The following is a 144,179-nucleotide window of genomic DNA, read 5'->3' as shown; positions in this document are numbered from 1 at the left end:
ATATCAGAAAAATTACAATAACATATTTAAGGTACTGAAGGAAAGAAAACGTGAGCCAAAGAATTTTTATCCTTCAAAACTGATACTGAAGAAGAAGGGACACAGACAAATCATTAAAACCATATAAGATCTCAGGACATATTATTCTTATGAACCCTTTCTAAAGAGCTTACTAGACAAGAGGCTCGAAAAGCAAAATGTCTGAGAAATGCTAACATTAAGGACTGGTGCTGGGCATTAAATATAGCTTATCTTTAGAAGTAAGACTAAATAAAGATGAAAGAGGAGAAAGTACAGTATACAGCAGCCATACACTCTGACAGTGTAGAGTGCAATCATAAAGGTTTGGGGAGAGAATAAAAGTAGCATATGACACACACCCACCGACACATACACACACATGCACACACTCACACACAACTACTCCTTTGGTGGTAGGGTCTTCCCCACTAGTGGTAAAGAACCCACCTGCCAATATAGGAGACATAAGAGAGTCAGGTTCAATCGCTGAGTCAGGAAGATTCTCTAGAGGAGGGCACAATAATCCCCTGGACAGAGAAGACTGGGAGGCTACATTCCACAGCATCGCAGAGTCCGAAGCAACTGAAGCAACTGAGCACGCACACATGCACGCTCTCATTGGTTGTAGTGGCGATGGTATTGTTATTCTGAGACTATGGTGTGTATAATGCAGGTTAAAGAAAATTAACCACTACAGACATTTTACTACTATTCTTCAGTTCAGTTCAGTTCAGTCGCTCAGTCGTGTCCGACTCCTTGCGACCCCGTGAATCGCAGCACGCCAGGCCTCCCTGTCCGTCACCAGCTCCCAGATTTCACTCAGACTCACGTCCGTCGAGTCAGTGATGCCATCCAGCCATCTCATCCTCGGTCGTCCCCTTCTCCTCCTGCCCCCAATCCCTCCCAGCATCAGAGTCTTTTCCAATGAGTCAACTCTTCGCATGAGGTGGCCAAAATACTATCCTTAGCAGTGGTGAATACTGGGATTCTTAGTGAGAAAGAAAATACAGATTTAATATAAAACTGGTTAAGTTCCTATGACTGTTTCATATTGATGCTTGGTAGCAATCAATGCAATAATGTAAAGCAATTATCCTTCAGTTAAAGTTTTTTTAAGTGGTTAAGTTAGATTTGACTTCCCTGGTGGCTCAGATGGTAAAGCATCTGTCTACAATGCGGGAGACCCAGGTTTGATCCCTGGGTCAGGAAGATCCCCTGGAGAAGGAAATGGCAGTCCACTCCAGTACTATTGCCTGGAGAAACCCATGGACAGAGGAGCCTGGTAGGCTACCGTCCATGGGGTCACAGAGAGTCGGACATGACTGAGTGACTTCACTTCACTAAGTTAGATTCTGTAGTCCTGAATTGGGATTAGAAATATCAGCATACATTTATGATGCATTTTATCTTTTAAAACATACACACAAGGCTTCCCTGGTGGCTCAGTGATAAAGAATCTGCCTGACAATGCAGGAGACATGGGTTCAATCCCTGATCCAGGAAGATCCCACATGCTGCAGAGCAACTAAGCCCACTGTGCACCACAATGATTGAGCCTGCGCTCTGAAGTCCAGGAGCCACAACGATGAGCCTACATGCCACAACTACTGAAGCACATACACCCTAGAGCCCACGTTTCACAAGAAAACCGCTGCAATAAGAAGTCTGTGCACTGCAACTAGAAAGTATCCCTGCTCACCACAACTAGAGAAAAGCCCATGCAACAATGAAGACTTGGCACAGCCAAAAATGAATGAATAAATAAAATCATTTAAAAAAACACACAATTATATATGTGTATGTATATATACATATATATTTTGCTACATCTGCTCACTGAGTAAACTACAATGACAACTGAAAAACAATGAGCATCCCTAGGCCCAAACTGTACCCTTGCAATGTTACTTTCCACTAAAACAACCAGAGCTTCTTGAAGAATAGCTGATTCCAGGACTGGAGCAAGAAATGTGTAAGTTAAAAACAATTATGCAGGGAATACCTTTATATATTAGATAATAATGAAGTTCACAAGGACGATTAAGAACATATTGAAAGGATTCAACAGGCAAGCTGAAGAGACTCCTGCTAAAGATGAGGCAATTTGAGCTTCTTAAGACAATAAAAATCAGTGTATTAAGCCTATCATCTATATTTAAATTCATTACCTCATTATGACAATTAAGAGAAAAGACCCAATTGGTCATCTGATGATCATAAGGAATCTATTCATTATACACTAAACATGATATTTGCCAAAGCCTTTGACTGTGTGGATCACAATCAACTGTGGAAAATTCTGAAAGAGATGGGAACACCAGACCTTCCTCTTGAGAAACCTGCATTCAGGTCAGGAAACAACAGTCAGAACTGGACATGGAACAACAGACTGGTTCCAAATAGGAAAAGGAGTACATCAAGGCTGCATATTGTCACCCTGCTTCTTTAACTTCTATGCAGAGTACATCATGAGAAACATTGGACTGGAAGAAGCACAAGCTGGAATCAAGATTGCCAGGAGAAATATCAATAACCTCAGATATGCAGATGACACCACCCTTATGGCAGAAAGCGAAGAACTAAAGAGCCTTTTGATGAAAGTGTAAGAGGAGAGTGAAAAAGTTGGCTTAAAGCTCAACATTCAGAAAACTAAGATCATGGCCATCCAGTCCCATCACTTCATGGCAAATATATGGGGAAACAGTGGAAACAGTGGCTGACTTTATTTTTCTGGGCTCCCAAATCACTGCAGATGGTAATTGTAGCCATGAAATTAAAAGACGCTTATTCTTTGGAAGGAAAGTTATGACCAACCTAGACAGCATATTAAAAAGCAGAGACATTACTTTGTCAACAAAGGTCCATCTAGACAAGTCTATGTTTTTTCCAGTGGTCACGTATGGATGTGAGAGTTGGACTATAAAGAAAGCTGAGTGCCAGAGAATTGATGCTTTTGAACTGTGGTGTTGGAGAAGACTCTTGAGAGTCCCTTGGACTGCAAAGAGATCCAACCAGTCTATCATAAAGGAGATCCGTTCTGGGTGTTCATTAGAAGGACTGATGTTGAAGCTGAAACACCAATACTTTGGCCACCTCATGCAAAGAGCTGACTCATTTGAAAAGACCATGATGCTGGGAAAGATTGAGGGCAGGAGGAGAAGGGGAAGACAGAGGATAAGATGGTTGGATGGCATCACTGACTCAGCGGACATGGCTTTGGGTGGACTCTGGGAGTTGGCAATGGACAGAGAGGCCTGGCATTCTGCGATTCATGGAGTCGCAAAGAGTCGGACACGACTGAGCAACTGAACTGAGCTGAATGTCCCCATGATGACTTCTGTGTCATATCGTTGTTCTCCATAACTAACAGTACCTCAGAAGAGACTGGCCCAATCTGTACCAACCCCAGACATAACCCATAGATGACTTTTAAAAGAAATTGATAATCTCTTAATAGTATTCATCACATGATAATCAATTTAAAACAATTTTATATTCTTTTAAAATAATTTTCTGTAATTTTCCAAATTTCTAGAAATGAACATGCAATATTTTATAATCAGAAAAATAGTTTAAAAACAAATCTTTTAACTCCTCAATAAAAAGAAAAGTAGCAAAGGATATGCCAAAGTGTTCAAGTTTTTCATAATTTCAAATTTAGATAAACAGCTCACAATATATAAACAGATGACTAAATATCCTATGATAAACCATAATGGAAAAGAACATAAAAAAGAATGTATGTATATGTTTAACTCAATCACTTTGCTGTACAACAGGAATTAATATATTATAATAAATCAAGTATACTTCTATTAAAAAAAACAGATGACTAAGCCATTCAGGTCACTATTCCTTAATTTGCCAAGTGCCTAGGAGCATGTGCAACATACATACTCTACAGAATTCGTGTATTCATGTAAATTCAATGTATATTCTTACCTCATTTTCCAATTCCATAAATAAATTCATAGAAGATTTTTCTTCTGTAAATTTACAGCTATTTTTTTATCTCATGAATCATACTGATTATATATAAACTGTTGCTAAGACTAAAAATAAGGTAAACATAAAATATTTTCTTAAAATACTGTCAGATTCCAAATCTAAATATAGGATACAAAGCAATAGACGTAGAGACTCTCTTCTACATTGTTGTTGTTCAGTTGCTAGACTTTTTGTGTCTGATTCTTTGTGACCCCATAAACAGCAGCTCGCCAGGCTTCCCTGTCCATCATCAACTCCCGGAGTTCACCCAAACTCATGTCCATCGAGTCGGTGATGCCATCCAACCATTTCATCCTCTGTCATTCCCTTCTCCTCCTGCCTTCAATCTTTCCCAGCATCAGGGGCTTTTCCAATGAGTCAGCTCTTTGCATCAGGTGGCCAAAGTATTAGAGCTTCAGCTTCAGCATCAGTCCTTCCAATGAATATTTGGGGTTGATTTCCTTTGGATTGACTAGTCTGATCTCCTTTTATATTTAAAAGACAAAGAAAAATTAGTAAGAAATGTGGAATATCATATATTAACTAGAATTTACATCTCAAGAAAGTAAAATAAATTAACAATTGCATTAGGTTAACAAATCTAACACAATCTTTTTCAGCACTGTTAATAGTTAACTTAGATAAGCATAATAACATTAAAAAACTGTCTGGCAGAATCTGCTAAACCTAAACATTTTACATAGAAAACTTTTACTCGTGGGTATAGATCCAAAGAATGAGCAATACATGCATGCAAAATTCTGAAAGCAGTTTTATCCATCCCCAAAGCTGAAAACAATCCAAACAGGAGAATGGGTAGAATAAAGAATATTCATGCAATAGACTAGTATATATCAATAAAAAAGAACTGCTGATATTATACTAAATGAAAGAGGCCAATACATACAAATCACATACACTACATGTTTCTGCTTACAATGACATTGAATAATAGGCAAAACTAATCAACAGTGATGGATTTCACATACATTTTTTTATATGTACATGATATCTCAAATGAAAAATTTAAAAATAAGTAAATGGATTTAGGCAATTTTTTGAAAGAATGCTACCAAGACATTAAAAGGGATTATCTGGGGGTTATTTTTTCCATCTTCATAATATTTTAGACTTTCCAAATTGTCTACAAAAAACAGTCATCATTATATTGTAGGGGGAAAAGCCTTCCTTTTAATATTTCAGATAATGAGCTCCTGAAAGATAATTCATAGCGCATATAACAAGTCCAGTGTAACAAAACTACTACAGCCCCTTTGATATGAATGGGAAATGAAATTGAGAAATTAGTAGAGATAGAAACTCAAAGTTAGAATTATTTGTAAGCATTTCTCAAACTGCACAAAGATCTTAGGGAGACATTGGATTTCCCTTTCAACATCAGATGTACTCATGCCAACTTTTATTTAAATCTCAGAGGACAGATTGATCTTTTCCAACATTTTTTATTGGGCTTCCCTGGTGGCTCAGAGGTTAAAGTGTCTGCCTTCAATGCGGAAGACCCGGGTTGGATCCCTAGGTCGGGAAGATCCCTTGGAGAAGCAAATGGTAACCCACCCCAGTATTCTTGCCTGGAGAATCCCATGGACAGAGGAGCCTTTATTAGGTTATCAGTAGGCTCTTTCATTAAAACATAATTCCAAAATGAAGCTAACTATTAGAAACCATGAAACTACATATTTGACATATACTTAATGGGACTTGATAAATACCATTTAATTAGTAGAATATAGAATATTCATGCAATAGACTAGTATATACACAACTAGTATCTACACAACAAGCTTTTAAGGTGCCTAAAGTCCCTTGCGGAAAATAACTTCTCATTCTGTAAGTTCTACTTCAGCAATAAGGTTTATCAACACTTTATTATGTGTGGTACATTTCAACAGGATACAGACAAACAAATGGATAGCAAATACTATTTTATGATAAACAATAATTTCCTTTATCTAATTAAAACAAAACAACAAAACAAAGGCTAGAAATGACCAGCTAATAAAGCATCCAGGGACAGGGCAGAAGGGACTAAGAAAAGAGAGGATGAGGTAATACTTTCAATCATGTCTACTCATGTGTGAATAAATGCAAATTTCAACTAAGCCCAGCTGTCTGATTTTTTAAAAGTAGTTGCTATGTACAGACTCATTTTCATACTCATTTTCATTTTCAACCAGGCTTCATGAATATCACTTATGGTATCTTGGGTCTTTTCCCTGAAAAGGCTGGACTATAAACAAATACTCTAGTGATTACATTTTAGTCCTAAATATAATAAAGACCAAGAGAATAATAATAGACCCATGAATCTAATTGGTTTAAGAATATCTTATATTTATTATATTGTATTTTCAAGTGACGTCCAGTCAATCATCATGTTTATAAAAATAATACATAAAGCACAGAAAGTACCCAAATCTGACTGCTGATATGATGGGTGCTATACAAAGAAGTTATTACAAAATTTAGGAAATACAGATAGATTTAAAACAAACCATATGAAATCCAAGAATCAGTGTATGTTAGTCATGTCCAACTCTTTGTGTCCCCATGGACTATAGCCCATCAGGCTCCTCTGTCCATGGGATTCTCCAGGCAAGAGTGAAAGAATGAGTTGCCAGGTCCTTCTACAGGGGTTCTTCCTGACCCAGGAATCAAACCGGGGTCTCCCACACTGCAGGCGCATTCTTTACCATCTGTAGAGCTATTTAAATTGGGAAATTGAGGTCAAAATTTAAATTTATACTTCTGCATTCTCTGCTAACAATATCAACTATTTTTCAATCCAGTGTATATTGATTTATTCTAGGTTTGTGATTGAAATCCTCTAATACTGAAACCCTTAGCATTAAAAAAAAAAAAGACAAACTATATTAGTTTTACTCTTTTTACAAATGTTCTTTTTTTTTTATCATTCCAGAGGGATTTTTGTTTTGTTTTTAATAAGAATAGATTCAACTCCTTATTTTTCTCCTCAACCTGAATTCTCTCTACCTAAATTCATTCTGATCTGTGGTCAGTATTTGTTGTATCCTCTCTAGTGAGCTATTACAGAGTGCTGAAAATCACATTAAAAGAGGGGACTTGGGAAATATTTTCTACATGACCGAGTTTGTTGTTTTTGTTTGTTTTGTATTTTACTTATTTGCTGATTTTTAACCTTTACCCATAATTTGAGCTGATGAATCTCAATGTGAAATTTATTTCATGTCTTGATAATTTGTACCTCAAGGCATTTCCATGCTTACATTAAGGAGCTCTGAAAAGTTTGAGGCAATTCTCAAAATTCCATTTGCATAGACATCTTGATAGAAGGATATGGAGAGAGAAGGGAGGTGTGTGGACCATGAGCCAAACACTAAAATTCCCTAGACGTGGAGAGGGAGTTGTGGGTTTGATAAGGTGCCTTCTCGTAAAAGTGAAAGTGTTAGTCACTCAGTCGTGTTCAACTCTTTGTGACCCCATGGACTGTGGTCCACCAGGCTCCTCTGTCCATGGAATTCTCCAGGCAAGAATACTGGAGTAGGTAGCCATTCTCTTCTCCAGGAGATCTTCCCGACCCAGAGAGATACCTTTTAAAGAAGACAGGAGCTTTGCTCGAGCTGCGGAGACGTCAATTCATGTATCTGCCTTAGTGAACAGTGAAAGAAAGTGGGAAAAGCAACTAAAATGGTTTCCTGAGAATATTATACACATTCTCAGTTCACTCATCGTTTCTGATGGCTTTCATTCTTTTGGGTTTGAGTTTTTGTCAATTTTCTAACAGTCTTTTTGTGGTAGTCTTTCTGCTGCTCTGCTCAAAACCTGATTGTCCAGTGACCTCCTTCCTACACACAGGTTGTTCAGCTCTCTGGAGTACCCAGAGGATCCCACAATGAGAAAACAGCCATCAGTCTTTCAAGCCAGAATCCAAACATCTCTGCCCATGGGACTTTTCTGTTAGAGGTATGTAGAATAGCCAATGGAAATATAAATAACTTTAAAAGAATAATGTGGCATCTTAACAGCCCTTTAAGGGCTTAACACAGAGCCTATTGAGAGCTGGCCTTGGGGAGTGATGCTGGAAGTCTAATGTGACCATTAGTCACTGAGGGAAACCATAAGCCTTTTAAGATGTTTGGGATTGAGATCCTTTAAAATTAAACCTTTTCAAATTTAAAGGGATTCCAGGGATACAGGGGTCAAGAGCTGCTGACAATCTCTGGCGTCTTATTCACCAGAAGGAAGACCTGCCTGGAGGTGTTCCTGCTGGTTAGGATCTGTGACAATATGGGTGGCCACTGGAAGGTACAGCTATGGAAATTCATGCTGACCACTGTTGGAAGTAGTGGCCAAGAAGTGGTCATGGCCAAGAACAACAGCCAAGAGGCTCCCCTGGGAGATGTTGCCTGGAGGCACCACTGGGTGTATTTAATAGAGAGCTAGGTCTGGGGATCATCTACTTGAAGATTTTTTTTTTGAAGGAGGTGGTTGTTTGTTTTGTATAAACACAGTTTGATGAATCATCCTTGATGTTAGGAAAAAAAGAGAAGTACTATTGGTTTTATTATGCTTCTCACTAAGAGAACATCACAATTTCCCTCAAAATCAGCTTTTCCATGTGACTCTGCATTTCTATTAATAGCACTATTAATCTACTTGTTACCCACATGGGAACTCTCCATTGTCATGGAATCCTCCTCTTTCTTCTTACCCACCCTCAAATATTTTAACTTCAACTTAGAGATTCATTTACAGAGAAAGTAGCCCCAAACCCATTCCTAAGGGGAGTCCCATGCTTTTGTGATTCATCTCCAGGACCTCTATGTATACTGGAGGAAAATTCTCTCTTGCTTCAACCAGGGGAAAGGCAAAAGTAACCATTTAAAAATATACCAGAGCATTCTGTTCTTAACAAGGCCAAGCCCAAGGAGAAGTTATTTTACTAGAGCCTAACCTATTGGGGTTTTGTTAGAGCCTAATGGCACCCCACTCCAGTACTCCTGCCTAGAAAATCCCGTGGACAGAGGAACCTGGTGGGCTGCAGTCCATGGGCTCGCCAAGAGTCGGACAGGACTGAGCGACTTCACTTTAACTTTCCACTTTCCTGCATTGGAGAAGGAAATGGCAACCCACTCCAGTGTTCTTGCCTGGAGAATCCCAGGGACAGGGGAGCCTGGTGAGCTGCCATCTATGGGGTCACACAGAGTCAGACACAACTGGAGTGACTCAGCAGCAACCTGTCTGGAGGGTTTCCTAGGTGACGCTAGTGGTAAAGAATCCTCCTGCCAATGCAGGAGAAGAAAGAGATGCTGGTTCAATGTCTGGGTGGGGAAGATCCTTTGGAGCAGGAAATGGCCACCTGCTCCAGTATGCTTGCCTGCAAAATCCCAAGAACAGAGGAGCCTGATGGGTTATAGTTCATGGGGACACAGAGGGTCAGACATGACTGAGTGATTGAGAACAGCCTGTCTGGCGGAAGGAAAATACTTAATTTCAGCTCGCTCTAGCTATGTGGTCACACCAAAGATGGGGACACTGAGAAATATTGCTGATGTTCACAGGGATACAAAAGATCAAGGGAGAATTAGGATCTCTTTTGCTATTATTAAAGTACTACCCATCAAGGGCTTCTCTGGTGTTTCAGATGGTCAAGAATCTTCCTATAGTGCAGGAGACCCAGGTTCAATTTCTGGGTTGAGTAGATCCCCTGGAGAAGAGAATGGCCACCCACTCCAGTATTCTTGCCTGGAGAATTTCACGGACAGAAGAGCCTTGTGGACTATAGTCCAGGGGGGTCACAAAGAGTCAGACACAACTGAGTGACTAACACACTTTCACCCATGAAGTAATAGAGTGTTATATGAAAACAGACTTGAATAATTTAAATGTATAGTGTACTCTAGGGCAAATACTAAAAAAAGTTTAAGAAGAAATATAACTGATGTGCTAAGAAAGGACAAAAAAATCTAATCACATAGTATAGATAAGCACTTAAAAGTCTGTGTTCTAACCAATTAAAAGACAGATTATTAGAATGAATCAAAAAACAAGACTCAACTATAGGTTGTCTACAATTATCCCACTTTAACTATAGACATATGTACATTAAAAGGAAAGGGATGGAGAAAGGTATGCCATGGTAACGCTAATCAAATGAAAGCGGGAGTAACCACATTGATTTTGGAAAGAGCAGACTTTAGAATAAGGTAAGTTAAGGATACAGAGGGGCATTGTGTATGTATGTTATAGAGGAGTCAGTAGTCCAAGAAGACATAACCATCTTTAATGTGCATGTACCTAAACAATAGAACATTGAAATACATGAGGCAAAAGCTTACAGAACTATGAAAATAAATAAAAGAACCCACTGTTATTCTTGGAGGGAAATTTGATACCTCTCTATCAGAAATGGACAGATCTAGCAGGCAGAAAATCAGTAAGGGCACAATTAAACTCAAAGCACCATTGATCAATAGAACGTAATTGACATCTATAAGCTACTTCATCCAACAACAGTATATTAAACATTATTCTCCAGCTCACATGGGACATCCACCAGTATATATTCACCTTCTGGGCCATAAAATGTAATTTAACAAGTTTAAAAGAATTGAAATCATATAATGTCTGCTCTACAATAAAACTAGAAATCAAAAACAGAAAGATAGCTGGAAAATCCCCAAATACCTGGAGATTAAATAACATATTTCTCCATAACACATGAGTCAAAGAAGGACTCTCAAGAGAAATTCTTAAATATTTTCAACTGGATGGTTCTCTAAGTAGGGCTTCCAAAGGGGGTGCAGGCATTCGCTGGGCAGTTCTATTACTTTTGCCCCTTCTCTAAATTCTCAGATACTTTTGAAGACTTCTTTTCTTTCTCTTTAAAAGCTTCATAAAGTGGTTATCAGGCTGAAGTTCCTTCCATCTTATTCCCAGGTGCCAAAATCCCTTTTCACTTTGATGGTGAAAGGTGCTACTGCATGCTATCCTAACATCACAAATCTCCAGAGAACAATGGTAGGTACCAGTTTCTATTCACATGCCTCCAAACACAGAAACTTCTAAACCATCTCAAAATTTCCATCATTCTTATTACATATTTCACTATTTTACCAGCAATATTTGTATGAGTCTGCTAATACAAGTTTTAGTTTTCCTGTCCCTCCACAATTCTCAATTACTGCCATCAGATTGTCATCTCTGGTCGCATTAATTTGGTGCTCCAGAAAAGATGTAAAAGTTACTACCAAGGTAAATACCATCTTTTCAAAATGGTAATCAAGATCTACAAAATGACATCAAAGAATCTACTCAGAATAGTTTCATATTACTATTGTACGTACTTTTACGCCAAAACCAAGCTGGCCTTGCCAGTTTCCAAATAGTTGCCACACATCGTTTTATTCACTCTAGTCCCTCTCCCTGCAAAACTCTTCCCCTGATTCTTTTATAATATGTATGTGTGTGTGTATGCATACACACATTTATATATAAACCAATACTACATATCTTTAAAACTCTTCCCAGAAGTCACTGGCACAACTGCTTTCCTGATTCCCCTGACCTGTCAGTAGTGTTTTTTTTTTCCTAAAACATTCTAGCAAACGTAATGTTTATAACCTCTTATGTCGCTTATGTCAGTTTTATCCATTTTCTAGTTCTTTGCTGTCCAGATGTAAACCAATAGACAGGTGTAGCTATTAAATTTGCATGAATTAAATAATGTGCAAAATTCAACTTTTCTTTCATTTGAGCATTATTTCAAATGATCAGAAGCTTGTGGCTTCTATATTAGACAACATAGATGTAGAACACTTTCATCATCACAGAAAGTTACACTTAAAAGCACCATTCTAATTGTGTACTTTAGATTTGCTTTACAGGATAGTAGTAGATCCTATCTGCTCCAAAATTCTTGAGCTCAGAAGCTCAGCTTTGACATAGAAGAGTTTCAGTAAACATGGGTTGAATTAAGTGGGTTGTTTAATTATCAGTTCAGTTCAGTAGCTCAGCCATGTCTGACTCTTTGTGAACCCATGATCACAGCACACCAGGCCTCCCCTTCCATCACCAACTCCCGGAGTTCACCCAAACTTGTATCCATTCAGTCAGTGATGTCATCCAACCATTTCATCCTCTGTCGGCCCCTTCTCCTCCTGCCCTCAATCTTTCCCAGCATCAGGGTCTTTTCCAATGAGTCAGCTCTTTGCATCAGGTGGCCAAAGGACTGGAGTTTCAGCTTCAGTCCTTCCAATGAACATCCAGGACTGATCTCCTTTAGAATGGATTGGTTGGATCTCCTTGTAGTCCAAGGGACTCTCAAAAGTCTTCTCCAACACAGTTCAAAAGCATCAATTCTTAGGCACTCAGCTTTCTTGATAGTCCAACTCTCACATCCATACATGACTACTGGAAAAACCATAGCCTTGACTAGATGGACCTTTGTTGGCAAAGTAATCTCTCTGCTTTTTAATATGCTTGTCTAGGTTGGTGTTATCGTCTTCTTGATAGACCGGAAACTGGAGTCGATGAAAAGAAGGACATGGGGGACGAAAGTCTGTAGTGAAACAAGGGTGCTTATTCATGGCAGCATGTGTTTATATATTGTTATACAAGGAAGCTTTAGGCTGAAAAATAAAGTTGAGTAAAAAACACCGAAACCAGACACATAACAACAGCAACTAAGGGAAATAACAATAGTCATAGGTCCATAACAACAGTAACTAGGGGAATAACAATCATCACAGGGCCAGAAGACAATCCATGTATTGGAAATAGGAACATGATTAAGTAGTTTTACAGAAAAGTAAAAAAGTTACTGAAAGGAATCCATGTATGCATTCTGCCTTATGGCCTCAGTCCTGAGAACTACGTGCAGCTCTGCTCGTTCCTGTTTTCCAGGAACTGATAAGGAACAGAGGGCCCTTGAGAAACAGAAAATAACATATGAGATTCCTTAAACGTTCCCTGACAGGTTGGTCATAACTTTGCTTCCAAGGAGAAAGCATTTTTTAATTTCATGGTTGCATTCACCATCTGCAGTGACTTTGGAGCCCCCCAAAATAAAGCCAGCCACTGTTTCCCCATCTATTTGCCATGAAATGATGGGACTAGATGCCATGATCTTAGTTTCCTGAATGTTGGGCTTTAAGCCAACTTTTTCACTCTCCTATTTCACTCTGCCATAAAGGTGATGTCATCTGCATATCTGAGGTTATTGATATTTCTCCTGGCAATCTTGATTCCAGCTTGTCTTCTTCCAGCCCAGCATTTCTCATGATGTACTCTGCATAGAAGTCATATAAGCAGAGTGACAATATACAGCCTTGACGTACTCCTTTTCCTTTTTGGAACCAGTCTGTTGTTCCATGTCCAGTTCTAACTGTTGCTTCCTAACCTGCATATAGGTTTCTCAAGAGGCAGATCAGGTGGTCTGGGATTCCCATCTCTTGAAGAATTTTCCACACTTTATTGTGATCCATACAGTCAAGGCTTTGGCATAGTCAATAAAGCAGAAATAGATGTTTTTCTGGGTCATATCTTTAAAATAAATTAATCAGGTCTAATGTTTATTTGTAGATAGTTTTTAAAAATTAAATATCTTTTTAAAGAGTTGATTTTGCATTTAAATCCCAAAGCTACAATGCAAAACAAATCAACCATGAAATGTGCAAATAGCTTATGGAATGGATTGAATTCAGAAGAATACACTTAAGATTTAGTTTAATTTCTCACCCATCCTCCAACCCCTAGCCATTAGACATTTTTGGAAGGTATCTTTTATCCTATTTCTTTACATTTTGGGTAGATCCCAGAGCTTTGGGGTTATTTTTGTCTATGAGTAATAGTTTCTCAGTTGTTTCTAATTCTTTGTGATCCCATGGACTGTAGGCCGTCAGGCTCCTCTGTCCATGGAATTCTCCAAGCAAGAGTATAGGAGTGGGGAGCCATTCCTTTCTCCAGAGGATCATCCCAACCCAGGGATTGAACCTGGGTCTCTAGCACTGCAGGAAGTTTCTTTACCACTGAGCCACCAGGAAAGCATTTTTGTGCGTAACACTATTTTTATATTTAGCATTTTAAAAGTTTACTCCGAAAAATCTTAGTAGTTGCTACTGTTAGGTAATTAGAATAAGAAAAAGGAGTCTAAAATGGTGGTGGCTAAAAGACAAAGAAGCGAAAAGCCCATGAAGCTAGAACAAAGGAGTGAGGACCTCAGGTTAAACAAACAGCCCTCCTGGCTAGCCCAATTTACACAGGGTAGGCTCAGGGGGAGGAGAAAAAACATATGAAAAGAGGAGCCAAAATTGAGTCAGGGGAGGAGGAAGGAGGCATCTCTTCTCTTCATGTCTTTTGGGTCCAGCCAGCCTCATGCCTAGAGGGTGAATTTTCCTTTGCTTTCTAAGTAAAACTGAGCTGTAACACAGAGCTGTACCAATGTTCAGTTCAGTCGCTCAGTCGTGTCTGACTCTTTGTGACCCCATGGACTGCAGCACACCAAGCTTCCCTGACCATCATCAACTCCTGGAGTTGACTCAAACTCATGTCCATTGAGATGGTGAGGCATCCATCACTTCAAATTTTTGCTGTGGCGAAACAGAACTGAGGAAATTACACACTCCTCCAACACTGCTTTAATTAATGAAAGGTTACGTTCTTCTGAGTCAAGGTACTTTTATTTATCTAGAACTCAGAGAAGAAACAACAGATTCACACTACAAAGGAAAAAGTAGTGTGCTATATTAAGCACTTAGGAAATGAGTTGATTTAATTAATGCTGATTTTCTAAGTACAGAAAGAACCTTGCGAAGTATTCCTAACACTAACAAAATTGGCAAGAATAGTTCACACTTATAACTGAAAAATGTAAAATGCCTACGTCAGTAAATCCCAGAAGATGTCATTAGGGATAACTAAGTAACTTCACTGGTGTTCAAATATCTCTGTGACTCCACTCCCAAACTCCTCATGTGGACCTTGTGGTGTGCGACATGGGTGGTGCAGGAATTATACCCTTAATGCTAATGTACTAATTCTGTTAAAGTGCTAATTACCATAAAATATGCACAGCATTGTTCTGGGAAGAGTGGAACCTGCTGGCTTTCTTTACTGCTGGTCAATGCAAAAGTCATCTTTTTCAAATTAGATCCATAAAAGATCAAGGAGGACAATGCTCTCACTTGGGGGTGTCTATCTCCTAAATTCCTATATTAATCAGCTTTCCTGTGGTGACAAACAAGTCCCAAATCTCGGTGACTTGTAACAACAAATGTTTATTTCTCCCACAGTCCCAGGTTAGCAGCTCCACCGTGGCTGTGGGCTGCGGCTTTGCTCCATGTGCTTTCTCATACCAGGACCCAGTCAAGAACAGCAGCCCTTCTCTGGGACACTACATCATTATTGCGGACAAGGGAAAAGGCTAAAAGGCAGAGCCATATCATTCCACTGCCCTTAAAGCTATTATCTGCATGTGGCACTTGCCCTGCATTGGCTGAAACAAGCCACGTGACCAAGTTGACCCGGTGGCCAAGGGTCTTCAGCCTCTAGGGTAGCTCAACAAGTCCCATGACAATGGGTGAGAATGCATAATTATCCTACAGGGAAGGGAATGAGTCACGGGAACAATGATGCAATGACCACAAGAGCCACTTAGCACTATTATCTTAAGTCTCTCTTTCTCAAGACTTAAAGCAATGCTGAATTTTGTAAGGTTTGCAGTTCTGAAGCCTGTAGTTTTTAACTCCTAAGTTAAGTCCTTGTTCCCGAGTTCAATTTTATCCCACTGTTTCTGTTTGCCTGTAGGACACAGGGATTTAATCCATCTTTTCTCTTTCTAGACTGTCCTACTGACCTACTAGATACTGAGCCCAATTGTCATTTTATGTAATTCTCCCAGAAATCTCTGAATATTCACATAAATGGAAGGTCTGAGACGCTAAAGAAGTTGTCAGCTTTCTCACTGCTAGAAATTGATGTGTCCAGGATGTGAATTTCACAGACTTTCTGACACGTCATCAGTCAGTTCAGTCGCTCAGTCACATCCGACTCTTTGCGACCCCGTGAACACATCATACTACCTGCTATATGGATTTGCCTTATCCAGGAACAGGAAAGGCCAGGAATGGACTGGATGGAGAGGAACTCACAAGATCATTTTAAAGCCTTGATAGATGCTGAATTCTTTCACTCTGCATCATATACAAAATATCAAAACAAACCACCATCCCACATCAAATACAATTTTCAGGCAAACAGTTTTTGAAAGGATGCTTATAATTTTACCTTTGAAACCATTTTGCTACAGATAGCACTTGATTTGTAGTTGACTATGGTCTGTCAGGAGACTGGAATGCAAAAGTAGGAAGTCAAGAAACACCTGGGGTAACAGGTAAATTTGGCCTTGGAAATCAGAATGAAGCAGGGCAAAGGCTAATCGAGTTTTGCAAAGAGAATGCACTGGTCATAGCAAACACCCTCTTCCAACAACACAAGAGAAGACTCTACACACGGACATCAACAGATGGTCAACACCGAAATCAGATTATATTCTTTGCAACCAAAGATGGAGAAGCTCTATACAGTCAGCAAAAACAAGACCAGGAGCTGACTATGGCTCAGATCATGAACTCCTTATTACCAAATTCAGACTTAGATTGAAGAAAGTATGGGAAACCACTAGACCATTCAGGTATGACTTAAATCAAATCCCTTATGATTATACAGTGAAAGTGAGAAATAGATTTCACGGACTAGATATCATAGACAGAGTACCTGATGAACTATGGACGGAGATTCATGACATTGTACAGGAGACAGGGATCAAGACCATCCCCAAGGAAAGAAATGCAAAAAAGCAAAATGGCTGTCTGGGGAGGCCTTATAAATAGCTGTGAAAAGAAGAGAAGTGAAAAACAAAGGAGAAAAGGAAAGATATAAGCATCTGAATGCAGAGTTCCAAAGAATAGCAAGAAGAGATAACAAAGCCTTCCTCAGCGATCAGTGCAAAGGAATAGAGGAAAACAACAGAATGGGAAAGACTAGAGATCTCTTCAAGAAAATTAGAGATACCAAGGGAACATTTCATGCAAAGATAGGCTTGATAAAGGACAGAAATGGTTTGGACCTAACAGAAGTAGAAGATATTAAGAAGAGGTGGCAAGAATACACAGAAGAACTGTACAAAAAAGATCTTCATGACCAAGTTAATCACTATGATGTGATCATTCAACTAGAGCCAGACATCCTGGAATGTGAAGTCAAGTGGGCCTTAGAAAGCATCACTATGAACAAAGCTAGTGGAGGTGGTGGAATTCCAGTTGAGCTGTTTCAAATCCTGGAAGATGATGCTGTGAAAGTGCTGCACTCAATATGCCAGCAAATTTGAAAAACTCAGCAGTGGCCACAGGACTGGAAAAGGTCAGTTTTCATTCCAATTCCAAAGAAAGGCAATGCCAAAGAATGCTCAAACTACCGCACAATTGCACTCATCTCACACACTAATAAAGTAATGCTCAAAATTCTCCAAGCAGTACATGAACCATGAACTTCCAGATGTTCAAGCTGGTTTAGAAAAAACAGAGGAAGCCAAGACCAAATTGCCAACTTTAGCTGGATCATCAAAAAAGCAAGAGAGTTCCAAAAAAACCCATCTATTTCTGCTTTATTGACTATGCCAAAGCCTTTGACTATATGGATCACAATAAAGTGTGGAAAATTCTTCAAGAGATGGGAATCCAAGACCACCTGACCTGCCTCTTGAGAAACCTATATGCAGGTCAGGAAGCAACAGTTAGAACTGGACATGGAATAACAGACTGGTTCCAAATAGGAAAAGGAGTATGTCAAGGCTGCATATTGTCACCCTGCTTATTTAACTTCTATGCAGAGTACATCATGAGAAATGCTGGGCTGGAAGAAGTACAAGCTGGAATCAAGATTGCCAGGAGAAATATCAATAGCCTCAGATATGCAGATGACACCACCTTTATGGCAGAAAATGAAGAGGAACTAAAAAGCCTCTTTATAAAAGTGAAAGAGGAGAGCGAAAAAGTTGGCTTAAAGCTCACCATTCAGAAAACTAAGATCATGGCATCTGGTCCCAACACTTCATGAGAAATAGATAGGGAAACAGTGGAAACAGTGTCAGACTTTATTTTGGGGGGCTCCAAAATCACTGTAGATGGTGACTGCAGCCATGAAATTAAAAGATGCTTACTCCTTGGAAGGAAAGTTATGACCAACCTAGGCAACATATTAAAAATCAGAGTCATTACTTTGCCAACAAAGGTCTGTCTAGTCAAGGCTATGGTTTTTCCAGTGGTCATGTATGGATGTGAGAGTTGGACTGTGAAGATAGCTGAGTGCCGAAGAATTGGTGCTTTTGAACTGTGGTGTTGGAGAAGATTCTTGAGAGTCCGTTGGACTGCAAGGAGATCCAACCAGTCCATTCTAAAGGAGATCAGTCCTGGCTGGGTGTTTATTGGAAGGATTGATGCTGAAGCTGCGAAGAGTTGACTCATTGGAAAATACTCTGATGCTGGGAGGGATTGGGGGCAGGAGGAGAAGGGGACAACAGAGGATGAGATGGCTGGATGCCATCACCAACTCGATGGACACGAGTTTGAGTCAACTCTGGGAGTTGGTGATGGACAGGGAGGCCTGGCGTGCTGTGATTCATGGGGTCGCAAAGAGTCAGACACGGCTGAGTGGCTGAACTGAACTGATGGTCTGGCAACTATCACCGTGTATACTTAGGGAATATTTTAAAGTAAGAAATTCCAACTTACAAAATTATATTCAAAGGTAGTGGAATTGGTATAAATACTGTATATGAAAATACAATTGATATAGTGTTATATTTGTATTATTTTTAAAATTTATTTATTTCATTGAAATATAACTTCTTTACAATATTGTGTTAGTTTCTCTCGTACAAGAATGTAAAGCAGTTATATATATATATACATATATCTCCTCCCTGTTGGGCCTCCCTCCCATCCTCCATCCCCATCCACCTTCCCTATCCACTCTTCTAGGTCATCACAGAGCACTGAGCTGAGCTCCCTGTACACTTAATACTTTCAGTTTTCCAGTCTTCTTATATTATTCGGAGCCATAAGCATTTTTTCCAGGACTGAAATATTTTGCCAGGGTAGGGGGCAGGTAATCTCTAAAATGCTCATAGATTCCAAGATTTGTGCATATGCTACCCAGTGGGTTAAATGCTTTATCCTAAAACTATTCTGGATGAGGAAAAACACAACCTCAGAACGTGGAGTCCAGAGACAGTTTTGAGAAGAAATTAAAAGTCAGATAAGGTCGAAAGATCAAAGAAGAGAATCCATGTGTAAGACAGCAGGACAAAAGCAAGAGCCTTGAGATTAAGCCTGAGGAATAGGACTGAGTGGGAGAAGCATGGAGAGAGATGCCTTCACAGTTTGATGGCTGCAGACACTGGCCTCTGGGGAGATGCGAGCTGCTGAAAAGCTGGCTTTTAAGTTTAGCACATTTTTGTGGTTGACCCAGGGCAAAAATGTGCCTTCAACTTTCCGGCCCCAAATGACTGCCCCCTCCCAGATCCAGAACTCCTGAACTGACACCATTCTCACCCTCTCTGTTTTTCCAAAAGATCTGCAGTTCCCTTTCTGGGCTCCTTTCAAGACCCATTCCCTTCCCTGAATGGTCCCCAGGGTTCCTCCTTTGGGCATTTGGCTGTCCTGTACTTTCAGTGAAGGGTCACTGATTCTTATCCCTGAAAATCCTATTTCCTCTTCTTGACTTAACTTGTCTTGATTCCTCTCGATTTAACTCGTCTAATGAAAACTGTCTGTTCAGTTGTTGAGGCAATTTCCTTCAGGGGTAAAGCTGCACTTCTGCTCTCAAGATTCAGTGATTTCCATATCTTACTCTCATTGTATTACTATGCAACATAAATTCTATTACTCTTAGAGTCATGTGACCTCAATGATGAATGGATTTCTCTGGGACTTTGATGGAGCATCTCAGCCCTCTGATATATTTTATTTCCCATTGAATTCATGTTTCCAGTCTGAAGAAGATATCGCTAGGTTTCCACTTGATTTCTTAAGCAAAAATAATTAGTATACAATTAGTAAAATTGTTTCCATGGTTTCTCCTTAATGATAAATCAGGTGATTCTTCCCCTAATTCCAGCAAGAAAACTTCTGGAATCTAGCCACTGCTTCATATATTTATAAAAATGTTTTTTCACCTTCAGTACATTGGTTGATGAGGACCGAGATTATGAGTTTGACTCCCAGGTCTAATCTCATCTCTTCTTCATTATGAAACATAAGGGCAGCCTCAACTGTCCTGGGTTTCAGAACAGGAAGATCATCCTCTGAGTCTGGAAGTGATCATGCAATTTGAGACTTCATCAGAAAACATCACAACCATACCAGCCACTAGCCACATGAGGCCGCTGAGCACTTGGAATGAGTCTAGTGTAACAGAGGAACTACTTCCTGAACTTTATTTTAATTTTAATTAATATAAGTTTAAAATTGATGTTCACAATTCACTTATTAGAAAACTTATGTGTATGACTTGTTATATGGACTAACTCAGTATATGAACCTATTTTTAGCTATAAAGTGTATGAAATCAAAACACATCAAATATTTCCCCACCCCAAATTTAGTGTCCAAACTGAGATGGGTTGAAAGAGTAAAATAGCAGACTTCAAAGACTATGAAAAAAATGTAAAATCTATCTACCAATATATAATTTTATATTGATTTCACACATATATTAAATATATCATCATTACTATATTTTGTTATATAGAGTAACATATTGTTAAAATATATTAATGTGTTAAATTAATATATTTAAATATACATTTACTAGATGTTTATATGTGTATATAAAATATATAATTACATAAATATATACATGTACAATGAATATATTTTAGAACAGTTAAAATGTCATTAAATTGGAGAAGGCAATGGCACCCCACTCTAGTACTCTTGCCTGGAAAATCCCATGGAAGGAGGAGCCTGGTGAGCTGCAGTCCATGAGGTCGCTAAGAGTCAGACACAACTGAGCGACATCACTTTCACTTTTCACTTTCATGCATTGGAGAAGGAAATGGCAACCCACTCCAGTGTTCTTGCCTGGAGAATCCCGGGGACGGGGGAGCCTGGTGGCCTGCCATCTATGGGGTTGCACACAGTCTAACACAACTGAAGCGACTTAGTAGCAGCAGCAACAATTCATTTTAGTTTTTTTTTACTTTTAAAATGTGATTCTAGAAAATTTTAAATTACAAATGTGACTCATGTTTCTATTGAACAGTGCTTCTCTACTACATATTTATGTGAATCCTTAGCTCAAAGGTCCCCAACCATTCGGCATCCAGGTCCAGTTTCATAGAAGACAACTTTTCCATGGACCAGGGTTGCAGGGTTCGGGGTGGGGTGGCTTCCAGATGATTCAAGCACTTTACATTCATTGTGCACTTTATTTCTATGATTATTACACAAGCCCCACCTCAGATCATAAGGCATTAGATTCCAGAGGCTGGGGACCCCTGCTCTGGACTGATGAATAAACATAATTTTTAATGATCAAATATTATGTAAACTTTTTAATAATGTTTTTTCCACTTCTCAATGTCAAGAACATTTTGTCATACGAATAGATGTTCATCTGCAATTTCATTGGCACTAAAATAAATGAGATCCTTATTTGCTGGGTAAGCTTATTGCTGAGCAAATTATATGAACTGAATCTCCATTCCTTAATTAGACTTCTTTCTTAAACTATTGATGACAGAGAGCTAGCAGGTGGGGAAGCTCTGAACATTCAATGAGATGTTTTTCAGGAACCAGAGACTTGGACGAAAGGAGTGTTTGTGAGCTAAGCCTTTCATATTATACTTGCCTTGGTCCCAGTAAGAATAACACCATATTGTCTGTCCATTATAGCTATGAGCTATTCTCTTACAACCTTAAAACCAAGCAATAGTACTATTTTTAGGAGATGACTCTATAGAGCTGACAAATCATGATGTAGCCACAGACTGCCTCTAAGCAACCAATACAAAACAGATTGATGGAACTTGCTGTGTTTAAAGTCTTATAAGAGAATGGGGAGTAATAAAGTCTCAAAATAGACTTTATTATAACAAACTTTCCCCCTAAATGTCGACTTTTAAAGTTCAATTCAAATATAGCAAATATGGACTTCTCATAAACAATAATTATCTTGTACATATGCCTACATATACTGGCATAGAAAGGCTTAGTTACTTCACAAATTTTCAGATCCTGAAACAATAATAAATGGCACCCAATGGCACCCCACTCCAGTACTCTCACTTGGAAAATCCCATGGATGGAGGAGCCTGGAAGGCTGCAGTCCATGAGGCCACTAAGAGTCGGACACAACTGAGCAACTTCACTTTCACCTTTCACTTTCATGCATTGGAGAAGGCAATGGCAACCCACTCCAGTTCTTGCCTGGAGAATCCCAGGGATGAAGATGCCTGGTGGGCTGCCATCTATGGGGTTGCACAGAGTCGGACACGACTGAAATGACTTAGCAGTAGCAGCATATGTCTTGTGTAGTAAAAATTGTCCAGAGTTGATATTGACTATTAATGCTACTCCTCAGAGAGGTAGCATGCTAGGTGGAAAAATCATGAGTGTCTAGTGTCTCAAAGATATTTAAATCCTGGATCCACATTTATGGTTGTGCAGCCTTAGAATGTAATTAAAACTTCTTATCCAACCAGTCCATCCTAAAGATCAGTCCTGGGTGTTCTTTGGAAGGAATGATGCTAAAGCTGAAACTCCAGTACTTTGGCCACCTCATGCAAAGAATTGACTCATTGGAAAAGACTCTGATGCTGGGAGGGATTGGGGACAGGAGGAGAAGGGGACAACAGAGGATGAGATGCTTGAATGGCATCACCAACTCAATGGATGTGAGTTTGAGTGAACTCCGGGAGTTGGTAATGGACAGGGAGGCCTGGCGTGCTGTGATTCATGGGGTCCCAAAGAGTTGGATATGACTGAGTGACTGAACTGAACTGAAACTTCAGATTTCCCATCTGTAAAAAGAAACAATAGTCAATGCCTTCTCTTTAATGTGAATACTGAATTTAGTATTGCATCCAGTGAATTCTCTCAATCGTTTGTTATGAATGGCACCCCACTCCAGGTCTCTTGGCTGGAAAATCCCATGAGCAGAGGAGCCTGGTCGGCTGCAGTCCATGGTGTCGCTAAGAGTCGGACACAACTGAGCAACTTCACTTTCACTTTTCCTTTCATGCATTGGAGAAAGAAATGGCAACCCGCTCCAGTGTTCTTGCCTGGAGAATCCCAGGGATGGGGGAGCCTGGTGGGCTGCCGCCTATGGGGTCGCACAGAGTTGGACACGACTAAAGCGACTTAGCAGCAGCAGCAGCAGCAGCAGGCACATAGTAGTTGATATATGGGCTTCCCCCATGGCTCAGTGGTAAAGAAACCACCTACAATGTAGGAGATACAGGAGATGCAGGTTCCATCCCAGGGTTGAAAAGATCCCCCTGAGGAAGAAATGGCAACCCACTCCAGTACTCTCGCCTGGGAAATCCCATGGACAGGGGAGCCTGGTGGCTGCAGTCCATGAGGTTGCAAAGTTGGACATGACTGAGCAAGCAGGCAACAAAAGCTGATATATGGTAAGCAATCAATAAATATTCCTTTTTTTCCACCTCATGTTACTTAAACATCTCATATCATACATTAGAGAATATACAGGTAAAAGAGCAGAGAGAAGAAGAAAATAGAAATCAAGCATGATACCCTCCCACAACAAACTTTTAGGGCTCTATAGTTTGGGTTTTTCTTTTTTTTCTCATTTCATTTGTCTGCAATAATTCAAGAAGCCATTTCAGTGGGAGTTCACTGCAGCATAGTAATTTTATCTTTCCTTTAATTATACCAATATTTGTGGTCATCTGAACAGATGTCTGGAAATTGACAATGTCCCTCCTGCATACGTAATGTTCATCTACAAAGATGCCATATGAGAAATTGAATCTCTATGTTCAAGAATTAAACAAAACAAGACCAAAGTTTGTACCTATTTTGAAGATACACATATATTAAAAGGCACCTACATTCCTAATTAAACATATAAGTAGTTTTAAGAATTCAGGTTTAGTTGACTGACGTACTGTTTTGTGTTGTAGATAGTGACCTATTTGTTAATTTTGATTTACAGTTGTGTATTTTCTTTCTGTGACTTGGAGATTAAGCTTAGTTTTTCAAATTGCAAACATTTTTTAAGACCTTCAAAATCTTGGGTGCCTGGTCAAGCACTGTATCAGTATCTAACAGATAAAAGACTATATGTGTTGTATGACAGGGTTTCCTTTAAGGTAGTGAAAACAGACTGTTGGTCCCCACACCCAGAGTTTTTGACTCAGCATGTCTGGGTGAGATCTCGGAATTTGTTTTTCTGACAAGTACCCTGGTGATGTTGATCCTATTAGTCTAAGGACCGCACTTTGAGAAACATTGGTGTTATGGCTTCCCTTGTGGCTCAGCTGGTAAAGAATCCACCTGCAATGCAGGAGACCTGGGTTTGATCCCTGGGTTGGGAAGATGCCCTGCAGAAGAGAAAGACTACCCACTCCAGTATTCTGGCCTAGACAGTTTCATGGACTGTATAGGTCACGGGGTCACAGAGAGTCGGACACGACTGAGTGACCTTCACTTTCACTTTGCAACTCCTGCACTAACGGCAATTAAGGACAGCTAGTGAAGGGAACTACACAAGCAGGGCTTCACTCGTAGCTCAGCAGTAAAGAATCCACCTGCAGTGCAGGAGCGGCGGAAGACACGGTTTTGATCCCTGGGTTGAGAAGACTCCCTGGAGGAGGGTGTGGCAACCCACTGCAGTATTCTTGCCTGGTGAATCCCACGGACTGAGGAGCCTGGTGGGCTACAGTCCATAGCGTCACAGAGTCTGACATGACTGAGCCGACTTAGCATGCATACTTAAATAAGAAAAGATTTCTGAAGATATACAGGAGTTGCTTTTTACCTCAAACTGCTTACTGTGTGGCAAGAGTTCGTGTCTGAAAGATATGCTATTTGTACAGAGAACAGTGGTGCTCCAGTTTTTCCATTAATTGGTAGAATTCTCTTGGGAAAGTCACGTGTTGTTGTTTTTTATTCCCCCTGGGTCTCAGTATTACCCATATAAGGTGAGTTTTGAATATTGGTAAATTATGAAATTGTAAATCACCATACTAATAAAATTTGTTTTTTTGTTTTTTTGGTTTTTTTTTCTTAGTATAAGGGAGAAGTGAAAAGAATGGGAACTTAATCACTGTCCTTCAGAAAAATATACACAGTATAAGAACTTACAAAACAGGAGGGCAACAATGAGTGAGATGAGCCATTGGGCGCAGCAGTTGGCTGAGGCTCAGGCCCAGCTACTCAGTCACAACTTTAGAAAACAGTTGCTGAAAATCTGGGAATGAACTAAAAGAGTTGTACTGTAACCATGCTGTCCAAATGAGGGTACCAGCAAGGAAGAAACTAGCAGTAAGCAACCGACCCTGGACACAGCAGGAGTCCTGCTCAACAGCGCCACCATGTGTCAAAGACTGACAATAGCTGCGCTGAAGACTGGGTAGTTCTCTGGGTCTTAAAGAGGACTGACTCCCTTTGTAGTGAATAATCCCTGCTGCTGCTGCTAAATCGCTTCAGTCGTGTCCGACTCTGTGCCACCCCATAGACGGCAGCCCACCGGGCTCCTCCATCCCTGGGATTCTCCAGGCAAGAACACTGGGATGGGTTGCCATTTCCTTCTCCAATGCACGAAAGTGAAAAGTGAAAGTGACGTCGCTCAGTCCTGTCCGACTCTTAGCGACCCCATGGACTGCAGCCCACCAGGCTCCTCCATCCATGGGATTTTCCAGGCAAGAGTACTGGAGTGGGGTGCCATTGCCTTCTGCGGAATAATCCCTAGGAGTTTTTGAATAATATTCTGAAGAGAGTGAAGCCTTAACAGAGAGACATTAGACTCTTTTCAGAAAAGGCAGTTGGATTTAAAGTTATTCTATAAAAAATAAATAAATTTTAGTGTACCGTAATTGTACACTAAAAATTGATTTGATTCATGCCTGAACTATTAATATATTATTTGTTTCTGCCGTAAGGAGTAGAAGGCAGGACACAGCCTTCTATATCTAGAACGTGTAGAGGCCAAAATAATCAGACATTGTCACAGGCCCTCCTCTGTCTTCATGTGTGTCTTTGGAGGCTAAGGGTGGCTTGAATGATGTTAGGCATTAAGTGTTTGCTGGATAGTTTCTCTTTCTGGGCAGTAAACAACTTGAACATTCTCTTACCATATCTAAACCTAGAAATTCTGGGTAACATGTTACCAAAAATCTTAAAAATGCACGGTTGAGCTCTCAAGGTGGTGGTGGGGGGAGGGGGGGTGGAATTCTATAGTGTCTTCAGATAATAAGATATTAAAAACTAAAGCTATAAATACAAAATAACACTGAGGGAGGAGGGTTTCTAGTCCCAGTAACCATAAGTCTGGGGTCTTAGCATCCATGTGAACACAGAGTGTGAAGCTCTGATACCGAGATAGAAATGAAAATAAGATCACCACCCTAAGCTCCCCACCCAGTAAAGCAAGAACGCTTGAAAGAATGGTCTAGGGAAAAAAATCAAGCTACTAGCAAGGATAAATGATTTTGTCTTCCTGGATAGGAAAAAACCTCTCTTTTGACTTTGAAAGTTGTGGGTCTTTCCATAAGTAGTTTGAGGTTTGAAACAGGTTGGAAATTATTTAGTCTGGGAACCCTCAATCTAGGAGATTAACACAAAAGTTAGTCCCAAAATGCTAATATCTTCAGTGTGCCTGACTAAAGCAAACTGGAAAACTTTTTGGAATGGCTTTTCCCAAGCCAGGCTGTGGAGAATTTCCATGGATGAAGATAAGTTCACAATTTAAAATTACAAAACCTGAAATAATCTTTCATCAGGGAATGTTAGGGCACAAAAATAGGAATTTTAGACCCATAAGAATTAAAGGAATGGAGGAGCAGAGCATCATTTCGGGAGGCAGGCCGAGGTGAAAAGTAGGTCTGTCCCATGCAAATGGCAATGGCTATGAATGGTTTCCCTGGGCTGGTGTGTTGAGAGGACTCTTGAGGCTCAGTGGAAGAGCCAAATCGTCACAGGTAGTGTTCTCTTCCTACTGGAAAATTTTGTCTAACTTAACTCTCTGGATCAGCGATGCCAGGACCTATGAAAGTAGTTTGTGATGAAAAAGCATATGACTGAAAGAGAGAAAAAAATAGCAGCAAACTGTTCTAAGTCCTCCATAATGCCTCCTTCAACTTTTTCTTACATGTCTCCGTTGCACTTTGTACCTCCATTAATTATAACTTATCTAGGGATAACATTAGAAGTTTATGAATCTGCCTCCAGCACTAGGCAGTGAGCTTCTTAAAGAAAAAATAGATGATATTTTATTCAAATATATATTCCTCGGGCCCATCAAAGTATTTAGCACAGGGTATGGGTTTGCTAAAAGTGTACTAAATTGAAATGAAGAAGAGGAGTGAGCTCTAAGAGTCAACAGTCACAAGGTAGGCACTTCCCTGGTGGTTCAGTGGGTAAGACTCCATCCTCCCAGTGCAGGGGGCATGAGTTCAATCCCTGGCTTGGGAACTAAGATCCCACATGCCTCACGGTGAGGCCAGAAAAAAAAATCACTAGGTAGAATCATTTTTCAGAGAAGGCAATGAAAACCCACTCCAGTACTCTTGCCTGGAAAATCCCATGAACGGAGGAGCCTGGTGGGCTGCAGTCCATGGAGTCGCGAAGAATCAGATGCAACTAAGCGACTTCACTTTCACTTTTCACTTTCATGCATTGGAGAAGGAAATGGCAACCCACTCCAGTGTTCTTGCCTGGAGAATCCCAGGGATAGCGGAGCCTGGTGGGCTGCCGTCTATGGAGTTGCACAGAGTCCGGCACAACTGAAGTGATTTAGCAGCAGCAGCAGCAGAATCATTTTTAGCATAAGCAACCACTTTATTCTTTATATTGTCTTCCCAGATGAAAACCATTCACTTTATCCAAAGCCCCAAAGGGGAGAAAACAAAACAAACAAAACAAAATTTGAATCACATGTTTATTTTTGTATCTCTCCCTCTCCTAGCACCTGTCACTGTTCTTGGCAGATACTCTTAGCAGATACTCTTGACAGATACTTGGTATCTGTTCTTAGCAGATACCCAACAAATTCTTGATAAATGATTGGTAAATCAGCTTTTTCAAAACAAAGCTTCTTTAACTCTTTGCTAAGCTACCTGTCTTTCTGCAATGTCAGAATCCATGGCCAAAGTAGTGATACCAGCTGGTTAGAAGCACTGAAGACAGCAATCAGCCTTCAGAGGACAGTCCCAGTGGGGCACAGGAAGTCAACTAATGAGAGGATTAGCAGCCCAACAGCCTCATATGCCACCTAAAAGCTACTATTTTTACTCCTCACGAGATATTTTCCACTTCAAAATTGTTGCCTTTTCCCCCTTGATATATCTCTTACTTCCCAATTAAGTTTCAGGCTTGCTTTCTTCCATTTTCAACCCCAAATTCCCTCCCCAGAGATATCTCTCCAAACACGGTTTTATGAGGAAGGCTAACAGACTTAGCCCGGAGGGTGTTAACAGTCCCTTTGATATGGATGAGAGCACAGATGGCCTTCTCCCCTCCAGGGAGGGCTGCCAAACGGGCAGCCTCTTTAAATAGACAGAACTCAAGTCCTGCCAGCCTTGCCCTCCTCCCCTTCATTATACCCCACATCCGAAATCTCTATCCATCACTCACACTCCTGTTTGGTCTGGACAAGGGAGTGACTTTGGCAAGACTCTCAGAATATCCTTCATGAACTCTGGCATTCCCCTGTGAGGTCCAGTCAACCACAGTGGATTAGTTCAGTTTCCCCTTTTCACGGAATTTTAGGAATTAGTGGACAAGTTTGGAGACATGCTGTGGAGAGATCAGATTACTTAGAGTGGCAGAATGGAAAGAATAAGGAGAGAGAAAAGCGCCACAGAAGAAAGGGCATCCGAGTAAAACCTTGAGGGAGATGGGTAAAGACATTCCAGGGGGGCAGGGCAGAGCGTACACAAAGATGGGGATGGTGGGAGGTGCCCATGGGGTGCATCATGGGTCCTGGTTTGAGTAAAATGTAACAAATATAATAGGGTGAATGAAGATGAGAAATAAAAAGTGATGTTAATAATTTGGTTGGGGTCAAACGATCAGTGTAAAAGAATTGCCAACTTAATCTGTGGCAATAACCAAAACCACAGCCATTTGAGTATATACTATGTGCCAAGTTCGACCATAGCCACTGAGGTAACCATGATGTCTCAGACACAAGCTCAAAGTCCCCACCAAAAACCCGCAGTGTAATATCTACTCGCTAGACTCCTGAGAAACATATATTATAAAATAAGGGTATTTTACCCTGCGGCATAAACCAAGTCAGAATCTTCCAGAGGCTTGGGGTTAAGGGTCAAGGTGAGTAACAGGGTGGAAGCCAGAGGCTTGGGGTTAAGGGGTGCAAAAGCAAGCTCAGTGTCATTGCCAGAGGAGGTGAATCCTTTTTTTCTGTTTTTAGCTTTTGATCCTATTCACCTATTTCCCCTAGTTCCTAACTCTGGCAACCATCAATCTGTTCTCTTTCTGTAAGTTCAGTTTTTTTTTTTTTTTTTTAATTCAATATATTAGTGAGATCATACAGTGTTTGTCTTTTTCTGTCTGAAGCACTTCACTTAACATAATGCCCTCAACGTTCTTCCATGTTGTTTCAAGTGGTACGATTTCCTCCTTTTTTGTGGTCAAATAACAGCAAAGGTCCATCTAGTCAAGGCTATGGTTTTTCCAGTGGTCATGTATGGATGTGAGAGTTGGACTGTGGAGAAAGCTGAACACTGAAGAATTGATGCTTTTGAACTGTGGTGTTGGAGAAGACTCTTGAGAGTCCCTTGGACTGCAAGGAGATCCCACCAGTCCATTCTGAAGGAGATCAGTCCTGGGTGTTCTTTGAAAGGAATGATGCTAAAGCTGAAACTCCAGTTGGCAACCTCATGCGAAAAGCTGACCCATTGGAAAAGACTCTGATGCTGGGAAGGATTGGGGGCAGGAGGAAAAGGGGACGACTGCCAGGGTCCAGCCCTGGTGGATCCAGCGTAATTTGAAGCAGGGACGGAGTCGGTGTCTAGAGGAAAATTGTTTAATTCAAGATATGGAGAGAGATTAGAAAAGAATAGTGTAGTAGGAAAATTAGTGGAGAAAAGAGGCTGAATAAATTGGTTTATGCGGTGAACCAATAAAACCCCTAGACAAGGGGTTTGCACCATCTACGTAGGCCACTGGCGCCCGCTTGAATAGCGGAGGGTACCCTGCCTTGGGCTCCCTCTCACGTGGGTCTTAGAAGCCAGGGCAAATAAGTAGACACGGACAGCCTCCACACTCCAGATGGGAATTCAGTCAGAAAATAAGAGAACAAGAAAAGACCACATGGGGGAAACCAGTCTTTCCAGGAACTGGTCCATTTCTTTATTTTCCAGGTCCACTTTTTTACTTTTTGTTATACATAGAGATAAATGGAAAATACAAAGTCACACGGGGTCAGCAATCCTGACCCTTATTGAAACCATGCTTTCTTTCTGCATTCCTTCCGATATACAAAGTTCTCAGGTGATTTACATCATCTTCTGGCCAAGAGGCCTGCTAACATTTTATGACCCTTTCTGATGATGATTAGTCAACCAAAACACTAATTTTCTCCAAAGGTGATTTTTCTTAAGTCAGGCACCACCCTCCGAAGGCACCAGATAAAGTTGCAATCCTACATGGCAAAGGTGCAGTGGGCTATAATCAAGAAAATAATTTACTTAGCCTAAGGTCTAATGTGATTAATATCAAGGTTAATACTTATTTCTCCTATATGCTAGTTATATCAATTAGTGTATATAAGGGGCAAAGGATATGGAGGCTTAGCAGCAAATATTGGCTCAACAATGACACCTCCCACCAGTATAATTTCTAACTCGCTAATACTATACTAATAATTTTCTAACTTCTCAAAAGAATCTGTATTTAGAAAGTTTAAAGCATCTCGTGCCTCTCACAGTTGGGAGGCTGTGAACAATCACATGTGGCCAGATAAACCTGTCAGGCAGGCTAGAGAGCCATCAGAGGAGTTTTTGGACTGAAACACTCTTGTCACAACCAGGAGATTTATTAACTGGAGCTCTAAGTTAGCTCCTTTTCAGAGAGAGGTGGTGGGGGATAGCCCCCCATAATGTCAGAAGTGTAGGTGAAAGCATAATGCAGTAAGGTAGGCAGACTCTGGTTTTGGGGGTAGATGCTTCAGAATGTCCAGGGGGACCCCTGAGGCCTGATCCCACCTTTGCATATTGTCAGGCCTCCTTCCTCATGACCTTTGCCATGGGCGGGATTCCTCACACTGGCTCCCGGCAGACGACAGAGGATGAGATGCTTGGATGGCATCACCGACTCGATGGAAGTGAGTATAAGTCAACTCCGGGAGTTAGTGATGGACAGGGAGGCCTGGCATGCTGCAATTCATGGGGTCGCAAAGAGTTGGACACGACTGAGCAACTGAACTGAACTGAACATTCTATTGTACATTTACACATTATCCTTCAATCCACTGGAAAGGCTGTTTCAGTGTTTTGACTATGGTAGATAATGCTGTAGCAATCACGAGGATGCAGATAACTCTTCCAGACCGTTGTTTCATTTCGTTTCATACATACCCAGAAGCAGGATATCTGGATCATGTGGTAGTTCTATTTTGAGAACTTCCATACTGTTTTCTATAGTGGCTCTACACCATCAACACTTGTTATCTCTTGCCCCTTTCATGATAGCCTTGCTAATTGTGTTTTTGACTTGCATTTCCCTGATAATTAGTGATATTGAGCATCTTCTCATGTACCTGTTGATCATTCAGTTCAGTTCAGTTCAGTTGCTCAGTCGTGTCCGACTCATTGCGACCCCATGAATCGCAGCACACCAGGCCTCCCTGTCCATCACCAACTCCCGGACTTCACTCAGATTCACATCCATCGAGTCAGTGATGCCATCCAGCCATCTCATCCTCTGTCATCCTCTTCTTCTCCTGCCCCCAATCCCTCCCAGCATCAGAGTCTTTTCCAATGAGTCAACTCTTCGCATGAGGTGGCCAAACTACTGGTGTTTCAGCTTTAGCATCATTCCTTCCAAAGAAATCCCAGGGCTGATCTTCAGAATGGACTGGTTGGATCTCCTTGCAGTCCACGGGACTCTCAAAAGTCTTCTCCAACACCACAGTTCAAAAGCATCAATTCTTAAGCACTCAGCCTTCTTCACAGTCCAACTCTCACATCCATACATGACTACTGGAAAAATCATAGCCTTGACTAGACGGACCTTAGTCGGTAAAGTAATGTCTCTGCTTTTGAATGTGCTATCTAGGTTGGTCATAACTTTTCTTCCAAGGAGTAAGCATCTTTTAATTTCATGGCTGCAGTCACCATCTGCAGTGATTTTGGAGCCCCCAAAAAATAAAGTCTGACACTGTTTCCACTGTTTCCCCATCTATTTCCCGTGAAGTGATGGGACCAGATGCCATGATCTTCGTTTTCTGAATGTTGAGCTTTAAGCCAGCTTTTTCACTCTCCTCTTTCACTTTCATCAAGAGGCTTTTTTGTTCCTCTTCACTTTCTGCCATAAGGGTGGTTTCATCTGCATATCTGAGGTGATTGATATTTCTCCCGGCAATCTTGATTCCAGCTTGTGTTTCTTCCAGCCCAGTGTTTCTCATGATGTACTCTGCATAGCAGTTAAATAAGCAAGGTGACAATATACAGCCTTGACATACTCCTTTTCCTATTTGGAACCAGTCTGTTGTTCCATGTTCAGTTCTACCTGTTGCTTCCTGACCTGCATATGGATTTCTCAAGAGGCAGGTCAGGTGGTGTGGTATTCCCATCTCTTTCAGAATTTTCCACAGTTTATTGTGATCCACACAGTCAAAGGCTTTGGCATAGTCAATAAAGCAGAAATAGATGTTTTTCTGGAACTCTCTTGCTTTTTCCATGATCCAGCAGATGTTGGCAATTGATTTCTGGTCCCTCTGCCTTTTCTAAAACCAGCTTGAACATCAGGAAGTTCACAGTTCACGTATTGCTGAAGCCTGGCTTGGAGAATTTTGAGCATTACTTTACTAGCATGTGAGATGAGTGTAATTGTGCAGTAGTTCAAGCATTCTTTGGCACTGCCTTTCTTTGGGATTGGAATGAAAACTGACCTTTTCCAGTCCTGTGGCCACTGCTGAGTTTTCCAAATTTGCTGACATATTGAGTGCCACACTTTCACAGCATCATCTTTCAGGATTTGAAATAGCTCAACTGGAATGCCATCACTTCCACTAGCTTTGTTCGTAGTGATGCTTTATAAGGCCCACTTGTCTTCACATTCCAGGATGTCTGGCTCTAAATGAGTGATCACACCATCGTGATTATCCAGGTCGTGAAGATCTTTTTTGTTCAGTTCTTCTGTGTATTCTTGCCACCTCTTTTTAATATCTTCTGCTTCTGTTAGGTCCATACCATTTCTGTCCTTTATCAAGCCCACCTTTGCATGAAATGTTCCCTTGGTGTCTCTAATTTTCTTGAAGAGATCTCTGTCTTTCCCATTCTGTTCTTTTCCTCTATTTCTTTGCATTGATCGCTGAGGAAGGCTTTCTTATCTCTTCTTGCTGTTCTTTGGAACTCTGCATTCAGATGCTTATATCTTTCCTTTTCTCTTTTGCTTTTCGCCTCTCTTCTTTTCACAGCTATTTGCAAGGCCTCCCCAGACAGCCATTTTGCTTTCTTGCATTTCTTTTCCATGGGGATGGTCTTGATCCCTGTCTCCTGTACAATGTCACGAATCTCCGTCCATAGTTCATCAGGCACTCTATCTATCAGATCTAGTCCCTTAAATCTATTTCTCACTTCCACTGTATAATTATAAGGGATTTGATTTGGGTCATACCTGAATGGTCTAGTGGTTTTCCCTACTTTCTTCAATTTAAGTCTGAATTTGGTAATAAGGAGTTCATGATCTGAGCCACAGTCCATACACAAAAATAAACTCAAAATAGATTAAAGATCTAAACGTAAGACCAGAAACTATAAAACTCCTAGGAGAATATAGGCAAAACACTCTCAGACATAAATCACAGCAGGATCCTCTATAACCCACCTCCCAGAATATTGGAAACAAAAGCAAAAATTAAAAAAATGGGACCTAATTAAAATTAAAATCTTCTGCAAAACAAAGGAAACCATAAGCAAAGTGAAAAGACAGCCTTCAGAATGTGAGGAAATAATAGCAAATGAAGCAACTGACAAAGAATTAATATCAAAAATATACAAGCAACTCCTGCAGCTCAATTCCAGAAAAATAAACAACCCAATCAAAAAATGGCCCAAAGAACTAAATAGACATTTCTCCAAAGAAGACATACAGATAGCTAACAAACACATGAAAAGATGCTCAACATCACTCATTATCAGAGAAATGCTAATCAAAATCACAATGAGGTACCATTTCAGGTCAGTCAGAATGGCTACGATCCAGAAGTCTACAAGCAATAAATGCTGGAGAGGGTGTGGAGAGGGAACCCTCTTACACTGTTGGTGGGAATGCAAACTAACACAGCCACTATGGAGAATAGTGTGGAGATTCCTTAAAAAACTGGAAATAGAACTGCCTTATGATCCAGCAATCCCACTGCTGGGCATACACACTGAGGAAACCAGAATTGAAAGAGACACATGTACCCCAATGTTCATCGCAGCACTGCTTATAATAGCCAGGACATGGAAGCAACCTAGATGTCCATCAGCAGATGAATGGATAAGAAAGCTGTGGTACATATACACAATGGAGTATTACTCAGCCATTGAAAAGAATACATTTGAATCAGTTCTAATGAGGTGGATGAAACTGAAGCCTATTATACAGAGTGAAGTAAACCAGAAAGAAAAACACCAATACAGTATACTAACACATATATATGGAATTTAGAAAGATGGTAATGATAACCCTGTATGTGAGACAGCAAAAGAGACACAGATGTATAGAAGAGTCTTTTGGACTCTGTGGGCGAGGGAGAGGGTGGGATGATTTGGGAGAATGGCATTGAAACGTGTATATTATCATATGTGAAACGAATTGCCCGTCCAGTTTTGATGCATGAGACAGGATGCTCGGGGCTGGTGCCCTGGGATGACCCAGAGGGATGATATGGGGAGGGGGGTAAGAGGGGGGTTCACGATGGAGAACGCATGTACACCCGTGCAGAGTCATGTCAATGTATGGCAAAACCAGTACAATATTGTAAAGTAATTACCCTCCAATTAAAATAAACAAATTTATACTAAGAAAAAAGAAAAAAAGAATACAGAAGTGGGTTGCCATTTCCTTCTCCAGGGTATCTTCCCAACCCAGGAATCGAACCTGGATCTCCTACATTGGCAGGCAGATTCTTTAGTACTGAGCCACCAGGATATCAAATTATCACACTGTGTACTTTAAATATATTACAATTTTATTTGGCAATCATACCTCAATAAATCTGAAAAAAGAAAAACTAAAAAAAAAAAAAAAAAAAAAGAATTACTGGTCAGTTGTTCCAATGAGAAACTGAGCCAAAGCAGGGTCTTTGAAGCCCCAAATTCTGCTGTATCTAGGGGAGAGTGGCTTCATGCCCCTCTTCAAATACAGTAGCTCAGCTGAAAATCTGCTTTATGCTTTGAAAGTACAACTTCACTAGTTTAGAGGCACCAAATAAAAATATTTCAGGAGATATTAAAATTAAAAGATAACTTCGGAAAAGCGCGATGTCCAATACATCCTTAGAATTACTTTTCCAAACAGCCTAAGGCAAACGTCTAGGTTCTTCAGGGCGATTATAGTATTTCTCATAATCACTTACCGCCACCTGCTGGATGAAGAGAAGCATTGCTGGTGGGCAAATTGTATTTCAAGAACCAAATAAATTCTATGTGGCTATCGTTTCTGGGCTTTGTCCTCTGTTTATCACTGTCGTTGTTAAAGCAAACGCCAGTAGAAAAAAAAAATACTAGAAACCCGCTCAGAGAAATGTGCCAGTGGAATCCGCAGCCATCCCTGGACGTTCCGAGAGCTTCCACTTGCCTGGGGAAGGTCTCCTCTGATTGATCGAGACTTCAGTGACCCTTGTGATACTGGAGAAGGCCCGTCTTTAGGATACTCTTGCAAACAGCTCCTCTCGGTGTTCAGTGCTCTTATGGATACTCAAAATGCTAGGCAATGCTCCCCAAGGAATTCCCATGGCATCTGTATACCTAGTTCACGTGCATCCTATGCCCCTAATATTTCCTAAAGTGAAGAGATCCTATGATGATATTTCACTCTATTTGAATAAGAGATCTAATAATATTTTAAAGGTTTTGATTGTCCACTTCATCCTATCAATAAAATGAGAGTCACCTCATTTTTTTTGGCAAAGTGATTACAGCTTATCAACTCTACATAAACACAATGGCAAGGGCCAGCTGTAGTTGGTGATTTTTTTTTTCCTTACTTTAATTCATAAGGATGAAGACTTTGTGATAAGAAGAAAAACAATAACTGAGAGAAAATACAAAAGATATTTTTAAAGCAATTGATCAAGTAATTGTTAATGTGATCACTACTTTTCATATAGTCACTAAATGACTTTTCATATACTCACCGTATGAAAAGACATGAGTGTGTTTTCTTTGTATTGAAGGGGTTCAGAATGATTCTCCCCACAATGAATCGCCCCACTCTGGTGGTTAGATTGTTTTGTACTAAAAGCAATGGAGACTCTGTGGATTCAAGACAAATTTTGCCCCTTCTGTAGGTTAGAAAAATTTAAATTAGGAGTCTTTCCCAGAATTAGAATTATTGCCAGGGATCAATTTTATTTAAGTGGCCCATCTATGTGGTAGGGCAAACATTCCAATTACCCAACATCTGCTCTTCTTATTGTCTTGTAATGACCTTCCTGTCTTTGGAAGGCCCAGACCCCTGACTCAAAATGGCATACAGATTTCATTTTACCTTTCTGTCTTTGAATTGCTCGTGATTGTGGAGCCCCCATAAGTTCAAAATTAAAATTTGCTTTTCTCCTATTTTAGGATTTCCCTGGTGGCTCAGATGCTGAAGCATCTGCCTGCAATGTGGGAGACCTGGGCTCAATCCCTGGGTCAGGAAGATCCCCTGGAGAAGAAAATGGCAACCCACTCGAGTACTCTTGCCTGGAAAATCCCATGGATGGGAACCTGGTAGGCTATAGTCCATGGGGTCAACAAAGAGTCGGACACGACTGAGCTACTTCACTTTCCACTTTTTCTCCTGTTTATCTATTTCAGTTTCATCTCAATTTGACTATTAGATGAGCTGAAAGAAACTTTGAAAAGTAGAGGAAAATTCTTCACAAAGTATTGTTTATTATTTTTCTAATTGTTTTATATAAACCTACTGTTTTTACACACAAAAAAATGGATCCTCATCATAAACATAGCAACTAAGGTTCAGATTTAATTTGACTGAGAAAAATTAAACAAAATGGCATTTCTATCAACCAATATTTGTCAAAAACCCTACAGTTAGCATTATTTTTAAGGGTGAAAAAATAACGTTTCCTGTTAGAATTGGGAACAAGGTAAGGATACCCATTCACCACTGCTATTCCACATAATACTCTAAGTCCTAGTCAGAGAAATAAAACAAGAAAGGAAACTTAAAGGAATGTAGGTTGGAAAGGAAGAAATATAACTATTCTCATTTATAGATGGTATGATTATTACATAAAAATTCTAAGAAATCTATCTGAAAAAATCCTAGAACTAGTAAAAGAGTTCAGAAGAACTGCATGATACAAGATCAATATATAAAAATGAATTGTATTTCTATACATTAGCAATGAACATTTGTAGATCAAAATCTTAAATACAATACTATTTACAGATGGTAGAAAAAAAATCTGAGTGTAAATCTAATAAGTAAGTAAGTGTTAGTCACTCAGTTGTGCCCAACTCTTTGCGACCCTATGGACTGCAGCCTACCAGGCTCCTCTGTTCATGAGATTTTCCAGGCAAGGATACTGAAGTGGGTTGCCATTCCCTTCTCCCGGGGATCTTCCCAACCCAGGGATTGAACCGAGGTCTTCTGCACTGCAGGCAGATTCTTCATCAAATGAGCTACAAGGGACATGACGAAAACGAAAATATAAGTAAAAAACAAACAAACAACAACAACAAAAAAAACCAGAAGATGTAAATAAATGAAGAGGCATATCGTGGTCATGGATTGGAAAATATGTCAATTCTCTCCAAATTGATTTGTGTGTGTGTGTGTGTGTGTGTGTGTGTGTGTGTGTGTGTTCAGTCGCCTCCTACTCTTTGTAACCCCATAGACTGTAACCCACCAGGCTCCTCTGTCTATAGAATTTTCCAGCCAAGAATGTTGGAGCAGGTGGCATCTCCTACTCCAGAGGATTGTCCTGATCCAGGAATCGAACCCCCATCTCTTATGTCTCCTGCAGTGGCAGACAGGCTCTTTAACACTAACCCTAACAACCCTAACCCTAACCCTAAAACCCTAACCCCATACGTTCATTGCAATTTCTATAAAAGTTCCAGAAGATATTTTATTGGTAAGATCAAGGTTATTTTAAAATTATTTGGAAAAATAAAGTAATTAGGATAGTTAAAACAATTTTGAAGAAAAAATATAATCACATGAGGGGACTCACCTTACCTGATTTTAAGTCTTACTGTATAGGTACAGTAAACAGGCTGTGCTGTGTTGATGGAGAGATAGACACCTAGATCAATGGAAGAGAACAGAGAACCCAGAAATAGAGCCATAAAGATCCACTGGATTGGTTTTTGACAAAGGTAGGAAGGGAATGCAATGGAAGAAGGATATATTTTTCAACATATAATGCTGGAGCAACTGAATACTTGTAGGCAAAAATATTAACCCTAACCTAAACTCACATTTTGTACAAAAATTAATTCAAAGTTTTGGAGCATAGGTTTATATGTAAAACATGAAATGGTAATGCTTTTTCAAAGAAATTACAGGAGAAAATCTTCAGGACCTAAATGTTTAGTGAAGGGGTCTTAGACTTGACACCAAAAGCATGATTCATTGAAAAAAAAGTGGGATAAATCAGACTTCACTGAAATTAAAAGCATTTTAATTTTGCTAAGTAAATGCATCAAAATTTCTTAACAAATCCCTGTTAAGAAGTGGGAAAGACAATCTACAGACTGAGAGAAAATATTTCCAAGCCTACATATCTGATGAAGAATTCATATCCAGAATGTTAAAAGGATTCTCAAAAAACAATAGTAAAAAAATAATTAATAAACCATTCAATCAAAAAATAAACAAAAGACATGAAGGATATTGCTCTAGAGGACTTACAGGTGGCAAATAAAGACATTAAAACATATTAAACATATTAGCAAATAAGGAAATGCATTGCACATCTGTCAAAACAGGACAAATGAAATAGTAACACCCAGATTGTTGGCAAGGATGAAGGAAAACTGGATCTTTCATACACCGCAGGTGGCAATGTAAAATGGTATGGCCACCCTGGAAAATAGCTTGGCAATTTCTCAAAACAAACAAAAAACCTCTAAACATACACTTACAATATAACTCAATAATTGTCTTCCTGGACATTTATCCCAGAGAAATCAAAACTTATGTCTAAACAAAAACCCACGCATGATTCTTCATAGCAGTTTTACATGTACTAACTAAAAATTGGAAATAACTAAATGTCCTATAATAGATGAGTAAGTAGACTCTTGAACATTCATAATAAGAACACCAGTTATCAATTAAAAAGGACAAACTAGCGATTTATGCAGCAACTTGAACAACTTGGATGGACCTCAAGGATATTGTACTGCGCGGGGAAAAAAGTTAACGTCAAAAAATTACGTACTATATGAATTCATTCATAACATTCTTGAAATGACAAAATACCTTGGTATATTTCCTTCATTTGATTTCCATGATTTCCATGTCTGTGTCTTGCTATTAGACATTATGTAGGGGACAATGCCATCTTTTACAGATTAACAATGTCAGGTGTTAGGGATGCGGGAGGAGGTGGGAGTGACTCTGAGAATATACTGCACTGGGAGGTCTGTGGTGATGGAATACTTCCTATCTTGATTGCCGTGAAGTGAAGTCGCTCAGTCATGTTCGACTCCGCGACCCCATGGACTGTAGCCTACCAGGCTCCTCCATCCATGGGCTTTTCCAGGCAATAGTACTGGAGTGGGTTGCCATTTCCTTCTCCAGTGGTGCTTACCAAATCTAAACATATGATAAGCTGACACAGAACTACGCACACACTTTATATCATTATCAGCTTTCTGTTGGAGCCACAATCACTGGGAAAACTGGGTGTCAGAGGCAGGGGACTAGCTATACTACTTATGCAACTTCCTGTGATTCTGTAATTATTCTAAACAAAAAACTGTTCTTAAAGGATTGATGTGTGGCAGAACCAATACAATATTTTAGAGTAACTAGCCTCCAATTAAAATAAATAAATTTAAATTTAAAAAATTCAACTAGAGAAAAAATGCAGAATATATTAAAATATATAACTAATGTATCTCTACGATCATATCACCTCGTCTTAGAGAATTCTAAGGATAGGAATCCAATTTAATTACACTTCTGCTGAACCTCTTTATTGCCTTCTTTACGTCCTCATTCTTATTCTCTAGTACACAGACCACTTCCATCACATTGATAACACTTTACTGATGCAAACTCAACTGCTTTTTGATGTAAACTTTAACTGCTCTTTAGTGCTGGATTCTAACAAGTGCAGTGGCTGCAGTTTTCTAGGCTCAATGAACATTAAATTTCATTGAATAATTTACACGTCTATGTTACTCTGCTGCTGCTGCTGCTGCTAAGTTGCTTCAGTCGCGTCCGACTCTGTGCGACCCCAAAGACGGCAGCCCACAAGGCTCCCCTGTCCCTGGGATTCTCCAGGCAAGAACATAGGAGTGGGTTGCCATTTCCTTCTCCAATGCATGAAGGTGAAAAGTGAAAGTGAAGTCGCTCAGTCGTGTCCAACTCTTCGCGACCCCCTGGACTTCAGCCTACCAGGGTCCTCCGTCCATGGGATTTTCAAGGCAACGGTACTGGAGTGGGTGCCACTGCCGTCTCCATATGTTACTCTGTTAGATGCCAAACTTAGATCCGCACCAATGTCATCTTTGAAAACCGTTTAGCACAGCTCCTGGCACCTGTTAGGGTTAAATAAAAGTTGGAGGATGAGTGAGCTATATCCAAATGAACTGTACATTCATTTTAAGAAATGGAAAAATGATAAGTGAATAATTATAGATAATGGCTCTGGGAGTTTAGTGTCTCTGTAGAAAATATTTTGGTAAATAAAAGCACTTAATCTTACATGGAGCTTTCCTGGTGGCTCAGCAGTAAAGAATCCGCCTGCAATTCAGGAGAAATAAATTCAGTCCCTTGGTGGGGAAGATTCCCTAGAAGAGGAAATGGCAATCCACTCCAGTATTCTTGCTGGGAAATCTCACGAACAGAGTAGCCTGGTGGGCTACAGTCCATGGGATCACAGAAGAGTCAGACCAACTGAACAACAAATCTTACATGTGATGCGTTTATTCCATGACCAGCTTATTGCATGTCCAGCTTATTCCATGACACTACTTTGCCGACAAAGGTTCATCTAGTCAAAGCTACGGTTTTTCCAGTAGTCATGTATGGATGTGAGAGCTGGACTATAAAGCAAGCTGAGAGCCAAAGAATGGATGCTTGTGAATTGTGGTGTTGGAGAAGGCTCCTGAGAGTCCGTTGGACTGCAAGGAGATCCAACCAGTCAATTCTAAAGGAATCAGTCCTGAATATTCATTGGAAGGACTGATGCTAAAGGTGAAACTCCAATATTTGGCCACCTGATGCCAAGAACTGACTCATTTGAAAAGACCCTGATGCTGGGAAAGATTGAAGAGAGAAGAAGGGAGGAGACGCGGACGACAGAGGATGAGATGTTTGGATGAAATCATCTGCTCAATGGACATGAGTTTGAGCAAACTCTGGAAGATGGTGAAAGACAGGGAAACCTGGTGTGCTGCAGACCATGGGGTCGCAGAGAGTCAGACACGACTGCGCGACTGAACCGAACGGAACAGTTCTAATATGGCCAGCAGGGGGCGAACTGCTCTTCAGTTTAGTGTCGGAATCTAAATTGCAGCGGCTGCGGTTTCCTAGGTTCAATTTTATACTATCTAGGTTTGTCATAGCTTTCCTTCCAAGGAGCAAGCGTCTTTTAATTTCTTGGCTGCAGTTACTATCTGCAGTGATTTCGAAGTCCAAGAAAATAAAATCTGTCACTGCTTCCACTTTCCCCCCTTCTATTTGCCATTAAGTGATGGGACTGGATGCCAGGATCTTAGTTTTTGAATGTTGAGTTTTAAGTCAGCTTTCTCATTTTCGTCTTTCACCGTCATCAAGAGACTCTTTAGTTCTTCTTCACTTCTTGTCATTAGAGTGGTATATCGTCTACATATCTGAGATTATTTATATTTCTCCCAGCAGTGTTTATTCCAGCTGTGAGTCATTCAGCCTGGCATTTCACAACATGCTTCCCTGATAACTCAGTTGGTAAAGAATCCGCCTGCAATGCAGAAGACCCTAGTTCGATTCGTGAGTTGGGAGGATCCCCTGGAGAAGGGATAGGCTACCCACTCCAGTATTCCTGGGCTTCCCTTGTGGCTCAGTTGGTAAAGAATCCACCTAAAATGCAGATCAGGATTCGATCCCTGAGTTGGGAAGATCTCCTGGAGAAGGGAAAGGCTACCCACTCCAGTATTCTGGCCTAGAGAATTCCATGGACTGTATAGTCCATGGGGTCGCAAAGAGTTGGATACTACTGAGCAATTTTCACACGCACTCTGCATATAAGTTAAATAAATAGGGAGACAATATACAGCCTTGTCGGTCTCCTTTCCCAATTTTGAACCAGTCAGTTGTTCTATGTCTGGTTCTAACTGTTGCTTCTTGAACCACATACAGCTTTCTCTGGAGACAGGTGAGGTGGTCTGGTATTCCCATCTTTTTAAGAATTTCCACAGATGGCTGTGATCCACACGAAGGCTTTAGCATAGTCAATGAAGCCCAAGTAGATGTTTTTCTGGAATTCCCTTTCTTTCTCCAAGATCCAGCGAATGTTGGCAACTTAATATCTGGTTCTTCTGCTTTGAAATCCAGCTTGAACATCTGGAAGTTCTTGGTTCACATAGTGCTGAATCCTAGCTTGAAGGATTTTGAGCATAACCGTGCTAGCATGTGAAATGAGTGCAATTGTACCATAGTTTTAACATTCTTTGGCATTGTCCTTCTTTGGTTTTGGAATGAACACACGTTTTCCAGTCCGGTGGCCACTGCTGAGTTTTCCAATGATACATTTTTGCATAAAAACCTAAGACATAGTAAAAATAATGATTTAATATTTCTCATTACTCCTTGGGTGTGCTCAGCTGGATTTTTTTTTTTTTTTTGATAGTCTCCTTTGGGGCTGTTCATACAGCTGCAGTTATCTGGCAGCTCCACTGGAGTTAGACCACCAGATGGCCTCACATTCTTGTTTGAGCCCTTAGAACAGGCTGTGAGTTGAGCCTCTCTCCTACATAGTCTTTCATCACTCAATAGTTAAGCATTGACCTCCTTGCATGGTGGCAGGAGCATTTTCAGAGCTGAAACCTTAAGCCGCATGGTGACCACATCAGTGGACAACCTCATTAGTGGAAAAAAGTCACCTCTGCCACATTCGGTTGGTCAAAATAAGTCACAAGTCTAGGATTGAGCAGCAAAGTCATATTGAAAAGAGGTAACCAGAGTGGAAAAAATCAACAATCTACTCCAATGGTTAAATAAGGACACAATAGGAGGAAAACCAGTGAAACAGGGAAAGAAAATTCAGTTGACAGATATATGAAATCTCCCTGGTCTGCACTAAATTGGAGAAATAAGTCAAAGTCCGAAATTATCCAACATAGGATTTTTTAACCAAAGATGAAGTGTACCGTTCTCTGAGACCCAATCTCTGAAGAAGGAAAGATCTCAAATATCATAGAAAGTCTAAGACAACCTCAATCCATCCCTACCCTGCCCTTGAGCTTCAGACAATTGAATAGGATACAAAATTATTCCTCCCTGACACAGTAGTCTAAAGGAAAATGCAAACAATTCTCAGATGCAACTAGATGACTGCTTCATCTCAGAATAATATACAATGAGTAATATAAAAAGAAATGGCACTAAACTCAGCAAATTACTGCAGGATGAAAAAGGAGGAAGGATGAATGTTGGGGGGGGGTGGTGGTTAGGGGTAGGAAGGAAGGATTGTAGAAAGGGAGGAAGGGAGGGTTCGTTTCATCTATTTCATCTAGAAGAAAAACACATGGGTCAAAAGAGTGGGAAGAAATGTTTCACATTACAGGACAGGCTAATAGAAATATGAATCCAGAAAGTAAAATAAACTTAAGGAAGACATGGTAGATCAATAGGAGGATTTTTAAGAGGGGATAACAGGCTCAAAGCAGTAATAATAGAGAAAAAATAAATTACAAATGAAGAAGAAAAATATTGCTGAAAAAATGGAATCAGGATCATGTAAAGACGCTGGAAATACTCATAATGTTTGAAAATACAAAACAAAAGGATTAATGCAATGATCAAGAAGTTAATAAACTAGAAAGAATGTTATCACTGGGAGCCTGCATCGATGAGTGCTATTTTCCTCCTTATATTTTACAATATATTTTTAAATTTCCAAAATAAAAATAAAATCTATCAAGTAGGAAAATTTATTTTAAAATTTTTTCGATATGGACTATTTGAAAATTCTTTATTGAATGTGTTACAATATTGCTTCTGTTTTATGTTTTGGTTTTTTGGCCATGACACATGAGGCATCTTAACTCCCCCACCAGGGACTGAACCCACACCCCCTGCATTGGACCACCAGTGAGTCCCAGGAATTATTACATTTTTAAGAGAGGTTATAAGAAGTAGGGAAGTTTGGAGAGGTGATCTGAAACCAGAGTTTCAAACAAGGGGGAGAGATTGGTGAAGAAATAAGGTCAGGAAATAAAAACCAGTTACTCTTTTGTTCTCTCCCATAGTGAGAGAAGATTGTGAGGGTGTCAGAGGGGGCAAACCCAGCAGGGTTAATACTTTAGTCAAATAGAAGGACACACACATAGTCAAAGCAGAGACATGGGATCATTCAGAGGTAGGAATCAGAGATGTGTGTGTGAGAAAGAAGGGTTACTCATTAAGAAAACAAAGTCCTCCAGGCAGTGAGAAGTCAGGTCTGGGGAAGAAAAGAACCACACTTCCTCTCTGATACATTAGGAGGAAGTAGGATCAGAAGGAAGTTGGATCAGGTGCGTGTGCATGCAGAAAATGGAAAGGAAGTTGATAAAAGACAAATGTCTTGTGCAGTATGGCAGAATTCAAGTCAGAATGTGCCTTTTGGAATTGGGTTAGCATTCCCATGGCAACCAGCAGGGTAATGAGTGAATGGCATATATAAACTATTAATCTGTATCTAGTCAATATCCCTCGGTACTGGGTACTTTCTGCTCTTTGGACTTTTTACCACCTATGTAGATATGGGGAAAGACATTTCAGGTACTTTATGAATTTTTAAAATATCTTTTGCCTAACTGAGTTTTACTGTTTCTTTTCACATTATGAAATTAATGCATCATAGAGGAACAAGAAAGTGAAGATCATTCCAAATCCCATCACTCAGACATAATTACTGTTAATATTTTAAGGTGTTTACTTCCAGAGGGAACAATAGAGAGAAAGAGAAGGAAGAAAAGGGGAAAGAGGAAGAAAAGGGATTTTCTTTTCCCTTTCACCAAAATGGATACGTTATCATATGCTATTTTAGAAGCTGTCATTTTCAATTCCTATTGAAATTGAAAGTGAAGTTTTCTACTTTAATAAATTTAGATAAGCATCACATTTTAAGAGTGTATTCTATTATATGAATATACTATATCATTACTGTTTCTCTAATAATAGCCAACCATTTAGATCGAATATTACTTTGTATCTTCTGACAGTAGGATAATGGCTTCTTTAGAACAAATTTGAAGAACTGAGAGTTCTTCAAACTGAAGACTGAAGTGTTTATGGACAATTTTTAGACTTCAGAACACAATCATCAGATCACTGTCAGAGATGTCAGAGTATCTTGCCTTGTGATGCCCTTCTCAAGGTCTCACTGCCTATTAACTTTGAAACAGTGGAGATTTGCATCTTTTTAAATTTTTCCCCATATGCTAAGCACAAATATGTTAATTAATGAAGAAAAACATTTTTATGCACTTAGGTTTGCTCTTTGCATTTTTTTCTTACAAATGCCTTAATCCAAACTGTTGCCCATTTTTCAATAGAGGGTTAATATATCTTGGCTATGTTTTTAAAAAGCTTTTTGAAAAATTGGTGATATGTCCTACTATTAATATTTAAACTATTAATAAATGTATTTCAAGAACTGTTTTAGAGTTCAGTTACTGATGGAGTAGAACTTGATGACTTGAACATTTTCCATGTGTTTTTTAAGAAAGCAACGTGGTATACTCCTTAAACATATGAACTTTTCCAGGATCTGAGTTCAAGTCCCTGCCAGGGATAACCCACTAGCCACAGCTAGATGAGTATTTTCATATTACAGGATTGTTTAGAAAATATATGTAAACCATCTAGCGCAATGTCTGGAACAAGATAAGCATGCAGTAATGGGTAGTTATTATAATTATCATCATATTTGATATCATTTCAAAGACTTTTGTTGTTATAATAATATTATTGATGCACTGGTTATTAAGTTTAGTCATTTGTCAACCTTCCATCAGAGAGGGATGGGGTGACTTAACCCATCTCTAACACTTCTTAGTTCACTACCATCATAGGCAATGCTAGATTCCATTGCCCTAAATTTCAAAAATAGGTGGAAGAGTTAGGAAAGAGGAAAATCTCTCTTCTTTGGTAGAGGGAAGTTGCCTGAAATCTATTTGTTCCAGGTGCTCCAGGGTGGTTGTTACCACCTACTTATTTCCTTCCAGGCTGATCTGTTTCCCCCCCTGCAGAACGTGTTACTGGAGTTGATGAACATGAGAACTAGATCAGATGTGAGGGCCCCCCTTGGGGCCCTACGTGAACTGAACTCCCTTCACTTCCATTCCCATCCTGAGCTCAGTCAGGAGGTTCATCCTCACTCAGGTTTGCACTGCCAATAACGAAACAGAGTTTGCAGCAAGCAAGATAGACTTATACTAAGCCAGAGAATAGAGAAGAGGCACTTGAGCACCAAAAGCGACAGTTCCCCAGGGGAAGGGAGTAAGGGAATTTTAAGGATCGAGAGGCAGACAGGTCGGCAGGGCTCCAGGAAAGGGGTAGGGATTTCAAGGGGCAGCCCAGGAATGTGCAGTCTTCCAAGCTCCTTTGCACACAGCATAGTGCCAAGCATAGTGCCAGTCAGTTCAGTGCAGTCGCTCAGTCATGTCTGACTCTTCGTGACCGCATGATAGTGCAAATCCCTCCTTGTGGGGAGATCTTAGCATGGTGATAAAGCAGAGGTAGCTCTACACTCCCCCAGGTTTCATCTGTGCAAGCATGTTCTGTGGTCAAGTAAGAGCCCAGTTGGGGGCAGCTGATTGCTGCGTCTCTCTCAAAGCAGGTGTTTCTCCCAGCACAGCTGCAAAGCATCTCTGCTCAACACCAGGTACTTTTGAAACAAACACAGAAATGAGTCAGGGCCAGCGTCTGTCAGCTTTGAGCGGTTGGTATGGAAACAGAGAGAAATCAAGACAAGGAAAGCAGTGATCTTTAGCTTTCTTTGTCCACCGTCTTGGATTAAATCAGTTCAGTTTGATTTTGCCCACGCCTTTGTGGTATCCTGTTGGTAAAACACAAGTAGCTTGTATGGTTAAAAAAAAGAAGAGAAAGTTTTTGCTCCTGGAGTGTGGGCTACAAAGCGTGGTCGACACTGCCATGCATCTGCACCTTTGCCAGTGAATATTTATGACAACAACTTGTTACTGGAGAAACACTAAGTGCTTTGTGGAGGGGTTTTCACTTGACATGTCAAAACTGGAAAATTCCCTCTTGTGCTTTCAGTTCATCAGGCATCATACTTTCCACAGGATATATAGTCAATGAAACAACTGTGAATGGCCCTTCAAAGGCATTCTGGATCTCTTATTATTTAGAAATATATCTATAAATGAACTCTTTAAAAAAATATTCTATTGAAAATTCCATCTGGAAATTAAAAATAGGGATGCAAAGAATTATTCATTTCAGTGTGATTGTCCTTCAGCTGCATTTCTGTAACCTGTGACGTCTTGGCAATCTTAAACAGATGCTTTGCTAGGATCATCTCACTGGTTTGTATTCACTTGGTCATTTTTCAAATTGAACAGCTACTGCATGCAAGTACTGTGCTAGAAACAGAGAATCTAAAGATAATTTCTGTTCTCAGTGAGAAATAACTCTGGAGACAAGACAATAAATATGTGAAAATCATCTATCAATTTAAGAAATACATGCTAAATACCAAATGAGAGTTATGTGAAATGAAATTCATATTTATGGCAAGATAAGAAAATTGTAAACATGAAAGTTCTTCTTTGGCCTCCCCTCTCCCTGCACCTTGCATTGTGTAGCTGCATTATGAACTGACCAAACTTCCCCCATCACCTGTTCAACCATAAACAGCAACATTCTCCTAGTACCAACAGGATAACTCCTTAGAAGATAATATTGTTGATTTTGTAAAGGATCACATGACCCACCATCATGGTACTGAAATCTGGTTTATATAATCAATAATGCATCATTTAACATATAGCCTTCTGCCTCAAGGGCTTTCCTTGTGGTTCAGCTGGTAAAGAATCCAGCTGCAGTGCGGGAGACCTGGGTTTGATCCCTGGGTAGGGAAGATCCCCTGGAGAAGGAAAAGGCTACCCACTCCAGTATTCTGACCTGGAGAATTCTAGGGACTGTATAGTCTGTGGGGTCGCAAGGAGTCAGACACAACTGAGCGACTTGCACTCTGCCTCAGAAAACTTACGTAAACAGTGCCTTGACTTCTAATGGGCGGAACAGTTCTTAGAGCTTTCTGAGATGCTCTTCCTGGATTATAATCCTTGGATTTGACTCAGTTAAAATTTCCCAATCCTTTCTTTGATTAACTAATTTTTTGTTGACAATTCAAACCACAGGGGCAGGGAGGCGGGGAGAGGGGGTAATATCCCACAGTATCGAGTTGTACTCCTGGTGAAACAGCGAATTCAATTTCACTCAACACACATCTTATCAAAATTACAGTATTCTGGAATAAGCTCAAAGGATACAGTCAGCAAAGTTAACAGATGACCACAAGCTGAGAGACGTATAGACAATGCAGCTTCTTGGGACTTCTCATTTCCCTTACACAGCTTATGGTAATGTTTTCTCTTTAGGAGACGATCCTGCCAGGTCTTTCCCTAGAAAACCCAGATGGAAGCTAAAAATCCTCTTATACCTATAACCACATTACCCTGAAACTACTTTATTATCTTTTATGGTTGCAGCCTGCCTTTTGCAAGCATGTACTTAGATCTAGCATGGGGGTGGGTTAAGGAGTTTGGGGACAATCTCTTAGGTCTCAACGCCATCTAGCAACATTGTGCCCAGGTCATGGATCACAGGCAGTTGGGACAACTACACAAGACTGTCTAGTCTTGAGGGGAGGTGCTGTCTATACTCTCCAAGGTCTAGGAGGGTATGATCACAAGATCAATCCCTTATGGGAATAGAGAAAAGGACTCATAAGGACATCTGCCTTGGAAGTGAAGCGTTAGTAGCTCAGTCGTGTCTGACTCTTTGTGACCCCATGGATTGTAGCCTCTGTCCATGGAATTATCCAGGCAAGGTTACCAGGAGTGTGGCTAGCCATTCCTTTCTCCAGGGGATCTTCCTGCCCTAGGGATCGAACCCAGGTCTCCTGCATTGCAGAGCCACCAGGGAAGCCCCAACGTGCCTTGGGCTAGAACTTAAAATAAGTAAGTACCAAGGAAGGGGAAAGGCATCCCATCTGCCCTGTACCCCAGTTTATCCCTAATGCCAAATTCCTTAACCGAGTAAGCACAGCTTTGAAACTTATTGTCAGTTTTGCTCTAACTGAGTCTAATCTAGTTGCAGTCTTAAAGTGTGCTACTGAGATAATCAGTGGTGTTACCTTAAAAACAAGATGGTACACAAATAAAAGCCCCATATTTACCAGCTTGTTTCTGTTTGGACCTTAACAAAACTGAGTAACTCAAGACAGTGAGATTGTGTCAAGGTATTAGATTTCCTTTGCATTACAGTTCTTAGGATCCTTTTGGAAATAGTGTGACTACTGCATTTTGCAGCATGAATGGTAGTAAATGGTCTTAAGTTCTTAACAACAAATGGATTTCTCTAAAGAGACCAAAATGGTGACTTATCAGTTTTTCTCATGCCCCTTAAAAAGTGGCTCTGCTTTACCAGATACTTGCCAGTTTTTAACTTATCCATGACTTCTCACCCTACCCCACTCCCATATACCTCCTAACATCAGCTGTCTTGTTTCATCACTTCTTTGGGGTTCAGTGTGCAGTGAGCAATTTTTGTGTCAGAAATCTCCTGTTGTAACAAATAGATTTAACAAACTCAACTTACGTAAAGCTACCTGTGTTCCCTTCATATATCTGTAAAAAGATGTCCCTAATTGATTATGTAGTGTAAGAACAGTTGAAGACAGACCAGAAAGACCATCTGTGAATTAATTATCCTGCCTATGTAGAACAGTGATCACTGAAGAAAACTGATTAGTTGTTACTAGCCAGTTTAACTTATTCAAAGCCTCTGTTATTTTATTGCATACTGAACTAGTGAATTAGTTGGAGAAGGCAATGGCACCCCACTCCAGTACTCTTGCCTGGAAAATCCCATGGACAGAGGAGCCTGGTAGGTTGCAGTCCATCGGGTCAGTAAGAGTCGGACACTACTGAGCGACTTCACTTTCACTTTTCACTTTCATGCATTGGAGAAGGAAATGGCAACCCACTCCAGTATTCTTGCCTAGAGAATCCCAGGGATGGGGGAGCCTGGTGGGCTGCCGTCTATGGGGTCGCACAGAGTCGGACACAACAGAAGCGACTTAGCAGTAGCAGCAGCACCATAGAATCGTTTATGACCGAGAACTCAAAATTGTAGGTTTTATCTGAGATTTTAATTGTGAAAATTGGAGCAATGAGATCTATTCATTGGACGGAGACTATTTTGTTCTCATTTATTTAAAATCATTTCAAGCTTTCATTAGCTTATAAACTTTCCATTGAGACCTGTTTTTCTTCCTTTATTTAAACCCCAAACTACTGCATTTAAGTGTAGGCAGAAATGATCTTTGATAGTGAAAAATACCTGGACATCATTGGACAAAATTATCAAAAGATGTAAAAATCTCATTTCCTGTATATTTATTAAATTGTATTCTGAGTTTTGAATTTCTAATATATAGTGAAATTGGATATGTTTTAAAAATAATGTTAGATATTTTTATAAAAATCCTCAAATTGTTCCTTGAATTGAGTGCTTGGGGGCAAGTATGAAGTTAAATTTAAAACAATTGCATTGGGGTAGGATTATATTGCTTTTACCATCCCATAGGTGTAATACCCATTCCTAGTAGACTAAATGTATTTTATACATCTATTGTTCGCTGGTATAGATACGATTTCTAGTAAACATTTTTTTTTCCCCAGTCACTATGTATTATGGAGAAGATAAGTAGGAAATTTTCATGTTGAAAAATTTATATGTTACAAGTTGGAGTCTTTCCTTCTGGTTTCAGATCATTTTAAATACTGGAAAGATATTTCTATATGCCTTGCATTTATATGTTACTTGTTTTTACTTTGAAGTATAGCTAAATGTAATTAAAATACCAAAAAACAAGAATAATCAGTCACACGTCAGAAATGGCTGTTCACTTTGTGAACCTGAAATGAACTTTGGATCTTGTCTCTCCTTTGGACAACACAGCTGTGGTTAATTGTCTACAACCCTTGTACTCAGTAGCAGTCCCTAGAGACATAGCTCCACCCATTCCCTGCCCCTACCCTCCATACACACACCCACATCCACACAGGAAAGCAGCCAGTCTTCTGGATACACAACTTTTATTTGTAAATCCACATCTCTTAGCTTAGAGACACTTATTCTATAGAATTTTTTTCTATCTTACAATATTTAAACTGGCCAAAAATCAGGGAAAATGTCCTTGAACTATAGACATAAACAAATTTAATTTGTTGCTTATGGAAGCACCTACATACCAAATTCCTGTGCTAGGCTTCAGTAGGAAGTGTGATCACATTTAGTTTCAAAGTTCAACAGTTTTAATTATAGATAAACACGTACCCACGGATCCGGGCAGGACAGTTATTGCAGCTAACGGCAGAAAATAGTCTAGAGGAGGTCAGAGCCTCCTGCAGGACTTGGTGGTTCAGCTCTCTCCCAGTCTGGTCTGTCTTATCTCCTTAAATAGGACCAATCAGGCCAACTGACCTATGGCTCTCCTTATCCTGCTGGAACCTGAACATTCACCTTATTCTCCTTAAGGCTTGACCTCTTTTCTCTGATTCCTGGAAATGTTTTTACCTAATTTTTTGCTCTGCCATCACTAGATTAACCTAGTAGAAAATTTTGCATGAGAGTTACTTACCTCATTTAAGAAGTACTGACTAGAGACAGGGCAGTAAAATTAGGGATAAATAAAAGTTTTGCTGTTCATTTGAAAGAAAAGAATGGCCTTTATTGAGAAAAGTAAATAAAAACATTTCCATACATGATCATGTGAATTTAGCATTCAAACTGGAGACTAATCGTATGTTTCAAGTTTATTAAAGAGTAAAAGAAAGGGTCTCTTTCAAGAGGGGAAAAAAAAGAATGCTGTATAAGAGCAACTGAAAACTAAGTAGGAACAGATGTGCATGCCTTTCCCTTTAAAGAGTCAGCACAGAATTTATATTCTGACATTTCCTTTAAGAACAGGAGGTCAACAAAAGAAAAATGAAATAGTTGCATATTGTAAACTGGTCACAGTGACGCTTGTAGAAAATATCAGAAGTAGCAGTAAATGGAAAAATGCCCAAAATGTATGCATCCAAGGGAGGCTAAAATGCCCTTTCCTCACCTATTCACCTAAAGAGCTCAAAGTCATCCTTCAGGTTCTAGCCCAATCATCACCACTCCTGGCAAATCACCTCTCACTGCCAAGCAGCACCCACTGCCTCCTTCGTGCTCCTTGGCACTCTGCCCATGGCTCCATTATAACATTTGCCACACTTTTGGGGATCATTTACACTTCTTATGTCTCCTCCCTTTCTTCAAGACTAAAAAGACTGTAACTTGCTTTTTCTGCTATTCCTGGTGTCTGGCAAAGGGGAAAGGCGTCTATCCACTTAATTAAGATCTGCTACGATGTTCTATGTAGAGGCAACTGTGTCTGTATGTGTTTTGAAGAACATATAAAAATCAGTAAGATACTTCTATAAAGAAAGAGATATCCTTCTGCAAAGTACAGATAAAAAGCTTTGTTATTATACATAAAGGAAACATAAGAAGATTCTAAAAGGTGGAGAAGAGAAGGCAGACAGGCTAGGGACCTCAAGACCCAAGGAGCAACACTGCAGTGAGTTCCCCTGGGTTTTCTTTTAGTTCATATATCCCATACTTGTTGCTGAAAAAGTCAGCAACCTGGAAATTCCAACAAGTAAGGACAAAAAGAAGCCCCAAGAAAGGCCTGCTATCTCTCCAGCCAGAGGACCAGAGGAGGAGTGGCCTAGCAGGAAAGAAAACAATAACCACTCCACTCCAGCTAAACATCACCATGTTGGGAAAGACAGGGGCTTGCCAGACTGTGAAGAGTTGCCCCAAGTTCTCTGCCAGAATAGCATCAGAGAAGGCTGAGTAGGAAACTGATAATTTTATTCCCACTAGTGATTAAAAAAAACCAAAACACTTTCCTTGCCTCCCCTGTCCACAGCATCAATGAAGACGACATGTGGGCACTACTGAGGATCCCAGCACATCCAATGGCGCCCACTCCAGTGCTCTTGCCTGGAGAATCCCAGGGACAGGGGAGCCTGGTGGGCTGCACTCCATAGGGTCGCAAAGAGTCAGACACAACTGAGCGACTTCACTTTCACTTTTCACTTTCATCCATTGGAGAAGGAAATGGCAACCCACTCCAGTGTTCTTGCCTGGAGAATCCCAGGGACGGGAGAGCCTGGTGGGCTGCTGTCTATGGGGTCGCACAGGGTTGGACACGACTGAAGTGACTTAGCAGCAGCAGCACATCCCAGACAGGGAGGCAGCAATGGAGATAGAGTAAGATTGAATTCCCACTCTGTCCAGCAACAAGGGTTTCTCCTCACTCCAAGTGTCAACAGAAGGTAAAAAAACCTGGACTCTAACACAACTGGCATTAATAGGATAGTGCCCCCCATTCCCCTGCTAAAGTCAGCTAAAGCAGAAAGTGTAAATGAGATCCACAGTCTCAAACATAACCCCTAGAAATCCAGGTTTTAGCTGAAAATCATTTATTACAAGGACCAGAAAAAATATTTTTGAATGAAAAATGATAGCAGATGCCAACATAAAGACAACATATGTAGGAATTATCTGACAAGGATTTTACAACATCCATCATAATGCTTCAATAAGCAATTATGAACATGTTTGAAACAAACGCAAAACTGGAAAGTCTCAGCAAAGAGAGAAACATTCTCAGCAAGGAAATAAAAGTTACAAAGAAGAATCAAATGGAAATTTTAGAAACAAAAAATCCACAATAACTGAAATATAAAAATCAACAGAAAAATGAAATTAGAGGAAAGAATCTGTGAAGTTGAAGACAGAACAACAGAAACTACCCAATCTGAATAGCAGAGACAAAAGAAACTGGGGGGAAAAGAAAAAATGTATAGAACTTCAGGGATCTGTGGGACTAAAATAAAATCAATGAAACTTTCTAAATAAGTAAATACTTCACAGATGCAAACTGTATTATCTAAAGGTTTTGGGGCCCCTATGCTATTGAAGAACAAGTGGAATGTGAAGGACAAATACAGACCTTTGGTGTTATTAATAATATAACACTTAAATCAGACTCAAGTCGCCTAAAAAATGGATGTAGCTTTTGAACATTCACAGGTTGGTACTGAAGGGTATATAGAGTCTACGAAGTGAAGAAAATCAAGTTCATTTATCATGAGTATTAAGAAGATATAAAATGATGGTAATACATTCTCTTTAAATCAATGGAACTTCAAAATGAACATCTCAGGACAGTACAACTCTGTTGCTAGTAGAATGATTTCTGTGTATAGAGGAAAACATTTCTATTATTTGGATGAAAATGCTATTTTGCATGAGTTGACAAGCCCCATGAAGTTTCACTACGACAAGACACACTTTTAATGTGTAAATAACCATTTACATATGTAATGTGTAAAATAACCATTACTGGAGTTATTTTCAACCTATATTATCAGTGATCAGATTGGGAATATTTTTCTTTTTTGGTACAAATGTAGAATAAAATTTTATAAAGGGTAGATACACTTAGTACAGATGGCCCCTCAAAGTTTAACCTGAAAGAATCATTAAATCTGAAGAAACCCAATTACAACTTAAAAATAGTTAGCTTTTGAGGGGGTGTACAGAAGAGATAAAAATAGGGCTTCAAATATTTCTGCTCCCATTAACTTTTCTGATTAAAATGAAAATAAATGAATATCCAAGTTAAAAAGAATCCAGAATCACTTTTAAATTCCTGTGAATAAACTAATGAAATATGGTCTAGTCCAATCCTATTCATTAGCCTAGTGTTTGTCAGCATCATAGAAATTTATTAATGATAATATGATTCAAACATCTGGTGTCCAGAGAACGTTCACAGCTCCTTCTGCCCTTAAGAGAAGTAGAAGAGCAGTTTTAGGTATTATCTGTCTTTATTCCCAAATCTGAACAATTCTTACACATTCAAACATGTGTGAGACTCAGCAGGAACACTTTCCTACTGTTATACGGAGGCCACAAGTTTCCCTGAGAAGGTCGTGTATCACAGAGGATTCCCAGTTCTAACTCTGGTCGACAGTCTCCAAACAATGCAACAGTGTAAAGAGAGGATGTATAAAACAGAAGGCTCTTTCACAAAGATTTACTGCCGTGTTTTTGGAATAAAAAAAGTATCAGTCTTCTTGGTTAAAGGTTGGCAAATGTGTTTTCAACTTTAAAATGTCTGAAATTGGCTCTTTTCTTTCTTGATAGAAGCTGAGTCCGGTGATGTGTTCAACATCCGTGATCCGAGCTCTGTGTAGCTCCAACAATTCTTCAACCCATAAGGATTCACGCTTCCTGTGCTATGAGGGTGGGAAAGGAAGACCAGTCACTGGACAACAGTCAATCCACCTTCCTTAGACTCTCTGCATCTCCCTCATTGTAACCAGCCATGACACCCTGTCTCTTAAATGGCAGATGCCATGAGAATTGTTAGGCGTAATCCCTGCTCTTGAGTAGTTCACCATCCAGTACATACCATTCATGTTTGTTTAGTAGATGTATCAAATCTGAGGAAAGTATATGTGGAACAGATGTACCTACATTGCCTTGGTGCAAGAAACACCAAAGTATGGGGTTAAAAATGTTGGAAAACAGAAGTAACATGCCATGGTAGAAAGAATATGGGAATTAGCAGAAAGGAACTTGGAATGATGCCAAAGAACTGATGCCTTCAAACAATGGTGCTGGAAAAGACTCCTGAGAGCCCCTTGGACAGCAAGATCAAACTAGTCAATCTTAAGGGAAATCAACCCTGAATACTGATTGGAAGCACTGATGCTGAAGTTGAAACTCCAGTATTTTGGTCATCTGATGCGAACAGCACTCATTGGAAAAGTCCCTGATGCTGGGAAAGACTGAGGGCAGAAAAAGAAGAGGGCATCAGAGGATGAGATGGCTGGATGGCATCACTGATGCAGGGACATGAACTTGGGTAAACTTTGGGAGATGGTGATGGACAGAGAGGCCTGGCATCCTGCGGTCCATGGTGCTGCAAAGAGTCAGAATGACTGGGTGACTGAACAACAACTTGGATTCAAGTTCTACTTCTACCATTATCCTACCAGGTAAACTGAGGGAAGTTATTTAATATCTGAATACTAATTCTCTTACCTGTGCCCTCCTCACAGGGTTGCTCTAAAGATCAAACACAATGATGTGTGCAAATGAGCTATACAAATGCTAGTTCTTATCAGAATCAGTTATCTACACAGTTGCAATGAAGAAAGGGTTAGGGGAAGTGGAAAAACACACTTTCACTTCTGGTGAAGTAGTGAAGCTCTAGCTAATATGAGATCAAAAAAGAATTAAAAGGCTTATGCTCTGGCACATGGAAGCAGAGATGGAAATCATACATCCATATGTTGGTGTAAATTTTTCTGAAAATGGCGACTGGAGAAAGTCAGATGAAGAACATATCCACTGGCTGGTGTGCTGTGATTATACTTTAAAGACATACTTCAATAAAGGTTCATGTGCCCTGATGATATTATTAGTTGCAAATAATAAATACAGACTTTTCACATAAAAGGGAACAGATCAATAATTTCCATTTTCCATTAGCTTCCAATCATCCACCACCCAGTACTGCTATTATACTCAGTCTCCTCCATTCCAGCAACCCTCACTCTGGCTTTCAAGGGAAGAGCCTGACTCAGTAGACTACTTGGCCAGTAGATACTGGCCATCTGTTCCAGCATTTACATGAATAAATAAAAGACATCTGTTCTCTCAGGCCAAAATCCACTGTTTCAGACATGAAACAGAAGGGGTCAGTAAGTATATGTGCTATGTGCTTAGTCAGTCAGTCATGTCCAACTCTTTGTGACCCCATGGACTGTAGCCCACCAGGCTCCTCTGTCCATGGGGATTCTCTAGGCAAGAATACTGGAGTGGGTTGCACGCCCTTCTCCAGGGGATCTTCCCAACCCAGGGACCGAACCCAGGTCTCTCTCATTGAAGGTGGATTTGTTACCATCTGAGCCATCAGGGAAGACCAAGTATATCTGATACACCTTCAAATGATTCACTTTCTGGTTCACGTCCAGTAATAAGTGTCTTCTGGTTACACTGCCATAGAATTTGTTAAATGCTTACATTTAAAAAAGCTATTATTATCAGTATAATAGCTTTTGGAATGGTACAGATGGAAAAGGAACTTAACACCTAATTCAAGGCACTTAACATCATTTTGATTAGTGAAATGTAAGCATAAATCTATTGCAGCCCTTTTTTTTCCCCGGGGAGGGCCCAGAATTTATACATGGATTTAGTGGCTAAGCCATATGACGTCAACTAAGTTTTTATGTTTTGATCTTACTGTTAGTGCTCTTAACAGACAAGAATAATCTTCTTTGAATAAACTAAGAGGATCAAGTTTAAAACCATTCTATAATCTCAAACATGTATGTTCTAGTTACGTCTTGTTTTCCCACAGTAATGTCAGACATAAGACCTGCACAAATATATTTATCTATCAATGCTCAAAGATAAGTTAACAAAGGCCACTTACCGCACAGCTTTCACTATTATCAGTCCTGTGAGGCAAAATGAAAGCCATGGTATCTAAATGTTCACACTGTAAGGGAGTCTGGGATGTGTTTTTACAACTTGTTAGCACAATGAAGAAATGAGTTGGAATCAGAACTTCCTGATTACGGATGATTCTGCTGTTTCTGTAAAATATGGTAATACTCACTTTAAGAAAAAAATAACTATTCCCTTTAATGACTATTTCACTAAAGTATATTTTTAATATAATACATCCCCAAATAAAGTTCAGTCAAATAATTAAATATATTGTAAGAAGTAAGTCATCATAATACCTCAACATTTTCTGCCAGATGGAGAAGAAGAATTAGAAGACATAGAAACACAATCCAAATAATGTTACTTTTTATAGAAATTTATTAAAACTTTGTATTTTTTTGGTAATTCCACCTTAACAGATTGGAATTGAGACACTAAGGGGAAAAATCATCAATTCTGAATATGTACAACCAAGACTCTAAAGCATTATGAGAATCTTTTAAACTCCAGGCAGTTATGAACAGACAGTGAAAGAAAGAAAACTGGTTTGAGATTTTTTTCATTCTGGCTCCTTCAGAGAAGGTGTTGTTTTAACTGGATCTTCTTTCCTATTCTATAACTTTGTTTTCACTTTTTTTTCTTTAATTAAAGCATATTCTGAAAGATGTCCCAAGTAACACCTTTACCTCATCTTAATTCTATTTCCTTAGGTCTCAAGATTAGATTTGTTTGGGGAAAAAAAAAAAGTAGATTCATTTGGTTTTTTAGTTATCTTCCAAAATTTAAGGTAGTGGTGGTATCATTAAAAAAGGAAACCACAATCTTATGTAAAACCACGATACATAAAGCAGATTAAAATGTGTTCCAGTTGAAGCTCTGAATGGGAAAGGTATAAGTTCTCTTCTTTACCCATTCTCCTGCTGCCACCTCTGAGGCATTTACATAGGATCCTTATGCCTTAAAGACTATAATAAAAATATAATTTTACAAATGATGTGGTCACAGGTGTACATGTGTAAACAGTAATCTCTAAGTCAGCCTGAGGGAGTGGTTCCCAGAAAGGGGCTGAATCCCAGTAGATGTTTCACTCCACTTTTCTCATAGACTGAAGAACCAAAGTTGCTTCCAAAAATTTTGCAATTGTTTTAATAAAGATCAACCGATCTCTAAAATGTTCTTCCTCTTTCCTTTATGAAAGCACCACTGATGGTTTCTCAAGAAGGTCACTGTATCAGTCTGAGACCAGAAGGGGGCAGGGCACAACCTTTAAAAACATAACATAGCCCAAGGATATGACATAGTCCAAGGACAGGACACAGCCCAAGGACAGGACACAGCCCAAGGACAGGACATAGCCCAAGGACAGGACATAAATTGGTTACAACTAACTAGGTCCAAGGTGGCAGACGATTCAAATTCCACTAGACCTTGGGGGTCAGTATACACTTACAGTAACACATCAGCGTCCTAAATGACACGCTCACAGGCACCATGACAGTTCCAAGGCTGACCATAAAGATCAGAAAGACGGCAATGCCCAATTTCTGGAAATACCCACCCTGAGATAATTAATTCTATAAGCAACTAATTTTCTGTTCTCAGAAATGACTTTCTTAAACTATTCCAAAAAAACAATGAGAATGTGTTTTGTGAACAGAGAAGAAGAAATTTCCCGTTCTCTCTTGACCACATGTCATACCCAAACTGCCAGGAAATTGTAAATATTCATTCTTTTGAAAATCAAGTCTGGTTAAGAACTGATTGTTATACCTTTCTTTTCGATTACCATCCTTGGTAATTCTAAAATACGAACAGCAGTTTTGTTTATTATTCTGTTATAATTACCTTTGAAATGGAAAGAGAAAAGAGATTTTTCTGACAGTCATCAGGGTTGGATTAGGTTTGGGTATATGCAGTGTTATATGTTCAGTAGATATGGCTTGAATATTCATGAGGAGAAGTAAATTTCTCTCCAGGAAAATTGTTATGCACATATATTGACATAGTAACCCAAAGCATAGACTCTAACTTGTACAATAACAAGTTTTAAATAGTACTTAAGAAAAATTATTAAAGTAGTATGTGATTGTTTTAAATGGATTTGTGTCTGATGTGCTATATTTGTGTATTATTTTAATGGTAGCATACCATTCAACTATTCTTATCGTTTCCTCTCTTCAGTTGATTATGAAGGCATTGCCAAAAATCTTTCTGTGAGTATCTTTTTTTTTTCCAAATTACCGTTTTGTTGCTAGTTTTGTATAAAATATATTTAGAAGAAAGTTTTAGTATTTGATTGGGAGACTGTAGGATTTTAACCTAATCTATTTTATTTTATTTTTTTTTTTGAGTATCTGGGCCAACATTTAAATGCCCTGTAGTTTTTTAAAGGTCTTTAAGGACATATCTTAATAATGTAGGTTTTTAAAATTTTAATAATTTATTTATTGACATTATTAAATTTATATGACAGTACAAGAAATAATTGAAAACAATAGAAGGGAAAGCCTGTAGCCATACTACCATAAACACTTAGCATTATAATATTTTCCTACCAGTTTTTCTGTGTTGATTTCTTAAACTTTTGTCCTAGAGCTGATTTACCTATATTCCATTTTTATACTTGATGAAAATTCTTACAATTTTAAAGAAAGTTTCTTAAAATTATTATAAAAGTATTTGAAAATAGATTATCAGTAGTAGCACAAATATAAACTAGTGACTCAATCTAAGGACTAAATGAGGACTAGGACTCTTATGCAATAATTATGATTTCCTATAAAATAAGAATATACAATAGTTGAGAATATGCAACTTGTACATTATATAAGTAGTGAAAACTCACTTATTTTTGCATCTATGACTTATTGGGCATACTGATTTAAACGTTTGGGAGAAAAAATTTCATATGGACTTAGGAAGCAATTTTAAGAGCAGTTTACACTTAAAAAATGTGGAAATAATGCTTTTTCTTTGCCTCTTACAATTTCAGTGCCAGGAACCAAAACCAGCACTTCAGACCTTACCTGAAACATTTCTTACCCAAGCGTTTGCATTTGCCAAAAATGACAGAATTGAGCCCTTGACGTTCTATTTGGATCCTCAGTGGCAACTTGCACTGTAAGTTCTGACAGTCTCCCAGGTAAACCTAGTCATTCAAGGTAACCACTGGGTCCTTTCCAATGATGATGTAATATGAAGACTTCAAGTATGGTTCTTTTTGTCCCAGTTTCTCTCAGCCTTGGACTATTGACATTTGGATCAGATAATTCTTTGTGTTGGGAGCTGTCTTGTGTGTTGTGGGATATTTGAAAACATCCCTGGCTTCTATTCACTAGATAAAAAAGTACTGTCTCTAGTTGTGACAACAAAAAATATCTGCAGGCATTGCTGCAATTCCCTGGGGAGAGGGGGCCACCTCCAGCTAAGAACCACTGCTCTGTCCCCTCGCATCCATCTTGATTATTTCTTATGTTCCACTTGTCATTGTGTCTCTTCTACATGTTATAGTTATGCCTAATAATACCTTCAAAGTCTAACAAATGATTGGCAAAAGCTCTTTACTTTATAATAATGAGCAATTACCATCTTCATTAGACAGAGCTGTTTTTTTTCATTCTTGTTATACTAAATCCATCAGTTTAGTTTTAAACTAAAACCTCAGTTTATTGGTATGTTCAGCAAATTATTTGGATCGTGCATATTGTTAATGTGTCAAACTTGATCATTAACTCTTGGAAGCCAGGAAGCCAGAGATGATAAATACATACCTCTGTCCAGCAAAACCTAAGCAGTAAACCAGAATTCAGTCAACAGAATTACACTGTCTCTCCCTGATTAGAGAACTGTGCTTTCAATGTTTAGAAAAAAGAATATGAAAAGAGAAGGTCCTTATCCTCATGAGAGAGCTAATATTTAGTGAACATCTACTATGTTCCAAGCATTTCTTTAGGCTAAATGGGTAAAATTTTTACAAATAAATTGTTAAATATCAAAAAATAGTTACTCTTTATTAATGGAAATAATGTCATGAGTGTCGGTTTTGCTTTATGAGTGGACTTGGCATTAATAATTCGTATTATGTGACAATTAGGAATCCTTCAGAAAGGAAATATTGTGGAAGTGGATTCCATGGCTCTGATAATGCATTTTTGAATATGCAAGTGAGTAAACCTATTCTACTTTAAAAATTATATCTAAAGAAAAAACTGATATATAAAGTTTTTAGACTTAAAGACATAGACTGTCCTTATGAGTCTTTAAAGAGAATTAATGAGGCACATACTTTCATATAACTGTTTTACTTTGAACATTAATAGAATTTTAAAAAATTTCTGTTTCATGAATGTTTGACTTATACTTTGTGTGTGTGTGTGCACACGCACTCAGTCGTGTCCAACTCTTTGTGATGCTGTGGACTGTAGCCCACTAGGCTCCTCTTTCCATGGGATTTTCTAGGCAAGAACTCTGGAATGGGCTGCCATTTCCTCCTCCAGGAGATCTTCCCAACCCAGGGATCAAACCTGTGGCTGCTGCATTGGCAGGCAGATTCTTTCCCACTGAGCCACCTGGGAAGCCCAGATTTCATACTGTATTTCTAATAATTATTTTTTCATCTATTTGCACTTCATTGAGAATGTTGATTCACAGTAAACAAAAGGCAGTAATTAATAGGTGAAAGATAACATACTTATGTTCTAAATAAAGATAATCCCTTCCATTTGCCTAGCACTGTAAAAATTTCAAAATACACTCATATCATTATCTAATTTGATCCCTACAGCATGGTGTATGGTGGGCAGAGTAAGATTTAGATCCCATTTCACAGTTTAAAAAAATTTCATCATCGTTTTGTTCTGATTGTCAGGTTAGGAATTGTAATAAAGTTAAGAAAGATATCCTAGATGTCTTTTAGATTAAATGTGCAACAGGGATTAAAATAATATTCTAGAAGGTCCACTGGGCACAGTATTTTTCCACTTATCTTAATATAACCAGTTTGTATATGTACAATGGGCAAAGATATAAAATACCTTTTTAGTGACCAACTCTTTAGTGACCAGTTTCTTTTCTGGCCAACATAGGCCCTCTTTATTGGCTACGGACCTGGATTCAAGCACAGCACTGAAGTCGACTCCTTTGAAAATATTGAAATCTATAACTTAATGTGTGGTAAGTGTGAACAGGTAGCTCTTCTCCCTTCTGAACACAGAGCTGGAATAGATTATCAAAAGTAGGTCGCATATCGGGCACCTTTTAGGAAATGATGATAAAGCAAGATCCTCATATTTCCACCTTTCTTCTTCCTGATCCAGAGTCATTGAAAATATATGCAAAACATAGCTATCTGATGTTTCCACTAGGCTACACATTGGTAAAATGTAACAGTCAGAGCAGACGGTCTATAAATTCCAAGTGCCTGGTACTTTGCTAGGCCCTAGAGTTAATGGGATGACAGCTGAACCAGATCAGGGAGGAAGCCAGAGAAAAGAGTTTGGAGGCTGTGAAAGGTAGAAAAAAACAGGTGGATCCTCTAGTAGCAATAATAGTTGAACGGACGGCAATGTCCAGGTTACAGAAATGGAAGAGAACACGCTGGCTATATTCTTAGTTTACTCCATACCTTCTAAATTAGAGCTTTTATGGTTGAATATTGCATTTTAAATATTGCTTCCTTTTTCTGATAACAGTACTGGAATTTATAAAACTTTAAATGTGTCCTAAATATCGACATAATTCTTTTAGTGGGAGCCTGAATACTTAAATGAGTTAATATATCCTAAAGCATCTGAACAGTGCCTGGCATATAATAAGTGCTTCACTGTGTAAGTGTTTGCTCTTATTATTATTAACTGCATGAGTCTTAGACTTGGACTGAGCTGATTTTGAATCCTAAGTCTACTATATTAGTAGCTTGAGACACTGAGCTAAGTAAGCATGCTGATTTCAGGCGTGCATGTGTACCAAGTCGCTTCAGTCAAGTCCAACTCTTTGCGACACTGCGGACTGTAGTCCAACAGGACCCTCTGTCCATGGGATTCTCCAGGCAAGAATACTCGAGTGGGTTGCCATTTCCTCCTCCAGGGGATCTTCCCGACCCAGAGATCGAACCCACATCTCCTAATTCTCCTGCATTGGCAGGTAGGTTCTTTACCACTAGCGCCACCTGGGAAGCCCACCTTGGAGAAATTGAAATTCAGTTCTAGACCATTGCAATAAAGTGAATACTCTAAAAAGCAAGTACATATGAATTTTTTTGATTTTCAGTGCATATAAAAGCTATTTTTACACTATACTGTGGTTTAAGTGTGCAATAGCTTATGTTTAGAAAAATGTACATACTTTAAAAAAGTACTTTATCGCTAAAACATGCTAAGCATCATCTCACAATGTGGGACTGTCAGAGACCTTCAACTGTAAAAAAAATCTCTGAAGTGTAATAAAATGAAGTACAATGAAATGCTTACTCCGTGGAAGAAAAGCTATGGCAAATCTAGACAGCATATTGAAAAGCAGAGACATCACTTTGGCAACAAAGTTCCATCAAGTGAAAGCTATGGTTTTTCCAGTAGTCATGTACAGATGTGAGAGTTGGACCATAAAGAAGGTTGAGTGCTGAAGAATTGAATCTTTCAAACTGTGGTGCTGGAGAAGACTCTTGAGAGTCCCTTGGACAGCAAGCAGATCAAACTAATCAATCCTAAAGGAAATCAACCCTGAATACTCACTGGAAGGACTGATGCTAAAGCTCCAATACTTTGGCCACCTGATGCAAAGAGCCAACTCATTGGACAAGACCCTGATGCTGGGAAAGATTGAGGGCAAAAGGAGAAGGGATGACAGGATGAAATGGTTGGATGGCACCATCGACTCAATGGCCATGAATTTGAGCAAACTCTGGGAGACAGTGAAGGGTAGGGAAGCCTGGCGTGCTGCAGTCCATGGGGTTGTGAAGAGTCAGACATGACTTAATGACTGAATAACAATGAAATGATACCTGTCTGTATTCATCTACCAAATATTGACAACTTAAATATATTTAGCACGATTGGCATATAATAAGTATTGAATAGGGGATAACTGCACAATTGCACTCGTCTCACATGCTAGTAAAGTAATGCTCAAAATTCTCCAAGCCAGGATTCAGCAATGCGTGAACGATGAACTTCCAGATGTTCAAGCTGGTTTTTGAAAAGGCAGAGGAACCAGAGTTCAAATTGCCAACATCTGTTGGATCTTTGAAAAAGCAAGAGAGTTCCAGGAAAACATCTATTTCTGCTTTATTGACTATGCCAAAGCCTTTGACTGTGTGGATCACAATAAACTGCAGAAAATTCTGAGAGAGATGGGAATACCAGACCACCTGACCTGCCTCTTGAGAAATCTGTATGGAAGCAACAGTTAGAACTAGACCTGGAACAACAGACTGGTTCCAAATAGGAAAAGGAGTATGTCAAGGCTGTATATTGTCACCCTGCTTATTTAACTTCTATGCAGAGTACATCATGAGAAACGCTGGACTGGAAGAAACACAAGCTGGAATCAAGATTGCTGGGAGAAATATCAATAACCTCAGATATGCAGATGACACCACCCTTATGGCAGAAAGTGCAGAGGAACTAAAAAGCCTCTTGATGAAAGTGCAAGAGGAGAGTGAAAAAGTTGGCTTAAAGCTCAACAGTCAGAAAACGAAGATCATGGTATCTGGTCCCATCACTTCATGGGAAATAGATGGGGAAACAGTGGAAACAGTGTCAGACTTTATTTTCTGGGGCTCCAAAATCACTGCAGATGGTGATTGCAGCCATGAAATTAAAATATGCTTACTCCTTGGAAGGAAAGTTATGACCAACCTAAATAGCATATTGAAAAGCAGAGACATTACTTTGCCGACTAAGGTCTGTCTAGTCAAGGCTATGGTATTTCCAGTGGTCATGTATGGATGTGAGAGTTGGACTGTGAAGAAGGCTGAGTGCTGAAGAATTGATGCTTTTGAACTGTGGTGTTGGAGAAGACTCTTGAGAGTCCCTTGGACTGCAAGGAGATCCAACCAGTCCATTCTGAAGGAGATCAGCCCTGGGATTTCTTTGGAGGTAATGATGCTAAAGCTGAAACTCCAGTACTTTGGCCACCTCATGCGAAGAGTTGACTCATTGTAAAAGACTCTGATGCTGGGAGGGATTGAAGGCAGGAGAAGGGGACGACAGAGGATGAGATGGCTGAATGGCATCACTGACTCGATGGACGTGAGTCTGAGTGAACTCTGGGAGTTGGTGATGGACAGGGAGGCCTAGCGTGCTGCAGTTCATGGGGTTGCAGAGTCGGACACAACTGAGCGACTGAACTGAACTGAACTGTAGTTATTGTTTACATTAAAATTTAGGAATTTTTATAGAGAAGTACAATGTGCATATCAATAATTCCGTCAATAATAGCCTGATCATAAATATTCTACAACCTGAGAAAGAGAGATTTTTAGTTTTATTTTAGGTAAAGAGTTAAGGACTCATATAGATTTGAATTAAAAAAATAAAATTCACAGTGCAAAACTACTGTTTAGTTTTAAACATTTCTTAAGTAAATCTTTATTTACCATTCTTGGAATTATGCAGATTTACTGAATTTGACACCAGCTCCTAATAATGGGACTCATGGAAGCCTTAATCACCTTCTAAGCAATCCTGTTTACACTCCAAAACATCCCAAAGAAGTCAGCTCCCTGGTCCAGTGCCCCTTCACAAGAGCCCCCAGGGAGCTGACTTCTTTGGGATGTTTTGGAGTGTAAACAGGATTGCTTAGAAGGTGATTAAGGCTTCCATGAGTCCCATTATTAGGAGCTGGTGTCAAATTCAGTAAATCTGCATAATTCCAAGAATGGTAAATAAAGATTTACTTAAGAAATGTTTAAAACTAAACAGTAGTTTTGCACTGTGAATTTTATTTTTTTAATTCAAATCTATATGAGTCCTTAACTCTTTACCTAAAATAAAACTAAAAATCTCTCTTTCTCAGGTTGTAGAATATTTATGATCAGGCTATTATTGACGGAATTATTGATATGCACATTGTACTTCTCTATAAAAATTCCTAAATTTTAATGTAAACAATAACTACAGTTCAGTTCAGTTCAGTCGCTCAGTTGTGTCCGACTCTGCAACCCCATGAACTGCAGCACGCTAGGCCTCCCTGTCCATCACCAACTCCCAGAGTTCACTCAGACTCACGTCCATCGAGTCAGTGATGCCATTCAGCCATCTCATCCTCTGTCGTCCCCTTCTCCTGCCTTCAATCCCTCCCAGCATCAGAGTCTTTTACAATGAGTCAACTCTTCGCATGAGGTGGCCAAGTACTGGAGTTTCAGCTTTAGCATCATTACCTCCAAAGAAATCCCAGGGCTGATCTCCTTCAGAATGGACTGGTTGGATCTCCTTGCAGTCCAAGGGACTCTCAAGAGTCTTCTCCAACACCACAGTTCAAAAGCATCAATTCTTCAGCACTCAGCCTTCTTCACAGTCCAACTCTCACATCCATACATGACCACTGGAAATACCATAGCCTTGACTAGACAGACCTTAGTCGGCAAAGTAATGTCTCTGCTTTTCAATATGCTATTTAGGTTGGTCATAACTTTCCTTCCAAGGAGTAAGCATATTTTAATTTCATGGCTGCAATCACCATCTGCAGTGATTTTGGAGCCCCAGAAAATAAAGTCTGACACTGTTTCCACTGTTTCCCCATCTATTTCCCATGAAGTGATGGGACCAGATACCATGATCTTCGTTTTCTGACTGTTGAGCTTTAAGCCAACTTTTTCACTCTCCTCTTGCACTTTCATCAAGAGGCTTTTTAGTTCCTCTGCACTTTCTGCCATAAGGGTGGTGTCATCTGCATATCTGAGGTTATTGATATTTCTCCCAGCAATCTTGATTCCAGCTTGTGTTTCTTCCAGTCCAGCGTTTCTCATGATGTACTCTGCATAGAAGTTAAATAAGCAGGGTGACAATATACAGCCTTGACATACTCCTTTTCCTATTTGGAACCAGTCTGTTGTTCCAGGTCTAGTTCTAACTGTTGCTTCCATACAGATTTCTCAAGAGGCAGGTCAGGTGGTCTGGTATTCCCATCTCTCTCAGAATTTTCTGCAGTTTATTGTGATCCACACAGTCAAAGGCTTTGGCATAGTCAATAAAGCAGAAATAGATGTTTTCCTGGAACTCTCTTGCTTTTTCAAAGATCCAACAGATGTTGGCAATTTGAACTCTGGTTCCTCTGCCTTTTCAAAAACCAGCTTGAACATCTGGAAGTTCATCGTTCACGCATTGCTGAATCCTGGCTTGGAGAATTTTGAGCATTACTTTACTAGCATGTGAGACGAGTGCAATTGTGCAGTTATCCCCTATTCAATACTTATTATATGCCAATCGTGCTAAATATATTTAAGTTGTCAATATTTGGTAGATGAATACAGACAGGTATCATTTCATTGTTATTCAGTCATTAAGTCATGTCTGACTCTTCACAACCCCATGGACTGCAGCACGCCAGGCTTCCCTACCCTTCACTGTCTCCCAGAGTTTGCTCAAATTCATGGCCATTGAGTCGATGGTGCCATCCAACCATTTCATCCTGTCATCCCTTCTCCTTTTGCCCTCAATCTTTCCCAGCATCAGGGTCTTGTCCAATGAGTTGGCTCTTTGCATCAGGTGGCCAAAGTATTGGAGCTTTAGCATCAGTCCTTCCAGTGAGTATTCAGGGTTGATTTCCTTTAGGATTGATTAGTTTGATCTGCTTGCTGTCCAAGGGACTCTCAAGAGTCTTCTCCAGCACCACAGTTTGAAAGATTCAATTCTTCAGCACTCAACCTTCTTTATGGTCCAACTCTCACATCTGTACATGACTACTGGAAAAACCATAGCTTTCACTTGATGGAACTTTGTTGCCAAAGTGATGTCTCTGCTTTTCAATATGCTGTCTAGATTTGCCATAGCTTTTCTTCCACGGAGTAAGCATTTCATTGTACTTCATTTTATTACACTTCAGAGATTTTTTTACAGTTGAAGGTCTCTGACAGTCCCACATTGTGAGATGATGCTTAGCATGTTTTAGCGATAAAGTACTTTTTAAAGTATGTACATTTTTCTAAACATAAGCTATTGCACACTTAAACCACAGTATAGTGTAAAAATAGCTTTTATATGCACTGAAAATCAAAAAAATTCATATGTACTTGCTTTTTAGAGTATTCACTTTATTGCAATGGTCTAGAACTGAATTTCAATTTCTCCAAGGTGGGCTTCCCAGGTGGCGCTAGTGGTAAAGAACCTACCTGCCAATGCAGGAGAATTAGGAGATGTGGGTTCGATCTCTGGGTCGGGAAGATCCCCTGGAGGAGGAAATGGCAACCCACTCGAGTATTCTTGCCTGAAGAATCCCATGGACAGAGGGTCCTGTTGGACTACAGTCCGCAGTGTCGCAAAGAGTTGGACTTGACTGAAGCGACTTGGTACACATGCACGCCTGAAATCAGCATGCTTACTTAGCTCAGTGTCTCAAGCTACTAATATAGTAGACTTAGGATTCAAAATCAGCTCAGTCCAAGTCTAAGACTCATGCAGTTAATAATAATAAGAGCAAACACTTACACAGTGAAGCACTTATTATATGCCAGGCACTGTTCAGATGCTTTAGGATATATTAACTCATTTAAGTATTCAGGCTCCCACTAAAAGAATTATGTCGATATTTAGGACACATTTAAAGTTTTATAAATTCCAGTACTGTTATCAGAAAAAGGAAGCAATATTTAAAATGCAATATTCAACCATAAAAGCTCTAATTTAGAAGGTATGGAGTAAACTAAGAATATAGCCAGCGTGTTCTCTTCCATTTCTGTAACCTGGACATTGCCGTCCGTTCAACTATTATTGCTACTAGAGGATCCACCTGTTTTTTCTACCTTTCACAGCCTCCAAACTCTTTTCTCTGGCTTCCTCCCTGATCTGGTTCAGCTGTCATCCCATTAACTCTAGGGCCTAGCAAAGTACCAGGCACTTGGAATTTATAGACCGTCTGCTCTGACTGTTACATTTTACCAATGTGTAGCCTAGTGGAAACATCAGATAGCTATGTTTTGCATATATTTTCAATGACTCTGGATCAGGAAGAAGAAAGGTGGAAATATGAGGATCTTGCTTTATCATCATTTCCTAAAAGGTGCCCGATATGCGACCTACTTTTGATAATCTATTCCAGCTCTGTGTTCAGAAGGGAGAAGAGCTACCTGTTCACACTTACCACACATTAAGTTATAGATTTCAATATTTTCAAAGGAGTCGACTTCAGTGCTGTGCTTGAATCCAGGTCCGTAGCCAATAAAGAGGGCCTATGTTGGCCAGAAAAGAAACTGGTCACTAAAGAGTTGGTCACTAAAAAGGTATTTTATATCTTTGCCCATTGTACATATACAAACTGGTTATATTAAGATAAGTGGAAAAATACTGTGCCCAGTGGACCTTCTAGAATATTATTTTAATCCCTGTTGCACATTTAATCTAAAGACATCTAGGATATCTTTCTTAACTTTATTACAATTCCTAACCTGACAATCAGAACAAAACGATGATGAAATTTTTTTAAACTGTGAAATGGGATCTAAATCTTACTCTGCCCACCATACACCATGCTGTAGCGATCAAATTAGATAATGATATGAGTGTATTTTGAAATTTTTACAGTGCTAGGCAAATGGAAGGGATTATCTTTATTTAGAACATAAGTATGTTATCTTTCACCTATTAATTACTGCCTTTTGTTTACTGTGAATCAACATTCTCAATGAAGTGCAAATAGATGAAAAAATAATTATTAGAAATACAGTATGAAATCTGGGCTTCCCAGGTGGCTCAGTGGGAAAGAATCTGCCTGCCAATGCAGCAGCCACAGGTTTGATCCCTGGGTTGGGAAGATCTCCTGGAGGAGGAAACGGCAGCCCATTCCAGAGTTCTTGCCTAGAAAATCCCATGGAAAGAGGAGCCTAGTGGGCTACAGTCCACAGCATCACAAAGAGTTGGACACGACTGAGTGCGTGTGCACACACACACACAAAGTATAAGTCAAACATTCATGAAACATAAATTTTTTTAAATTCTATTAATGTTCAAAGTAAAACAGTTATATGAAAGTATGTGCCTCATTAATTCTCTTTAAAGACTCATAAGGACAGTCTATGTCTTTAAGTCTAAAACTTTATCTATCAGTTTTTTCTTTAGATATAATTTTTAAAGTAGAATAGGTTTACTCACTTGCATATTCAAAAATGCATTATCAGAGCCATGGAATCCACTTCCACAATATTTCCTTTCTGAAGGATTCCTAATTGTCACATAATACGAATTATTAATGCCAAGTCCACTCATAAAGCAAAACCGACACTCATGACATTATTTCCATTAATAAAGAGTAACTATTTTTTGATATTTAACAATTTATTTGTAAAAATTTTACCATTTAGCCTAAAGAAATGCTTGGAACATAGTAGATGTTCACTAAATATTAGCTCTCTCATGAGGATAAGGACCTTCTCTTTCATATTCTTTTTTCTAAACATTGAAAGCACAGTTCTCTAATCAGGGAGAGACAGTGTAATTCTGTTGACTGAATTCTGGTTTACTGCTTAGGTTTTGCTGGACAGAGGTATGTATTTATCATCTCTGGCTTCCTGGCTTCCAAGAGTTAATGATCAAGTTTGACACATTAACAATATGCACGATCCAAATAATTTGCTGAACATACCAATAAACTGAGGTTTTAGTTTAAAACTAAACTGATGGATTTAGTATAACAAGAATGAAAAAAAACAGCTCTGTCTAATGAAGATGGTAATTGCTCATTATTATAAAGTAAAGAGCTTTTGCCAATCATTTGTTAGACTTTGAAGGTATTATTAGGCATAACTATAACATGTAGAAGAGACACAATGACAAGTGGAACATAAGAAATAATCAAGATGGATGCGAGGGGACAGAGCAGTGGTTCTTAGCTGGAGGTGGCCCCCTCTCCCCAGGGAATTGCAGCAATGCCTGCAGATATTTTTTGTTGTCACAACTAGAGACAGTACTTTTTTATCTAGTGAATAGAAGCCAGGGATGTTTTCAAATATCCCACAACACACAAGACAGCTCCCCAACACAAAGAATTATCTGATCCCAAATGTCAATAGTCCAAGGCTGAGAGAAACTGGGACAAAAAAGAACCATACTTGAAGTCTTCATATTACATCATCATTGGAAAGGACCCAGTGGTTACCTTGAATGACTAGGTTTACCTGGGAGACTGTCAGAACTTACAGTGCAAGTTGCCACTGAGGATCCAAATAGAACGTCAAGGGCTCAATTCTGTCATTTTTGGCAAAATGCAAACGCTTGGGTAAGAAATGTTTCAGGTAAGGTCTGAAGTGCTGGTTTGGTTCCTGGCACTGAAATTGTAAGAGGCAAAGAAAAAGCATTATTTCCACATTTTTTTAAGTGTAAACTGCTCTTAAAATTGCTTCCTAAGTCCATATGAAATTTTTTCTCCCAAACGTTTAATCAGTATGCCCAATAAGTCATAGATGCAAAAATAAGTGAGTTTTCACTACTTATATAATGTACAAGTTGCATATTCTCAACTATTGTATATTCTTATTTTATAGGAAATCATAATTATTGCATAAGAGTCCTAGTCCTCAATTTAGTCCTTAGATTGAGTCACTAGTTTATATTTGTGCTACTACTGATAATCTATTTTCAAATACTTTTATAATAATTTTAAGAACTTTCTTTAAAATTGTAAGAATTTTCATCAAGTATAAAAATGGAATATAGGTAAATCAGCTCTAGGACAAAAGTTTAAGAAATCAACACCAGAAAAACTGGTAGGAAATATATTATAATGCTAAGTGTTTATGGTAGTATGGCTACAGGCTTTCCCCTTCTATTGTTTTCAATTATTTCTTGTACTGTCATATAAATTTAATAATGTCAATAAATAAATTATTAAAATTTTAAAAACCTACATTATTAAGATATGTCCTTAAAGACCTTTAAAAACTACAGGGCATTTAAATGTTGGCCCAGATACTCAAAAAAAAAAATAAAATAAAATAGATTAGGTTAAAATCCTACAGTCTCCCAATCAAATACTAAAACTTTCTTCTAAATATATTTTATACAAAACTAGCAACAAAACGGTAATTTGGAAAAAAAAAAAGATACTCACAGAAAGATTTTTGGCAATGCCTTCATAATCAACTGAAGAGAGGAAACGATAAGAATAGTTGAATGGTATGCTACCATTAAAAATAATACACAAATATAGCACATCAGACACAAATCCATTTAAAACAATCACATACTACTTTAATAATTTTTCTTAAGTACTATTTAAAACTTGTTATTGTACAAGTTAGAGTCTATGCTTTGGGTTACTATGTCAATATATGTGCATAACAATTTTCCTGGAGAGAAATTTACTTCTCCTCATGAATATTCAACCATATCTACTGAAACATATAACACTGCATATACCCAAACCTAATCCAACCCTGATGACTGTCAGAAAAATCTCTTTTCTCTTTCCATTTCAAAGGTAATTATAACAGAATAATAAACAAAACTGCTGTTCGTATTTTAGAATTACCAAGGATGGTAATCGAAAAGAAAGGTATAACAATCAGTTCTTAACCAGACTTGATTTTCAAAAGAATGAATATTTACAATTTCCTGGCAGTTTGGGTATGACATGTGGTCAAGAGAGAACGGGAAATTTCTTCTTCTCTGTTCACAAAACACATTCTCATTGTTTTTTGGAATAGTTTAAGAAAGTCATTTCTGAGAACAGAAATTAGTTGCTTATAGAATTAATTATCTCAGCCAGCATTCCTCCTCATAATGGAATATTATCCTATAACATCTGTAAGTTATTTTAATGAAATAATATTAATTACAGTTGAATAAATGTAGCTGAAAATTTGAGCTTTTTTCCCTATAAGTAATCTTGAATCCAACACAAGCAAAATATGAAAGCGAAAGTGTTACTCGCTCAGTCGTGTCTCTGAGACTCTTTGCGATGCCATGGACTTTAACCTGCCAGGCTCCTCTGTCCATGGAATTCTCCAGGCAAGAATACTGGAATGGGTTGCCATTCCCTTCTCCAGGAGATCTTCCCAACCCAGGAATCGAACCCAGGTTTCCTGCATTGCAGGCAGATGCTTTACCATCTGAGCCACCAGGGAAGCCCAAGAAAAATATACATGATAACATAAAACTGTACCAAGCTCATCAACTAATATTCTTAGTCATGAATAACAGGTAAGTGGTTAGACTTGTGCCCTCACATCCAGTCCCATAAAATCCCTTTGGGTACAGAAGGCCAGTCCTGGATATTTAATCATGAAAAAGAAATTAATTGATCATCTTTAATTTAAAGATATGATTCAGAGGAATGTATTGTAAATATAGAGCTTTCCCAGGTGGTGCAGTGGTAAAGAATTCACCTGCCAATGCAGGAGACTCAAGAGATGCAGGTTCGATCCCTGGGTCAGGGATCCCCTACTGGGGATCCCCTGCAGGAAGATGCCCTACAATAGGAAATGGCAACCCACTCCAGTATTCCTTCCTGAAGAATCCTATGGACAGAGAAGCTTGGCAGGGTACAGTCCATGGGGTTACAAAGAGTCAGACACAATTGAGCATGCACACACTAACTGTAAATATAATCATATTCAAAATTAGCACAGAGATATACTTACATGAATAGTATTTATCTGGAACATCAGAGGGTCTCAGTCGAGCTGCAGGTCCATATACAACTTTAACGTCTTTAGTATCTCCCAAGTATTTATTCAGATACACATATTTCTTACAACTGCCTTGTTCCATGCCTAGGAGAAAAAAAAAAATCCCCAAACATGTTGCAACCTTAATAAAAAACTTTTAACATGTAGGACAGAATTTCTTTCACTCTCAGAATTAAAGTCAATAAACATGAGGTCAGCACTCACGATGGGCTTTCCTAGGTGGCGCTAGTGGTAACGAACCTGCCTGCCAGTGCAGAATACTTAAAAGATGTGGGTTCGATCCCTGGGTCAGGAAGATTCCCTGGAGGAGGGCATGGCAACTCGCTCTAGTACTCCTGCTTGGAGAATCCCATGGACAGAGGAGCCTGGTGGGCTACAAGTCCACGGGGTCACAAAGAGTCGAACACGGCTGAAGTGACTTGGCACACATCCAACTATCACACTTGTGACAGCTGAACATCTAACAAGTGAGGCTCAGAGTTTCACATACATCTACCGCTTCACTTAAAGCAAATATTTTCCCTTCTCTTCATCCAAAATTAGTTCAGTGTTTCTTATCTATGTGTTACAATACTTTTATGTGAATGAGGAAGAATATCACAGTTTTAGCCTGAATATGAAAGCACAGGTATTTTCTCAGAATCAACTAGTATATTAACTAGGAGTATAAAATGCTCGTCTCATTTTCAGACTGGAGGCTTCTTTAGAATACATCTTATTAGGACTGTTTCTAGAAATAGTTTTCAATAATTATTTCTGAAGCAAACAATAATAACAACAAGAACAAATTTAAAAAAAAAAAAAAGAAGCTTTTTCTGATTTTCCTGTATACACATTGCTTTTACAGTCCCAAGTCTGCATACAAACATGTTCTAAAGGTCACAGTAACTAAGAGTTAGATCAAAATACTGCCAAAATTAACACATACTCCCCTTAAAAGTCAGATTTATCATTTTAGAGAAAATAGAAGAAGCACATAATAATCTGTTCAAAGTATGCCAAAAATGTTTAGAGTAGATTTACCAAAATTTAATATTGAAAAAAAATTGTTTTAACTCTCCAAGTTCCTGATGTAAGTCTTCCCCAAATCAGGAGATAAGTGCATTGTGGTTAATAAGCTCTTAGGTGTCTGTGAGTTCTGTGTTTCACTTGTATGTTATATTCAATGTAGTGTTTTCTAAAGGTTCTCCACAGGAAATAATTAGCTATAAAAGTCAGAGAAAATAATAAAACATTAATCAATCAAGTCAACTTCTGGAAGCTCCATTTAACCTGAAGGATAAATGATATAAACCCAGGTTACCATGATCTGAAATAAGGATGAGGTTCAAGCATCTATGCAAGTTCAGCTCCTTCAGACCATCCATCAGCATGCCAACCATGTTGTCAACTCTCTGCAAAGCTCTGATGACCTAAGAAAGGGAAACAATCTCATGTCATGCAGTTAAAGGTATTCACGGAATGCTTCTTAGAGTTCTACATACTTAATTTTTTAAAACTAGAACTTCTAGGAAAAAAACTCATTATTTCCAAACAAACTGCATTATTTTCCATACAAATGTCACAAGGACACAGAATGGCATATGGTTTTGGCAAACTGGCTTTGGTATTTCTCTCCTCCTCTCTCCCAGCAAAATCACCCGAGGGAAATTCTTCTGCAGCTTTGCCTATAGCAAACCAGTCTAATCTTTACTTGTAGCCTGTGTATTTTACTTTATTACAAAACATGCTCTTTCAACATGATCTCACATTGATTGAAAGATATCCAAGTAACATGGACTGGAATTTTTAAGTATTAAGATAAAGTAGGTTTTTTAATGAGCCAATAATACTAGCATTTAACCAAATTTAAAAATTAGTGAATATGATTTGAAATGCAATGGACTGGACCCTGAATGAAGATGAATCAGAAAAGCAGTTATGTTGGTAAATCTTTCAATTCAGTTCAGTTCAGCTGCTCAGTTGTGTCCAACTCCTTGAGACCCCATGAACTGCAGCATGCCAGGCCTCCCTGTCCATCACCAACTCCCGCAGTTCATCCAAACTCATGTCCATTGAGTCAGTAAGGCCATCCAACTATCTCATCCTCTGTCGTCCCCTTCTCCTCCTGCCCTCAATCTTTCCCAGCATCAGGGTCTTTTCAAATGAGCCAGCTCTTTGCATAAGGTGACCAAAATATTGGAGTTTCAGCTTCAACATCAGTCCTTCCAATGAACACCCGGGACTGATCTCCTTTAGGATGGACTGGTTGGATCTCCTTGCAGTCCAAGGGACTCTCAAGAGTCTTCTCCAACACCACAGTTCAAAAGCATCAATCCTTCTGTGCTCAGCTTTCTTTATTGTCCAACTCTCACATCCATACATGACCACTGGAAAAACCATAGCCTTGACTAGACAGACCTTGCTTGGCAAAGTAATGTCTCTGCTTTTGAATATGCTATCTAGGTTGGTCATAACTTTCCTTCCAAGGAGTAAGCGTCTTTTAATTTCATGGATGCAATCACCATCTGCAATGATTTTGGAGCCCAGAAAAATAAAGTCAGCCACTGTTTCCACTGTTTCCCCATCTATTTCCCATGGAGTGATGGGACCAGATGCCATGATCTGTGTTTTCTGAATGTTGAGCTTTAAGCCAACCTTTTCACTCTCCTCTTTCACTTTCATCAAGAGGCTTTTTAGTTCCTCTTCGCTTTCTGCCATAAGTGTGGTGTCATTTGCATATCTGAGGTGATTGATATTTCTCCTGGCAATCTTGATTCCAGCTTGTGCTTCTTCCAGCACAGCGTTTCTCACAATGTACTCTGCATAGAAGTTAAATAAGCAGGGTGACAATATGCAGCCTTGACATACTCCTTTTCCTATTTCGGACCAGTCTGTTGTTCCATGTCCAGTTCTAACTGTTGCTTCCTTACCAGCATACAGGTTTCTCAAGAGGGAAATCTTTAGTGAACAGAAAAATAATACTGGTCTTAAAATTTATATGATCTGATAATCCATTACAAAATGATCCTTAGAGTTACTTGTAGCCAAACTGTCCTAGAGATGGATCTTGAGTGAAAGAATAAAAATTATATTAGCATCTGGCCAATTGTTTAGACTAACATAAGAGGTATGGGAAACTTTCCTCCGTCTAGTGATGACAGGACCACACCGTCAGCCATGCATCTCCCACCTCTAAGAAAGAGCATCTCTGCCGAGCTGATGGACAGAATCAAAGCAAGGCACACAGGGTTGTTAACTACCCTGAAGTCATTGAAGATAGGTTTTGCTGGAAAGAGTACAAAGGGTGGAGTATGACAAGTCTCATTTGAAATTAAAAATACAGAATTTAACTCATCATTTGTTCAATTCAGCACTGTAGATAGTGTAAAATCAAACAATGCTCCCAGTTCCTTTTGATTAAAGTGCATCTTTTTGGTTTAATAGAAATGTCCTTAATACTCTTTCCAGAAATCATGGTTTCTTATAGAATGATCAAGAAATCTGCTTCAAAGCAAGGTTCAGTTAGATGCTACCAGGTTTAATGGAAAAACCACTGATAAAAATGTACTTACTTCACTGCTGACTGGTCCATAAGAGTGACCCGAAGAATCTGGTTCTTCTAAATACAGAGTGTAAAAGTGTGGTCTAAATCAAACAGTATCAAAATGTAATATTTTACGAACACATTGTAAAACAGAATAGAAAGAATAATTCAACAAATGATAGTGAATGAAAGTTATATAGCACTGGGGTAACATTTCTAAAAGTGCTGAGAAATAATTTACATGTTTAGAATTCTTCAAAACGGGGCTGTAATAGTCACTAAAAAGTTCATTTGGATACAAAACCATCATAGCCAATAGCAAAGGTTTCTGTCATCTATTTAAAATATTCAGACATTTTAATAAAACAAATGAGTATTTTATGGTGGAAATTAATCATCTACATACCTTTCATCTTTAGGAAGCTGTAGCCACTTAAGAACGGCTAAAATTCTTTCTTCAAATGGTACTGAACTAAAATGAAAGATAAAATGAAACAAATATGTGACAAGTGTTAAGGTTTAAAATATCAATGTGTGTCTTACTGAAAACTGCATTCAGAGAGATTAAAACAATTCAAGACATCAAATGTGTTTGAAGCAATATAAGAGTTTCATCTGAAAACTTAAAATTGTTTTCCTGACCTAGCAATAAACATTAAGTTTTTACACATATGAAAGTTGTTGTTGTTGATTATTGTTCAGTTGCCCAGTCATGTCTGACTCTGCAACACCACAGACTACAGCACGCCAAGCCTCCCTGCCCCTCACCATCTCCCAAAGTTTGCCCAAGTTCATGTCTACTGCAACGGTGATGCCATCCAGCCACCTCATCCTCTGATGTCCTCTTTTCCTTCTGCCCTCAATCTTTCCCAGCATCAAGGACGTCAGTGAGTCAGCTGTTCACATCAGATGACCAAAATACTGGAGCTTCAGCTTCAGCATCAATCCTTCCAACGAGTATTCAGGATTGATTTCCCTTAAGATTTACTGGTTTGATCTCCTTGCTGTTCAAGGGACTTTCAGGAGTCTTCTCCAGCACCGCAGTTTGAAGGCATCAATTCGTTGGCATTCTGCCTTCTTTACAGTCTCGCAATCATACATGACCACTGGGAAGACCATAGCCTTGAGTATATTGGACCTGCTTTCGGCAGAGTGATGTCTCTGCTTTTCAACACACTGTCTAGGTTTGTCACAGCTTTCCTGCCAAGAAGCAATCATCTTCTGATTTCATGGCTGCAGTTACCATCTGCAGTGATTTTTAGAGCCCAAGAAGAGGAAATCTGTCACTATTTCCACCACCCCCCTTCTATTTGCCATGAAGTAATGGGGCTAGATGTCATGATCTTAGTGGGTTTTTTTTTTTTTAATATTTAGTTTTAAGCTGGCTCTTTCACTGTTTTCCTTCACCCTCATCAAGAGGTTCTTTAGTTCCTGTTCACTTTCTGCCACTGGAGTGGTATCATCTGCATATCTGATATTGTTGTTTTTCCCGTGTATCTTGATTCCAGCTTGTAACTCATCTAGCCCAGCATTTCTCATGATATGCTAAGAGTATAGGTTAAACAAACAGAAAGTTTGTAAAAAAAAAAAAAAAAAAAAAAGAAAGTTGTAGTCAGGTCTAAAAATTTGCTTCCCATTTTCTACCGGAGGATTTTATTCCTGTACCTCAGAATAGGAACTGCCATGTCATGAATAACCCACATGTCAATATACTCTTTAAAGGGGACCTCATGAAGATGAGCTCACTCACTGATGACTCTCAGTAAAACTGGGAAACGGACATTTGTTGGGCGGACAGTTCTCCAGGCAACAGTTTCTGGGCAGAATGAATGATATCTTCCTCTGGGCACAGAATTTTGTTTACAGGTCTCCATCAGAGTGCTTGCCCAACCCCAAGTACACTAGGTTGTTCCTTGAGAAGGTCTCTATCAGAACTTGAGAGGCCAGAGAATGTGTATCACTACTCTGCAAAATTCTCCAGGTCTAAGACAGTGCCTGGTGCATAGAATCTCAATTACCATCCATGGAATGAAATTAATGGCAAATAACAAGGTGCTCACATGAACCACAAAGAATTAACAGTAGCCTAAGGTTACCAAAGAAAATATGCATTTCTTGTTTGGAATTTATGAACTTTCCCTTTCGTCCCTCAAATACACTACTGTATTGGTTTTATGACATAAATTCCCCAAGTATAAACCAAACTATTTTGCTACTCTCACTAAAATAATCCAAAGGGAGTCTTCCAGAAAAAAGTTGTGGTTTTTTTTTTTTCCCACAATACCCCATGGATTTTGAATATCACAGGGAGATTACTCTAATCAGTTCCACTATAGATGGAATGTTTAAAAAAGTAATTTGAAAATGCAAATCTAGAGGTGCCATTAATATCTTCTTTCAAATAGTATTTTTGGACACCAAAGGGTCACTCCTACCTATGTCCTTTTAATACTTTCAGCTCCTTCTCCTAGTTCTTTCTTCCTGGAATGAAAATGTTCAGGACCCCTACTTTCACCAGAGCTTCAATTCTTATTCCTATCCAAAGATCTGAATGTAAACTCCAACATGTTACCACCAGTGCTTTCTAGAAAACCTCCAGGAAAAAAAAAAAAAAAAAAAAACCTCATCTAGTTTTACTGTCTATCTACCATCCATTTAAAACTCTTTGAAATGGAGTTCTTATTTTGATAGGTCTCATTTTTCAGATAACATATCATTCAAATGCTAGAACTCAGGCTGTGATAAGAAAGTAAACTGTTCTATGCTATAGGTCCCAGAAAAAGTACAGTTATACATACACATTATAGATTTTATAGATGTCTGGGAAAATTCCTTTAATTTTCACATCTGATCCTGGCCAAAAAAATGTGCCTGTCTTCAGGCCTTGATTTTTAGCTGTGAGCCAAATCTGGAGAAGACATAAAAGGAAAATTAGGAAATTATGTAAGTATTGATTTCTTAGGAAACTGTGTTCACGCAACTGCCAATGCTTTCCTCTCAAATGCTAGAAAGTTTTGATGTCAATAAGCTCTAGCAGTTAGACTACAAAACAACCATGTAATGTGACTTTGAATAGCAGCAAAAAGAAAGTAAATAATCAGAAATTAAATTAACTTAAAGAATATAAACAACTGGTAATTCCTGCAACTTTTATAGACTTTCTTCTACTTAATAAGCTTCTGTTAAAAGAAAAAAAATCACGAAAAAAGAAAAATTCACAAATATACATATCTTTAACTTATTGACATATTTTGCTTATATAACTTAACATTTATTGAGCACTTATTATTGCCAGTTACAGTTCTAAATGGTACTCCTATAAGCAACTTAGATTATTAATTTAAATACTGATCACAATAACTCTATGAGGTGGTTAACAGAATTATTTACAGTACAGAAAACTGAGGCACAGAAAGAATACTTTGCCCAAAAATCACAGTTTTAAATGTCAGAGCTAAAAATCTGAAATTATAACTTGCAAATTAACATCATGCTCTTTTCCTTCTAAGAGGGATATCAAGACTATTCAAATAGACCTTATAGAATTGTTGTGGCAATTTTTTAAAATTAAAAAGGAGAACACATCTAAATCACAATCGGAGAGAATCTTCTAAGTCAGCAAATGCAAACAATGTCATAGTTTACTCCTGAAGAAACAATTAGCTTTGTGTAGATCAAAGTATTACCCCCAGATTACTGCTCTTTGCTACTAGGACAAAAAGGTATTATTAAGCAGAAAAGAAAACTGGCTCAGAATAACCTGAACCCTACTCTGGAATAAAACATACAAAGATATAAGCTATATTAAGAGTTATCTGCATTTACCTCTATTTGCATAAGGATTGCACAAACACAGTAGATTAAATAGGTTCTTAAAAACTCCAGAGGATCTGTCATTTTACTCTGATAGAAACAGATGAAAATAATAAAAAATAATTTTAATAGCTAAATTAAATAAACTCACTGGTTCTCCTTTGTACCACTCTGGGTTAAATTTCTCTTTGCTTTTAAGTGCAAAGTAAGCGTTCATTTGGGGATCATACATTTTATTGTCAATGATGCCATGGGATTCTGGATAAAGTCCCTAAAAAATATAAAATACAAGTTTTATGTAAGTTGTGAGTTTTTAACGTTAAGGTTACAGAGAGAAATATACAGCTGAAGCTACAAGGAACTTAACCTAGCTTAAGGAGAGAAGAACAAAACACTGCCTATTATCAAAATACAACCACTGCTTAAGGTTTTATGCAGTACTGGTGTTTTAATCTATGTAACAGGAGAAAATAAATAAGGAATGGTAGCAGCCTCTTAATTTTGAAAAAAGTACTGAGCTGTCCTTTTGGATTGCTCAGTGAAAAATTTCTGCATAACAAAATCCTTTTTGATTGGGTCCAAGAATAGCTTGTACCAATATAAGTCAAAGTATTAATTCTCTGGCTTCAACCTTGAGGCCTAATGAATTCTACATCTTTTTTTTTTCTGGATCCAAATTAAATCTGAAAGTGAAACAAAAAGAGAGCTGTAATCACATCTAGAGTCAGGCAAAGTGGTTTGCTTAGCCTCATACATTGAAATGATTGGAAAGACGGCTGAGGACCCATGAGTGAAGACAATCTGGGGCTCAAATAAAGTAAGCTAAAAACTAATCAGAAAGAACAGAACCTAAGAATCTTAAACTGAAAGGGAATTAAGAAATCATTTCTTGGGGTCTTCAATCACCTCTTTTCACATATGGGAAATGGAGACCCAGAAGGTGAAGTGACTTTCCCAAAGTCACAACAGGTTAGTAGAAGAACAAGAACCAGAACCTCAGTTTTCCTGCTTAACTACACGATGAAAAAGAAGTTATTTTTTTCTGATCTGAAATCTGATTATTCTCTTGAAAAATGTTATATTTACATCTCACTTTTGTGAACATATAAAAATTGAAATGCAGAGCTTACTGTGACAATGCTGTAGTGATTGGGGAAAGTTTTTGTTGGATATACTGGTCTCATGTTTTTAGTATATGTCCCACAGGTTTCTACAAGAGGAAAAAAAGATTGTTATTAAATACAACTGACAATCTGTTTCCTTCATGTAGCATTGGTACCACAGACTTCTGAGTAGTACTAAAACATGAATCCAGAAGGGATTTATAACTATATAAAAATTCAGGGTGAATTACAAAGCAACATTGTGGATTCAAACTCAATGCTGAGAGCCAGTTTTTCTTCTTAGTTAAAAAAAAAATAAAATAATTAAGCCAATGGAATCTTTATCCCATACTTACTAATAACATTTAAGTTCCAGATGGACCATAATGATGCTTGCTAGATCTTTGCTATTACTTGGTGGTAACATATCTAAATACAAGATGTAGTTTTTAAAAAAAACAAAACTACAAACATCGCTAGTAGCTAACTCAGCAAAATGAAAACAAGAATGAAGCAGTAGCTAGGAGGACAGTGTCCCACCCCAGAGTCCAAACCAGTTAACTCTAGACAAATTCAACACTGCTTTAATGACTAAAGGCATCTTCTGGCTTCAGGTATTAATACAAGAAGGACAGAAGTCAAACTGTTCCTGATTTAGCCCTAGCATCACATTCCTCTTCTGCCTCTACCACTGAGGGAACATATAACTAATGATTCTAGCATTTCGATACCTCATACCTGAAAATATTCCTCAGGCTGGTACATGTCTATTTATCTCACTGCATTCCAAACAGTTCAGAATTACAGGCTACACTTCCTAATTACCCAAAGCAAGGACTTAAGTTAACTATGCATTGAGTTCCTTTCAACTTCACATATAGGTACCTAAGGCTCCTTAATTCTGAACTCAGGATATTGTATTTGATGCTATGGAAACAAACTTTCCTCCTGATGATAACAAAGGACCAGATGCAAGCTTCAAAGCCCGTGAGCCTGGCTAATAAGATAGTCTTTCTTGTCCATGTAAGCTCTTTCCTAAAGACTTTTATGTCAAATGATTATTTATAAACACTACTTTCTTCCCAGTAGAAATTAAAAACTGAAATTTTTAGAATTTCTCCAAATAACATTTTCTTACAAAAGAAGTACAATAAATGTACCTATGTGATTATGGAGAGTAATTTTGACATTTAAATATTCAAGTCCAGTAAATAATGTCTCAGAACTCCAGAAGAACACCAAAATAATGAATTTACTTATTTCCATTTCAGTCCAGTATTACACTGTGGCTATTTATATACTGATCACTGATAACAAGTAATGTTCTTCAGCTTTTATACCCATATTTAATTTTTTATTTTTTCAATAACAATGATACAAGTGGTACCCATATTACTGGTGGTTAATGTGATTTAAAACTTTTGCATTTATACTAAGAAAAGACTATTCTACTACTGCACTATTAACTTATAAAATAATCATTTAATTAAGGCTTTAATTGAGATAAAGAAATTGGAAGGATGCCTCATGATACCAAAGGATAAATAACAAGTAAATATTCTATGTCTGCAGTACTAGATTCATATAAGAAATACCTTCAGTTTTTGAAATTCTACTTTAATATGTAGTCATATTAGATAAATAAGTATTTAATAGTTTGTCCACTAAATGAATCCAAAAGTCTAGGGAAAAAAAAAAAAAAGTATGCCTTATCCTTAACATCTGTAACCAAGGAATAAAAATCCCAAGATAACCATTATTATCTTAGAGGTATTTAAAAGGCAGTTTTAGAACAATTATAATATTAAAGACTAGGTCCTTATCACTAGGGTTTAACTCTTTTACAACAGAGAAGTTTGGTAAAACAGATTCTGCCATATTTTTCCGGAAAGAGACTGCCTCCTCAGTCTACTGACACTGTGGCACTCCAATAGTATACTCTGAAGTTACTCACTCAGCTTGCTAATAACGGGAAGAAGTCCACCCCAAGTGTGCAAATATTCTGCCCTGAAACCATCCAAAGAAAATAAGAGGGTAGGAGGTGTTTCAAACCTGGGTAATGAGAAAGAAAGAAAAAAAATGTGTTAAGAAGAAAGACACAGATCCAGTGAACATTTTCCACTGAGGTAAGGATGTAATCTAAGGTAAACTAACAAGCTCAACAAGCATCTTTATAAAGAATATTTTAGAAGTGTCTAGATTCATATACATGAATTTGTATTTCATCATATACATTATCAAATAGTACTAACTGAGCACTCACACCATTTTGAGGCACCATACAGTGACCATCATTTATGGTCCCTGCTAGTCCAAAAGCTAGATGAAATGCAACCAAAATGCAATAATATTTCTCCAATTTGCAAGAGAATAAATATTAACAAACAGCATATTCTAAATTGTGTTCTTGTTTCTACTAGGACAGCTTTATAATGTTTAACAGTTTGGAAAAATCATTATTTTAAACACATATTATATTTCTGAAGATTAATAATTCAAATTATATAGATCTCAAGTGGAACAAAGATAAACATGTCTAACACTGTCATCAAATTTCCACTTTTTGAATTCTACACAAACCTTTCCTGACGACCTTATAAACATAAGGTATTGTATAAAATACTTTAGACAAAAAACAGAAAGTAGAAATTATAAAAATTATGTAACATCTTCTCATAGACATGTTATCCTGAAAATATATAAGTGAAACAAAAAAATTATTTTTTAAGTTGTAAAATAATTTGTTGTAAGTTCAATTTGAAAAACTTCAAATGAAAGTAAAGATCATTTTTTCCTAAGAAGGAAAACACAAATTCTTCCACCCAACACTCATGAACATTAAATATTCATAACCTCTCTTTTTTTTTTTTTTCCAGTTTCTAGACCAGGAGTGGGAAGTTCGGGGGTGAAGGTTGGGGGGTCAGGGGAGAGGGTCATGCCATAATTACTTCTATACTACCAATGCCAAAAGAAGGCCTAACTAAAAATAATATTTATTGAACCAATGAATAATAATTATTATTTTTATCTTTTCAATTTGGAAAGAGAAAGAATGATATTCCTATAAAAGAAAACATCAGTATCTCAGAGTATAATCTTACCCTGCTGGACACTGTGGTTCATCAATGCTGTCACATTCCTCTTCTGCCCAACTTTTCTCCCCTAAAATGTTTTCAAGAAGTACAGTGAGTTGAATACATTCAACAGAAACGATGGTCATATTTGTGAAACACATTAGGACATGCTCCAAAAAAAAAAAAACGAAGTTAACAGATACATAGATCATGTGGGGTGTGATTCTCAGGGACTAGAACAAATAGAGAGTCATTCTATTTCAAAATAAGAGTTAGTTGATGTCAAGAATTAAAGAATGAATTTATAATTGCAAGACTAAAACATACTGCTGTATTTGTGAGAACTTGAAGGTACATTTTCCATTTTCAAATTGTCATTAATAATATTTTCAGCCAAAATTTATAACCCGACTTCTATCTACCCAACAGAATCTTCTGCCTTAGTTCCTCTCATATAGTCAAGTTCTGTCAAAGAATTTCAAGGAACCCTGCAACACCTAGGCAAGATATCATAGTAACACCAGCTTACACAGACTCTTAGGCACTAACTTCTCTCAATATCAGGCAGACACTGTCCTCGTTTACTATAAGAGAACCTGCTACATAGTCAGCCAAGACTGTGAAGTGATTGTTCCACAAACACAGCATTAAATAAGCAGCTAATATCAAAATAACATGAGGGTGTAGTAGCAGCAGAGTGTATGACTATAGATAAAAAAGACTAGCTGTGCGTAGACAATCACAATTATTAGGCTGGGTGATACAAGCTTTATTACATAGTCTCTCTATTCAGGTGTATATGTTTGAAACTTTCTTTACTAAAAGGCTTTTAAAATATTTTTTCAGCCAATATGGCTTGTCAATAACTATGACTTCTACTGTAAAAAATACACCCATGCTACACCCATGCTAACCCCCCCTGAGACCTAGGAAGATGTCAGCCTATGGCTGAACCTGGTGAGGGCACAACCTCCTGACCTCGGCACACGGATCCATGGTTGATACAACAGTCTCCCTTGTCCTTGCAGTCATCTGAACAGGAGCAAAGGCTTCGGGACAACCTTTTCTCACCACACCTGAATTTGCTGCAAGTCCATATCCGTTCTAGAAACAAACGTCAACATAACACATTTTATGGTTCAAATTCAACATGTCCAAAATGAACACAGAATTGTCTTCTAGAATGTGATCTATGAGGATGATGGACCATTTCTTAACCCTCAGTGACTCGCAGAACTTTCCACCACAGTAGTCAATGTGAACTAACAGAAAATATGCAGGCAACAATTATTATTTCACTACAAATCCAGAGTCTCATCATTTTAAAATATAAACACTGAATGAGAAGCAAGTCCAAAAGAGAGGGACTATATGTATTAATATACATATGGTTGATCATTTTGCTGTAAGGTAGAAACTAACAAAACATTGTAAAGCAACTATACTCCAATAAAAATTAATTAAGAAAATAAAATGTAAACAGACATAACTTTTATTATACAATTCCCACGGCAATCTGGGCTTATTCCACCAGTCATTGCCAGAGTTCTCCAAATTTATCTAAATCTGGTTCACTCTCATTTAAATGTTATTATTGCATGGGCTTCCCTGGTGGTTCAGACGGTGAAGAATCTGCCTGCAATGCAGGAAACCTGGATTCAATCCCTGGGTCAGGAAGATGCCCTGGAGAAGGGAATGGCAACCCACTCCAGTATTCTTGCCTGGAAAATTCCATGGACCGAGAAGCCTGGCAGGTTAAAGTCCAAAGTGTTGAATATGACTGAGTAACAAACACTTTCACTTTCATAGGTAAAGAATATTAAATCAAACTTTTCATAGTCTGGTAGTTTTATTTTAAAGTTTAAGTGGACATCTTAAGAACTCTTGCTTTAATAAGCCCATAACAGAAAGAGTCATATATTTTTAATCAGCCTTTTTGAACTTAGGTGAAATGCAAATTAGACTATATAGGTTGTCAGTAAACATTGAAAACCAGCACAGTGCTGCCATCCATAAAATTTTTAACAAAGGCAAGATATGTAAATTTTGTTTGTGTCAGGAAATATAAAGGACAAATTTTTAAAAATCTCAAATGGGTTTGGTATATCACATACCTAAAAGATGCAGAACTTTCCTTTGCTCTTTTACCCCATCTTTTCACCTGCACATTTTTACCTGGTTCTATACACGTCTCCTGGTAATCTAGACAGCAGTTTCCAAGGTCAACACAAGCAACATCACAGCGGCAGTTTCCAAATGTTCTCTCAAAACAGCGACCTTTGCAACTTTTAACTGAAAATATCGAATGAGTTAGATGTTTCTAATCATTATATAATTACAAAGCAAACATCAACTAATATACCCTAAGTTCGGTATTGAGTAGGTTTAAATATTCTTTTAGAAAGCACAGATGGGATGGGCAAAAAGTTAACCAACAGTCTTTTCACAAATACCTGTAGAAAGTGATGCAAACAGAAGGCAGTAACCTTATGTATCGAGTTTGCAATTTTATCTGTTGCCATAGAAACAAAAGATAATTTTTTTCTTTTATATAGTATAAACCCCACAGGGGCTAATGAAACTTACATACATATAGAATATTAAATAAAGGAAAAATAAGAATAGCTTGTTCTGAATATTTTATGTGGGGTTCTCTGAAAACTGATAATCTCCGAAAACTTCATGAAGAAAAAGAATACCTGACTTAGGTCACCCTCAGTCTGGTGTAAAGAAGTAATGTGTTTGTGCAGAACATGTTCTGCAAGACTCATCTCCCACCACAGCTGATTTGTCCATTGAACCTTCAGCCTGGCTCCCTCTGAGAAGCTTTCCCAAACTCCCCAGTCTATATGCTTTTTCCATTTTTTAAAGTTTACATGAAACCTTATCCTCCCTTTCAGTCACTTAATTTCATTTGTAACTAGATCATTTGGTTAATAACCCAGTCTCAACCTGGACCACAAACTTCTTAGGAACACAGACCACACCTGAATGCTGCCCAGCACACTGTACCCCGGGTATCCAGCAAGAGCCTTGACTACAGTTGGTACTAATAAGTTTTGTTAAATGGACAAATGTCAGATGTGGAAGGAAAACACTTTGCACTAAAAACAACTTTACAAGACAAGGAGAATGAATGTATAGACACCATGACGGGGAGGAGGGGTGAGATGAATTGGGAGATTAGGACTGACACACACTATTAACTATGAATAAAATAGATAACTAATGAGAACCTACTGTATAGCTCAGGGAACTCTACTGAGTCTGTGGAGACCTAAATGGAAAGGAAATCCAAAAAAGAAGGGATATATGTATAGCTGACTTACTTTGCTGTACAGCAGAAACTAACACGACACTGCAAAGCAACTATACGCCAATAAAAATTAATTTAAAAAATTTACACTGTAACTCTTTACTAGCTATCAAGAATAACCTAGATTTAATAAAAAATAAATCAAGATGGTAAGAAAAACAATCCACTTGTAGAATAATGGAAGTCCAAAAGAAAAAAAAAGGAATAATCCTTGCTCTTGGTTGTAATGGTCCTCTGACCCAAGAAGACACTGTCACAGAATTTAACTCATTTGATACCAGGAAATGGAGCAATTTTAAAAACATGAAATGACAGTAATAATTTCTAGGGTCAAAAACACGAACTTTCCTGATGCCAGGAGGGAAAACTATTATAGCAATAGCTATTACTTGCAGATCATTAGTATGCTTCCATTAACTTAAAAAAGAAATTGTATTTCACCTTGAGTTTAGATTAAAATTGCTGTTTTCAATCACTCAGTTTTCTTTTTATGTGCCAAACTAAACTCAAGGTGAATTACTTACTGCTTAAAGGCTACATAGGTGAACACTAAAATATGTAGCTCCTTAATTTTACTAAATGCTGATATACTTGCTCTGAATTGTTGCTGACTAAATACATAAAATTACTACATTTCATTCATTTTAGAAATAAATGACAGCCTAACAATCACTAAATTTTATCAAAAAATGACTAATCGTATAATTATGGAATAGTTGAATAGAAGGATTTGTTTAGTTTTCAAAACTGAATTCCTTAGGAATTCATCAGTGATTTAAAGGGAAGACCATCAATGATTTAAAAGGAGCAAAAATAAAAAACTACTTCAAATCCAAAATATGACTGCTACAATGTATTATGGTTGAAAGTTTTATTATTTATAGTGTTCTTTCCATGCTGGCGAGACTTCTGAACTTCACAAAATGAAAAGTGTAAGTAACAGCTTAAAAATATCACTATTGCTTTGAAATGACTGCACTTCTAAAAGACTTACAAGCATATAAGGATGTTTCCAGCTGTCCAGGCATGCTGTTTACCTAGTAACGTCAGGGCTGCTCCAGCACCTAATGCCTTAGGGAGAAAAAGTAGGAGTCCCTGGACGAAGTCAGGGAGAGAGGCTCGCAGAGCCCAGCACAAGACCCTGTCATCCACATCTGCTTGTTTGTATCTTTGTTCTTTTTTGATGTTTTGAGGTTTTTCACTGTTTGTTTTTTTTTGGTCATACCCCCTCTTTGTTGTTTTGGGATGAAGTTTTGCAAGTAGATAGTATACAGCATTCAAGAAGAATGCTCAAACTGGCATCAAATTTGCAATATCTATGGTGTACTCACCTCTAGAAGTAGAAAAGGCAACCCACTCCAGCATTCTTGCCAGGAAAATCCCATGGACAGAGGAGCTTGGTGGGCTACAGTCCATGGGATCGCCAAAGAGTTGGACACAACATAACTATTGTCTCAATCACATTCTCAAGAAGGCTATTACCCTCACCCATGCAGGGCACATACATACACTCATGCACACATGAATTAGTATACTACTTACTTTCTTTGGCACAGCTTGGTTTCAACCCAAATATGCAACCAAGGATTGTTGTTAACACACAGACTGACAATACCTGTCAGGAGAAAAAAGAAAATGATGTAGTTTCAAAGTGCTTTTATTTCTTCAAATGTTTCATTTCTTTAAATGCTTCTTGACTGTGTGGATCACAATAAACTGTGGAAAATTCTGAAAGAGATGGGAATACCAGAGCACCTGACCTGCCTCTTGAGAAATCTGTATGCAGGTCACGAAGCAACAGTTAGAACTGGACATGGAACAACACACTGGTTCCAAATAGGAAAAGGAGTACGTCAAGGCTGTATATTGTCACCCTGCTTATTTAACTTATATGCAGAGTACATCATAAGAAAGGCTGGATTGGAGAAGCACAAGCTGGAATCAAGATTGCCGGGAGAACTATCAATAACCTCAGATATGCAGATGACACCACCCTTATGGCAGAAAGTGAAGAAGAACTACAGAGCCTCTTGATAAAAGTGAAAGTGGAGAGTGAAAAAGTTGGCTTAAAGCTCAACATTCAGAAAACGAAGATCATGGCATGTGGTCCCATCGCTTCATGGGAAATAGATGGGGAAACAGTGGAAACAGTATCAGACTTTTTTCGGGGGGGCTCCCAAATCACTACAGATGGTGATTGCAGCCATGAAATTAAAAGATGCTTACTCCTTGGAAGAAAACTTATGACCAACCTAGGTAGCATATTCAAAAGCAGAGACATTACTTTGCCAACAAAGGTCTGTCTAGTCAAGGCTATGGTTTTTCCAGTGGTCATGTATGGATATGAGAGTTGGATTGCGAAGAAAGCTGAGTACCAAAGAATTGATGCTTTTGAACTGTGGTGTTGGAGAAGACTCTTGAGAGTCCCTTGGACTGCAACAAGATCCAACCAGTCCATTCTGAAGGAGATCAGCCCTGGGACTTCTTTGGAAGGAATGATGCTAAAGCTGAAGCTCCAGTACTTTGGCCACCTCATGCGAAGAGTTGACTCATTGGAAAAGACCCTGATGCTGGGAGGGATTGGGGGCAGGAGGAGAAGGGGACGACAGAGGATGAGATGGCTGGATGGCATCACTGACTTGATGGGCGTGAGTCTGAGTGAACTCCGGGAGTTAGTGATGGACAGGGAGGCCGGGCGTGCTGTGATTCATGGCATCGCAAAGAGTCAGACACGACTGAGCGACTGAACTGAAACATGTCGGTGTTGCCATGTTTCCTGATCTGGGTGTTGGTCACACGACGTGTACACTTTGTAAAAACTGAAACTGCATGTTTACACTTCATGTACTTTGCTGTATGTATGTCCTACTTCAACCAAAAGTTTACTTAGAGATTAGCAAACAAATCGATGCCCTCCTAGGTTAATGTAGTCAGAAATTTCCCAGTTGATGCAAGTGAATCCAGTCCAAAAACTTATAATTAAAGAAGAGGAAAGGAAAACCTAATAAGAGATTCAATTTTCTACTTTTTAATCCATAAAAGGTAATATGATAATATCAGATGCCTCTTTTAATAGTTTTGTTACACAAACCTAAACAGTCCTCACGTGCACTGTGACAGCTTGTGAGAATGAGCAACAGACAGGGTTGAAAGATTACATCTAAGACCCAAATGTTACCATAAACTAACTATGTATAGATTGGGCCAGGTCACTTTAACATTCCAGACACCAATTTATTCACTTATAAAATTAAAGGGCTGGACTCCCTGGATCCCTAAAAATCTTTCCAGTTCTAATATTTCACCACCTTCTCATTCTCCAATACTCTGGACTTTGACATCTTAATATAAGTGGTTACACCATATAACTCCCAAGAACAATGACAGAAGTTTGTGACTTAGGAAAAAAAAAGGAGAAAAATCTACAAAATTCTCTTCAATATTTCTAGACAATCCAACAAAATATGCACTGAGCGCCAACTGCATGTAAAGATTATGTTATGCATTGAAAAAAACAGTAAGAGATACCCCAGGGAGCTTCTGCTTTTTGGGAAAAAGCAAAATCACAAATGGCTCATATTTGGTTGCAGAATTCTATAGTGTTTAAAGAAGAAAGGCTAAGGTGTTTAGTGAGAAGGAGATCAGACAAGGTTTCACCAAAGAAGCCTCTCAGCTGGGCTCTGCAAGGGGGAAATGGTGTGTTACTGCCAGGCAGAGCTGATGGAAGGAAAGAGAGGACAGAGCAGAGGAACCCAGCATAAACCAAGGCCTTCAGGATAGAAGGTATATGGGAGGCAGCCGATGAATAATGAGTAGCCTGCTTTTGTAGGAACAAGAATATGAAAAGGGGAAGAGATGTAGTATAGAAAGGCGGTGCAGCATTTCCCAAAAACCAAAATGAAGAGGTAACAGAGCCAGGAGGAATGGGTGAATGGTGCAGGGTGGATGGTGGGTAAAGGCTTTTGTTTTCTGAACTCATTCCCTCAAATAAAATATACTGTGTATTGACCATATGCTGGTCTGTAGACTAAGTACTGGGTACTTAGAAAAAGGAGACATGACCTCTGTCCTCTGGATGCCTGCTGTCAAGGGCCTGCAGAACTAAAGAGAAATGGAGTGGCAAGAAAACTAAGGAAGCAGGTCTAACTCATTTCAAAAGAAAACGAGGGTAAAGGAAAGAAAAGTAAAAGAATAGTAGGCCTAAAATGCAACAGGGTTTAGGTCAGTTTCCTTTTCGGGAAATCAAAAAGCTAAATGTATATATGTCCATTAAAAGAAACAGCCATCAGAAGAAGAGCCTGAACAAACAAGTAAAGAACAGCAAACAGAACAAGGTATCAACAGAGAATGCTAATAAGTTTTCTTAAGCCTTGATGCTATAAAGTCACACAAACTTACGGAAGGGTGATTCTTAAGGATCTATCAAAAACAACAAAAACTCTCTTATTGTCAACATTAAATATACAGGGCAATGAAAAAATAGTCAAACTAATCTATATTTAGCATCCTGTAATAAAATCCCACAGACAGAAGAGCCTGGAGGGCTATAGTTCATGGAGTTGCAAAAGAGTCAGACATAACGACTAAACAATAACAACTTAAACCATGAAAACTGAAGTTGTATTTATTTGTAATAAACCTATCAAAAATAGTTTGAACAATGCTGCATCTACATTTTATGTTAAAAATCATGAAGCTTGGAGACATATAAGAAAAGTTGTTGGAATGTTTTACCTCTATGTTAGAAGAATATTCATTTGGAGTTTCCTGCTTGTTTAGAGGATCTGAATTATTTCTTGGATATTTATTGAACCAAGATAGGTTCAAAGAAATCAATCCATCTTTTTTTTGTTCTCACCAATCTCAAATACAGTGGTATTAACATAATACATATTATTCTCTTTATCAAGTACTCATCTAAATATGTGGCTACGGGGTGAAATCCTTTTGCTAAAGGCCAGAGATGCAAATGAAAGCAATTCCTATCCTGCCAGAGAAACAAAGCATGTGGACATTAAAATGAATGATTACAATACAACTGGACGAGAGCTACAGTAGAAATATGTTAAAAAAAGAAAGAAAGAAAGCTGTGGTACATATACAGAATGGAGTATTACTCAGCCATTAAAAAGAATACATTTGAATCCATTCTAATGAGGTGGATGAAACTGGAGCATATTATACAGAGTGAAGTAAACCAGAAAGAAGAATACCAATACAGTATACTAATGCATATATATGGAATTTAGAAAGATGGTAATGATAACCCTGTATGCAAGACAGCAAAAGAGACACAGATGTACAGAACAGTCTTTTGGACTCTGTGGGAGAGGAAGAGGGTGGGATGATAAGAGAGAATGGCATTGAAACATGTATGATATGATATGTGAAAGGAATCACCAGTCCAGGTTTGATGCAGGATACAGGATGCTCAGGGCTGGTGCATTAGGATGACCCAGAGGGATGGTATGAGGAGGGAGGTGGAAGGGGGGTTCAGGATGGGGAACACGTGTACACCCGTGGTGGATTCATGTTGATGTATGGCAAAACCAATACAATATTGTAAAGTAATTAGCCTCTAATTAAAATAAATAAATTTATATTAAAAAAATGTTAACATGCTAACAGTACAGTGGAGAGAACTGTTATAAAAAGACATCACAAAGAGAAAGCAGGACAAAAAAGGATTTCCCCTTCAATCAGTAAACAATGTCTGAGTGCCTGCAATATGCATTGGATTTCAATCCTGTGGAGAAGTACAAAATTAAAACAAAAAAGAATTTGTGGTAAAATCTCTGATCTGAGTTGATAATCTACTCAGGGCAACAACTCTAAAATTTGTTGATGATAAAGACATGAGATAGTGAAAGGCAACCTAAGAATTAATGTACATAGTGACAATGTGTCACCCATGCAAAGGTGCAGAAACTATTTTTTAACTGTACAGGCTAGTTGTGGTTTAGCAACATGATGCCACAAAGCCCTGCAGCAAAACTAGACTGAACCAGCCAACTTCAAGTTGGCAGATAAAGTAGGATAAATGTCACCACTTTCCATGCCTTGATTAATCTCTGTGTTTCCATACCCTTGAGAGCTGGACACTGGCCTTGACTCATCTCTGTGTTTCAAAAGCATCCGGTGTTGGGCAGATGCTTTGAAGTTTTACTGAGAGAGATACGTGCTTTGAGAGACACACAGTGGTCAACCGCTCTGAACTGGCCCTGACTTGACCACAGGATCTCGACTGTGCAGATGAAACCTGGAGATGTCCAAGAGTTACCTTTGCTTCATCACCATGCTTCATCTCTATGTGGGGGGAAGAGGGGAATTTGTACTCTGCTAGAAAAAGAAGATCATGGCATCCAGTCCCATCACTTCATGGGAAATAGATGGGAAAACAGTGTCAGACTTTATTTTGGGGGGCTCCAAAATCACTGCAGATGGTGACTGCAAGCCATGAAATTAAAAGACGCTTATTCCTTGGAAGAAAAGTTATGACCAACCTAGATAGCATATTCAAAAGCAGAGACATTACTTTGCCAACAAAGGTCTGTCTAGTCAAGGCTATGGTTTCTCCAGTGGTCATGTATGGATGTGAGAGTTGGACTGTGAAGAAAGCTGAGCACCAAAGAATTGATGCTTTTGAACTGTGGTGTTGGAGAAGACTCTTGAGAGTCCCTTGGACTGCAACGAGATCCAACTAGTCCATTCTAAAGGAGATCAGCCCTGGGATTTCTTTGAAAGGAATGATGCTAAAGCTGAAACTCCAGTACTTTGGCCACCTCATGCGAAGAGTTGACTCATTGGAAAAGACTCTGATGCTGGGAGGGATTGGGGGCAGGAGGAGAAGGGGACGACAGAGGATGAGATGGCTGGATGGCATCATGGACTCGATGGACTTGAGTTTGAGTGAACTCCGGGAGTTGGTGATGGACAGGGAGGCCTGGCGTGCTGCAATTCATGGGGTCACAAAGAGTCAGACACGACTGAGCAACTGAACTGACTGACTGACTGAGGCACAATTGGTGCCGTGTGCAAAGGAGTATGGAAAACTGTGTATGCCCCTGCTGCCCCAGAAGTCTCCACCCTTTTCCTAGAGCCCTGATGTCCTGTCTGCCTCCTGACCCTTAAAATTCCCTTACTCCCCTCCCTTCAGGGAGAACATACCTTTAGAGCATGAACACCCTTTCTCAATTCTCTGGTCATTGAGTAAAAGCCTATTTTGCCTGCATCAAACTCAGTCTCATTATTAGAAGCACACACCTGAGTGGGAAAGAGCTCCTTGAGCAATCGGGGTATGGGGAGAGCTTTGGTTCTGCTAGGGCCCCAACAGAGAGGCCTGGTGTCTAATTTGGTAACAGATCTGTGCAATGGTGCTTTGTGCGATGCCAGGGAAGGAAATCATACCGGTCTGGGAAAGTGGAAACAATAATGGCAATAAGCGCCATCACTTGTACAGAGCAGCAGTAATCATCCCTTCTGTGGTACTTACTACGTGCTAGGCGCTATTCTAAGAGTTTTATATCAAATCATTTAATCCTGACAGTAACACTGAGACATAAATGATTGTGTTTACTGAGTTTAAAGAAATAGCTGCAGAGAGGTTAGCAACTTGCCAAGGATCACAGCTCATAAGTGACAGGAGCAAGATTCGAACTTAAGCAGTCAGGTTGTAAAGGAGTGGGCAGTTGGCGGTGAGGGGAGGGCCAATGGAGTGGCTGAAAGGTGGTCTTTGGGGCAGTGAGAAGCTGTTGAGGCATTCGAACATGGAAGTAACATGACTGGATTTATAAATTCTAGAAAGATCTTCTGGCGACTCTGTGGAAGTCTGTGCTGTAAGTCACTCATCTGCCTGCTTTCTCTCGGGAGATGCTCTGTCCTCCTCCGGTCCCTTCCTCACTCCCAGTTACTGCAACCTGACCATGCTCTGAGAGATCTGTTTATCTGTCTGCCTCTGACTGGACTGTGAGATCCAGGAAGGCATGGATTTATTTACTCATCTTGGTATTTTCCAGGCCTAGCACAGGGCCTAACACACAGACGTTCAATAACTGCTGACCTGAAAAATCAGCAAACTAATTAAACACAACTTGGAGGAAAACTATAAACCTCCCCACTTTTCTTCATGTGAGTTGACAAAGTCAGTCAGTTTGTTAAGTGCCTTTGTGTCTGCTTTATAATATACAGGGCGCCTATAATGAATAAAGGCAATAAGCAATTTTTTAAGGAGATGGAAGATGGCTGGATTTGGTATTCAAATGTGACAGACCTCCCCCCTCAACTTGAAGATGAATTAATTATCTGACCACATTGCCTATCAGTCTTCTGACCTCTGACCAAAGCTGCATACTTCTGGAAAACACACTGAAAGAACTCCGACTAAGACACTGCTGGAGTCTTCAGGGGATTTCCTTTCCTAGAGGATGAGGATTAGATCCTAATGCAAAAAATCTGGTGCCAAGAAACACCTACTGGAGACTCAAAGATATGAGAGGCTCAAAGATAACGTCTTGTTCTTGAAGAACTTTCCTGTGTTCAGTTCAGTTCAGTCACTCAGTCGTGCCCAACTCTTTGGGACCCCATGAATCACAGCATGCCAGGCCTCCCTGTCCATCACCAACTCCCAGAGTTCACTCAGACTCACGTCCATCGAGTCAGTGATGCCATCCAGCCATCTCATCCTCTGTTGTCCCCTTCTCCTGCCCCCAATCCCTCCCAGCATCAGAGTCTTTTCCAGTGAGTCAACTCTTCACACGAGGTGGCCAAAGTACTGGAGCTTCAGCTTTAGCATCATTCCTTCCAAAGAAATCCCAGGGCTGATCTCCTTCAGAATGGACTGGTTGGATCTCCTTGCAGTCCAAGGGACTCTCAAGAGTCTTCTCCAACACCACAGTTCAAAAGCATCAATTCTTCAGTGCTCAGCCTTCTTCGCAGTCCAACTCTCACATCCATACATGACTACTGGAAAAACCATAGCCTTGACTAGACGGACCTTAGTTGTTACAAAGTTCAATACAAAAGTTAGAACTGCTTGAGTGGATGGAGGAGCTTTCTAAAGACAAAGTTCTAACTTTGGTATAGCCTCTTACACACAGCATCATTTTAGTTACCTTTGACCTCAATGAAGATTCCCCCAGACGGCAGTGAGATCTTATATAACCGGTCAAATGAAAATGGGGAAAGAAGACTTAACTAAGGCCGGGCAAGCACATCACTTAGGGGCAAACCTCATACCCAACCACTCAGTGAAACCTATAACTCTGAAGAAGCTGACATCTGCCTGGCAGAAAGGGGTTCAGTTTCAAAATGGCAAGGGCTCAAAGATTCCACAACAAACCCATATACGTTTAGGATCAGTATATTGGAGAACCCAGAAGCTAGCATGGATATTAGCGATCCAGAGTAAAGTTTACCTCCTGGCATTTTAGGGATCTTCAGCATAACAGGAAGCTCCTCCCTGCCGACTTACTCTAAGCAAGCTCTAGTCAACAAATTCTGCCTCCATTCAACCTACCTAATCCCTCAGTCCTAAACATCAATGAACCACCATGATTCACCCATCATTTGAGGTAAACTTACAATATAAAATGAACAAAAAGAAAAGATCTAAGATAGTCAACAAAGGAAAAAAAAGGAAGACGAGGAAAAAAATATTTAAAACAAACCCATCTAAATAGTATTGTTAATGGCATTTAAGAAGATATGAACAAATCTTGACATCAAAAGGTCCTAATATCAAGCATCCATAATAATAAATCAAAGGCTCGTACTTAATCACATCACTGTAAAATACCAGGACACTAACAATAAAAAGATCTTAAAGTAAAAGGCCACGCCAGCTTCATAAAGTAAGCAGTAAAGATGTGTAAGATCTGAGTTAGTTCTTCCTTGGAGGATAGAACTAATGGGGAGGTCTGGACCTAGAAACATCTGGGTAAACTTGATGATTTCCAGTTCAGTCTCTTCACGGGCTACAGAATTATTTAGATTTTCTAATTTTTCTTGACTCAGTTTTGATAAAGTGCCTTTTCTTGGAAATTTTCATTTTATCTACATTTTTGAATATATTGATATAAATTATTTACAATAACAAACTGTTATCTTTTCAGTATCTGTAGCATTGGATTTGTGTCCCTTTTTTTCATTCCTGATATAATTTGTGCTTTCTCTTTTTTTGCTTAAGCAGGTTTACTAGGGGTAATATTACTTTTTCAAAGAAACTGTCTTTTACTTTGTCAGTCTCTTTAATATGTTTATTTATTTTACTGATTTCTGGTCTTATTCTTATTTTTTTTCTTCCATATCCCAGGTCTAATTTTCTGGGTTTTCCTTTTTTTATATATTAGTGGGTTTTCTTTTACTAAGTTGTTGATATGGATGTTTAGGTTATAGCTTTTTAGACTTCCTTCTCTTTTAATATTACTTTTATTCTAACTTTTAAACCCCTACTGCTGCTGCTAAGTCACTTCAGTCGTGTGCGACTCTGTGCGACCCCATAGACGGCAGCCCACCAGGCTCCCCCATCCCTGGGATTCTCCAGGCAAGAACACTGAAGTGGGTTGCCATTTCCTTCTCCAATGGATGAAAGTGAAAAGTGAAAGTGAAGTCGCTCAGTCGGGCCCGACTCCTTGCAACCCCATGGACTGCAGCCCACCAGGCTCCTCTGTCCATGGGATTCTCCAGGCAAGAGTACTGGAGTGGGGTGCCATCGCCATAACCCCTACGACCTCGTTATTTTATAAGTTTATTCAGGCATACCCAAATATTTACAACTTTATGCATTTTAATGCATTTTTTTTCCTTTACACCTTTCATCTGGGGAATCAGTTACCTTCTGCTTAACAAAATCTTTTAAAATTTTCCTGATGGCAGAGTCTGTCAGTAATTTTTGCATAAACATGTCTTTATTTTGTTCTGATTCTTGAAAGATATTTTTGCAGGGGTACACAATTCTAGCCTGGCAACTATTTTCTTTTGGCACAGAGAAGATCTCATCTCTTTATACTACTTCATGTTTTTCATCATTGCTATTGAGAGTTCAGTTGTTGTCACACTGAAAAAAAATCTGTTATTTTTCTTCTATACCTTCAATGATTTTAATTTTGACCTTTATATTCTGCCATGTTATTCTGTTTATTTTTTGGTGTATAGTTCTCTTAAGGATTAGGTCTTTCATTGGTTTGAGAAAATTATCGTTTCTTCAAATAGTGCCCCAAATGAAAGAAAAATGGATAATGTTATCAGAAATCAATAAACCTACAAAGTTTTTTTAAAGAACCAAATAAAATTTCTAGGAATAAAATGAAAAATAAAGTGAACAAAATTAAGGGGTTAGGCTTCGCATTAGAAGAGAGGCAGAGTAGTGGTGGGCTGCCGTCTATGGGGTCGCACAGAGTCGGACACAACTGAAGCGACTTAGCAGCAGCAGCAGCAGAGTAGTGGAAGACAGAATTTGTGAGCTGAAAGGTAGTTCGGAAGACATTAACTAGTATGTATCACAAAGAGAGATCACAAGAAACTCTAATTCAATTCCCTATTACTTCTCCCATATTTTCTTTAAAAGATGGTCAAGAATTTTATCATCTGAGTCTGATAATACCATCATCTGAAGTTGTTGCTTGTCGTCTTCTGCTGTGTGATGTTTCTGCTGGGTTTTGCTGCTGGTGTGTGCTTGATTGTTCCTAAACGTAGTCTGTTCACTTATGTTAAAATTTTCCAGGATTCTTTGAAGCCTAGGATGAAGGTGTTTTCCTCAAGAAAGCATTTATGTTTGCTTCTGCCAAAAACATCGGAGAATTATCAAGTTTGAGATCATCTTCACAACTTAAGGTGGATAAAGTGAGGTTAAGTGAAGTGAAAGTGAAAGTCGCTCAGTCATGTTCAACTCTTTGTGACCCAATGGACTATACAGTCCATGGAATTCAGGCCAGAATATTGGAGTGGGTAGTTATTCCCTTCTCAAGGGGATCTTCCCAACCCAGGGATCGAACCCAGGTCACCCTCATTGCAGGCGGATTCTTCACCAGTTGAACCACCAGAGAAGCCCAAGTGAGATTAACTTGTATGTATCTTTACATATGGGAAATACACCACAAATTATACAATAGCTATGGTCCTTCAGAGGATGTTCTAACTTTAATGCAACATAATATAACGTATTTATAATATAATACACAGCATATAAGATATATAAGCAGGCAGAATTTCTTTATAAAATTAAGTTTATGACTTCAAAATTGTATTTCAATTTCTGATAGCTTCCAAAAACATATATTTTATATCTCTGTCTCTCTGACCCATGTTCAATCTAATCAAAATCAATTTAAGAAATATTAGTGTCTGCCAGTACTATACAAGGGAACATCTCATATGATAACTGTATTAAACTGAATGTCCTTTACCCTCACCATTATGCCAGCTCTGGCAATTATGGAGACAATGACAGTATTTATTCTCTCATTGACAAGTCTCAATTAGAAGTCACAGAAGTCATTATTATGATATCTATGAGCTTATGACTAGCATAGGCTGAAGATTACGATGACAGAGAAGAGGTGCTAAAATAAAAGCATAATGGAGAATTATTTTATGAAGTTCCAAGCAATAACTTGTAATTTCTTAAACTATACTACACACACACACACACACACACACAAAAGACAGCAAAACCCCAAACATATCTTGGAGATCAAGGCCACCAAACCACTGCTTATAAGAATAACCAGAAGGACAAATCAGAAGGCTAATGAGAGTGTAACAGAAAGGAACACCATGGTAGGCTCCTTTGACTCTGCACAGATCCTTGCATGTGGGGTAACCACCTGCTCACACCCAGAATGTGGATAGGATATGTCATTACCTCCACAAACCCAGCTGCTAAAGCACGTCTAAGACCTCTGTATGAGTTACAAGCAATCTAAGATCACCAGCCACAGCAGTTCCCTCAGAGAGACTCTTACTTTTATGGACGGAAAGAATCTCTGCTCTGTGGATACCAGTAATTACCACAAACATAGAAGGGAAAATATTGCCTTTAAAATGAGAGATGCTAAGATAGGAGTTCACAAAAACAAGCTTCAGTGACACATCACAGAGATTTTTGGTTGATTGTCCAAGAATCTACCATCAATGCATTTTTTTTTGCAATAAGGATTAATAGAATTGCTGGATGTATACATGGTTCCCAACAGCACTCACTTCTAATTTATTCAGAAATATTGCTATGAAATCTGGTACATTTCTTAAAATACTCATTATTTTTCATATTTAGTGAATAAGGGAAATCAGTAGCACGCTGAGTACAACCGATTTTTACCAAAGTCAATTCTAGTCATGAGTAAAAAGAAATAATATTTACATCAAAAAGCTATACACTCTTCTTTGGGATTCTTTTTTCTCATACCCCTTTAAAAAAGAATAAAGGAAAAATAAAGTCAGAAGGTGATAGATATTTAATTAAATATTAGATATTTGTTTAAATATTAGAGTCATTAATTAAATATTAAATTAATATTTAAATATTTATATGATATTTATATTATTATGAAATACTGACTCTTAATGGCTCCCCCTCCATGTTTACTCTGAGCTTTTAACTGTTTTCCTAAGTGAGAAAGAAAGTTAACAGCAGACAGATATGTTATAACATTCAGATATGACACTATATACATGAAAGAGAAGGTGATACCCACAGTCTGTTAAGAGTTACTGATAATAGGAAGCACACTTCAAAGCAATTATTTTTGACTAAGCACAGTACTCACTTGGTTTCGTTAGTCTCTTGGGCAGATAAAAATGTGAGAGTCTTGTCTAAACTATAATAGTCTAAAAAAGGATTTTACACCTTTGATATTTAAGCAAATAGTCATTTAATCATTTTCCTAATTTTCAATGAATTATGCCTATAAAATAAGCATTTGAAGAAACATTTCAAGGAAAGTTCAAATCAGTAGCTTACAAGAGCTCATAATGATGACTGAAAAATATTTTTTTTTAGGAGAACATGTTAAGATGAAATATCAAATGAGAATCCTAGCTTAAGAAAACAGAAACAAGGTTAGAATGGTACCATACCATAAATTATAGGGAAATTATTTTTAAAACTGTATCCATTTTCAGTTAAACACGTAACAAAACTGCAGCCTTTGGGAGTTTTGCGACATTGAGAAAATCATGTCATCTACAGTCCCTTTATTGGTTTGGATTGTATATTTTCTATGCTCCCTAATAAATATATAATATCTATGAGTCTACTTTCCTTTGGCATTTGATCGTATCTTTATTTGGATTACCCCAACCCCATATCCTATACCGTCCTCTCTTATGGACTACTACTCCAAATCCATACATATATTAAGATTTCTTCCTGATTGCAGGCCATTGGGATAAACTCCTAGGCCTGTCATGAGAAGTACCTGAAACAGTATCCCTGAAGCCTTACTTCCCCAGATGAAGCAGAAGAGGAGTCAGACACTCACCTGAGCCGTATTCTTCATATTGGAAATTTTTCCTGGGACCCTGCAAGGTTTCCAGAGAACTGATTTATCTAGGCTGGTAATTCTCCTTTCCTATCATGTTCACTGATTTCTTTCCCCAGTTTTATTAAAAAATAACTGACATACATCACTATGTATGTTTCAGGCATACAGTACGATGGTTTGATTTGCATATGTGGTGAAATGATTACAATAGGCTCACCTAACATCCATCCTATCACATAGATACAATAAAAAGAAAAACATGATCATTTATTTTTGTTTCTAAAAGTAGCAAGCATTTTCAAGGGAAAATAATATCCCCCTACTTTTTAAACTTCTGCCTGAGTGAGAAAATCACTTCTCCCAGATTTCAGGGATAGCTTTCATAGACTATTTCCCTCTGAAGTTAAAGGTCAAAGCATAAAATGTCCATCTGGTGTATAAAGTAATGGTCTCAGCCAAGATTCAGCTTTGATGGCCACCTTTGCTCCATGACTGCTATACCCTCACTGAATCTTGAGATGTAAGCACCTAATCAACAAGATTAGTAACAGGAAACACCTCAAAACAAAGCAGGATCCTCTTAAACACCTGGCAGGTAACCAGAGTTTCTATTTACATCCAAGAGTGGGTAATGCCCACATGGAATCACAAAATTATTAAATATCAACACTGATTTTGGTCTATGGCTTATTTAACTGTCTTCTGCTTTCAGTGTTGAAAAATACACTTTTGTGGCCTCTCTTTAGTCTTCGGAATTACTGCAGCTTCTTAAGAAAAGTGGCTTTCCTGATAGCTCACTTGGTAAAGAATCTGCTTGCAATGCAGGAGACCCCAGTTCGATTCCTGGGTCGGGAAGATCTGCTGGAGAAGGGATAGGCTACCCACTCCAGTATTCTTGGGCTTCCCTTGTGGTTCAGCTGATAAAGAATCCACCTACAACGTAGGAGTCCTGGGTTCGATCCCTGGGTTGGGAAGAACCCCGGGAGAAGGAAAAGGCTACCCACTCCGATATTCTGGCCTGGAGAATTCCATGGTGTCACAAAGAGTCAGATACCACTGAATGACTGAACTGACTGACTAACTCTTACAATTTCAAATCTCTTAATTTATCTGACAGAATGGTTCACATTAGCAGATAAGGATTTGCATAGGTATTTATTTACCGTAGCATTATTTGTAACAGCAAAGATATGCAAATAACATAAATTTCTGTTAATAAACAATTGAGTTAATATAATACATTAGCTGAAATGCCAATACTTTGGCTACCTGATGCGAAGAACTGACTTATTTGAAAAGACCCTGATGTTGGGTAAGATTGAAGGTGGGAGGAGAAAGGGATGACAGGGGATGAGATGGGTGGATGGCATCACTGACTTGATGGACAGAAGTTTGAGCAAGCTCTGGGAGTTGGTGATAGACAGGGAAGCCTGGCGTGCTGCAGTCGGGGGGTCACAAAGAGTTGGACGTGATTGAGTAACTGAACTGAACTGAACTGAAACCCAAATAATATAAAACACTATCTAATTACTTTAAAATTATGTAAATCTATCTCTGAAATACTTACTCTTAAAGCCATCAGCCCCAATGCAAGCATTATACTCCGAGATTATCCGGCTGTAAGCCCAGGCTATTTCAGCACAGAGACCAGTTGGGAGGTTCTGAGATTACCTGAAGTGGGAGACAGATGCCGGGCCAACATCAAGGTACTCCATTCCTTACTGTTGCAACTGACTGCAAATGGGTGGCTATGAGCCACACCTGCCGAGCCAGGCCTTTCCTGAATCCTTGACCCATCACAAACCATGAGGTGCTTTTGAGTCTATAGAGCTGGTGGCCAGATTCAGAGATGAATTTATCAAAGTTGGTGAAAGTGAACTCGCTCAGTCGTGTCCGACTCCGTGCGACCCCACAGACAGCAGCCCACCAGGCTCCCTCGTCCCTGGGATTCTCCAGGCAAGAACACTGGAGTGGGTTGCCATAACCAATATGGTTTCCTGACCATCTGAGGGAACATGCTTGCTTTTCTTTCCCCCAGATTTTATGCCTAAATTCCCACAATAAAATGGTCAGTGAAGGAATCTAAGAGCTGACTCTGCCAAAAGCACACAACTGCCAGCTTCATTCAGAAGTAATGACCTGGGTCTTCATCACTTCGCAGAGGAAGAGAAATGTCTACAAACTACTCCACAGAGTCATATGGAGATGTGAGTGGTGTGATGTGCACTTTTCTTCCTTTGGTAAATGCACAGAGAGCTCAGGTATACACAGTTACACAAGTCCACTTCTAATTTTCAGGTGAAGAAGAGGGTTATATTCATGAGTTTTAGAATATCAAGAGATTAGTAAACATTTAGGGGAAAAAACTAGGACAAGAGGAGCCTAAAACTCAGACTCTTGTACCAGAAGTAAGGGAAGGCTATACACACACACACACACACAATCATTGGATATGACAAAAGGTATAAACTTCCATTTCTAAAATAAGTAATAAGTGCTGGAAAAGTACAGTATCATGACCATAACTGATAATACTAAAATGTATATTTGAGAGTTGCTAAGAGAGTCAGTCTTGAAAATTCTCATCACAAGAAAAAAAAAACTGTAACTATGTGTGACGAAGTTTCAGACTTTTAGACTCATCTTTTAGCACCAGAAAGAAAGGGAGTACTAAAAACACACACACATAACCATGAGTGTGTGTCAAAGGGACATGGAAGCCAACTCTCAAAGGCCAAAGCTGGAACAATTTGAGCAAAAATATAAACACTGTATTATTAGGTTATGATACAAAGTATAAAATAAATATTAATGAGTTCATACTTATACAGATAAATGATTGAATAGATAAATATGTGGGGAAGAATAAACAAATCTCCAGTATAGAAGAATTCCAAACAATTTATGCAGATACTCCACCCTGAGAGTGAAATCTAACTCTCTTACTCTTTAAGTGTGGGCTGGGCATAGTGACTTCCTTCCAAAGAGTACAGAATGGAAAGGCACAAGAGAGTATTTTTGAGGTGGAAAACTCTCATAAACACTACCTCAGTCAGGTAATTAAAGTTAACATCATCAACGATGAAGTCATATTAATAGCATAGAATCTTGATATGATGTGTTCAGAACGACACTTCACCTCTGTGGTCTGCCTCCCAAAAGCACATAATCCCAATCTCATCATGAGAAAAACATCAGACATTCCACAAAATACATGACCAGTTCTCCTTGAAACTGTCCAGGTCATCAAAAACAAAGAAAGTCTGAGAATGTCTGAGAAACCTCGCCAAAAGGAACCTAACTAGACATAACATTGAAACATAACCTGGTATTCCTGGATAGGACACCGGAACAGCAAACAAGGACATCACAGAAAAACTAAGGAAATATGAACAAAGTTTGTACTTTAGTTAATAGGGCCACATCCACGTTAGTTCAGTAGTTGTGACAAATGTACTCTACTAATATAAGATGTTAAAGACAGGGAAACTGGTGTGCGATATATGAGAACTCTGTACTAGCTTTGCAACTGTTCAGTAAATCCAAAACTATTCTAAAAATAAAAAGTTTATTGAAAAAAGAAATAGGCAAGAATCCATATTATTCCACTACAAAATTTCCACTACTTAAAAACACTGGTCTATTTTCCTTTACTTTTTAAAAAATGCACTTACATATGCATATATATAAATGCATTTTTACACATGCATTTATATATATGCATATATCATATATATACACACACAAATATATATATTTATATACTTGAGAAATTATTCTATATTTTTTTCAATTGAAAAGTCACTTTATATATAATTTTGTTTCTTTTCACATGTAATACTATTTGATAAGCATTTCTTATTTTATCAATAAATCTTTAACGTATATATTTTTTTAATAGAGTGATAGGTTGGGACATGGAAATATTTAAACAGTATATGATACTGTTAAGTGAGAAAGCTGTACTTCCACTTCACACACTTCAGTACCATATGATTTTAAAAAATAAACAATGTGCAAACACGGTTTCATATCTGCCCCTGTCAATAGCAGAGACTGTGATAAGCTGCCTGGATTCCCCTTCAAATAAAGAAGAAATTACTTCTCTCGGTGCTGGGGATACCACCGGATAAGAACTGTCTCAGCTAAAGAGAGCATTTACCCAAGGCCACACCCCTCCCCCAGGAAAGACTGCTCCCTCTTCAATGGCTCTAAGGGTTCAGGCCACAAAGAACTGCCTCCAGGGAGAGACCCCATCACAGCTCACCTCACCTTCCCCACAGTCCCTTCCCTTCCCGAGAAGCTGATCTCAAGAGCAAACCCGATGAAACCCCTGGTGTGCAGCCTCCATCTCTTTCCTGAGAAACCCAAACTCCGACACTGCCTTTTTTCTGTGCTTCTACCTCAGAGGAAGGACCTCTTAACTAATTATATTATCTGGGCTCCCTGACTCTAGCATCACACCAGGGAAACCGACAGAAGTTGTGGGGTACAGGGGAGAGGGGTGGTTGGAAATACAGTCAGAATACATCTTCCCTGTTCTCCTTGCCTCAGACAGGACCCCTTGGCAGAGGCTTCACGACTCCAGGGTTCCAGCTTCTCTCCTGGATGCCAGTTCCATGTTTCATCAGCTTTTCCCTTTGTCTTTCCAACCTTCAAGGTAGTATAAGCTTCCTTCTGTTACTCTCCCGTGGGTTGCCTCATTGCCACACCATCCTGCTCGGCTTTCAGCTCTTCCAACATTTGACTTTCAGCTCTTCCGACACCTCTGTAACTGGTTTCTTATACTAAATTCTCTAGATTCAATTACCAAGTATGGATTTTATTTTTCTAATTGGACCCTAGCTGCATAGCAAATAATTAGACATCAGATACACACATACACACACCCCAAGGCATAAATAAAGTTACATTTAATACAGGAAAAGAACTTTCCATTTTGAGAGTTCACTTGTTTTTCTCAGTTTCCTAGATGCAGGACAGATTTTAATTAGATCTTGCTTCAGCTGGATTCAAGGAGGCAGGGGGAGAAAAGCATTGTCAAAATAATCCTGAAAATGATTTGTTTCTTTAGAACTTAGAATCAAGAAAGACATGACTCACTAAATAAAAGTAGTATTAAGTGATTTTAGTGTTGTTAAGTTCATGAGACAGAAAAGAGAACAAACCAGCTTATTAATGGTACAGGACAGCCCCTCCCACCCTTAGGCAGAGGATGAAACAGATGGACTAAGAGATAAAGTGCTGTGCTGCTGCTGCTGCTGAGTCGCTGCAGTCGTGTCCGACCCTGTGCGACCCCATAGAGGCAGCCCACCAGGCTCTCCCATCCCTGGGATTCTCCAGGCAAGAACACTGGAGTGGGTTGCCATTTCCTTCTCCAATGCATGAAAGGGAAAAGTGAAAATGAAGTCGCTTAGTCGTGTCCGACTCTTCACGACCCCATGATACTGCAGCCCGCCAGGCTCCTTCATCCATGGGATTTTCCAGGCAAGGGTACTGGAATGGGGTGCCATTGCCTAGGAAGGAACCTGCCTATTCAAGTGGTGGGTCAGAGATGAAATAAAATAGACAGAACATCATGTTCAGTTTATGTGATTTATTTCTAGTTTTTTTCGGAACTATTTTTTGGAACGACTAGCATTCCCTGCATTTATTCTTGAAAAATGAGCAGTGGAAACAGATAACAAAAAGATAACTTCCAGAAGATTTTTGGTCATTCCTCCTGAGGACAGAGAATGCGATTAACAGGGAGCTTAAAAATGACCCCTTACTTTCTGTAAAGACCCAGTGGTACTCAATCACAATAACACTCTATCACAATTACACTCAATCGCAATTACAGTAACAAATTAAAGACAGAACTTAAAATCTGGTAATGGATACATGGGTTTCTAATTTAGGAGGCAACCATAATTTCAGAAAGGTCACCTTTTAATATGTATATCCTGGCTTAAGTCAACTCAATTACATGCATTCATTGGATAAGGAGTCTTAAAATTATACTTGTAAGAACATTCACAACTTACCCCTCTTAAGCAATTAACTTTGTTCTAACAAACATTTCTTCAGCAAAGAACATTTGTTCTATGTATATTACTTCCTGGGAAAAGACCATAAAAGTGAAAAAAAAAAAAATCACCTATGCTATCACAATCGTCAGCATTATGCAATACAATTTTTTAAGATGATAAAGTGTTCCCTTTGTTTGTGCTGACCTTCAGGGTGGTGCCCGCACATCACTGCTAGCACTTGAAAAGTGGCCAGTGTGATGAGGAATTGAATTATTTTTTATGCTATTTAACTTTAATTTGTGCAAATTTTAATTTGCATAGCCACATATAAAACTTAAAAATCCAGTAGGAAAGAGAAAGCAAATAGATATGAAATAGCCAAGTAAAAAAAGAAGATAGTGCTCTTTCTACATGCAACATATTCGCTTTAATTTGTTCCTGCCACTAAAGCTAAAATGACCTTTCCAAAACATAAATGAGACTTTGTTACTATGAGCAAAAATAGAAACAAAACCAAACAGAAAAAAACATTTTGGTGATTCCCAATTGCTCTTAAAAGCAAAACGCCAAAGCCCTGAGATGGTTTGCAAGGCCCTGCCTAGACCTGGCCCCTGACTACCCTTCCTGTCTCTTTACCCACCACCTATCTTTCTGTCCACCAGCAACCGGGTCAGCTCCCAATTCTGGGTCACATCACATCTTGCTACTCTAGGCCCTTTGTACACGCTGCCGCTGTCCCTCAGAATCCTTTGCTGTTTGCCCATCACTTCCTCCTGGACACCTTACATCTCTCTGACTAAACCAACTCCCTCTCACCATCTCTTCTCACAGGCCTGCATATTCTAGGCAGCACCAGTCATAGGTGCAGTGAGAAACAATCCTGGAGGATTCTTTGATAAACATCCAGTCCTATGGGGATGGACCCTGAGAACAAGGAGTATGTCTCTCCTCTCCCCTCACTACCAATTAGCTCCTAGCCTCTTAACCATTACTGCTCACACAATAGGAACTCTAAATATTTGTTGAATAAGTTACTAGCTATCATCATCATAATAATAATAACCCCTAATCTAGCATCTACTATCTTTCAGGTACTTTTCTAACTAGTTTACATAGGCTAATTCACTTAATCCTCAAAACAAGTCTTCAAGGTAACTACAATTACTATTTCTAATTTACAGGTGAGGTGACTAAAGCACAGAGAAGTTAAGGGACTGTGCCCAAGGATGCGTGTGTCTGTGCTAGGTCATTTCAATCATGTCTGACTCTTTGCAACCCTATGGACTGTACACTGCCAGGCTCCTCTAACCATGGGATTCTCCAGGCAAGAATACTGGAGTGGGTTGCCATTTCCTCCTCCAGGGGATCTTCCCAACCCAGAGACTGAACCCGTGTTTCTTATGTTTCTTGCACTAGCAGGCAGATTCTTTACCACTAGCGCCATCTGGGAAGCCCTATGCCGAAGGATACACAGCAGTTATGGACAGAGAAACGATTCAACTCCAGCAGTCTGGGCCTTAACCATTAAGCTCTATGGCCCTCTGAACGATTAAGTGGAAATTGAGTCATTCAGGGACAAGGGACACAGGCCAAAGAGCAGTAAAGGAGTGTTTCCTTTGGGAAGATGAGTTGGATTCCAGGGGGTGCCTGGTGTTGGATAAGAAAAAAGCGGGTGAAAGGCCACTCCTGGGGTGAAAAACAGAAATGATCTCTACAAAGTGTATCTGGAGAACAGTACAAGTCTGAGCTGTAACGTAGGTTTCTGGGTTTGTTTTTTTTCAACAGAGCTGGACATTTATAAAATAGGCATCTTGAGGCCCTTTATGACTCTTTAAAATTGGTAAAATACCACCAGAGCAGAAGCTGAAAAATAACCTGAACCCTTTGAACCTCTAAATCCAAGCTGTGTATACAAGAATGTGCGAGTCCCCTATAACATATGGGACACAGAGTCCCTTGAGATGTGAGTCCCAGACTAGGCTTGCTCACCAGTCAACACATTTGCTCCCTCCTGCCTTACACAACTATGCCAAGTAAGGAGACAAAGGGCTTAACCTAGGGTTGGAGAAAGAGTAAACTCAGTAAAGTCAAGCAGGAATTCAACAAACACATACCACTTACCATGTGATGAGTCTGATCTGCACACTTGACAAACGTTGACTGGTAAATGGCTACATACATTTGTCCCAGGTCTGTACAGGACTGCTCTGAATGCATGAAGGTATAAGTGCTAAACCCTTGAGTGGTAACACTGTTACTGGAGTAATGAAAAATAAGGCTAAAAAGACCACCACGCATTTAGGAGCACACATTTTCCCACCTGTGCTGCGGCAGTACCTGGGAAATTCAGAGTGGAAATACAGTTCAAGGGAGTCATTATTTTCAGAAAACTGATAATCAGACCATAAGAAGAAACAAGAAAATGGAGATGGATTTGAGGGATGAATTAAACAAAAACTGTGTTCTCGTGTACCCCAATGTTCACTGCAGCACTGTTTATAAGAGCTAGGATGTGAAAGCAACCTAGATGTCCACTGACAGAGGAATGGATAAGAAACTTGTAGTACATATACACAATGGAATATTATTCAGCTATTAAAAAGAATGCATTTGAATCTGTTCGAATGAGGTGGATGAAACTGGAGCCTATTATACAGAGTGAAGTAAGTCAGAAAGAAAAACACCAATGCAGTATATTAATGCATATATATGGAATTTAGAAAGATGGTAATAATGACCCAATATGCAAGACAGCAAAAGAGACACAGATATAAAGAACAGACTTTTGGACTTTGTGGGAGAAGGCAAGGGTGGGATGATTTGAGAGAATAGCATTGAAACATGTATATTACCATGTGTGAAATAGATGACCAGTCCAAGTTCAATGCATGAAACAGGGCACTCAAAGCCAGCACACTGGGACAACCCAGAGGGATGGGATGGGGAGGGAGAAGAGAAGGGGGTTCAGGATGGGGGACACGTGTGCACCCATGGCTGATTCATGTCAATGTATGGCAAAACCCACTACAATATTGTAAAGTAATTAGCCTCCAACTAAATAAAATTGATTAAAAAGAAAAAAACTGTGTCCTAAAAAATATTTAAATTCTTGCAGAATGATTATGTCTGAGGTATGAGCAGAGATACTTTCAAAGATTACCCCATGAGCTAAAGTTGATAAAATTCTCAGAATTCCACTCATGAAAGGTGCAGTAAAAAGCTGTCTAGCAATGGGAAAATCTCATAAGGGAAATACAAGCTTAAAACACATATAGGACAGTCTATGCAGTAGCATGATTCCATTTTTGTTTAAAAAAAATAATACATACACAGAAAAGTTCTGAGGGAACAAAATATTTAACAGCACATACACAATTTTTATTTTCTCCTTTATACTTTTTTGTACTTTCTGAACTTTCTGCAATATGTAGTATCCTTACAACAAAAGGAAAATATTATAAGTTGTCCATATAAAGATTTTTAAACCTAGAAGAAACCCACCTAATCCAAAACACTCAGGCTATGGTCAGAGAGAGCAAAACAACTGCTCAAAGGTCACACAGCAAATTATTCTTGTGACTCCAAGTCTAGGACTCTTTACATGATGCCTGTCTCTCGAGATCTTTGACTGTCTTCCCAGAAAAATCAATGTTCTCTTTTTCTTTGAAAGTTTCCCCAAAGTGACACAGGCATAATTACACTTTCCTCTGTCAACATTCTTCACATTTATTTCCTGTGAGCTGATCAGTACACTGTACAAGCAGAGTTGTTCTGTACTTATTTCTGTAGTTAATCCAAAAACAGATAAGATCAACACAGTCTATTTACAATGCTCTTAATCCACACCCTTTCCACCTTCCCACCTGAATATACTTCATTCACCTGTTTCTCCTGGTCTCCAAAAGATTCTAATCTAAATGGTGTTGGGTGGCACTTTATAAAAAGCATATGTGTTTGAAAGATGAAGTATTATGGAATAAACTCTGTGCCAAGGATGTTGAACCTGATTCAACACCACCTGAAAAAGCCCTGATCTAAGATTCCTTTGTTTTGGTATTGTGTCAAGTATATTGTGGACTGTTGAGAAGGCACTGCAGTGGAAACTTTGAATTGAAGAGTTCTATTCATGGAGCAACGTAAAGTGAAATCTACTTGATATTCTGATAGATGAAGGGCTGAACTGGAAAGAACATGGGCAGGTTATCAGATCACAGCAAAGCCAGAAGACTGGTAGCTTAGAGAATTAAAGCACAATTAAAGGACAAGCCCAGGGTACAGTAAGGAAACACAATTAAAGAAACCACGAGGTAGACTCCTAGGAGAGGGAAAACACGCACAGGAAGGAGAGTAGAGATCGTGCATGCAATGTTCTGTACACATGACAAGCAACGGGGCAGCTTTAATCAATGTGCCTCTTAACTTCAAAAAAGGAAAGGAACAAATGTCACCAGCAGCAACACCACTTCCACCCAATGCCAACACAGTTGAGGTCATGAAAGAACATTTAGTTGTTTTTTAATCAGAACATTATGTGTGAAGTCAATGGCAGGACAAGGGTTGATTGGAAACCCCAGCTAAAGAAATTCAGGTTGGTATACCTATGGAGTGCAGCCCCTCAAACTTCCACGTGCAGAGAGACCCCTGGGGGTTGTGAAAATGCAGATTCTAGTATAGCAAGTCTAGGGTGGGGCCCAAGATTCTGCATTTTGTACAAGTTCCAAGGAGATGACTCTGACATGCTAGTCTGCAGACCACACTTGCAAAGATGTAAGTATCTTCTGAGCAAGAAAAAAAAAAAAGTAATACTGCAGCTTTCAATAATAACATGAAAAATGACTATTTATTCAAGTCACACTATGTGCCACTTTGCAAACTGTTTCTAACTTAATTCTCCTAACACCTAACGGAGTTTCATGAAGTCTACCTAATGACTATGAAAGCTGATATTCAGGAAATTTAACTTATTTCCATACCTTCAAACAGCTAATAACAATACTTTAAATCCAATTTTGTCTACTTCATTTGTCAATAAGCTACAGCAATGAGATTAACAGAATTATTAGTTTTGTGATCTTGGAAAGCTCCCCAAACTTTCTCTAAGAATGATCTTTTTCATCTCTAACATGAAGATAATGACACAGCTGTGGTTTGGACCAAACTAGGTAGTAGATGAAAAAGTATTGATATTTTGAAATCAATAAAGGACCTTACCTAAATAAAGATAAAATTATTGTAAATAGCTGATTCTTTTTATACGTCTTAATTTCCTTTCCCTCTTTCCCTAGTTCTCAAAATAGTACTGTACATACACCTTTCCTTAAAGTAAATATTCTCAAAACTTTTGATCTCAGAATCACTTTATATTCTTACAAATTACTGAGGACCCTAAAAAGCCTTCTCAGATAAATTGTACACATCCTTCTTTAAAAGGGCACCAAAATTTTACGGGCTGTAATTTCTTGTTTTTGAATATATTTGTTTTTATTGGAGGATAATCGCTTTACAATATTGTGTTTGTTTCTGCCACACATCAACACGAATCAGCCACAGGCATACATACGTCCCCTCCCTCCTGAATTCCTTTCCCATCTATGCTGTCACAGAGCACTGAGTTGAGCTCCCTGGGTCACAAGCAAATTCCCACCTCCTATCTATTTTACATGTGGCAATGTATATTTCCATGCTATTATCTCAATTCATCTCACCCCCTCCTACTCGTCTGTGTCCACAGTCTATTCTCCATGTTTGCATCTCCACTACTGCCCTACAAACAGGTTCATCAGTACCATCTTTCTAGATTCTAGAGTCCATATGCATGTATTAATATACAATATCTGTCTTTCTCTTTCTGACTTACTACACTCTGTATAATAGGCTCTAGGTTGATCTACCTCATTAGGACTGACTCAAATGTGTTCGTTTTTATAGCTGAGTAATATTCCATTTTACATATGTACCACAATTTCTGTATCCATTCATCTGTTGAAAGGCTGTAATTTCTTAAAGGAAAAATGCAACATCAAACTCGAATCAATATTGTTACATTAAAACCCATTATTCTATCTTGTACTTTGATTAGAACTTATACCCATACATATTTTTGTAAATCATCCATTTGGTCCTTTGGAAAATATTGGTCCACTGAGCTATATATTCTTTCAAACATTGACACATATCATTATAGCCTATGAAAAAAGTCATATCCCTTACTCTCTCCACCGATTTCATCAGAAAAGTCTTTAAGGATTGGGATGCTGTCAGACTTAAAATGGCAGAATCAAATTCCCCAAAATTTCAATTGTTACCTAAAAGGTTGGATTTTATTACAGGTAGCAGGTACCTTACTTTGTTTCCCTGGAAGTGACAAGCTGACACTATTCGTTTTTGAGAAAATGTGGGCCAAATACCCAAGTCTGAATAACCAGTTTGTCAGTTGCTCTTTCAAATAAAAATGGTATTTCCCTCTTGTCAAAAAAGGCAGCTGGTTCAGCTCACAACTCAAATAACAACAAGACTGCTTTTCCTGCAGAAACGACAGTACTTCAGTCTGCAGCAGACGTGCTAATGGCAGACTTCCAATTGCGTCAAACAGAATACTAACAAGGCAGGTAATTTAGGTTGATATAATGAACCTGCTCTATCAAGGACATTTTTACTGCTTCATTATATGAAACTGGCTTTTCTGGTTTTAGTTGCAAATGCAGGAGGACATGTACAATTGGTGCCACTGCCCCCATTCCCACTGAGGTGCAAGCAGTTTTCACGCGGTGTAAACGGCAGCACAGTGCAAAGGGCAAATAATGTCTGCACTTAGTCGCTCAGTCGTGTCCGACTCTCTGCAACCCCATGGACAGGCTCCTCTGTCCATGGGAATTCTCCAGGCAATAGTACTTGGGTGGCCAAGCCCTCCTCTGGGGGATCTTCCCGACCCAGGGATTAAACCCAGGTCTCCCATATCGCAGGCAGATTCTTTACCATTTGAGCCACCAGGGAAGCCCAAATAATGTCCATCATTGTTCAAATGGTTTAGACACACAGTCCCTTTGAAAGACTCTCAGGGGCCCCTCAGAGATCTACAGACCACACTTTGAGAACTGCTGCTTGAAATATTTTGGCTGAAACTGTTCTACCTGTGTGGCCTTTTGCCTCGAAATTTTATCCAAAATCACTTACAGATAATCTGGAATAATATGAAACTATTTGGGAAAAAAAGTCTCATAATGATGGTTAAATTTATTTTATTGTATCACAGCGTCATTTACAAAGCTGTTGAGTTTTTCAGCTCTCCCTCTATCTATCAGAAGGCTCCAGATGTTTGTTAATGCCAAAAAGTGTATCAGAGGAAGATACCGGCTCTGAGAACAAGCTACTTTCTCAGGACGACTTCCTGAAAACCAAGATAGAATGATCTCTAAAGGACTCAAACCACAGCGGTAGGATATTTGTACCTAAATTTGTGTCAAGTCCTAAGAAATGGTGAGAAAATGATTGACCCATAAATGAGATATGCTAGCGATAATTCACTCACTCCAAAATGACTACCATGACTCTGTGTTCCTGTTCTAGCACATCTAAAGATGTATTAAGAAGGAAATTCAAGTTAAGAAGAGGAAAGTCTCTTTCCCCAAAATCTGTATCCATTGGAAGCTCACAATAACATGATCATTGACTTCCCACTGATAAAAGGAAAATGAATGGAGGAGAGGGGGTGTGGCATTAGTCCAGCATAAAAATCTGCACTTAAACATCCTTTCAGTTACCATAGCCCTCTACTCACAAACGATGTGACTTTTGCCTGTAAATTTAACCCACTGACTGTTTCTATAAGTGGAGTAAATGAACCAACTACATCTGAATAACTTGAGGTACTTGTCTAAAAGATTTTTTGAGTCCCTTGCTATCTTAATCTGCTCAAATTGCTAAAATAGTGCCGCAGGTTGGGTGCCTTAAGTAACAGAAATGCACGTCTCACAGCTGTAGAGGCTCAGAAGTCCAAGATTAAGGAACTGAGAGATTCGTTTCCTGGTGGGGCTATTTTCCCAGCTTGCAGATGGTTGCCTTCTCACTGGGTCTTCACACGGTCTTTCCTCTATGGATGGGCATGTTTGCTCAGACCTCCTCTCTCTCTCTCCCTTTTAACAAGGCCACCAATCCCATCATCAGTTTCATCCTCATGACCTCATAAAAATCTAATTCCCTCTAAAAGGCCCCACTTCCATAAACACACATGGCTGGGTGGGCACTTCAACATACGAATTTGGATGAGACAAAAGCCTCCAATCCACAACAATTTCATATCTTCTAAATCACAATGTCTGGGACTGGAGCCCAGGAGTCTATGGTCCTAACACCTCCCGGCCGGAAGCTATGCACCCTAATGAAGAATTCATTCACTTCTGCGAGCCTCAGTTTCCTTATTTGTAACCATACTTTCCTATTTCAGAGTGGCTGATATGACAAGGGTCAATTAAAAAGAAACGAGAAAATGCTTCTGAAAGTGCAAGGTGCTATGTGAACATAATCATCCAAACTTTCACCACCTACTCTTCCACCAAACATTATGCCCAAAGTGGGAGGATAAAATGAAAAGTACTATTGATGTTATCTTAATTCTTGTCACAGAATCTGAAATAACTAAAATACCCAGGAAACAGAATGTTCTAGTTAAAATTTATCAGAACATTCTGGTCATTCTTTTGAAAAGCTCTTTTAAATATATTATTATAAAAGATGGAAAAGCTCTATACAGTCAGCAAAAACAAGACTGGGAGCTGACTGTGACTCAGATCAGGAACTCATTATTGCCAAATTCAGACTTAAATTGAAGAAAATAGGGAAAACCACTAGACTATCCAGGTATGACCTAAATCAAATCCCTTATGATTATACAGTGGAAGTGAGAAATAGAATCAAGGGATTAGATCTGATAGACAGAGTGTCTGAAGAACTATGGACAGAGGTTCATGACATTGTACAGGAGGCAGGGATCAAGACCATCCCCAAGAAAAAAAAAGGCAAAAAAGAAAAATGGCTGTCTGAGGAGGGCTTGCAAAAGCCATAAGGAGAAAAGAAGCAAAAGGCAAAGGAGAAAAGGAAAGATATATCCATTTGAATGCAGAGTTCCAAAGAAAAGCAAGGAGAAATAAGAGAGCCTTCCTCAGTGATCAGTGCAAAGAAATAGAGGAAAACAATAGAATGAGAAAGACTAGAGATCTCTTCAAGAAAATTAGAGATACCAAGGGAACATTTCATGCAAAGATGGGCTCAATAAAGGACAGAAATGGTATGGACCTAACAGAAGCAGAAGATATTAAGAAGAGGTGGCAAGAATACATGGAAGAACTGTACAAAAAAGATCTTCACGACCAAGATAATCACGATGGTGTGATCACTCACCTAGAGCCAGACATCCTGGAATGCAAAGACAAGTGGGCCTTAGGAGGCATCACAATGAACAAAGCTAGTGGAGGTGATGGATTACAGTTGAGCTATTTCAAATCCTAAAAGATGATGCTGTGAAAGTGCTGCACTCAACATGCCAGCAAATTGGAAAACTCAGCAGTGGCCACAGGACTGGAAAAGGTCAGTTTTCATTCCAATCCCAAAGGAAGGCAATGCCAAAGAATGCTCAAACTACCGCACAATTGCACTCATCTCACACGCTAGTAAAGTAATGCTCAAAATTCTCCAAGCCAGGCTTCAATAGTACATGAACTGTGAACGTCCCAATGTTCAAGCTGGATTTAGAAAAGGCAGAGGAACCAGAGATCAAATCGCCAACATCTGCTGGATCATGGAAAAAGCAAGAGAGTTCCAGAAAAACATCCATTTCTGCTTTATTGACTATGCCAAAGCCTTTGACTGTGAGGATCACAATAAACTGTGGAAAATTCTTCAAGAGATGGGAATACCAGACCACCTGACCTGCCTCTTGAGAAACCTATATGCAGGTCAGGAAGCAAGTTGTAACAGGACAGGGAACAACAGACAGGTTCCAAACAGGAAAAGGAGTACATCAAGGCTGTATATTGTCACCTTGCTTATTTAACTTAAATGCAGAGTAGATCATGAGAAACATTGGGCTGGATGAAGCAAAAGCTGGAATCAAGATTGCCGGGAGAAATTTCAATAACCTCAGATATGCAGATGACACCACCCTTATTACAGAAAGTGAAGAGGAGCTAAAAAGCCTCTTGATGAAAGTGAAAGAGGAGAGTGAAAAAGTTGGCTTAAAACTCAACATTCAGAAAACGAAGATCATGGCATCTGGTCCCATCACTTCATGGCAAATAGATGGGGAAACAGTGGAAACAGTGACAGACTTAACTTTTTTGGACTCCAAAATCACTGCAGATGGTGATGCAGCTATGAAATTAAAAGATGCTTACTCCTTGGAAGAAAAGTTATGACCAACCTAGACAACATTTTAAAAAGCAGAGATATTACTTTGCCAACAAAGATCCATCTAGTGAAAGCTATGGTTTTTCCAGTAGTCATATATGGATGTGAGAGCTGGACTATAAAGAAAGCTGAGCACCAAAGAATGAATGCTTTTGAACTGTGGTGTTGGAGAAGACAATTGAGAGTCCCTTGCACTCCAAGGAGATCCAACCAATCCATCCTAAGGAAATCAGTCCTGAATATTCATTGGAAGGACTGATGTTGAAGCTGAAACTCCAATACTTTGGCCATCTGATGTTAAGAACCTACTCAGAAAGATTGAAGGCGGGTGGATAGGGGACGACAGAGGATGAGATAGCTGGATGGCATCACTGACTCAATGGACATGAGTTTGAGTAAACCCCAGGAGTTGGTGATGGACAGGGAGGACTGGGATGCTGCAGTCCATTGGGTTGCAGAAAGTCAGATCCAACTGAGCAATTGAACTGAACTGATGCTTTCTTTCCTTGGTAAATACATAACTTACCTCTTGTTTGATGTCAAAGGGTTTTCATATTGGGTCAGCCTTCTGAATATCAGTTCTTGTTGCACAGAGCTTAGACTAACAAGGGTAATCTATGTTCTGCTTGGTCTCATTTGCTAAAAGGTTTCTTGTTTATTTTTTGTTGTTTGGGGTATAGTTCATGGTTGATGGAGGCATGTTTATCTTAACCACAGGCAGATCTCTAATTACAAGCTGTATTTCAAAAGGTTTTTCTTCCTAACTTGTTTGAAAGTTGAAGTGGCTTTCCCCCTTCCCTCCACTCCAAAAAGCCATGAATCATGAATAAGTTCTTTGGCTTCTCCATAATGTCCCTTATATAGCTGAAATACATTTTCTATGTCTTAACAGTGACACAGATAGTTGGCAATGAAATTTATCAGACTCAAAAACAAAGCTGAATTTAAAACTACTTTCATTTGCCTTTAATACTTAAATCTGAGAAGAAAAAAGAATTACCTGGAGGAAGATAAGAAGCTGATAAAAAAAAATCTATAAATATTCTAAAAAGGTTATTGGTTCCCAGTTCTTTATTATAGAAAATGCATGAGGTTTCTCAATATGGTTCCAGAGATTCTCTTCAGAGTCATGATTAGGATGTGATGCAGCAGGAGATGGCAAAACTGAGAGCCGAAAGGTAACAAAAGAGTAGAGGGAATAGATTGGAAAAACACAAAAAGGTTGGAAGGGCACCTGTGTATTCCTAAGAGGACACATGGAGTAGAAACAGCTGAAATATAAATGGTGAGAGAGAGTAAGACTAGAATCTGACTCAAATAAGAAGGAAAGGAAGTCATAGAAAGCAATGCTGAAGATAACAGATCCCTAAAAGAACCACACAAAAATAGAATTTGGGATGTGACAGCAAAGTCACAGAAGAGGCCTTGGTATAAGCAAAGGAGATTCATTTGTACCTGAAGGATGACCTTACTTGTGCTTGCGGAGCACCACACCTGGGCTGTTTCTTTCTAAGGGCATGGCCAGTGGCTAGATCTTGATTCTGAATCCAAGTTATCATGAAGGCCCTCTGGCCTCTTAGGTATGCTGACTTTAGTTGGGAACTTTTGTTTGGGGTTCATTCACTGCCTCTTCCATCTTGCTATGTGCTAAATAAATGACATTCCCATTTTGACACTATCCCTGAATTGATACAAGTGTCATCTCTATTGCGTGCTTATTGCATGCTTAGTCACTCAGTCTGGAGAAGGCAATGGCACCCCACTCCAGTACTCTTGCCTGGAAAATTGCATGGACGGAGGAGCCTGGTAGGCTGCAGTCCATAGGGTCGCTAAGAGTCGGACACGACTGAGCAACTTCACTTTCACGTTTCACTTTCATGCTTTGGTGAAGAAAATGGCAACCCACCGCAGTGTTCTTGCCTGGAGAATCCCAGGGACAGGGGAGCCTGGTGGGCTGCACAGAGTCAGACACGACTGAAGCCACTTAGCAGCAGCAGTCACTTAGTCATGTCCGATTCTTTGTAACCCCATAGATGGCAGCCCGCCAGGCTCCTCTGTCCATGACTTTCTCTAGGCAAGAATACTGGACTGGGTAGTTATTTCCTTCTCTAGGGGATGTTTCTAACCCAGAGATCAAACCCAGGTCTCCTGTATTGCAGGCAGACTGTTTACCATCTGAGCCACCATGGAAGCCCAATTAGTGCATTTATATTTGGATTCCTGACTTTCAATTGACTATATGAGTACATAGTTGTGTGTTCAGTCTTCCTAGCTTACCCTCTTCCAAGTCAAAGTGTTACTCAGTCTAAGTAAAAACATACTGCATTCATTCAACCAAAAGCTGACACTGACAGTGAGGTACTGTAGGCCCAGGAGTAAACACAACTGTCTTGCTGAGTTCCTAGAAACCTTGAGTACATTTTATTAGAACATGTGAGACAAAACACCATAAAGGGAAAACAGGAGACATTTCTAGACCCTAAGATGTGCTGGTCATTTTTAAAATAAAATGCTCAACTATGGCTGGGCAGATATAAAATTTTACAAACCAAAAAGCAATGTCAATTTCAAGTTGGATTAACAGCAGAGCTCTTCTCCAGGTGGTAGTCTGGAAATAAGATGATGTGTTACAAGAAGGGAGAGAGAAGCTAACAGAATTAATAACTTTCACACTCAAATTTCTGATAAACAAGGGAAACTTCTGCCACTTACAAAGAACTCTTTCATCAAAAGGTGAAAGTTGTCTTCACTCACCACCACCCACACACAAGGCCACCTACGAACACACACAGGTATATGTATTCATAAGGACAGCAAAAGGTCACAAACACAAAATGATGCTGTGGAAGAGCTAACTGAAGAACAGAGAAGTGTATTGCAATGTGGTTGAAAACCCTGCCAGGAAAAGGAAAGCTATTTCAAATTAATGTCCAGGAACAGCCTTAGTGGAAGCGGACATTTCAGTTCAGAACTTAATGTGGAACCTGGAAAAGCATTCAGGTCTAACATATCTACTGAAGCATATATTTGTTTGACCTCCTGGAGTTTCCCACAGCCTGGCTCACTGCCTGGGCATGAGGACATCCACAGACCAGGGCCAGCGTCTCCAGAGCAGAGCCTGTGGTCTGCCTAGGGATCATATGGGGAGAAGCCACTGTGCCTTCTGCATTCACGCCTACTTCCCTCCAGCATTTAAGTGTATCTGAAGCACTTTCAGAAAAAATGCGACAGTCCTGTGGCCCCTGTTTATCTCTCCGGAAGGTAACTCTTATGTTAATCCTGCTAGATGCAAACCGAAGACCCCTTCAGCGCTTGGGCTTTGGTTATCCCAACCTCAGATGCAATTGGTCAACCCATTTCTTCAGCTTTATGAAAAGTGTGCAAATGTTCCACTTGATAGAATTGCAGCTTCTCTCTAGAAGACATGCCCCAGAGCTCTTTGGTGACAGCTGTCAAGCTCCTTTTGGAGATTTTTCCCTTTAGAAGTGCATCATTTGGGAAAGTCTACAGGAAGAAGAATATGGAAGTAGGGGAGGGAAAGAACGGATGCATGCGTGCATGTATGCCAAGTCACTTCAGTCGTGTCTGACTCTTTGCGACCCTACGGACTGGAGCCCTCCAGGCTCTTCCGTCTGTGGGATTTCCTAGGCAAAAATACTGGAGTGGGTTGCCATATGCCCTCCTCCAGGGGATCCTCCCAACACAGGAATCAAACACCCGTCTCCAGCACTGGCAGGTGGATTCTTTACCACTGAGCCACCGGGGTTTCATTTTCACCTGAAACTATTAATTAAGAGTTTCAAAAACACATCAGTGAGTTTGGGTATATATTAACGGCCCATTGTATTTCATCAAAAGACATGAAGTAGGAATTCGTTTCAATTCAACATGTGTTACAACAAAAGACCCCACCTAATGGTATTAAAAATTCTCATGACTGTCCTACTTGTAGCAATATTAAAGACATTTCCACGTCAAAGCCCAACAGAGTAAAATGAAATGCTGTTTCACAAGCTGATTGCAGGTGTCAAAGACTGCAATTCATGTTCCAAAGGTAGATCTCTGCTGATACCTACTGTGGATTTATAGGTAAATGAATAGAAAAGATTTTAAAACTGAATTTAGCAACTGACAAATTTAGCAAACTTTTAAGACTGCAGATAGGCACATAGAAGTAATTTCATATGGGAGTTACATACAGATTCCATGTACAATTATTGAATGCCTGAGCCAAACTGAAAAATATTAAGTAACAGTGTTGCAAAAGCTAAGGTTTCCCTCTGACAAAAACAAAAATGGTGACTCAAAAGACTAAGTTCTCCTAAGTATTAGGTGTTCTTAAATAGATATGATGCAAAATATATCTTGAGATACAAACATTATGTGGTTTGGACACTTACTCTTTGAATCTTAGGCTTATTTTTAGGTACTAATTATATGACACCATATCTTTAGGAAAGTTGGTTCCTCAAAGCACTGTATCATCTCCATGACACCCAAAACACAGTGAAAAAGGAAAGTTTATGAAAGGAAAGATTTCAAGTATCAGAAAAGATGTCCTCCACACTGCATTGTCCAATCATTAAACGTTAAGTGACAATATAGTTTAAGGCACACTCTACATGGAAATGTCACTTCCACATAATACAATAAAATGACTACATCTCCTTGTGGTTTTCAAATTTACTTCCTCACATACATTGTTCCACCTGACCTTCACAATAACCCTATGTGATGCACATGGAGATGATGTCCTCATTTTAACACTGAAGAAACTGAGGTTTGGGGAAAGTTATAGGAGGCCCCAGCAATTAATAAAGGCCATGAAAGCAAGAACCCAGAATTCTGGGTCCAGTACTTCCTGCCATAGATGTAGAAGGGAAAACCACCCCCACATTTCCTGAAATTGATTGTGGATCCTGCAACTGTACCAGCGAAGTGGCAGAGGACGAGTGGGTACTTTTGTAACAATAAAAAAGGTGGTTGGAAGAATGGACGACGAATCATAAACACTTCTTCACATTCACGTAACATGAATATTGATGGGGTTTCTGAACAGCTGCAAAGAAATTCCTAAGCAAGGCCAAGAGAAAAAGTACTTTCTAAAGTTCCTGATACAACTTAAAGAGCTCTGTTACATCTTTCAAGTGGAATCGGTTAATACAAGGAAAGGATCTCCCCAAAGAGGTAAAAAAATTAAATTGAAATTTTAAATTAAAATAAACAAACAAACACCTTGTCGATCATCCTAAAACCAACAACTTTCAGGTTGGTCATTTTTCCCCACGACCGACCTTGTACTCTCTGGGGGAAAGCGGTGGGATTTCCAAAGATCACGATTTTTAACAGCATGGTTTCATAAACAGGTTCCTTTGGAGCATCAGTAACAACAGCGAGAGTGAGCTATTTCCCCGAGAGGAAAAGAAGGCTCGGTGGAGATGAGCACGGATAAAAACCCGCAGAGGAGAGCCAAAAGGCAACGAAGCACGGCACACAACTTGTCTCTCTCCGGGCCCCGGGTGCTGACCGCACGCTCGCAGCGCAGGAGCGGGCGCCGCCCTCCCCGCCCTCCCGCGCGCTGGGCCAGCGGGGACCTACCAGCGAGAGCACTTTATAGGTGTTGGGGTCCTTGGCCCGGCGGGCGCGCGCCGCCTTCTCCAGCGGCTCCTCCCCCAGGTCCATGGGGGCCAGCAGCGACGCGGCCGCCTGCGGCTCCCCGGACGCTTCGGCGGCGCGGCCCGCACCCGGGTCTCGGCCGTTCCCCGCCAGGCCCTCTCGGGGGCTGCGCCCGCCCTCGCCGCTGCGGCTCCCGCCCCCAGCGCAACCGTCCCGCTCCATCGTGGCCCCGGGCGCTCGGGCCCCGCCGCCCCGCCGCGCCTTTAATAGGCTCCGCGCCGGCCCCGCCCCATCCCGCCCGCCGCCGCACCCGCCCCTCGCCGCCAGACCCTTGGCTGGGCGCCTGCCCAGCGCTGCGAGTGAGGGGAAAGCAACTCAACGCCCCGGATTATTTGGCTTCCTGTCTGATTTCGGGCACTCAGCGTGTCGGTTATTTTGGGTCCTTTACGTGGGCGTGTCTTTAACCTCCCCCTCCAAGCCTTGCCTACCTCGCGCCTCAGGCAGCGTCCGAACACTTGCAGGAATCGCCTTGCGTAGCCTCGCGGCGCGGGCTGGTCTGGAATTGCAGAGTGTGGTCTGCAGAGGGCATGAGATCATGGGGCCCCAAAATAGAGCGGGTGGACAGAGAGGATGCGGCCCGCCTGTGCGGCTTCTCAAAGGCGGGAGAGTGGAGTCGGGACTGACCTATGTGTTTCTGGATGGACAAGCAGAGAGACTATAGGGTACAGCGCGGGGGGTGGGAAGCGGCACTTCTACGTAGAAACACTCAAGAATTCCCTGAATACTTAACGCTGCTCAGGACTATCCAACCTGAAAACACCTGATTTTACAAATGCAACAACATATAAGAGATTTAATTTTCTGGGATTTTGGGTGTTGGGGGTGGGGCTGCTGCTCTTGTGAAATATTTATTAGTAACTTTCTACATCGAAAGCTTTAAAGTGTCGGCGCTGCGCTATCCTGAGGTTGCCGCTGCTACCAAAAAAGTTAACATCTGAAATACTTTGATACTTTGTTTCAAACCAGGACACGAGCAGTAGGCTGTAATTCTTGGTGGATTTTTATTCACCTTTGATTCTACAGCTTTTACACTTCCTTGCTCATCAGTTAGGGAAACCACAAGTGTGCAGTCACGGGAGTTTTGCTTGTCAAGTGGAAAACAGTGACTTTCAATACCGGAGCTGACGTTAGTGAACAAGGAAAGTCATACAATCCAATATCAACTAATTTTTCAATTCATTTTGATTTCAGGAATATATGCGAATATATTTTTAAATAAGAATGGATGCTACGATATAAAGTGTTTCTTGTCCCCTTTAAAATAATTATCTTGGGACGCTTTCCATTTAGGTCCTTTCATTCATTCATTCATTCATTAATGAATCCTTCAGTTCAGTCTCTTGGCTTTCAACAGTGCCAATGGCCTCCAAGATCAAAGATGAACAAAAATATATCTTTCCCAAGTGGCTCCCAGTCTGATCCAAGAGGCTGCTGCTGCTGCTGCTAAGTCGCTTCAGTCATGTCCGATTCTGTGCGACCCAATAGACGGCAGCCCACCAGGCTCCCCTGTCCCTGGGATTCTCAAGGTAAGAACACTGGAGTGGGTTGCCATTTCCTTCTCCAATGCATGAAAGCAAAAAGTGAAAGTGAAGTTGCTCAGTCGTGTCTGACTCTTTGCAAGCCCATGGACTGCAGCCTACAAGGCTCCTCCGACCATGGGATTTTCCAGGCAAGAGTACTGGAGTGGGGTGCCATTGCCTTCTCTGGATCGAAGAGGAGAGGGCAGTAAACAAAAAAACTAAAACCCGAATCATAGATGCATAATAGGAACACACATAGGATATTATGACAGCTCAGTGGAAAGGGTAACGGACATCTGGAAGAAGTAAAGGCCTCAAAACATGATTGAGCTCTTTTTTTCCCTTAATTACCTTTGAGTCAGCTTACAAACCAAACCACCCAAGAGAAACAGGTTTCACTATTACATGGTTGCACATATTTTTCACCCCAAGCTTGGCTCTAAATTTTCCTTTGACTGCTCCCAAAAGTCAGATTCAAGGTCAAAGATTTACTCCATGGAGACTGGTCAAATGAGTCTCAGAGCTTCTAAAAGCACCACAACAGAAACATTCCCAATAGCTTTGAACTTAGGAAAACAAATGCAGTAGGTGTATTGTCTGCATCCCAAGTCAACAAATTATCTTAAAGACTCAGCCCATTGGTGGAGGGGACTGTATGGTCATGGACTCAAACATCCAGGACCAGCAGGAACATAAAAGAGTGAGGCAGCCCCCTGAATGTGAGTTTTTACCCTGTCAAAGGTGGTGGCATTTACTCAGCAGGCTAGTGTGCCCACTGTGGCCAGATAGTCAGATTTTTCAGGAGAAACAGGAAATTTAGATGTTTATGTGAATTCTCCAGATTGCAAAATTTTGTCTATGAAATTCAGAAAAACAATTTCTTTAAACCACTTTCAAGGCCAAACAAAACGTAAAAACACATCTGCAGGGTGGGCCTGGCACACAGGCCACCAGGATGTGGCCTTTGCCTTATGCTTAGGCCTCGCCTAATGCCAACTGGGACTTTTATGGGTAACTATAAAAAATCCAATTGAAACTCTAAAATCAGAATAAAACTGGATTGAGCAGGCCACTCATGTTGTTTAGCCACAAACTGAGTGATAGACAAATCTTGCCTCCATCTTGCTTATATGCAACATGATATGAGGGATAGCCTCAGACACCAAAGTGCAATAAGGTCAAGAGACATAAAACTGCAACAAAAAGCCTCCAGTTAGTGTAAAAGTGAACAAGCAATATGTCATCCTTAGTCCTAAACTCTAATCTAGGATGGCAGTAAGGATGAGAGGATAAAATATGATGATTCCTCAGGTTGTACTGTACAAAAATATGTGAACACTCCGCACGCCCGAAGTACAATAAGGTCAAGAGACAAAACTGTAAGAAAACTTCTCAGTTAGTGTAAAGGTGGGCAATCAATGTGTCGTCCTCAGTCCTAAACCATTCTGCCTTGAATGACTGAGGATTCTAGTCTAGGATGACAGTAAAGATGAGAGGGTAAGATTTGATGATTCCTTAGGTTGTCTTGTACAAAAATATGTGAACACTCCCCTGGGTGCCTGGAACTCTGGGGTGTGAATAAGACCAGAACACCTAGTGCAGCCAACTTGTTATCTGTGTTTGGAACTAAGGCCTCTCGCAATTGAGAAACAACTTTTCTCAGTTTTTAAAAATGAAATATATGATAGAGTAATTATTTTAGCAGCTGCTCCAAAGCTTCTCCAGCTGAAATCCCTCCAGTTCTCCAGTGAAACACGGAAGACATCTAGGCCAGTCGAAAATGAAAAAAAACCACAAGTCTCTTTCATCTTTATGAGATGTTGAAAAAAATTTTTTCCATGACATTAATTCATTTTTAAAGCTTTGTATGACATCCTGGTTTCTCTTCCTTTTTTGTAAACGTGAAAATATTCCCCCTGGAAGAAGCTTGGATAACAACATGACTTTGTACAGAGTACAAGAACTCTCTATGCCTTGGTTTCCTCACTTATAAACTGGAGTTACAAATAATACATAAAATCACACTATCTCTAAATGTCAATAAAATAGTTTACATTTCTCTAACTTTACATAAAAATTTAAACGGATCCTCTCCATATTTAAATCACCCAATCCCTACCCCTGTAAAAGAGAGAATTAAATGCTTTAATTTTACATAAATTATGCATGATTAAAATACTTAAATATGATTTAACTACAAATGATTTAAATATAATCTAAGCATAATTTCTGGGAAGATTTGAGAGCCCCTACTGGATATGCATCTATGAAGGGAGAACCCAGGTTATCAGGAACAGATACTGACTCCTCTGGGATGGAGGAAAACCACCTCATTGTCAGTCAGGTAACAAAATCAGAAAGTGAATGCAATTAAGTCATAGAAACTGTGGGAAAATGGCAAGTGCAGACCCCATCTAAAAGGAACTGCAGTACAATCTTCACTTTCTGGTTGTCTATGGTCTCTGCTACCCCTGTTCCCCACTCCATTGTCTCTTTTGTACCTCATTTTGAACAAAACCTGGGGTTGCCAAATAATCTGAATTCAAGCCTGCCAATCCAGTGTTCTTGCCTGGAGAATCCCAGGGACGGCGGAGCCTGGTGGGCTGCCGTCTATGGGGTCACATAGAGTCGGACACGACTGAAGCGACTTAACAGCAGCAGCACTCTGCTACTTGTTTTCTCTATGCCCGATATCTTCTTTGTCTTTCTGTTTCTTCTTCACTTCTTTAAACTTCTGTTTGAAATGTGCTTTATTATACCATGGTAATTCTTCTGTTGAATTTTAGCTTTTCTAAAGTTATTTTCTTGGTAGTTGCCCTAGGGGGGCTTGCCAGGTGGCTCAGTGGGTAAAGAATCTGCCTGCAATGCAGGAGATGCAGGTTCGATCTCTGAGTCAGGAAGATCCCCTGAAGGAGGGCGTGGCAACCCACTCCAGTATTCTTGCCTGGGAAATCCCATGGACAGAGGAGCCTGGTGGGCTACAGTCCATGGGGTCACAAAGAGTCGGACATGACTGACTGAAGCAACTGAGCAGGCACGCAGTTGCCCTAGTGGTTATAATAGGGTGCGGCTTTAGAGTGCGGTTGGTAAATGCCTGACTCATCTTCTTGCTCCAACAAGGCTCAGGAGACCTTCAGAGTTGATAAATTCCACCTCAACTCATGGTAGGGCTGCAACCACTTCTGAGTACAGCCACATCTTCCATCTAAACATGGTGTAAACAGTTGGCTCTCTGAGCTGGGGTCATCTTATCTCTGACTAGGGCTTCCCAGGTGGCTCAGTGGTAATTAATCCACCTGCCAACACAGGAGACACGGCTTCAATCCCTGGGTCGGGAAGGTCCCCTAGAGAAGAAAATGGCAACCCACTCCAGTATTCTTGCCTGAAAAATCTCATGAACAGAGGAGCCTGGTGGACCATAGTCCATGGGGTCGCAAAGAGTCAGATACAACTGAACGAGTGAGCAGTAGTGACAAGTAAGTATCCTTGACTGTAACGCCCACTGGGTAACTCTACCGGCTCTCAACTGAGTTAACTTTGGCATCCCCAGAAGGCAATGAGACGTCCAGTATTGCTCCTTTCCTACAGGAGAGCCAGTGAAGGCTCAGAGTGCTACCTCAGATTCTGACTGGCCATGATGTGTAACTGTTTTTCATTTGGAAGAAGCCCTTTCCACGTGGATGAGGGGAACATTCTGCCAACAGAGGCCCAATCAGAAAGTAGGGTGGAAGCATTTCTGCTTCAGGCATTCTGCTCAGCCTACCTAACGTTTGTCTTCCCATCCAGGATTTCAGCTCACAAAAGGTCAAAATGTCATTAAGGTGTCTACCAGGGCACTTCCCTCTCCCACTTCTGTTTCCACACTTCACAGAATCCGAGTCAACTTTGTCTCACTGCAGTGTAGCAGGGACTTTTTATGCATCATCTGCTGAGTTCTATATTCCCCTGGTTTACAGTACACTGAACTTTCAATTCTTTCAGGCCTCATTCTTAATTTGTGGGAACTTAAGAAATTTAGAAATTGTTTTCTCTCTTAACAATATCTGTCTTTAAAATAGGTTTTACAATATATATCTTTGAAGTAGGTGTTATAACTATATTTTTGCAATTGAAAACTGATAAATCCTTTATATTTGTATATTATTTGTATAAAATATGTATATATTTGTATATTAAGGCATAATAAAGCCAAGGCTGCCTGGCTTGGCTTTACCTTCCTCTCCCATCTCTGAGGCAGGTGGAGAACTTTGGTGGCCAGGTATCCAATCCTTCAGAGAGGGAAAAAAAAAATCATTTAATTCATCATTCTTTTGACAGTTATTATCCAGTTTTACACCTACAAGTCATATAATCACATATAACATGTATGTAGGAAAGATACTGACATTTTTTTGATTCATTAATATAGGGTATCTCATTTTTTCTGTTGATGTGGTCAGCAAAGCTGCTTATTTAAGTGTGATTGTGGAAAACAGAGGACCAAGTCTGAGACAAAGACTTGGCCTTCCTTCTCTTTCATCTGAGAGAACATTTGCTGCAAATATACAACTGTTGCAGGACAGGCTAAAATCTGGGAGACGGGAGGAATGTTGTAGCTGTGGACCCCAAAGAATAAGAATGTCCTCTTCCTCACTGTGCTGGTGGCATCAACCAGTTTGTCAGATGCGTAGGTCTGGACCAGTGTAGGAAAGATCTGTTAACTCTCTCTCACTCTTGTGATTGAGACAGAGAGAGAAAAAAGCTTTTCCTCCTTATACCTTAAGATACCTGAAACCAAAATATTTTTAAAAACTGTATAAAAAGGGAGCATTTTATTTCATCCCAATATGAACTTCTAAAAGATAAAAATTAAACATACACGCATGTATCAGTTCAGTTCAGTTCATTTCAGTCACTCAGTCGTGTCTGACTCTTTGCAACCCCATGAATCACAGCATGCCAGGCCTCCCTGTCCATCACCATCTCCCGGAGTTCACTCAGACTCACGTCCATCGAGTCAGTGATGCCATCCAGCCATCTCATGCTCTGTCGTCCCCTTCTCCTCCTGCCCCCAGTCCCTCCCAGCATCAGAGTCTTTTACAATGAGTCAACTCTTCTCATGAGGTGGCCAAGGTACTGGAGTTTCAGCTTTAGCATCATTCCTTCCAAAGAACACCCAGGGCTGATGTCCTTTAGAATGGACTGGTTGGATCTCCTTGCAGTCCAAGGGACTCTCAAGAGTCTTCTCCAACACCACAGTTCAAAAGCATCAATTCTTCAGCGCTCAGCTTTCTTCACAGTCCAACTCTCACATCCATACATGACCACTGGAAAAACCATAGCCTTGACTAGATGGACCTTCGTTGGCAAAATAATGTCTCTGCTTTTGAATATGTTATCTAGGTTGATCATAACTTTCCTTCCAAGGAGTAAGTGTCTTTTAATTTCATGGCTGCAATTACCATCTGCAGTGATTTTGGAGCCCCCCAAAATAAAATCTGACACTGTTTCCACTGTTTCCCCATCTATTTCCCATGAAGTGATGGGACCAGATGCCATGATCTTCGTTTTCTGAATGTTGAGCTTTAAGCCAACTTTTTCACACTCCTCTTTCACTCTCATTAAGAGGCTTTTCAGTTCCTCTTCACTTTCTGCCATAAGGGTGGTGTCATCTGCATATCTGAGGTTATTGATATTTCTCCCGGCAATCTTGATTCCAGCTTGTGCTTCTTCCAGTCCAGCTTTTCTCACAATGTACTCTGCATAGAAGTTAAATAAGCAGGGTGACAATATACAGCCTTGACGTACTCCTTTTCCTATTTGGAACCAGTCTGTTGTTCCATGTCCAGTTCAAACTGTTACTTTCTGATCTGCATATAGGTTTCTCAAGAGGCAGGTCAGGTGGTCTGGTATTTCCATCTCTTTCAGAATTCTCCACAGTTTATTGTGATCCACACAGTCAAAGGCTTTGGCATAGTCAATAAAGCAGAAATAGATGTTTTTCTGGAACTCTCTTGCTTTTTCAATGATCCAGCAAAAACCCTCATAAATACATATGAAAAAATATAGGTGATTGTAAGAAATTACCTCATAGCTCCTGGTCATTCAAACAAACATTTTTTAGAAGATTGAATAAATGAGAGATAAAGTATGATCTTTCTTAATTTGTAAGAAACTTTATAATCATTTAAAGTTAATGATATTTTGAAAATTGCAGACAATTAAAAAATGACAACTCAATTCTTTCTATTTAAAAAAAAAGTTACCAGCTACTTACCAGAAATGAAAAAGCGTATTACCAAGAAAACATTCAAAGCAATGTCCTAACTAATAACAGGAGAACTGGCAATCAAAGGAATCTTATATTACCAATATAATAAAATTAGACAAAACATATTAAAAGTGTTTCTTCATCATATTAATAACAGGCAGCTAAGGACTGTTATAAGTAAGAGAAACAAAGTGAAGAATAAAAATTAATGAAATCAAAAACAGAAATAAATGAAGAATTTCAATGATACCAGAAGATATCTCTTTGAAAAGCTTAATAAAATTGATAAGCCTCTAGTTGGACTTATCAGAAAGAAAAAGAAAAAAGTCACAAATTCCCAATATTGTGAAGCAGATGACACAAATACTACAGATTCTACAAGTATCAAAATGATAAGAGAATATTATAAACAGTTTTATGGAAATTCTAGAAGGGCTAAACTGTAGTGACAGAAAGCAGGTCTGTGTCTGCCAGGATCAGGATGGGAGGAGGAAACTGACTCTAACCAGGCACACAGGGACTCTCAGAAGTGTTAGAAGTGCTCCACATCATGATTTTTGTGCTTATACGGCTGCAAATATCTATCAAAACTCCTTGAATAACAGACCTAAAATCAAAGTGTTCTACTGTATGAACTGTCCCTCAGTAAAGCTGATATTTAAAATTTTTTTTAAAAAAAGAAATAATGCAAACAGGGACATCTGGAAAAAGATGACGGGTCAAACATACACATTTACTTCCACTTTTCTCCTGAAACTACACTAAGCCAAAAGAGCATTTTTTGTTTGTTTGTTTTTTAAGGCATAAATCCTCAGGGAAAAAGAAAATTGGCAAGACATGACTAGAATTAAACAATAATTGGATGGAAACACAGATGGACACTTGATAAATGCTTTAGCAGACCAAAGAAAATTTAAACCAGAAGTAAAGAAAACCAAGATGTAACCAGATTTATACGTAAAATGGGCTACACCAGGTACTTCTGATAGAGGACGTGAAGGTAGGACTGAAAAAAATGGACGAATTGGTTCAAAGTCTGTCTGAGAAATAGTTAGAGGGCCAGATCCTCTCCCCAGTTCAGGCAATGGTGACTATCTCTTTCCACTTTGTCAGCATAAAACCGGAGGTTTATTCTGTGGAGAAAATAAAACATAGCCTTTGGACTCTAGGACTCCAGAACAAAAAGGCATGAAATTACCATATTAACAGATTTGGTTAATTACTAATCACAAAAAAATATATTTAGTATGAAAGATAGATCACCACTGTGCACTGTTGTTGCTGTTCACTTGCTTCAGTTCAGTTCAGTTCAGTTTAGTTCAGTTGCTCAGTCGGGTCCGACTCTTTGCGACCCCGTGAATCACAGCACACCAGGCCTCCCTGTCCATCACCAGCTCCCAGAGTCCACCCGAACCCATGTCCATCGAGTTGGTGATGCCATCCAGCCATCTCATCCTCTGTCGTCCCCTTCTCCTCCTGCCCCCAATCCCTCCCAGCATCAGTCTTTTCCAATGAGTCAACTCTTCGCATGAGGTGGCCAAAGTACTGGAGTTTCAGCTTTAGCATCATTCCTTCCAATGAACACCAGGACTGATCTCCCTTAGGATGGACTGGTTGGATCTCCTTGCAGTCCAAGGGACTCGCAAGAGTTTTCTCCAACACCACAGTTCAAAAGCATCAATTCTTCAGCGCTCAGCTTTCTCCACAGTCCAACTCTCACATCCATACATGACTGCTGGAAAAACCATAGCCTTGACTAGTTGTGTCCAGCTCTTCATGACCCCATGGAATGCAGCATCCCAGGCCTCCGTATCCTTCACTATCTCGCAGAGTTTGCTCAAACTCATGTTCATTGAGTCAGTTGATGCCATCCAACCATTTCATCCTCTGTTGTCTCCTTCTCCTCCTGTTTTCAATCTTTCCCAGCATCAGGGTCTTTTCCAATAAGTCAGCTATTCCCATCAGGTGGCCAAAGTACTGAAGCAACTGTGCATACTGAATGTTAATCCATCAACCCCCTGGAACACACGTTTGTTGATTACTTACTGTATAGTAAGGACTGTACTAGAAGCACTGGATAAAGAAGAAAAACAAGAATGGTCCAACCTCATGAGAAGCTCCTAGCCAAGTGTGGAAGCCGGAAGTATTCACTAACTGTAACTGTAATATAGTATGTTGAGAGCTACCAAAGGGTGGCATAATGTGCTGGGAGCCCATAGAAAGGTGCCAATCCCAAATTGGAGGGTTATAGTCCTACTGATTATTATTGCTTATACGTCCTGTAGTCCACTTTAGAAAACCTGTTCACCTGAAAGCCACTAGAAAGTACAGCCCCACACAGCCTGGAACATGGCCCGGCTCTTGCAGTCACAACTGATTTGACCAGATGCCTCACAGAAATCCAGCCTGTCCATTCACCCTGCTGCGACTGGGGTTTTCTCCATCTTGAGCGCTGAGGTTTGTTATCACTTGAGAATTTTGCAATCAGAGCTGAAAAGTCATCATGCTGAAAGAGCAGCTGACAGCGACCACACTGAACACTGTGCAAGGTGAGTCAGCAGAGGACTGTGGTAGAGACAGAGAGGGAAGCATGGAGTGGGCACTTGGAAAGAAGCAGAGTCAGGAGAACCATGAAGTGACTTCCTTATTTTCGGCACCCCCTCCCATGACCTCTGTGACCCTGCTTTACTTTACATATTGTCTTTGGATCTTACCTGTGGCTCTGTTCTCAAGAATGCCCCTGATTTGGGCCATAATCTGATTTTAGTGGGTTCCTCTACTTTCATACGTAAAGGCTAGAACAGGGATCATGGAAACTTCTTTTATTAGTCTATAACATCCAAGGAAAGAGTTAGTCAGACAAAGAATGAGAAGGATGATATTTCAGGATTAAGGAGCCGTCCACATGAAACCCACAGGCACAAGAAAGTGTGCTTGCAATGCAAGCTCTGGAGTATGTACTGAAGCCCATGGCAGCGAAAGAGAAAGAGACCAGGGATGTACAGCTGGCTTCTAGGAACTGAATAAACAAAGTGATGGGGTGAAATAAAAGTCCAGCCATATCTTCAAATTGTATTTCTGCAACTCAAAGAAAGCTAAATAAGTTTACTGGAAAGTTTAACAAGCCAATTAAAAGACAGAATGAGCTGTGACATTATGGTTCCAATAGAAAAATTTATAAAAGTATTGCTGTGTGTAAATATTCTGTTTAGAAAATTATTTCAGTGGGGAAAAGGTGCTTTCAAAATCTTCATTGTCTAAATTCATTTTAAGAAATTAAATGTAATAATGGAATGGTATTCGATCACAAATCTCAAACTTTCTATGTGGATCTAATATCAAGTAATTCTGAGTCCTTGCTGTTACCAAATTGAGAATCAAAATGGAAATCAACTTTACTCTAGCAGAAAAATAATTATCCAGAGATCCCCATATTATAGAGATTATCATACTTTATTCTAAAGAAAAACAAAAGCCTTGAACTTGTCATTTCTATTAAAGTGTTCAAATTAAAAAGAACAAAATCAAACTTTTCCCAAAAAATGTATGAATAATTAACTTTGCTTACTTCTATTCATATATTCTTGATTTTGGAAATCCTGATAAGAATTGGTAAGATTTATACTAAAATTTTATTAATGAAATGAAATCAAACTGAATATATGTTTAATATGCATGATTACTAACTAGAAAGATTCTTCACATATTTTTGCATCTGAAAATGTGTTGATTTATTCTTTATTGATACACATTCACATGTCCACATACAGACATGTATCTTTATATCTCTGTATATTTGTATATTGTACAACTATAGGCAAGAATTCAACTATAAGAAGGAACATATTTGAAGGAGTGCATAACTTTTAGTTTTTGAAGTCACAATCAAGTTTGCAACAAACTGGAAATAATCAGCAAATAAATCTGCTCTGGAATGGAAACCAGCAATAATAATGTTAACTATCATTTTATTAAATGCCGTCATATACTGGTCACAGTTCTGGGGACTTTAGTCATTTATTCACTTTTTTACCTATTTATTCATTTACCCACAGAATATTTGTTGAATCTCTCTGAGCCAAGAGTTATTCTAGGGCTCAGTATATATGGGGAAGAGTCTATCGGTCTTCTCAAAGAATTTGAGTCTAGAGAAGGGAGACAGATATTAATCAAGTTAGTGCTGAGAACTGGAAGAAAAAAATGATAATAAACACTATGGTAAAAAAGAATGGTATAAGAGGCCAGAATATATGACTGGAATGTCTGACTCAGTCTGTAGGAGGAGTGGATCAATCTGTAGCAGCAAGTGGTCAGCAAAGGATTCCCTGAGGAAGAAATGCTTGCACCAAGGTTTGAAAGATAAGGAAGAGATATTAATAGAAAGCAGACCACAGATCCAGATGACTTTGAAACATGGCTTTTGTTGGTTGTGTAAGATCTGTGTATAGGAAAAAATGAGATAGATTGACTATGAGTCATAAACTGGAAACTGTTTGGACATCAGTTCCTAATTCACCAGTTTTGTGGATTCACTTCTATACATGAGAATAAGCCAAGATCCCCCAATATTGCCAGAAACCTTTTGGAAAGCACTGGAATTGACAAGGTTGAAAAAAAAAAAAGCTTAAAAGGGATAAAAACAATAATATACATTTGAAATATGATTCAGGTATGTACATTTTGAAGATAAGAAATGGTAAATTAGGAAATAGATTCAAATGTATTTTTGAAAATAAGGGACATCCCAGTATATATGAAGGAATACATCTGAAAGGAGAGCCAAGAAGAAAGCAAATCACAGAATGATGCTGAGGAAGGACATTTTTTGTTTTAACTTCTGAGACACTGTAAATAGCAAGTGATCTATAATAGGTTACAAATGTCATGTCTTTTCTCCTCAGTCATATACAGTTACACTTACAAAGACATTTCGTCAGAATGCAAGTTGACAAAATGAAAAAATACTGCATAAATATTCATCCAATTTCTTCAGAGTAGAGATATTTGAGCCTTTTAAGTCACAAATTATAAAATGTATCATAATTTTATGTCTGTAAATGTTATGTCTTTCAAGATGGGGTACGAGGACTCTGTGGGTCATAAGTTTAGCCTTGGTCTGTCTGTCCACAGGGATGCTTGGAGCAGAGGCTGCCACGTGAGCAGAATGGATGGTCCTGCGCTCTAGCAGGTGCTGTCCTGGAAACATGGGATAGTACTCGCGAGCAGAGATGAAAAGAACTTCAGGATTCACTCAAGCATGCTCTCCTGTTCCCTGGCTGTAAGCCATGACTGGGACTGGCTGGGAAACAGCTGCTGGTAACAGACCTGTCTGGCAAACAGTTGAGAGATGCTTTTTTTGAGAAAAAGCTTCAAGCCACTGATATCTCTAATAGACATTGATACAAGTCCAGTTTTATTCGCTCAGTTGTGTCCAACTCTTTGTGATCTCATGGACTGTAGCCCACCAGGTTCCTCTGTCCATGGAATTCTCTGGGCAAGAATACCAGAGTGGGTAGCCATTCCCTTCTCCAGGGGATCTTCCCAACCCAGGGATCAAACCCAGGTCTCCTGCATTGCAAGCAGATTCTTTACCGTCTGATACACCAGGGAAGCTCTTTAGTTTCTAAAGATCCTGGCAAACGGCATTTTACCTGGAGTAAATTAATTTGCTCTGACTTAAGCAGTGCATAAGTGTTCCAGTTCCCAACCCTAACCTCTCAATTTAACAGTAATAATAGTCTACTATAATTCTAGACACTGTTATAAATGGCTTACATACATTAAATCACTTAATCCTCACAAACCATAAGTGATAAGTATGATTGTTATCATCACCATTTTATAGATAAGGAAACTGAAGCAGGCAAAAATTTACAAATTTGCCCAAGGTCAGTCAGTCAGCTTTGATTTCCAGGACCCATACTTTTAATTCCCACATTTCATGATTCAGGTTTTCTTATGCCTGTCTGTAGGGTGAAAAGGGGTACCTCATTGTAGTGTTTGTTTGCATTTCTCAGATAATGAGTAAGATTGACATTCTTTATATAAGAGTTTTCAGTTCTTTTTTTCTGCAAATTGACTATTCTTTTCATTAGTCCCCTTTTCTACTGGGTTGTTGATCTTTTCCTTACTGACCCATCATATAGTCAAGATCGTTTGACTTTACTTATGACTCTTGATTGTGATTTTTTCCCAAGCAACATATTATTTTATGTAGTCATATTTATTGATCTTTCATAATTTCAGAATTTTATATCACACAACAAATCTTCCTTCTAAGCTTTCTTTTTTTAATTCTCCAGTGGTATCCTAGTAAGGTTTTCATTTAAGTTTTTGCATTTCGCTTTTTGACCCATCTGAAATTTATTTTGGTATGAGATATGGATTCTACTTTTCAAATGTCTACCTACTTTTTTCCAGAACCATTTATTGAATACTCTATTTTCCCCCTATCTATTCTAGGTACCATTGCTGCTTAATAAACCACCCCTAAATTAGTAGTGTAACTAAAAAGCTGCTATATTGTGCTCACAGATTCTTTGAGTTAAGAATTCAGAAATGTCAGAGCAAGAAAGGCTGATCTTTGCTCCATAATGTTTGAGGCCTCAGCTGGAAAGATGCGAGGGCTGGGGTGACTAGACAGCTGGGGCCTGGAATCATCTGAAAGTACTCTCGCACATCAGTTATCAGCTGGCCATTAGCTGGGACATCAGCTGAGCTACTGGCCAAAATGCCTATTTGTACTCTCTCCACGTGGGGACCTGGGCTTCTTCAGAATATTGTGGCTGAGTTCTGAGAACAAACTTCCTGGAAAGGCCAGCTGGCAGTTATTGAATTTTATGACCTGGCTTCTAAATCATGTAATGTCACTTCCACATTAGGCACAAAGCCTACTCCATGTACTGCCTGAGAAGTTAATACAAAGTTGCCCCTCTGTCTAATACAAAAGGTGTATTCCTAGAGGAAATAACCCCCAAATAAAACAGGGAGTGGCAAAAACAGACCTTTGTAAAACTAGCAGTGTTCAAAAGCAGAATGAATGAAATCTAATGGATAATTAAAAAAAAAAAATAAGTTCAAGGAACAGAAACACAGACTTCACCTCAGAAGTAAGGTGGCGATCACATTACACACACACACACACACACACACACACACACACACATCTGCTCCTAGTGCCTAGTGATAAGAGCACTAAGAGTATCTCTTATTGTTTTAATACTTGGTCTTTGATCCTGGGCCAGAGACAAGGTTCCCAAAACCCTAGTAAATTCCAAAGGGATAAGAATACTAGGAGTGTCTTTTGTTCTAAACAGTTCACTCTGAGTAAGCTCCTGGATGGGGGCTTATCATCAGAAGGACCAAGCTGTGATTAGAAGCTTGAAATTTTCAGCCCTCCCCTCCTCACTTCTTCTGAAGGGAGAAGAGCTAGAAATGAAGTTAATAATTGATCATGGCTAATGTGAGGAAGCTGCCATAAAAATCCCAATAGTACAAAGTTTAGGGAGCTTCTAGGTTAGTGAACTTATCCATTTTTCAGATGGGACCCCACCTCTATGGGGACAGAAGTGCTCAGGATCCTCTCAGGCCTCACCTTATGTATCGCTTCATCTGGTTGGCTATCTGTATCTTTTATCCTATTTTTGACTAACCAGAAAACCTAAGCAAATGTTTTCCCAAGTTCTGTGAATTGATGTAGCAAATTAATCTAACCCGAGGAGGGGGCCATGGAATCTCCAGTTCATAGCTAAGTCAGACAGAGTTTGTGGATAACCTGGGGACCAATTACTTGCAACTGACATCAAAAGTTGGGTGGATTGAGTCTTGTGGGACTGAGTCCTTTCCCTGTGGGACCTGACACAGTCTCCAAATAGATAATGTCAAAAGTTAGCTAAGTTGTAAGAGACCCAGCTGGTGTCACAGAATTGTATGATACAAGAAAAGCCCATATACAACTGGTGTCATAAGTCTTGAAAGTGCAGTAGTAGTGTGAATGTAGAGGAAAAACCTAGGAGGGGAAAGTGAAAGTGAAAGCGCTCAGTCGTGTCCGACTCTTTGCCACCAGGCTCCTCCATCCATGGGATTCTCCAGGCAAGAATACTGGAGTGGGTTGCCATTTCCTTCTCCAGGGGAATCTTCCCAACCCAGTGATTGAACCTGGGTCTCCCGCATTGCAGGCAGATGCTTTAACCTCTGAGCTACCAGGGAAGCCCAACCTAGGAGGGTGAGTGTAGGCTTTTCCTACATGAATGTACAGCAGAGAAGAAGACACAGAGGGGAGACCATCATGTAAAGATGGAGGTTGGGGTTACACAACTGGAAGCCAGGGGGCACCAACGATTGCCAGGAGCCGCCAGAAGCTTGGAAGAGGCAAGGGGCATTCTCCTCTAGAGCTTTCAAAGAGAGCATAGCGCTACTGACACTGATTGCAGACGTCTAGCCTCCCAGAACCGCAAGAGAGCACATTCTTATTGTTTTACATGCCAAGTAGCTTCAGTAGTCGTGTCCAACTCTTTGAAACCCCGTGGACTATAACCTGTCAGGCCCCTCTGTCCATTGGATTCTCCAGGCAAAGAATACTGGAGTGGGTTACCATTCCCTTCTCCAGATCTTCCAACCCAGGGATCGAACCCACATCTCTTATGTCTCCTGCACTGGCAGGTGGTATTCTTTACCACTAGCACCACCTGGGAAGTCTCCCAAGCCATCTAGTTTATGGAACTTTGTTACAGCAGCCCAGGAAACAAACACAGCAGTTTAGACCCTCTATCTAGGTTTCTGAGCATTAAAGCTAACAACATCAGAGAAAAGATACAATCATTCATCCACCACCTTCAACTTTAGCTGGATCCTTAGCATCAGTCAATGTACTTGAAGACATCTCTGGTGTATCAACTCCCTGCTGACCTCCTAAAGCAGCCCCTACTGCTCACTACCACATATAAACAGCAGCTGCAGTTGCAGTTATATAGTTATGACTCAGTGATGTTTGCAGTTGCCCAACGTCATCCGCCAGGCTCTTTCTGGCTTATGTAGGGGCCATCCTTTTAATTGGTCAGTAAATTAAATGTAGGCATGATAGAGACCACTACCTAGGAATCCTGTATGTCTTTAAGGGTCACACAAATTTCTGCCATTTCTCTAGCAATGTGAAGTTTTAAGTTCACTGTTTTGGCCAGCAGAGGCACTTTTAGAGGCTTGGACTTAGCGTTCCCACTATGCAATAGCTCTTACCAACCAGCCAAGGAATCCAAAGGAGCATTCAGACAAATGC

At 39.3% G+C, this 144,179-nt stretch overlaps 1 protein-coding gene across 1 annotated transcript; it reads right to left on the bottom strand.

The window, feature by feature from the left end:
• On the bottom strand, positions 55,323-127,302 carry ENPP1 (ectonucleotide pyrophosphatase/phosphodiesterase 1). The gene is made up of 21 exons (XM_018053516.1): positions 127,058-127,302; positions 92,110-92,182; positions 89,427-89,543; positions 88,230-88,355; positions 87,279-87,339; positions 86,132-86,229; positions 84,205-84,284; positions 83,226-83,345; positions 82,060-82,169; positions 79,668-79,733; positions 79,290-79,362; positions 77,039-77,147; positions 75,688-75,819; positions 74,157-74,188; positions 73,247-73,374; positions 72,203-72,272; positions 71,196-71,283; positions 67,591-67,759; positions 60,601-60,701; positions 58,885-59,150; positions 55,323-56,674 (listed from the first exon to the last, which is right to left on the bottom strand). The coding sequence occupies exons 1-21, from the start codon at positions 127,295-127,297 to the stop codon at positions 56,504-56,506; spliced, it is 2,430 nt and encodes an 809-aa protein (XP_017909005.1). The 5' UTR covers positions 127,298-127,302; the 3' UTR covers positions 55,323-56,503.

The sequence above is a fragment of the Capra hircus genome, chromosome 9 (genome assembly GCF_001704415.2).
Source record: "Capra hircus breed San Clemente chromosome 9, ASM170441v1, whole genome shotgun sequence".
Lineage (NCBI taxonomy): Eukaryota > Metazoa > Chordata > Mammalia > Artiodactyla > Bovidae > Capra > Capra hircus.
The sequence above is the reverse complement of the archived record's forward strand: the minus strand, read 5'-3'. Positions and strand labels throughout refer to the sequence as shown.

Bases quoted from the DNA above. Each gene is read 5' to 3' on its own strand.
- ENPP1 (XM_018053516.1), bottom strand. From the start codon at position 127,297: ATGGAGCGGGACGGTTGCGCTGGGGGCGGGAGCCGCAGCGGCGAGGGC. The intron at 84,285-86,131 runs GTGAGTAACTTC...TTCCTCTTGTAG, and splicing joins TCCCGTTATTAGCAAGCTGA to AAACCTGTGGGACATATACT. The intron at 77,148-79,289 runs GTAAGTACATTT...TCCCTTTCTTAG, and splicing joins ATGGACCAGTCAGCAGTGAA to GTCATCAGAGCTTTGCAGAG.